The sequence below is a fragment of the Solanum lycopersicum genome, chromosome 5 (genome assembly GCF_036512215.1).
Source record: "Solanum lycopersicum chromosome 5, SLM_r2.1".
Classification (NCBI taxonomy): Eukaryota; Viridiplantae; Streptophyta; class Magnoliopsida; order Solanales; family Solanaceae; genus Solanum; species Solanum lycopersicum.
In genome coordinates this window covers 66,289,824-66,411,719 of record NC_090804.1, presented here as the reverse complement: position 1 = coordinate 66,411,719, position 121,896 = coordinate 66,289,824, and the positions used below count along the sequence as shown (strand labels likewise).

The 121,896-nt window shown below is 31.8% G+C and overlaps 14 protein-coding genes and 2 non-coding genes across 33 annotated transcripts; 8 read left to right on the top strand and 8 right to left on the bottom strand.

Annotated features, from left to right (window-relative positions):
• Positions 1 to 1,633: 1,633 nt before the first annotated feature.
• LOC101249082 (probable methyltransferase PMT11) lies at positions 1,634 to 7,431 on the bottom strand. Its single transcript, XM_004239864.5, has 9 exons — positions 6,557 to 7,431; positions 5,843 to 5,992; positions 5,480 to 5,750; positions 4,889 to 4,999; positions 4,103 to 4,262; positions 2,899 to 3,156; positions 2,655 to 2,777; positions 2,301 to 2,378; positions 1,634 to 2,218 (listed from the first exon to the last, which is right to left on the bottom strand). Exons 1-9 carry the CDS (start codon positions 7,232 to 7,234, stop codon positions 2,011 to 2,013), a joined length of 2,037 nt encoding a protein of 678 aa, XP_004239912.1. The 5' UTR covers positions 7,235 to 7,431; the 3' UTR covers positions 1,634 to 2,010.
• A 3,021-nt stretch (positions 7,432 to 10,452) lies between these two features.
• LOC101249364 (BTB/POZ and MATH domain-containing protein 3) lies at positions 10,453 to 16,047 on the top strand. 3 transcript variants are annotated; one of them, XM_004239865.5, is made up of 4 exons: positions 10,453 to 10,978; positions 12,791 to 13,139; positions 13,787 to 14,057; positions 15,515 to 16,047. In XM_004239865.5, exons 1-4 carry the CDS (start codon positions 10,593 to 10,595, stop codon positions 15,733 to 15,735), a joined length of 1,227 nt encoding a protein of 408 aa, XP_004239913.1. In that variant the 5' UTR covers positions 10,453 to 10,592; the 3' UTR covers positions 15,736 to 16,047. The 3 variants fall into 3 exon arrangements, with proteins under 3 accessions (XP_004239913.1, XP_010321433.1, XP_010321434.1); XM_010323131.4 differs by having other exon boundaries at positions 10,461 to 10,978; positions 13,787 to 14,083; XM_010323132.4 differs by having other exon boundaries at positions 10,466 to 10,978; positions 13,787 to 14,097.
• A 2,885-nt stretch (positions 16,048 to 18,932) lies between these two features.
• LOC101249643 (ultraviolet-B receptor UVR8) lies at positions 18,933 to 24,749 on the top strand. 2 transcript variants are annotated; one of them, XM_010323134.4, is made up of 11 exons: positions 18,933 to 19,254; positions 19,946 to 20,019; positions 20,104 to 20,188; positions 20,792 to 20,874; positions 21,019 to 21,235; positions 21,391 to 21,630; positions 21,910 to 21,953; positions 22,558 to 22,740; positions 23,039 to 23,129; positions 24,034 to 24,077; positions 24,178 to 24,749. In XM_010323134.4, exons 1-11 carry the CDS (start codon positions 19,032 to 19,034, stop codon positions 24,298 to 24,300), a joined length of 1,407 nt encoding a protein of 468 aa, XP_010321436.1. In that variant the 5' UTR covers positions 18,933 to 19,031; the 3' UTR covers positions 24,301 to 24,749. The 2 variants fall into 2 exon arrangements, with proteins under 2 accessions (XP_010321436.1, XP_004239914.1); XM_004239866.5 differs by having other exon boundaries at positions 18,957 to 19,254; positions 20,792 to 20,911; positions 21,002 to 21,235.
• A 177-nt stretch (positions 24,750 to 24,926) lies between these two features.
• LOC101249920 (CASP-like protein 5B1) lies at positions 24,927 to 29,103 on the bottom strand. The gene is made up of 3 exons (XM_004239867.5): positions 28,622 to 29,103; positions 26,790 to 26,922; positions 24,927 to 25,285 (listed from the first exon to the last, which is right to left on the bottom strand). Exons 1-3 carry the CDS (start codon positions 28,750 to 28,752, stop codon positions 25,088 to 25,090), a joined length of 462 nt encoding a protein of 153 aa, XP_004239915.1. The 5' UTR covers positions 28,753 to 29,103; the 3' UTR covers positions 24,927 to 25,087.
• Positions 29,104 to 29,513: 410 nt separating this feature from the next.
• Positions 29,514 to 36,749, bottom strand: LOC101250218 (uncharacterized). 2 transcript variants are annotated; one of them, XM_004239868.5, is made up of 6 exons: positions 36,485 to 36,749; positions 33,228 to 33,267; positions 33,063 to 33,140; positions 31,255 to 31,420; positions 30,121 to 30,388; positions 29,514 to 29,973 (listed from the first exon to the last, which is right to left on the bottom strand). In XM_004239868.5, exons 1-6 carry the CDS (start codon positions 36,536 to 36,538, stop codon positions 29,782 to 29,784), a joined length of 798 nt encoding a protein of 265 aa, XP_004239916.1. In that variant the 5' UTR covers positions 36,539 to 36,749; the 3' UTR covers positions 29,514 to 29,781. The 2 variants fall into 2 exon arrangements, with proteins under 2 accessions (XP_004239916.1, XP_010321437.1); XM_010323135.4 differs by having other exon boundaries at positions 33,066 to 33,140; positions 36,485 to 36,717.
• A 4,491-nt stretch (positions 36,750 to 41,240) lies between these two features.
• On the bottom strand, positions 41,241 to 41,314 carry TRNAV-CAC (transfer RNA valine (anticodon CAC)). The gene has a single exon. It is a non-coding gene; the product is annotated as a tRNA-Val (tRNA).
• A 1,889-nt stretch (positions 41,315 to 43,203) lies between these two features.
• Positions 43,204 to 53,084, top strand: LOC101250507 (folylpolyglutamate synthase). Of its 6 annotated transcripts, none has more exons than XM_069297522.1 (17): positions 43,204 to 43,314; positions 43,501 to 43,540; positions 43,887 to 44,029; positions 44,112 to 44,177; positions 45,074 to 45,183; positions 45,507 to 45,567; positions 46,678 to 46,761; positions 46,884 to 46,940; positions 47,051 to 47,111; positions 47,392 to 47,438; positions 47,566 to 47,643; positions 48,798 to 48,962; positions 49,052 to 49,351; positions 50,132 to 50,210; positions 50,390 to 50,539; positions 51,454 to 51,620; positions 52,642 to 53,084. In XM_069297522.1, the coding sequence occupies exons 2-17, from the start codon at positions 43,531 to 43,533 to the stop codon at positions 52,699 to 52,701; spliced, it is 1,638 nt and encodes a 545-aa protein (XP_069153623.1). In that variant the 5' UTR covers positions 43,204 to 43,314; positions 43,501 to 43,530; the 3' UTR covers positions 52,702 to 53,084. The 6 variants fall into 6 exon arrangements, with proteins under 6 accessions (XP_069153623.1, XP_069153624.1, XP_010321438.1 ...); XM_069297523.1 differs by having other exon boundaries at positions 43,206 to 43,314; positions 51,460 to 51,620; XM_010323136.4 differs by having other exon boundaries at positions 43,216 to 43,365.
• A 6,611-nt stretch (positions 53,085 to 59,695) lies between these two features.
• LOC101250801 (protein DA1-related 2) lies at positions 59,696 to 66,952 on the top strand. Of its 4 annotated transcripts, none has more exons than XM_004239870.5 (12): positions 59,696 to 59,971; positions 60,920 to 61,071; positions 62,847 to 62,934; positions 63,048 to 63,177; positions 63,876 to 63,996; positions 64,155 to 64,238; positions 64,400 to 64,519; positions 64,606 to 64,818; positions 64,893 to 64,955; positions 65,071 to 65,186; positions 65,911 to 65,969; positions 66,349 to 66,952. In XM_004239870.5, the coding sequence occupies exons 1-12, from the start codon at positions 59,926 to 59,928 to the stop codon at positions 66,669 to 66,671; spliced, it is 1,515 nt and encodes a 504-aa protein (XP_004239918.1). In that variant the 5' UTR covers positions 59,696 to 59,925; the 3' UTR covers positions 66,672 to 66,952. The 4 variants fall into 4 exon arrangements, with proteins under 4 accessions (XP_004239918.1, XP_010321440.1, XP_069154496.1 ...); XM_010323138.4 differs by having other exon boundaries at positions 59,800 to 59,971; positions 64,893 to 64,988; XM_069298395.1 differs by lacking the exon at positions 59,696 to 59,971 and adding an exon at positions 59,981 to 60,085.
• Positions 66,953 to 67,648: 696 nt separating this feature from the next.
• On the bottom strand, positions 67,649 to 70,167 carry LOC101251092 (ras-related protein RABA2b-like). Of its 2 annotated transcripts, XM_019213843.3 has the most exons (3): positions 70,094 to 70,167; positions 69,780 to 69,978; positions 67,649 to 68,284 (listed from the first exon to the last, which is right to left on the bottom strand). In XM_019213843.3, the coding sequence occupies exons 2-3, from the start codon at positions 69,942 to 69,944 to the stop codon at positions 67,802 to 67,804; spliced, it is 648 nt and encodes a 215-aa protein (XP_019069388.1). In that variant the 5' UTR covers positions 69,945 to 69,978; positions 70,094 to 70,167; the 3' UTR covers positions 67,649 to 67,801. The 2 variants fall into 2 exon arrangements, with proteins under 2 accessions (XP_019069388.1, XP_004239919.1); XM_004239871.5 differs by lacking the exon at positions 70,094 to 70,167 and having other exon boundaries at positions 69,780 to 70,087.
• Positions 70,168 to 74,873: 4,706 nt separating this feature from the next.
• On the top strand, positions 74,874 to 77,240 carry LOC101251381 (uncharacterized). The gene is made up of 5 exons (XM_004239872.5): positions 74,874 to 75,193; positions 75,874 to 75,976; positions 76,467 to 76,594; positions 76,735 to 76,789; positions 77,083 to 77,240. Exons 1-5 carry the CDS (start codon positions 75,068 to 75,070, stop codon positions 77,097 to 77,099), a joined length of 429 nt encoding a protein of 142 aa, XP_004239920.1. The 5' UTR covers positions 74,874 to 75,067; the 3' UTR covers positions 77,100 to 77,240.
• A 13,518-nt stretch (positions 77,241 to 90,758) lies between these two features.
• On the top strand, positions 90,759 to 93,465 carry LOC101251681 (uncharacterized). Of its 2 annotated transcripts, none has more exons than XM_010323140.4 (5): positions 90,759 to 91,137; positions 91,717 to 91,816; positions 92,429 to 92,553; positions 92,888 to 92,950; positions 93,063 to 93,465. In XM_010323140.4, the coding sequence occupies exons 1-5, from the start codon at positions 91,006 to 91,008 to the stop codon at positions 93,147 to 93,149; spliced, it is 507 nt and encodes a 168-aa protein (XP_010321442.1). In that variant the 5' UTR covers positions 90,759 to 91,005; the 3' UTR covers positions 93,150 to 93,465. The 2 variants fall into 2 exon arrangements, with proteins under 2 accessions (XP_010321442.1, XP_010321443.1); XM_010323141.4 differs by having other exon boundaries at positions 92,878 to 92,950.
• An 833-nt stretch (positions 93,466 to 94,298) lies between these two features.
• On the bottom strand, positions 94,299 to 94,370 carry TRNAD-GUC (transfer RNA aspartic acid (anticodon GUC)). The gene has a single exon. It is a non-coding gene; the product is annotated as a tRNA-Asp (tRNA).
• A 424-nt stretch (positions 94,371 to 94,794) lies between these two features.
• Positions 94,795 to 97,169, bottom strand: LOC101251986 (7-deoxyloganetic acid glucosyl transferase-like). Its single transcript, XM_004239874.5, has 2 exons — positions 96,398 to 97,169; positions 94,795 to 96,021 (listed from the first exon to the last, which is right to left on the bottom strand). Exons 1-2 carry the CDS (start codon positions 96,921 to 96,923, stop codon positions 95,084 to 95,086), a joined length of 1,464 nt encoding a protein of 487 aa, XP_004239922.1. The 5' UTR covers positions 96,924 to 97,169; the 3' UTR covers positions 94,795 to 95,083.
• Positions 97,170 to 98,243: 1,074 nt separating this feature from the next.
• Positions 98,244 to 101,893, bottom strand: LOC101252286 (uncharacterized). The gene is made up of 3 exons (XM_004239875.5): positions 101,354 to 101,893; positions 99,870 to 100,241; positions 98,244 to 99,239 (listed from the first exon to the last, which is right to left on the bottom strand). Exons 1-3 carry the CDS (start codon positions 101,675 to 101,677, stop codon positions 98,604 to 98,606), a joined length of 1,332 nt encoding a protein of 443 aa, XP_004239923.1. The 5' UTR covers positions 101,678 to 101,893; the 3' UTR covers positions 98,244 to 98,603.
• Positions 101,894 to 108,610: 6,717 nt separating this feature from the next.
• Positions 108,611 to 113,797, top strand: LOC101252587 (transcription factor MYB1). Its single transcript, XM_004239876.5, has 2 exons — positions 108,611 to 108,979; positions 110,948 to 113,797. Exons 1-2 carry the CDS (start codon positions 108,670 to 108,672, stop codon positions 111,760 to 111,762), a joined length of 1,125 nt encoding a protein of 374 aa, XP_004239924.1. The 5' UTR covers positions 108,611 to 108,669; the 3' UTR covers positions 111,763 to 113,797.
• Positions 112,507 to 115,289, top strand: LOC101252883 (tubulin-folding cofactor C). 4 transcript variants are annotated; one of them, XM_019213842.3, is made up of 2 exons: positions 112,507 to 113,567; positions 114,812 to 115,289. In XM_019213842.3, the coding sequence occupies exon 1, from the start codon at positions 112,507 to 112,509 to the stop codon at positions 113,530 to 113,532; it is 1,026 nt and encodes a 341-aa protein (XP_019069387.1). In that variant the 3' UTR covers positions 113,533 to 113,567; positions 114,812 to 115,289. The 4 variants fall into 4 exon arrangements, with proteins under 4 accessions (XP_019069387.1, XP_004239925.1, XP_010321444.1 ...); XM_004239877.5 differs by having other exon boundaries at positions 114,468 to 115,289; XM_010323142.4 differs by having other exon boundaries at positions 114,465 to 115,289.
• The last annotated feature ends 6,607 nt before the right edge of the window (positions 115,290 to 121,896 follow it).

The window sequence follows — 121,896 nt, the reverse complement described above, 5'->3', positions numbered from 1 at the left end:
ATGCAAAATCAAATTATTTTATCTTTAGACATACATTTAACCTATAAGTATTTTGGCTTACTAATTTATTTACAAATAAATACTTCTAATTTCCTTTTAGGTAATCAAATAGTATGAAAATATTCTACCCAAACGTATAAAAGCTAAACTTGAAAAAAAAATTAGAAAAATAAAATTTTGGTTAGTTATATTATTCATTGTTTTTTGAAAGAACAAATATATTTGATTTTATAATCATTTACATGTTTGACTTTATAATATAAGAAATTCGTTTATTGCATTTGTAAGTTTTATAAGTGATCATTCAAGATATAACTGAAAAGAAATTACAATTATAAAAAAATATGAAGAAGCGTAATTTTTAATTTTATTCATCAAGACCTTCTTTGATTCTTTCCTCATAAGATATTTATTCATGATTCGAGGGTTTTTAATTGCGTATCTCTCGACTCAGGATTATTTAGACTTGATATACATAATTTGAGGGTCGTTACTGACTTATTTCATAGATTCAGATGATTTGAATTAGAATATTTCATGACTTTGTGAAATACTGGAGATCTTGATATACAACTTATTTATTAATATATACAACTTGTTTTAATTCGTTTAAATTTAATACAACTCGCTCATTTGATATCCGATCGTATTCTTTCTGATATATTCGTATCCTAGGTTAGATATGGATGATGAAGGTTTAGAAAATAGCATCTGATTCTTGAAAAATGCTTATATTTATTAAATTGAATTGACTACATTTTGTTCCTCTTTTTTTAATCTCATCCTACTTTATATATATTCAACCAATTCCCCATCACTCTTTATTATACAAGATTTTCTCATTATTTTTTTTAAGTTTTTTGACTGTTTTTGTTTTTTTTTTTTTGAAATAAAAAATTAAGTTTAATGAAGATATTCTTGGCTCTTGGTAGGTGATAGAAGTCATTCAGTAGAAATGATATTTGGGGTCAGTATTTAAATTTTAGTCAACTTAAAAATTATTGCAAATCTAGCCATAAAACATCAAGTGGCTCTGATGTATATGCATACCCTAACTATGATTTGGTGAGATGAATTGTCAATAGGACTCAATTACTTTTCAATTAATTCTTATAAATTCGAATAAACGAAAAAAAAATTTAAAGGTCAATTGAAAAACAATTCCTACCTATATCATATAAGTAGAGGTAAAGTTGTGTACGCCACTCGTAAAATTATACTGAATTTATTACATTATTGTTGTATTCATATCATCCAAAAAGTGTGAGAACAAGAGACACCATGCAACTTCAATTAACTTTACAAGATCTTCTAGCTTCAAAACAATGTAGATATTGTATTAGGAGGAAGGAGCTCCCTAGCAGGACTTTTTTCATGTCCAGAGCTCGAATCGAAACCTCTGATTAAGAAAAAAAAAATAGCTCCATCCATCTAACGAACCACATCCTTTGATTGGTGTAGAAATTGAAACTTCAATTTCTTTCTTGGTAGACTAGATATGTTTGGTCTTTGAGCTTAAGTTTTGTGTGTGAAATTGGCTACAATTAAGCAAATATTTCTAATATGATATGAGTATATTTTAAAATACACCAATAAAAGTGGCTATTGCTGCAATTTACCATCCAAAAGCAAATTTTCAAAGAAGGCACAACTCCTACTTAAATATATTAATATATGTTGTTGCATAGTTTCTTTTTCTGTTATTGTTTAGATTTCTCAGCTCAAGTAAACAGCAAAACTTATGACTAAAAGAACCCTCATAGTCACAGAACCATCAATGGAAACAAATACAACACTGAGCTATACCATATATCTTCGATCGTGTGAAGCTCTATACCATCTTCTGCTGTACATTTTATATGGCTACATGGTTTTAAACAACAGCCCTGGATATTTCTGCCATGTTAAGCAAGCATTCAATCTTTCAGGTCCACTTACCGTAGAAACATGAGTTTTGATGTATCCGTGGGGGAGTTATTTGAATGTTGGCTTCTCCTTTCTTATCATCTGTTAGGCTCGTAAAAGGTGTTTGTCACCTGTCAATATCTTGTAACTAGCATGAGGACCCTCAGATGTGTCTCTCACAGTTACACGCCAACCCATGGCTTTCCCAATATCTTGTAGTTCATCCATGATAGCAACAGAATCACGGATGTATGCTCGTCCACCTGGCCTCAATATCCGGTCCATTTCAAGCATGATTGTGGACATGTTGCATCTGGTACATAGAAATCAAAGATTGTCTATGAATGCGGACACAATATCATTTGTGAAGCAAATAATCAGTAAGGAACATATACCTTTTTTGTTCGATGGAGAAGAGACCATTTGCGTGCAATAAGTCGTAGGTTCTTGGGTAAGTATCAAATGGTTCACACCTGGAAAATTGCACACCTCTTAAAGAACGATCCACTTGGATAAAATGATAACTACATGTCGAGATGAGAATATCACAAATGTATTTCATGCAACCTACTTCTCAAAGAATCCATTGCATGTTCCCTAACGATTTGTATTTCTTCATGTTGGCATAGATAGGATGTAAAATATGCCAGACTAGTATATCTTATAGGTTACATACAGAAAAAAGAGTCACAAGTATTGTCTCCTTTCTCTTCCATAAGTAAATGCGGTGAAGGATGAGCAATTCTTACCAGTCATGCTTGACTCCAAGTAGTCCACGGTCAAAAATGACAGGTAAGGTATTTTTACCACTAACAGGGACAACATTCAGAACCCAGCAATCCAGTTGATTTTCAATCATTGCTGCTGCAAATCTGTTGAATAAAGCAATTGATGGGACATTATTCTTTCCACTAACTTTAGAAGCATAATGCTGATCAGATGATTGAAATGTATAATGACAAAGAGTTAACCAACAGAGATGGAATACATTACCCTCCAAAACCAGCTCTCATATCCATCACATTTCTAAGTTTTAACTTCTTCCAATGCCAAGCACGGACATAGCTCCCAATTATTTCATTCCAGAATTTTGATTCTGCATTGAAAAGCTCTTTCCTAGACAGAAAAGAATCTACTTGTATGCTCTGGAGTCTATCTGGAGGATACTGCAGGCGTGAAGGCCAAGTGGTAATATTTGCGCCAAATCCCTCTTCCGGAAGTCGTGTAATACATGCTTTCAGATCAACATACCTAAATGTGATTGTGAATAAAAGAAATCATCAGTGACAGAATGAAGGAAATGTCTACATAAAACGAGAATCATTAATGTATGGCAAGCTATTGATTCAGTTTGAAATGCCTTCAATTATGTTTACACTTCGAACATGCCCCATTGATTTATCAACAACCAACTTATAAAGAAAAAAAAATGTTATTTTTACTAAAGGGCGAGTACGTTTAGCATTATCAGACTACAAGTAGCAGATCTGCCAGTTTGATTTGTCAAAACTAGGACAAGATGAAGCAAAACAACTGAGCTTGATAATCATTTTTCAGGCTTCAGACATGCAATTGTGCAAATATTAAGATGAGTAAGTTGGAGCTAATTTATAGGCCATTACTAAAAGCACCATTGGAACTTCTGCTGACACCATTATTATTTTTATAGTTTTAATCCCAATCAACTTAATAACAACTATGCCTCAATCACAAGAAAATCGGATAGACTTTATGAATCCTCACAGTTTATGTCGCTCCAATTAAGCAATGACTAATCAAAATGGTCCTAAGAAAATACCTAACCTACATAGGAATCCTACCAAGTACAGACCCAAATCACCATTCCTTCCGGAACACTACACTACATGATGAATAAACAGATAATACAAATTCATATTTTGCTCTCAAACATGAAGAGGTAAAAGCGGAGTCCATCTGCAAAAATGCCTTAATGAACCTTGATAGTGAATGCCAACATAACTTAAATGATTTGAACTGTGACGAAAGGGTACTTCTCATGGGGAACCACATCCAATTGCTTTTTCAGCTTAAATTAAGACATTGACATATGCATTAAGAGTGGAAGGGAAGAGCACAGGCGGATTTATGTGGAGTGGGGGTAGAAATTTGGAACATTTGTCCACTTTGACGGAAATAAAATAGAACTTTAAACCGACAAGAATAAGTTGAATATTACCAAACATTGTCTGGGTCATCATGTGGATCACAGAGAGGTGGTTGAGTTCCTTCCTCACGGCTTAAATAGCAACTGTTATTTAAGGGCTTCTGCCATATAGCTATGTAACCTTCCTTCTTCACAAGATTCCAGCAAAGACGAGTAGTAAGATTAACCATCTCTGCATGAGAAAGAACAAGAACAAATATTACGATTTGTTATAGCACGTATTTACTAAACCTGCATGCAGAAAGTTTTCAAGAACTAAAAGAGCATGATATAGTTTCTACGGAGAAGTCACCACAGTTTCAAAAGCTGGCTAGTATTTTTAACTTTAAAAATTGGAGGGTGGACTGACAGTTCAGTTTTAAAGAGAACAAGGACACAAGTTGCAGTTTCAGCGACTAAATTTTCCCTATAACTTTATTCATTAATCAAAATTTCGTTTTATTCATCAACAAAGTAGGGGTTAAACTTAAGATGGAAAAAAGAAATAGTTAAAAAATTTGATTGGAGTCGATTTTCTTTAGAAGTCACTTTACTTCTGAGTTCTGTCTGAAGAAACGACGCACTGAAAGCTGATTTTGACCTTATCATTAATTTCTTTTTTTAATTAAGATGACCTGATCATTAACTTTATTGAACATTACAGTCAAAAGTTTTTCTTAGGTATGGCCTTAAATAGGAGTTTTTGTACAATCATTAAGGAGTATGTCTACCAAAAAGTGGAGAACTGCCTACAGTTAGGTGATTCCTCCTCTGTTATTTCATTTTAAATTAAAATTGCTGCAACATCTTTGTACTTACCTTCCCATTGTTCTTCCAGGGCTGCTTCATGCTTATAAACAGGTTGTGCAGCCCAAACAAAATATCCACCAGCACGGAGCAACCTGTTAACCTCCAGTAGTAAAATCCCATCTTCACAAAAATGCATCATAGGATAAAGGCACGAGTCAGAAACTCTCTTATACATGAGCAGCTAAATCAAGTTAAGCCGACTTGGTTAAACTTAAGAAATATTTATCTCTTAGTAAGTTCACAATATATCTTCTAACAAAGAAAGGGAATCCAAACAAAAGAAAATCATATCTTGAGTTAAATCTTCGCTTTTCCATTCAGGACTTTAAAGGGTATGGTGCTCCTAAATCCTAACCTACAAAAGATAGCTGTCTACAGAACACTAGAATATAGAGATTAAAACCATAAGTTGTCACCTTAATGAATGGAAGTGAGAAATAAAGAAGCTCTAATAGAAATTAAAAGTGCAGCACTTCAATTTTAACACAACCTACAATGTCAAAGGGGAATATGCATCTAAAAACTGGAATCTGTACTCTTTGTTAGGTTTCATACTACAAATAAAAGAAATAGATAATAGCATGATCTAGAAGAGCATACCATCACGAGTCCAATTGATCCTACATCTTGAACAATGGATTAGTTCAAAAGCCTGACTTGGATGACGTAAACGATGTGTCGCAATTGCAGCAACCATTGCAGGCACGCCACGTTCAAGAGCAAACTGAATCTGGTTTTCATGAACGTCTTTTGGAGCCACAGACAGGGTGAGCACATTCCTGGATAGTAAATAAGCACCAAAGCTCGCAACACCACAGCCAATATCTAAAGCAACTCGGACATGATGGCCAAATGCAATTTCAGGGAGCATCTGGCGGATAACACCCAAAAGAAAATTAAAATAAACAAACATCCAAATTTGTTCAATCTGTTACCAGCTTGAATTAAAAAATTATTAAACACCTTTTGAATCTGATCCAAGTACTGATCAGCTCCATGTATGAACTGGGTGCCACCTCCAGGAAACTTGAACTTGTCCTTGTCTATCAATATCCAATTTTGACCCCCCTTATCCTCAGCTAGACGTGCATGAGGAACATTGCTGAACCAAACCTGCAGTACAGAAAAAAGTTAAAAAATCCCAAAAGTTGGATCTTTAGAACTTCCTTTTTCCATTGTCATCCTCCCACGAGTAATTATCCAATATTACACAGCAACACTGGACAAGTGCTTCAGAAATTAGAACTTTGAGCTACTCATCCCAAAATATTTCAGGAGAACAAAACACAACTCATCACAATATCATTACAAATGCTTCAAAAAACAAACTTTAAACTTGTCAGTTAACACAAACCAACTTTAATATACAGAGTGTAATCCCACAATTCGAGTCTGGGAGGGTAGAGGTTGTTCCAATAGACGCTCAGCTCAACTAAAAGCACCAACTTTAATATCCAATTAGATCATGTCTGAGATAAAACAATTTACCTAACTAACATACACAGATCCAGGATTTGAAGTTTATGGCTTCCTACATTGATCTCAAGTTAATAAAATGAGTTCACAGTCAAATATTTGGCGAATTTCTCAATACATATACAGGATTACACTATTAATCTGCCACTAATAACTACATTATCCTCAAAATAAGTATAATTCCAGCAGAATATAACAAACCTCGTCGCGACTTTTAGGCCATGTAATCGGAGCTCGATAACCTCTTGGCGGAGGAACCAAGCAATTCAATCCTTTATCTTTTTCAGGACAATGTCGCTCAAATTTCTCACCTCTTTCAGTTGATTTCAGCTTACTAATTGCTTCTACGTTATCTAAACATGGAATATACTCCCTCATACTGTCAGGACACAAACCAAACTTCTTAACCCTAAATCTCTTAACCCCATCACCATCCTCTACCTCCGTCTCATTCCCAACACCCCAATTATCCACAACTTCCGGATCAAATTCCCCCACTTCAAAATTATCATTCATCACCCCATTCTCATCCAACACCCCCATCTTCTGAACCGCCGGAGGCGGTGACGGTGGTGGCGGTGGAGGAGATAAAACAACTTCGACCGACGGCGTTTTTTCCTGTGGCTTATCAGAAACGGTGGTGTCATTAATTACGGACGATAAATCGAAAGATTTGTTGAAATTAGGGGAAATTGATACAAATTGAGAAGAGGGGTTTGTTGGGTTTGTGAGTGAAGCTGAATCTTGACGTGAATTGAAGAAAACAAGCTGTTGAGATCCATCAGACCAGTGTTTGCCGAAGTAAAAAAAAGCTATAGAGAGTAACGTAAAGGCTAAAACTTTGATTACTGTAGCAGATTTCAATGCATCTCCCTTCATTGTTCTCTCCTTCTTCTTCGACAATGAAGTTAACAGAATCAAATCATCATAAGCAAAACCAGAAATTGCAGAGTTATACTAAAAAATAGTGACAGCAAGAAGTGTTCCTGTGTAGATCTGGAAATTTGAGTGTCAGGGATGTTATTCTCGTATTATATAATTCGAGGATTTTTATAAATCTCACCAGTTTTAAGTTCAAAATTAAACGTAATTTATATAAATATATTATGATTGAGTGAAATTATATATATTTAACTTTATTATTTACGTTTCGTTTATCTCGCTCGTCTTTCTCTCTTGCTCACTCGCTTTTTACCTATGTATTCATGTTTCATAATGTATATATGTATCTATTGTGATATATATATATATATATATGATACATAGATTGTCTGGTTCGACGGTTTCTTTCTACGTCTCACTTCTCTTTTTATATATCTATATTCATAATGTATTTAATATCACATATATATGTATGTAGTGTGACGTATATCTAAAATTCATAGATTCTCTCTTGGTTGCATCTTCCTCTCTCTTTTCTTCGTGTATGTCTTATATCAAAGTGATATATAACTGAAATTCATAGACTTTCTCTTGGTGAAAATTATTAATAGTGAGACACAATGTAATTGTTTCAAATTATAGAAAAAAATATTAAATTTGATTAAACTTTTTTTCGATAATTAGATTTTTTTTTTTTCAAAAATTTCTCAACTATCTAAGAGCTCAAAATAGAGCTCAGACAATATTCTCTAGATTTATGATCAATTCATTATCAAGTGTGTAAGTAACAAAAAAATTTATTTTAGAGTAAAGCATTCGATATTATTAACCAATATTTCTATATGTTAAATTTAACTCAATAATCAATTTCAAAAAATAAAATTACACAATAATAATTATACATTCTTTTACGTGAAATAATGACAATAATAGACAAATCAATACAAACATTATTTTAAGAGTGAAATTATAAATACAGTCCTTTTCCATAACTTGTATAAGCTATTTTATTTGTAATAAATAAAATAATATTTATTTTTTCTGTTACATTATTTGAAGAAATCAATAAATATTACTTGGATAAGACCTCTCTTACTCTTTTTGCTTTTATGATTTGTTTTATTATTTTAAGCAATTTTTTAATACGGAGAAATTAATATTTAATAAAAATGATTTATATGTCTTTGAATTTTAAATTATACGAAGAAAGGGTTCTAAAGAAGGCTCTAACTTCTACTGAGGACGGGGACAAAATATAGATCGAAAAAATGTAATTTTTATGAAAATAATGCACATATGAATTTTAATTATTTAAAATATTCCATACTTTGCAATATCATAAATCTTATAAATTTTTGAGCGTTTAAATATATTTTTAGTATAATTTATTCGAAATATAACGTATTTAAAATTTTTTTTAAATATAGTAAAAGAAAATTTAAATAAATAAAAATTTAATATCAAGGTCATATAAAATAAGGGGGAAAAAATAAATATATTTTCGAACTATCGTAAATTGTATGCAGATACCATCTGTCATACTTATGGGACATTGGTGCTTCGTCGTCCGAAAAATAGAGCATATATGTCTTTCACTCTAACGGAAGACTAAATAGAGACACATGACGTAATCTTATCTATTGATAAATGTTGGATCGATAGATAACATTATGACACGTATATGTCCGTTATATATGGTCTAGTTTTTGAACGACAGAGATATCAATATTCCAAAAGTATAATGAAAAAATTTTACATATCATTTACGATAATTCGGAATATATTTGTGCATTTTTCCATAAAATAAATGACAACTTTCACATATAGCAAACAAAAAATTCATATTTGTATGCTATAGCAAACTTTGCATAATTGCGCTCCATAGCAAACATAAAATTGTATAATTTGCTATACATATGCAATTGTATAATTCGCTGGTCTATTTCGCTGCAAGTGTATAATTTGTCTTGCATACAGTTGAATCGAATTAAAATGTATGTATATTGCATAATTATAAGTGTATAGCAAGAAGATCTATGTTTTTCTCGCTTTATACAAAAACAGAAACACAATATATACATTTCTGTTGTATAAAGCTAGAGAAAATTGTATTTCACTGCAATTGTATAATTCGCAATTGTATAATTTGTTGGCTTTTTTCTCTGCAATATTTGAAGTAAAATGTTTGTAAATTGTATAATTAAGCGTATAATACGAATATATACATTTTTGCATGTGTATATACTATTTTCTCCCGCTTTATACAAAACAGAAACAGAATTATATTCTTCTTTGTATAAAGTGAGAGAAGCGAGCGAGAATGGAGAGTAGCGAGCGAGATTTTTGGGAGAGAAACGCTGACAAATTTTAGCTAATATTTGCTATGGAGTACAGTTAAATCAAACCATAGTTATTTCATTTAATTTAGGTTATTAGTTTGCTTTTATATGCAATTTTCCCTAAAATAAATGGAAATAATAAAAGGGCAACTTTCACATATAGCAAACAAAAAAATCATATTTGTATAATATAGCAAACTTTGCATAATTGCGCTCCATAGCAAACATAAAAACTGTATAATTCACTATACATATAAAAGTGTATAATTCGCTGGCCTAAATTGTATAATTCGCTGGCTTAAATTGTATAATTCGCTGGCCTCTTTCGCTGCAATTGTATAATTAGCTTTGCATACAGTTGAATCGAATTAAAATGTATGTATATTGCATAATTATAAGTGTATAGCAAGTAGATATATGTTTTTCTCGCTTTATACAAAAACAGAAACACAATATATACACTTCTGTTGTATAAAACTAGAAAAAAATTGTATTTCACTGCAATTGTATAATTCACAATTGTATAATTTTTTGGCCTTTTTCTCTGCAATATTTGAAGTAAAATATTTGTAAATTATATAATTTAGTGTATAACACGAAGATATACATTTTTGCACGTGTATATACAATTTTCTCTCGCTTTATACAAAACAGAAACAGAAATTATACACTTCTGTGTATAAAGCGAGAGAGGCGAGAATGGGAGAGTGGCGAGCGAGACTTCTGGGAGAGAGACGCCTGACAATTTTTTGCCAATGTTTGCTATGGAGCACAATTAAATCAAACCCTAGCTATTCAATTTAATTTAGATTATTAGTTTGCTATTTTATACGATTTTCCCATAATAAAAACCCAAATCCCAAAGCCTATAAAACCCCCAAACGAAATAAATTCACCGGAAAATTCTCATTCATTTTCTCTCACCCTTTTTCCTTTATCGTTAAGCTTCTGCAATTTTCAATTTTCCGTTTAGGGTTCCCTTCGTTTCCCCAAATTCTCTTTCAAATTCCGATGAGATGAACCAAATTTCCGTCGACCGTGCCGGGAAGGATTCATCATCCAAGTCTGTAAACGAAACGGTGAATGGGTCTCACCATTTTACCATCAGGGGTTACTCTTTGGCCAAAGGAATGGGACCGGGAAAGTACATATCTAGCGACATTTTCACCGTTGGTGGGTATGATTGGGCAATTTATTTCTACCCAGATGGTAAAAACATAGAGGATTCTTCAATGTATGTGTCTGTTTTTATAGCATTGGCTAGCGAAGGAACGGATGTTAGGGCGTTGTTTGAGTTGACGATGTTGGATCAGAGTGGAAAAGTGAAACATAAAGTTCATAGCCATTTTGATCGGGCATTGGAAAGTGGACCTTATACTTTGAAATATAGAGGAAGCATGTGGTATGGTTTCTAATGTTTATTTTGTTGATTAATTGCTAACCATGTGTTGAAGATTGGAAATTTTTGTGTGTCTTTTTTTGTGTTGGGGCTTAAAATTGTTCAATTAGGGTTTTGAATTGTATTCTTTTCCCAATTCTGGATAGTTCTTGTAGGTGTAAAAGGTGTCTAATCATGATTCTTTATTGAATTTGGTCTTTGGTTCCTGGTAACCGTACCTGATTTTGTATGTTTTACTTGAGACTGTGTATTGGAGAAAACCTCTATACCTTGTTAAAATAGATGTGTTTTGGTAATGTCCAATCCTACGCCTCAAGATGAAATGTAGTATGATAGTAGCAATAATAAACTGAATAAAGGTTGGGGTTGATCCTACGAGGAGTATGCTTAGGCCAAGTTGTCGAAGAGTGTGAATTTGTGAATTTCTTTAGTTTTCTTCAAATAAAAGAGTGATTGAGTAATTAAATTTTAAACTAGACTATTTTCTATGCAAGAGAATATGACTTGTTGTTTATTTTCTAAGGGACTGGAGTTGTAGGATTGTTGTCTCAATATGGTATATCTATTCATGTATATAAGTATCTTATGATGATTATGATTCAATTGAAATCTACTTACTAGAATTTTCTAGCTTTAGCAAGTTGATCCCTACAAGTTCTTCCAAACTCAAAGAGAGAAATATTAAGACACAATTGATAGACCCAAGTAGGAATTTCTTTATTCGTAGTTCGATTTCATTAATCAAGCATAAAATTTCCTTAATATACTCAATTCCTTACCACTTGTTGAAAACCCAATCCAATTTCCACTCTTCCAAGCAAGAAATAGATTTGTAGGGCTTAATCTAGTGTTTGCAACCACCAAATTAGCAAGTAAGAATGCAAACAAGTAGATAATTACAATCCATGTAATAATAGGCAAGAAATAATACTCGTTCATATTAATGCCATAAGAGTCTAACCCAGCTAGTGGGTTTAGGCGTTTAGCTACTTATTCTAGAAAGAAAAATACAAGATAATGCAATAATAAACATAATTAAAGATTAAGCAAAGAAGAAGATGCAAACTTTTTGGTGAAAATCTCTAAATCCTTCCCAAGTTAGCTATAGATACTTCTCCAAGACTTGAAATATCAAAAACTGCCCAAGAAAATGACCTAATTCCTCAGTGAGTGTGAATTAGTTGTCAATCATATATCATTTCCGTACATGATTAATAAACATTTACCTTATCAATAAAAGATAGAAAAGAAAGTCAATGATTGTGAATAAGTTGTCAAATGTGCTTTCCCAAGATAATCTTGTCTCATGCGTCATGCGAACTAAGCCTTATAAGGAGGACCCATTATTCCAGAGTTTTGAAGGTTGTAGTTGGTCCTAAGAGTTGACCGAGCCATATTTCTTGCTTATAGAAAAGGAAAGATATTTGACCCTCATGTGTGGGTATCAGCTACCTGACTTGGTTTTCTCTGAGTGGTGTCTATTTGCCATTTTGCTTTCCATCTCCTCTCCATTGGTATAATCAAAAAAGATTTGTGATGCATCCACCACTAATTTTTTACTCACCGCCTTCTATACGTTTATGTGTCAATGCAAGAAATTTCATTTCCACCTGGTAAGTTTTGATTATATATATGATAATGAATCTGATATATTCTGGGTACACTCATTGACAAGTTAGGCTTTGATAAGCCTCAAGAAAGTTCACCAGATATTTAGTTGGTGAACTGTATGTCCTTTTGAATCCAAGGTGTTGAAATACTTTTGGAACTGTTTCTTTGTTTTGTCCTTATGAGAACATCTTGTCTGTATTTCAGGGGTTACAAACGATTTTTTAGAAGAGCAAGTTTAGAAACTTCTGACTACCTGAAGGATGATTGCCTTTCCATGCACTGTACTGTTGGAGTTGTCAGAACTCGTGTTGAAGGCCCCAAAAATTATAGTGTTACAATTCCACCTTCAGACATGGGTCAAAGTCTCAAATACTTGCTGGATGCTGAACTTGGTTGTGATATAGTTTTCCGGGTTGGAGAAGAGGCATTTAAGGGTCATAAGTTGATACTTGCTGCTCGGTCTCCTGTATTTAGAGCACAATTCTTTGGCCTTATTGGGAATCCTAAAACGGACGAAGTGGAAATTGAGGATATTGAACCCTCAGTCTTCAAGGTAATTAGTTCATGGTTGAAACATATATAATTAAAGGAAGGTGTGGAAATGGAGAATTTGAGTGATGAAAGGTCTTTTAGGCACATTCCAAATTTAACTTTGATGTTCAACTGGTGCATAGAATATTCTTTTGGGTGATGGGTGGGGGATGTAAGCAACTGGTTTATCAAATATTACACTGTTCATTCTTAAACAGTAGCATGTACCAATACTTTTGATTAATTTTTTTCCTGAATCAGCATGTAGTAGTATGATATTTAGCCTGAGAATATTTGATCTAAAGTTGTTAGAGCACTAATGTTTGTGCAAACAAAGCATTTTTAAAAATAAATTTAGCATTGCTGCTTTAGCTGGTAATTTTATGTTTTAGATAGTTCTAAGTATTCTTAGTTGCTTCTGTGCCAGTCGGTTTTTTCAGGGCAAAGAGAAATACATTAAAGGTAGCTAGTATTTAGCTAAGCAGCGTCATTCCTTAAGGTTTTAGGCTCAGGCTCTTCTTGTTTCGGTCATGGTGTTGCACTTAGCTTCTCCAACTTCTGTTTCTCTCTGCTGTTTTCTATATCTAAACTATATATATTACTTGTGCTAACGTAATAGTCCTTTTTTAGGAGCTGAGATGATTAAGGTGGACTTATTTTGTTATGTAGGCTATGCTTCAGTACATTTATTCTGATGAACTTCCAGATTTGATTGAAATTACTGGCTCTACTTCAACTTGCACTTCTACGATAGTGACACAGCATCTATTGGCAGCAGCCGATCGATTTGGTGTAGATAGGTTGAAAGAGTTATGTGAGGCGAAATTGTGTGAAGAAGTTAATGTGGATACTGTGGCAACAACTCTTTCTCTTGCTGAGCAGCATCGGTGCCCACAACTCAAGGCCATCTGTTTGAAATTTGCAGCTACAAACTTGGGAGGTGCGTGTTCTCCATAGATGTGAGCGGTGAGGCATTTCAGGTTATGTCATTTTTAGTTTTTGTTAGTCAGTTTAACAACAGCATGTTCTTAACTCTGCTTGTTCATGTCAAGTCTGTGTGGAAAATTTATTTTTCGGCTTAAATGTAAATGCCCGGAGAAGTACTCTTATTGTAAATTTCCAGACTGGCAATAGTCTCTTGAAATACTATTGTTAAGGACCCAGCTCCTGTATGAATATCGTCTTAGCTTGAACTTGGTTGCCAATGATTAAGTTCATAGAGATGGGTATCTGTCATTGAGGCAATTTCTTGTTTACCTTGGTCAAAATCCACTGTTAGGGTGTCAAAGAAGTATCTCAAGGAGGTTCCTTGTTGCACAAAACAACTCTTTTATTATTTAATCTGAGCTTCCCGATCAGTTAGTTGATGGCTAGCTTGGAAGATATGAGAGAATATTTTAGTGGTTTTGGCTTCTTCAAGTAGTATCCCTTGGGGAAAACTTAATATCCCTTGGAAACAAAATACATTAACCAAAAATTGTGAACAACATCCAATATTTGACAGCTGATAGGAGTCATTGCTTATGTTACGCCCATTGAGTCTTTGGTGCACATTTTGCAAAGGTAATTTGCACTTCCAATTGACAAAAGGAATCATGATTGATAATTCAATGTGTAGTACTAGACAAAAGTCAGTTGTTTTAGGCAAACTTGCAAATAGCACAGAGTAGCAATAATCTGCTGCCACTTTATCATATAGACACACTGTTAATGTGATTGTTATGTTGGATAAATGGAAACTCAATAATAATAACTGATAAGTAACTTTTCTTGTCATACTAAGAGTCCGTTTGGATTGGCTTAAAAAAGTAGACTTCCTTAAATCAAAAATAAAAAATCAAACTTAAATGACTTTTAAGCCAAAAAAAAAAAAGAAGGTTGGTAGGGGAGACCTACTTTTGGTTTTTGGCTTATTTTAAGTCAATTTGTTACCTTGCCAAACACTTCCGAATGAATTTTAAGTCATTTTTTTACTTATTGTAAGTTATGTTTTATATTTGCCAAACACTTCCAAAACTTAGAAGTAGGTTTGATGACAACTTTTAAGTCGATCCGAACACCCTCTAAGTTTGTTTTTTACTGTGGAGAAGGGCTGGCTTCATTGGAATTTGAGTAGTTGAAGTGCTTTATGAATGTTCTTTTGTATCAATCCATTATGTTTATGATCTTATAAAATCATTGGGGTGAATTTTGAGAAACTGGGAAGCCTTCCAACACTAGAACCGGAGTATGTGCTGTTTTATTTCAGATTCTTGATTTCATGCAACATTCAGTCATTCATTATATTTTAAAGCATATGCTACATAATAGCTAGGACAAGATATTGTGTAATTCTCCAGGCTATTTTCTTGCAGTTGCTGAATTGTTTGATTTCTTTTTCTTTTTTTTACTGAACAGTGGTCATGCAGAAAGATGGATTCAAGCACTTGGAAGAGAGTTGCCCCTTATTGTTGTCAGAGCTGCTGGAAACAGTAGCATCCGTCGATGAGAAGCCAAGTCTGACGTCTAGCAAGAAAAGGAATAGCAGCAGCAGCATCTTTGGACTGGATCTGGCTGCAGATGGCGCGGCAGCAGATTCTGTTAACCTTACCGCTAGGCGGGTGAGGAGGAGGATGTAACCTTTGTGTAATAGTATAGCCTTTGAAGTGTAATGAGAGTTAGGTTGAGAATATGTTAATGGAGAACTCAACTAATGAATAGTTTTTCTTATTGTTATTGGATTTGAGAACAGTTTTAGTGATCTGAATGATAACTTGTGGTGTTAGCCTCATATGTTATATCAGACAGCATAAGGTAGGAGGATAGGTAGGGAAGTGAAGTTTACTAGTTGTGCTTTTCACTACTTTCAGCTTTATTTGAGATGCAATATATGAATGAATATGTAAAAAGTTCTCCCCGATTAGTTATGCTGATACTATTTTTTATCGTCATTTTGGTTTGTTGTACTGAATGAATAAGGTGTATTAGAATAAAAATAGTATTGTTTTGTTCACAAGATAGATTGAAACTATGTATTCTTCACTCTCTCCAAACACGGACCTATAAGATTACGCTGTATATGGTGTTGTCAAATTGTAGTTTATCATATCTTCCAAGGCAATAGAAATACTAGGGTTTGGAAAAAAATTGAAACACTCTTTGATTATTTTTATTTTTTTTCAAACAAAAGCGGAATATTATGAACTTCTAGTGGTTTCACGAGATGGAGAAAATGATCTCTTATAATCGAAATAATGACATATTTAAAATTATTGATCTATAGTACTCGATTCCATTATATACAATCATAACTTCAAAAAATATTGGTGGGCCATAAAAACGGGTCGTCCTCACAAAATTGGACTCCGTACTGACAATCCATTTGTCACATGGATCCAACTATTTCAGATCTTAAACCACCCGATTCTATGGCCCAATTATTATCTCATATGGCCCAACAAGCCCAATCATTGGACTTCTTATAGTACCACACAAATAATGCATTCATCCCACCAAATGATTAATGGAAGAAGAAAAATTACATAAAATATATAACTTAAAGATATCATAATTTCTAAAATTTTCTATCATTTAAAGAAAGGGAAAAAGGTCTGAAACAGATGTGAACTACGATCGAAATTAATGTTACGATATCAAATTTAGAAAATAACCTTTTACCCATGCACTATTTAATCGTGTAATTTAAAGGTATGTGTTCACGTGGACATAAAAAATATTGCACAATTATATATAGTAATATGTCCACGTGGGCACATGTATACCTTTAAAATACAATATTAAATAGTTTGGTGGTAAAAAATACACTAATAAATAGTTCGGGGACAAAAGGTCCTCCATAAAATTTAGTATTGTTATAACAATTTCGGCCAAAGTTGAAGTATTTTTCATACCATTTTTCCTTAAAGAAATTCCTCTCGAATACATTTCCTCTCATTAGGTAATGTATCAGACAACCAAGAAAAGTATTCGAGAGCAATAAAAAATTTAGAATTTTAAAAACTTATGATGAAGACTGAAGAGTGTCTTCTTCTTTTTATTCATACTTTGTTATTTCTAACATTCCACATGATATGTTAAAAATAACAAGATTAAATGATGTTTTGGTACATCCAATTTATCTTTCGTTTAAGAAAACTTAATTTTTTTATAAAAAAAATTGTGCTAAATTAAAACAAGATAAACAAATTAAAACGGATGATATTATTTGCTTACAAAAATGTCTTAGCTTTAAAACAACCACACAATGTTTTTTGAGGCTAAAAATGTTATGTTATGTTAATGATCATGTGGCATTACGGATCCGTACCCTCAACACCACTTGCTAACAATGTGGGCTTTGTTTTGTCTATTTATAGTCTTCAAATCATTGGGCCTATTAAGCCTTCATTCATCTATTTGGGCCAGTAGGTGAATATAGGCCCACTGACCCAGCCATTGTCAACATCAACTCACTGCTCATTGCCATTCTTTTTCCCACTCACCCGCTTCGTCACGAGAATCAATAATATTCTCACTTATTCTTCACTTTGTCGATTGATCATAAAAGCTTGACACATAAATTAAAGGGCGAGTTAACTTTGTTCGATTCATTAAAAATAATGTTACTTACGTTTCAATACGCAAATACATAAGAGTATATCGAACTGTTTTTTTTTTATATACGATTATTATAATAACCTTATATATAATAATTAATTTTAGAATTAAATAAGATAATCTATTTTTAAAATCTAAAATCCACAGTCCCTTTTTTTTCTCACCAACCATTCTGCTTTAGACGTGGCCTTAATTTCCATGACAAATAAAGAAATTTGGCGGTAGGGGCGGTGCTTGACTTTGACTCTTATCATAAAATAAATATAAATTACATTAACAAATAATTAAATTGAATTAGTTGGAAGTATATTGAAGATGTATATTTAGATGCATACATTTTTGTTATTAAATATATTAAAATAGGTATAGAGGCGAGCGAGCGAGACAAAAGGGGAAGCAAGTGAGAATAATAAATTTCAAATACATGTAAATCACGCTATATATATATTGTATCTGCAATTAGTGATGTAGCCACATGGTTGTCAGGTGTCTAATTGGAAACCCTTCGTCAAACCTCTTTTTCTGTACAAACAAATAAAATGATATTCAAAATAATTAAATAACATATTTTAGACACCGTTAGAGCTTAACACAATAAACTCTTATAACCTAGTGTTTTCAGTAGTGTTCGATCTAACTAGCAACAAAAAAATTCAACCACTATCTGTAATATTATATGTAATTTGTGTGATTCACATGTATATGTGGCATCACATACATAAAAGAGTGACGAACGAGATTTGTTATATACCTAAGTATACGTAGACCCATTAGGATACAATGTTATCTAGAACAAACTACACATACATATAACTTTAATCATTGAGATACATATATCTGAACGCAATCGTGCACCTAAGCAATTAACTCCTAAAACGAAATACGACTTCGAAAACAGAACCTACCTCAGTAATTCGACACGTGGCAAAAATACAATGATTGTCGACGAATAAAGAATGGACACGTGTCAAACAATTGGTGAAACACGCCATGAAGCACTCAAATGGTCTATGGAAGGTATAGTTTTTGTAAGGCCGTAAATTCCAGAAACTTCGAGCCAACTCGTGGTTGTAATTAAAATGACGGGAAAAAAATCATTTTAACGGCCAATATCATGCCACGTGTACTTTAACGCCACATCAGCATCCGACGTGTCATCCTCATTGGCTCGAAATTGATTCTCCTTCTTTTTTTTTTCTCTCTAATAAAAACGTTTAGGGCACCTTTCAAATATTTTCGCCAACAAAACACAGAGAGCAGTGAGATTATTAGTGAATTTTTCATCATTTTTATTGTGATTTTTTGCGAAGTTGTGGGAATGAATGGAAGTGAATTAGGTGAAGGAAGTATGAAAATGGAGGTAATAGAGAAGGAGAAATTAGTGTATATGTGGGGGTATTTACCGGGAGCTATGCCGCAGAGGTCGCCGTTGTTGTCTCCGATTATTGTAGGAGTTCCACAGCAAGGTATTGGTAATGCAGGAAATTACTCATGGAAGGATGTATGCGGTGGTGGTTGTGGATTTGCTATGGCTATTTCAGGTGATATATATATATATATTCCTTCCGTTTTTAGTTTAATTTTCTGTTTTCGATTGAGCATGTGTTTGTTTGGGTTTGGGTTAGCTTACGCACACCTCGATTAATTTTATGGATGCTTGTGCTTTGATGTTTTAGAGAAGTAGAAGAGTTTCAATTTTCTCATGTTTGATTAGTCAAATAGTCACTGTGCGAAACTTTTTTGTTTTTGTAATGTGGAAAAGCCAAAAAATGCTTATAAACTGATCATACCAGCTTACAAGCTTAGTCATGGATATTATTTGAAATGAAGTTTGGATTGTTTTGTAGCATTTCATGTGCTCTCTAATTTATGTGACACTTTTCACTTCTCGAAATTCAAACTGTGTGTACTTAGAGTAGCATTTCAGAATGTATTTGACCAACATCTTTTGTATAGTTTTTGAATGTCAAAATTTCAATAGTAAAAAATATTGAGTTAATCTAATCCAATTTTAGCTTCAAAAATTAGTCAAATTCGCTCTTATGAAGGAATTGGGATGGGGAGTAACTGATTGTTTCAACTAAGGTTGTACTGGATATCACTTCATAGTACTAAGTCCTACATTGGATTTCAAATAATCATCTTTACGGTTTCCCATCTTGTTATTAAATCTGTGCTACTTGACTTACCTAAATTGCACCTACTATGCTGTTTTTTACTACTCTTTATCAGATTCTGGAAAGATCATTACATGGGGTTCAACTGATGATCTAGGACAATGCTATGTGACATCAGGGAGACATGGGGTAATTCACTAACTTTGCTTACTCCGCTTAATGACTACTTATACGTGACAAATCAAAACTACCTGCAATTTCTTACTTTTGAAGGAAATTCCGGAGCCTTTTCCCCTTCCTGATGAAATTTCTATAGTAAAAGCCGCAGCGGGTTGGGCACATTGTGTTGCTGTTACAGGTACCCTAAGCAATGTTAATGTTAGTGGTGCCATTAATCTTTGAGAAACTTGAAGCTTGTGTATTTTGTGACTTGGATTTTTAGATGTGGAAGTACATCTACTTCAGCTTCCATTATGATCTCCTCCTTCACTAGATTTGGGTACTTGTTATTCTGCTGAAAAGATACAGGATTGACTATCTTATGTGTCCCGTATTGCTTGAGGGATGGGTTGTTTGTCACCGCTTGAGGTAGATTTTAGGATTAAGTTAGGCCTAAAGTGCATTTCTTATCATGATATTAGTGTCAAAGCCTGTTTCTTGTGTCGCGATGTTCGGCCATTAAGTTATGATATGTTATCTATACTCTGTTTGGCAGGGGTTGCAGGGTGTTAAGTGTCCCACATTTGGTTGAGGAGTGAGTTGTTTGTCTTCTTATATGTTCTTGGCAATCGTCACCCTTTGAACTAACTTTGGGGTTGAGTTAGGCTCAATGTCCATTTTTTTTTTGATTAGTGAGCTCTGGTGTGTAATATTTGTATATTTGTTACCATGGTTTATATGTTCTATTTTTATTTGTTTTCATAATCCTCATTCCAACGTGTTTATGGAACCTTAAATGCAGAAACTGGAGAAGTTTATACATGGGGGTGGAAGGAATGCATTCCTTCTGGAAAGTTTCTTGGGGAGCAAGTCGTAGACAAGGAGGTAAGCGACGGGCAGAGTTCATTCCCAGCACAGCAAGGTATTTTGGATTGGCTTCACTGTCAGAAAGAAGCACAATCTGCTATTTACATTTTACATAGTAATATTTTGAAGATTAACTTTATCACAGTAAGCCCTCACCCCCAGGGATCGAGATCCAAGGTTGGAGCAGCACCTGGTATAGAGACTAGAGGGGGAGAGGATGGTGCAAAACGTAGACGGGTATCATCAGTGAAGCAACCAGCTGAGAGCTCATCCTCAGGTGATGAAGGTCTCTCAGCATTGCCATGTTTGGTCACACTGAATCCAGGGGTGCGGATTGTTAGTGTAGCAGCTGGTGGGCGGCATACACTAGCATTATCAGGTAAATTTGTGTATGTCTTGGATAAACTTCCTTCAACGCATCATACAATTGTCTTTGCGTTCCTGGAATATCATTTGTGTACAGTGCCCTTTATGAATTATACAGTTACATTGCCAAAGATTTTCCAAAGAGGAATAACATTTTTCTTTTTTTAGATATAGGACAAGTGTGGGGTTGGGGATATGGAGGGGAAGGACAGCTTGGCCTAGGCTCCAGGATTCGAATGGTGTCCTCCCCACATCCTGTGCCATGCATTGATTCTTCTTCTTTGCGGAAAGAGAGAGCTATTGGCCTTTCTCACGGATGTCCGGGGTCAGAGGGACAAGGCCTCAGAGTTCCTGGGAATTACATCAAGAGAATTGCCTGTGGGGGCCGACACAGTGCAGTAATTACAGGTTTGTTTTCTAGTTCTTGGGTAGATTATTAGGATATTCAGTCAGTTGGTTATACTAATATTTCAGCACTTGCTTATTACAACGAATATTAATCATCACTTATCAGTTGCCTACTTCGTGTTGAATATACATGTTTATTTTTCATATGACTGATGTTTTTACTCTTTCAATGTGTTCTCTATTGGTACATTGTAATATACAGCGTCCCTCTTGCAGTCCTATAATTTATTTCTACAATAATTTCTACTTATAATTTATTGCTGCTGAATTTCAAGGTAGATGCTGGAGCCTTGTTAACTTTTGGTTGGGGATTGTATGGACAGGTGAGTTTCTTGGGATCAGTTTATTTCATAGTGGATTTAAGCACTGGAGTTATTTAAAATAAGCTATATTCTTGATGAAACAATAACCACATCTTTTTTCTTCGCGTGCGCGCGCATGTGCCTACATCCATCATATGTGTTGTGTATATCCATCTCGTATGTGTAATAAAGTAAAGTAACATATGCCTTGTGATATTATTTTCTTCTACACCCAATTGGGCTGAACTTGAAAAAATTTGCATCCACTATGTCGTAGCGCGATGATCTTTTTGAACAGTAGAAACTTGAAACTTGACCACAACAATACTTACGTATTTCCACTTCTTCCATAAGAAAGAATGTGTGTGTATATATATATTACCTAACAAGAGAAAGAAGAAGGAATATCAACTCTGTGAGCTCCTTATGCCAATGCCTGAAGTTGAATTTGAATTGAGAATTTTCCTAAAGGTGCTATGAACTTGGGAAGGCATAGTAAACTAATGGTAATTGTAGGACCTCCCTAAAACTATATATAATCATATGTTCCCTTTTGATATGTTATAGGATTCTCTTATTTCCGTTTATTAAATAGTATATTAAGCATTGATGCTGCATTTTCCAGTGTGGTCAAGGGAGTACAGATGATGAGCTAAGTCCCACGTGTGTATCTTCATTACTTGGCATCAGGATAGAAAGTGTAGCTGCAGGGCTCTGGCACACTGTATGTATTTCTGCTGATGGTGATGTATATGCATTTGGAGGGAATCAATTTGGGCAGTTAGGCACTGGGGCCGAGCAGGCTGAGGTACAATTTTGAACTTCTGTTCTTTCCCTCCTATCCAACCCTGTAGCTCGTTAGTACTGTTAATATGAGAGGCTTCTAAAATCTGGGTAACATATCATACGGAGAAGTGTGATTTGCTTACTTGGAAATACTGGCAAAGTTGATTTTCCGCGGGTTAGGTTTGTCACAATAAATTTCACATAAGTGCACAGTAGGACATTACCCCTTCAGTAGCTTTTCTATGTTATTTCACTATACCAAAACTCCTGCAGATCTTATACAATCTAGGATAATAAATTTTACTTTTTACCTATATCAGACACTACCTCGGCTCCTGGATGCTCCAAGTTTGGAAAACATGCATGTGAAAGTTGTATCTTGTGGAGCACGCCATACTGCTGTAATCACAGGTATGACTCGTATCTGCATCTTAAAAACTTTTCTCCTGCTAGACATACTATGTTTAGACTCATCAGAAGCTTCAGGTAATTGATGGGGCTAATTAGATGAAAATTAAGGTGACAAATGAGTGTGTCAGTATAGAGTTGAGAAACTTCAATATTGAAGAATAGTTGGAAATGTAACAGCCTGCTAATTAGTCCAGTGAATATGATAATGGGGAAGTAATCTTTTCTGTTGGTGAGCGGTTTCACAAACCTCTTGCAAATGGCTATATCTATGTAGTGGATTCTCTGTTTGTAATTATGTAATTTTTAGGAGAGATCTCTTTCATTGATTAATAGAGTAGACTTGATGGGGTCCACCCATGGCAGCATAAATTCTTGATGTACATTAACTAAAGACTTGTAAAAACTTATAGTTGGACAAGCTTGAGCTGCTACAAGGTCCCCAATTTCATTGGCTGAACGCGCATAATACCCTTTTTCCCAAAACTTGTTTTCTTTATTATGATCAATAACTTGGGGTTTACTTTCTTGATTTGATATGTAACTATCATAAATACATAGTTGAGATATCCGAGGGGAGGAGTTAAACGTCACTCACTGAAGTGATTTCTCCTATAGCCAACACATGGTTGTTGAGGTGTAGGAAACTGTCTTTCTTAAACCTACATGGTCAACAAGGCATAAAGCTTACATGATTGTTTTTAGTGGTGTGGTGAGTAACTGGAAAGAAAATGGATGCAGTCACACTCTTTCTGTAGGTCAAAATTTACTGTATCGTTCAGATAAGCTGCTCAGTTAGCTATCTTCTGGATGTATAGCAACTAACGTCTTAACAGTTGTTCATTCTATAGAGAGTGTTTCTTCTTTTTGTTAAGCTCATAACCTTTCTCCTGTTTGTTTTATGAAGGTGATAGCAAAGTATTCTGCTGGGGGTGGAACAAGTATGGTCAGGTAGCCATAGGTGTTTCACTAGTTTGTCAAGTTCAATTGTTTGGCATTATACAAGTGTTTACGAGCTATTGAACAAATGAATTCATTCATCTTTGTGCAGCTTGGACTGGGTGATGTGATCGATCGAAATATTCCATCCCAAGTCTCAATGGATGATCATGTACCGATAACTGTTGCTTGTGGATGGTGGCACACACTTCTACTAGCTGAATCACCTACTTGAACTACTACTCATCTTATCGATGCAAATTCACCAGTTTTGCTAGGTTAGGTACCTTTGGTTCTCAATTCAAGATTTGATATGTGCATATGGTACATATAGTAGTTTGCTTGCATATATATATATATATACACACACTAGCATGGAGTTAAATTCTTTAGTTGCAACAATATGGTGGTCATCGTCATCCTACCAATGCAGCAACATGCAAAGAAAGATATCGTCTACCTATCGTGTCATGTCAACTTAGGATACAGTGTAAATCCTCCTCGCTACTGGATTTTCTGATGTATCGAAGACACTCTGGTATGTTAGAGCAGCAACTATTATAGCTTTTAAGGGTACTCTTTTCTGGTTCAGATGTTGTTAGACTGTTGTAATTTATCAATCTTCTGTCTCTGATGTTTAGAGTTTGTGCATGTATATAATGGTGTGGTTTGAAGGTTTTCTTATTTTTTCATTTAGTTAATAGTTTTAGCCAAAGTTTCAGTTACAAGGCAAGTGAATTGGTTTATGAATTATGATGTCAAAAATCATGTCAAAAGCAATGAAAGACAAATTGTGTGCTTTCAACTTGAGTGACATCTTACTTCATGAATCCATGGTATTACACAACCAAAAAAAGAAAATGGTTCAATTAGAAGGATGCTCATTTCCAAATATGATGAACCTCAAAACAAGCCATTAAAGTTAAAACATAGTTACTACTTCCTGTACACAAGTTCTCAAAATCAGTAATATTCACATAACCATATGAATACGTGGTAGCGTACAGAGAAGGGACCTTTAATCAAGAGGCCGCGAGCCAAAACATGACACAGGAAGAAATGGCAAGGAAGAACCATGAGAGGAAAGCCAAAGCTACTGAAATTTGAAACATATGGCAGGACAGCTTAGGGGTGGATATGCACATATTTGTATCTTTAATAATCAAAACTACCACGCCGGCTGATGAGCATGCAGCAGCAAGTGATAAAATGGCTGTCACCTGCATCATGATAATATTTACAACATGAATGTAAAATATGTCCAGAAATTACATGCAAAATGATAATCTATTAGTAATCTTATTTAACATAAGAGGAGTTCTTTTTTTTTTTTTAGATAACCAATTAGTAGTATGCCTAAGTTTGCCATAAGACCTTCTCCCTCTTGGAAATTGGCTGATCAAAAGGATTTTACTTCACTTTAAGGAAGTCAACGATCAGCGTTACATTAGCTTGCGCTGATGCATAGAATACAGGACAATATAGGATGATAATTAAGTGAAGTAGCATTATATTGGTTTAGCCAGAATTCACTATCCTTTAGCACAGTAATAGAGCAGTTGGATTAGATATGATGCATCTCCATGTTCATTTTATGTAATATTACATAATCTCCAGTAGGATCTCAAAGATTCACGAATCGGAAAAGCATTCCAATATCTTGCAAGTTTTACTGTATCAGACTTCAAACAACTAAAAATGCTGAACTGCTAGGATTGAATATTGCAAAAACAGAAACTGTTCCAGCAGAAGATATCATTCTTCTTTCCTAGAAGCTGATATAGCCAAAGACTAGAGTGAGCAACATCATTTTACTAGTCACTCTCAGAAGGTCTATTATTAGTGCAGTTACCAGAAACCATAACTCTTCCCCTGATATGAGACCTTTTAAAGGCATAGATTAGTGACAACAACACCATACCAGTATACACACGTGGGATCTGCAGAGAGTGGAGGTGTACGAGACCTTACACCCTACCTTTGTGAGGTACGAGACCATAAGTTTGCTCTCTATCTCATAACAAATCAATGAAGTTGGCTCTTTTGACTCTAACAAGCTTGTTGGAATGGATACAACCTTGGATCTTCATGAGCGATACAAGGTGGCTTTTTTTTTTTAAAAAAAAAAGAAGTGAGAAAAGACGTGTTAAAGCAAAAGAAAATAATAGTACTACCTATATAACCTACTACTACATACTAAAGATATAAATAAACATATTGAATAGAGACAAGACATTATCACATTTCATATATAACCTATATAGAATGGTTTGCTAGTTTGTATTACTTGTATCAGTTCAAGTGCTAAAACTTAGTATCCAAAAATTTTACTCTAGCCTCCCTAATGATGGTATATTTCATGTAATACTGATCCTGCTTTACTTGCTTTTCTTAGGAGTTCCTATAATTGGAAAAGATGATTCCGTCTTTGAATTTAGGAGCTTTCATCAATTAATTCCCATTATACTTGGAACGTTTACTAGACTCGGCACATAAAGTCATCTTTAGGTTATAACAGCTACATGTATCACCACAGCGCGCACACATAATTTTTTCTTTTCCTTTGAGGGGGAATGTTGATATATTTCGATGTAAGTTCTTATACTGATAGACTAGAAAAGGAATATATCTGCAACACTTCTCACCTAATTGGTGCAAGTGCTAAAAGATTACCCTCTGATAAGCATCTATGCATAAAATAGAAAATAGAAAGGAGAAGATTACCCAATCACCGATTACAAGCAAGCTCAGAAAGACGTAATTCCTTAGATCTCTTTTCAATCTTAAGGCATGAATATCCAAGCAGGCAAGTGAGAAGCTCCATATTACTTGCAGCCCCATGGATGCAATTAAATAGCTGAACCAAGAAAATCATGTTGTAGGAACATGAGCAAAACTATAAGCTTATTGAACAACATAAGAGACAGAAATTACTACGTGAAACTGAATGCATTTCACTTGGCAAATTGTCAAAGGCAAAGCAACTTTACTGCTAAGAAAGAGCGTTCAGCTAGAAAGTCATGATTTGAAAAGAAAATTGATCAGAGAACAGAACTAAAAGACAGTAAAAAGAAAAGAAACAATAGGAAATTTACTAAACATATTGGAAAATACTAATGGAAACAGACTAATACTTTCAGAAGCAACTAGTTAGAAATTTTAGCCTATAATGGATTTCCTAAGTGTCCAATAACAACGATTCAAATCACTCTTTAATGTGCACTGAGAACTACTACAGATTCTCAAAGGTGAGGCAAGTTAACCTACTATTGAATTATAGCTAATTGTCATATCTGGTCTGATTGATGGAAAATCCTGCTAGACTGATTACCGAAGGCTACCATCGCTAAGGAATATAAATGCATTTAATCCATGAAACTAGGCTCTCATGTAGCCAGAGTCCAAGTTCGAAAACAAATGTGTATTTCCAATATTTGGAGAGCAAATTATGACTTGAAGCCAAAGACTGAAACCTTCGGCATTCAAAGGGTCACAACTTTGTTTTTACGGAGAGAAAACTGAAAGGAGGATATGAATATGTTGAACGATTACGGAGGGAAAGTTCAGCAACTGGGGATAGATAAGGCATGTTCTCTCACGCTATAATAGCCTATGGATTATATTATTATAATATTTCCAATAAAGATGTTTGATAAGGAGGAAAACATTTTCCAGAAATGTCTAACGACTTCCCCATTTTTGATTGATCAAATGTCTTGGAAACTATTTTTCTCTAGAAAATGACTTCCCTGATGAAATCAGAGAAAATAAGTTTCAGAAGTGGCATTTGCTTATTATCTCCACCCCCATCCCCTCTCCTCCTCCCCCACCTTACAACACCCTGAACTCACCCCAACCCTTCATCTCCCACTACCCCACCAAGCTCTTGGTACAATATTTTCTATTTACTTAACAAACACAAGAAATTAAGTAAGAATGCCATTTATCGAGAATTCTTTTTTTCCTCGGAAAACATTTCCTTCATTACCAACTACACCCTAAATCTACAAACTACCAAAATTTGGCATAAGTACCAAAGTTTACCAAAGTAATGTAATCTTTAGCTCAGATTGATTAAATGGCGCTTTGTTACGTCTGATGAAAATAACTAATAAGTAATAACTTCCCCCTTCACCCATCCAAAGAAAGGCAACCAATAACAAAATGTTTAGTGCAGCAAAAAAACTGGAACTGTAAACGTCACTTTCACAAATTAAACACTAAAACTTCCAACAACAACAACCAAAAAATCCATAAACATAGCCCCATATATTTGTATGTGTTTATGTGTGCATTACCACACCCACTTCAATCTATTCCACTTCCTTTTATCATCATCAACAACAACATACCTAATGTATTCCCAAAACTGCAGCCTGGAGAGGGTAATGTGAATTTTCGCTATTTGAAAATAGTAAATACACTCAGATAAACCTCCTTAGTCCTACCTAACTCCATGCTTCCAACACACCCATCACAAATCAGTTCATTTTGTTCATAAAAAAGGAAACTAACAAAGCTATAAATAGTAATAGAGAGAGATAAGGAGACACTACCAAAAAGCAGTACAAGTGGCGAAACCATGAGAAGAAGCCATTACAACCATAGAAGCAGCAGCAAATAAACACTGACCCATTCGCAATACCAACCCACTCACTCTACCTGGACCTCCAAACAACTCCTTCATCCTCTTTCTCTCTCTCTTTATCGCTATAACTATATCGAATGCTTGTTCATTTACCACAAAATCACATACAAACTCCTTTACAATACTAAAACCCTAGATCCGATCAAATTGATGTTGATTTTTTTTATGGGTATTGATTACATGAACAGTTCGAATCTACAAAAGAAAAAAAAAATGGAGTTTGAAAGGGATATGTTCTTAAGGTCTTCAATAACAACTTTGAGTATGACTACTCAGACTGATGCTACTTTATTTTAACACTAAGAATATTTGTTCTTATTTTAACACTAAGAATATTTGTTCTCATTTATATTTTTAGTATCGAATATAATTTTTCAACGAACTAGATTTAATCATAAATGATCATATCACCATTAATTATATAACTCGGTATGAAATTTTTTCAATTTTTTTTTAAAATATTTTAATTATATAAGGTCTATTAGTAATATAACTCGACATGAAATTATGCTGAATTATCTATCTCATTAAATAATTTTGAACTGATATAAAAATGCCTTTAGAAAATTCAAAACAACTTTAGAGGTTATTTATAATGATGTTGATTGGTATAGGAGTTCTAAATGACTATGGGCTAAGAATCTAAAAATATTAACAATTATAATATGAGAATAAATTGACTCTAAAATCTAAATATTTAACAATATTCACACTAATATTTAGATTTTTTAATGCAAAAACAGTAGGGAAAAGACCCATAAAGAACAAAAAAAAAAAAAAGAACAACAATTCAAAGCATATGGGAAAAAAGTCTAATTTTTTTACTATAAGCTTCATTCATGAAAAACGTAATGATACACCTATAGACCAAAAATACATAATGCAACATGACTTCTCTACAAGTTTTCTCTGTTTGTACTGTCCACTCTTTGCTTCACACAACTATGCAAACCACTGATTAAATGGTACACCAAACACACCAGAAAAGGGAAGAAAACAAAACTCGAACCGCACACTTTTGAAACCGCGACGAGTTGAGCATACAACAAGCATAGTAACGCGAAACTTTTAAGAGAAGAACCACATCTTGATGAAGATTGTCAAAGCTGCTTGCAGAGCAAAAGAAGCAACCAGTATCATCATGAGATCATCTGACTGTACATATGTTCTGAGGTTCAACGCAACGAAACTAGCTGATGTTGTGGCAGCAGCAATTGTGATGGTCCACCTAAGGAACTCGACGGGGATGATCAACAGAAACTGAAAAGTGGAGGAGACATAATAGGACCTTAGTAAATACATGTTGCCAAAAATTAAAGAAAGAAAACCAGTAATTCTCCCTTATTGTTATGTCAGCAATAAGATTAGTAAGGGTCTGAGTTATCCAGAGAAAAATTATATACTTACGGAGCTCAGAACTAAAACAAAGAGTGAATATCCCCACAAGCACCAGAAGCGTATCAGGCTAGCACTTATACCCATATACCGAATCAAGAAGTAAAACCCCAATGGCACTAGCAATGCATAACCATATACTGAGCAGGCTGCCACATTCACATAATTGACATCAAAGTTCCAAGAACTATTGCTATCGCTCTGCATCAGGTATGTGGCACAGTTCCCGATGGAAGAAAGGACAAACACTAAAGTAGTAGATATCCAGACAAGCCCGTAACTGAAATATGCAAGAACAGGAGAAAGAAGAACAATGTTAGGTGGAGATATTTAAAAACTCAAATAAGTAAAGGAAAGCACACTAATCCCACATTACAAGGCGATGCAAGATATTAAACAGAACAAGAGAAAAAGGACACGCTATTGAATTGCTACTGTACAACATATCTAAGAGAATTGCTTCATCAGCAGCTTTAGAGGCTCCAGAACTGAAGCAAAGATTATTTTGGCTTTATAGATTATAACGTAATGGTTTTATCTCTCAAAAGACAAAAACTAATATACCAAATTCCCTCATAGAAGAATTAAAAATTTGTACATCAGAACTGCAAGATACAACATAGGACATCAACATGCAGAATTAATCATTATCCTAGAATGAGGAAATATTATACACAATCTAACAGCAAGAATAGGACAAGGCTCTCCATAGAAACTTCACTTCATGAAATATACATGTGATCAGCATCCCGTTTTCTAATAAGTATGTGTTGAGCATCCTATTAGAAAGACTTTAGTTCTTTTCACCACAAAGGTTCTTAGGAAGTTTGAGTTTCAATACCGAAACAGAAGTTTTTGTTTGCATTTCTTTTTCAATTTCTTATAAAGGATAATAAGCTTCAAGAACCTTAACTGGCCAACATAACAGATAAAAGAGAACGAAGAACGAGCACTAAATTAAGAGTTAAGAACATAATTCATATAGATGAATAAGTGTATGTATTTATGGAATCTGGAAACTTCTGTTCTGTTGTTCAAATTAGTTTATATTTCCTCAAATCTAGTTAAATTAATCTATATATTAGCAACTGACAAAACTTAGTTGCTTTCTCACCATATTTCTATAGTTATATACGTAGGACTTACAGGTCAGGGTTAGCATCAATCTTGCTGAAGAAATCTCCAGTAGTAGGGTTCAATGAACTCATCAATCTGTTCAAGACAAGGTCTGTATCCACGTTAAAATATTCTGTATAAGATGACACGCTAAATACTCCATTCCACCTGTTTGTTGATTGCTGCCCATCTCCTTCTGCATAAAATAGGTAGGTGTTACTTGAACTAATGGAAGCTGCGCCTACTACTTCTGATGTGCTTTATGAATTTGGATTACATAACAAGCATATGCACACCTTAAAGCATCATAGATGCCTACCAGTCATTACAAGAAGGTAGGTTTAACAAGTCAAGGTTGGTACCATATGGCAGAAAGGAAGCCCAAGGGACAATAACATAAAAAGAAAAGGAAGCAAGTAAGAAACGAAAAAATCAATGTTAATAGTTCATGCAGATATGCAGAAGCTAACTGCACAAACAGACTCTGTATTTCAGACTCCAAATTCACGAGAAACTAAACTGCAGCCTTCCCTTTCCTTAAACAGTGTGATGTTAACAATGGATTCCTCTCTGTGGTCTACAAAATATTACCTAAATAGATCCCATCGATATCACTATATGGTCATGTCTCAGAAGTATGAATCTTTCTTTTTCCTCAATCTTTCAACAGTAAAAACACCACTCAGAATTTACAAATATGCAGTTTGTGCTCTACTAAAATGAGGGAAGACTTTTTCAGCAAGAAAAAATTTCAATTGGAGCATTATATACACCGTTAAGTGATATTGTTTCCAAATTAGCTACAGTGAAACCATAAACAATAAAGCAATAGTATTATGAGACAAATGGTTATTTAAGGGTTTGTTTTCTTTTGGATACATGTTAGTCAAGATAGTAATAATTTGTTGTTTTATGCAATAAGTTTATCAACCAAATTAAGGAGCAAGATACCATGCTTTTACACACACCCAGAGTCTTTCAGTTCACTTAGTTGTTTAAGAAAGAAGCCACCACTGCTATATTGTCATACCCAGCCAGAGATCTGCTTGAGTTTTCTTATTTCAAATCAATATTTACATTCACTAACATATGGAAGAAAATTAGCTTTTGTAGAAAGTTATCTGCACATTTGGAAACACATATACAAATTGCAAGACCTAAACAAATAATGGACTTATGTCGTTGTCCAAGAAATAGAAGATAAAACCGATACTGTAGCAATCATCTAGAGCTTACCACCAGTGGCAGTTATTTCCTGGTCTGCTATAAAACTTCAATCAGAACCCATTAGTCCCATCTTATGTACCATTCTCTCTTTTCATAACTAATGATGTTTGGCACAATTTCATGTAATAACCTAAAACGATCCATAAGTCTCAGAATCAATCCATTAATAGAAATGAAACTTCAAACTCATATAAAATGTGTTGCATTGAAGTAATTCTATGAAGGTTAGGCCATACCCTCCTTCTTTAGTGAGATACTAATATACATATAGATATACATCCCAAGCCCAGCCTTTACTGGAAAAAAGTTCTATATACATTTTCAACAAATAATATATATTTGCTAAAAATATTCAAGTCATACTAACTCTAAGTCCTCTGCAAGTCTCAAAATCAAATTCATTAAAACAAATTGAACTTCAAACTCATAAATGATGTTTTCTTATTGAATAATTCTATTTGCATTTTTCAAACAAGTCCGATAGAAAAGTTCAATGCAATCATCACCCACCACCAAAATGACATGCAAGTCTACCAACTTCCTCAATATTCAGTGAAAAAATTATGTCATATATCAGGAAGGAGGAAATACTAGTATCTAGAAAGACATACCACCTCCAAGAGTTTGATACCCTCTTCCTGCATTTGGACCATTATTTGGAGGAAGTATGGGAGAATTTGCTGCAGGGGCTGCAAATAGCATTAATAGATAAGCATAAGTTTGTTATTCAAGAGAGCTATCAAGAGTTATAACAAATTCCTATTACAGGAGGGTACCTTGTGGTTTATAGCTGTTCTTTTCTTCAGTGAGAACTGCCTGTACAAGACATAACAACTATAATGTAAAAGAAGCGTCCCAAGCAAAACTAGAGTCAGTTATCAGGTACAATTGATATTACTTTACAAACAATCAAAACTGACACTAGATATGATTTTTGGTTTAAAACTTTAGATTCCCGGAAAGAACTAATTCCTGAGGATTGTTGAAGCACTAAAACATAATATTTCAATGAAGTCAGATCCTTCAAAATAAGTTGTCAAATAAAACTGCATTCTATTGTAGTTTTATTAAGAGATAGTTATTAATCCAAAATCCTTTCTTTATCATTTCAACACTAAAAGTTAGTCTTCATTTCAAAAGACTCTTTTATAATGCCTTTACAATTTGAGCAACTTTGCATCATAACTGTGAACAACACAAGACCCAGTATAATCCCATAAGTGGGGTCTAGGGAAGGTAGGATATATGTAGACAATACCCCTACCTTTGTGGGGTAGGGAGGTTGTTTCCAATAGACCCTCGGAATCAAAAGAACTGTAATCAAAGCAAGATTGAAAGGAAGATAATGGCAGCAAAATAGCAAGATACACAGAGCAAATGATGCAACAGATAGTAGTGAAATTTGACTAATAAGATACTACACGAGTACTATCTAATACTACTGGATAAGGAGAAAATGAGAGAAGGATATTAACCTCCATGTCTCTCCCACATAAAAGTATGACAACACTCACTTACTTAGTACCCTTTTACCCTAATCATCGACCTCCATATTTTCATATATAGAGTCGTATCCCCACTAAGCTGAAATTGTGTTATGTCTTGTCTAATCACCTCTCCCCAATTCTTCTTCGGCCCATCTCTATCTCTTCTAAAGCCTCTTATAGCCGATCTCTCACAACTCCTTACTGGTGCATCCGGGCACTTCCTCTTCACATGCCCGAACCATCTCAACTTCACTTCCCTCCCCTCATTTTGTTCGTCTCAAAGGCCACTCTCACCTTGTCATGCATAACTTTGTTCCTAATCTTATCTCTCCTAGTATGCGACACATCCATCCGCATCTTTATTTCTACTACCTTCATTTTCTGAGGGTGTGCGTTCTGGCCAACACTCTGCTCCATACTATAGTGTAGGTCGCCCCCTATTCTATAGAACGTACCTTTAAGTATTGGTAACATATTCTAATCACACAGTATCCCAGACAAGAGCCTCCATTCACCTACCTTACTCTAGTACGGTGAGTGACATCCCTGTCAATCACTATGTTTTCTTGGATAATAAAGTCAAGATACTTGCAACTTCCTCTCTAACGGCTGACTTGTGTATCAATCTTCACTTCCACTTCCATTCATGCATTGCATCACTGGACATGCACCCGGGTACTCTAATTTAGCCCTACTTAACTTGAAACTTTTCGATTTTAAGACCTATCTCCAAGCCTCCAGCTTATAGTTAACTCTACTACGGTCTACGTGTCTCATCGATCAATACTATGTCATCTGTGAATAACATACACCATGACACCTCCTCTTGAATATGAAATGTCAGTTCATCTATCAAGGCAAATAGAAAGGGACTAAGGGTTGATCCTTGATGCAACCCTCATGATCGGGAAATGTTTTGAGTCACCTCTCGCTGGCCACTACGCTTACCCCAAGTCTTTGCTTCATCGTACATGTTCTTAATAAGACTAATATAAGATACATGTACACCTTTAGACTCCAGACATCTCCAAAGAAGCCCCCTAGAAACTTTATTGTACGTCTTTTCGAGGTCGATGAACACTACGTATAAATGTCTCTTCCTACCCCTATATTGTTCCATCAGTCTCCTTACAATGCATCACAAGTTTTGAGGATTCAAAAAACACTATATTCGAAATCAACTACCATATTCAACAATTTAAGTGCAACTACCTCAAAGATGTTAAAAGATACCCATCTTATTTCATATATTTTCCAATTATTAGTAGTGTCACACAATAGAAAGAAACAAATCTTATCATAATCAATCACAAAATAGCGAATGTAGTTAGAAATGTCAGTAATTAACTAATAATCTGTTTTTGAAATGTTTTTTTGTTTTTCCCCCTTAGTCTAGATGGTCTATCGGAATCAACCTCTCTCCCTCTCCTCTGAGTTAGAGGTAAGATCTACATACACTCTACCCTCCCCAGACCCCACTGAGTGGGACTATATTGGGTATGTTGTTGTTGTTGTTCCCGCCTTAGTTCAGAGTCATACATACTTTTCCAAAGAAACAAATAATCATAATAACCAATCAATAAACAAAGCCTTAATCACGAACTAGTTGGAGATCAACAATGTGGATATAGCAAATTTTCACTCTTTGAATGGAAAAATCTCTCTAACACAAAAGGAAACAAATTAACCACAAGAATCAATCAATCAACAACGCCTTTCTCCAAACTATCTAATTTCTACTACATTGGATCCTCAATACCAATTCCGCTCTAGTTTAATCCATGAAATCCCAACATCGATAATAATTTGTGTTTTAAGGAACATTCATCGTTCTATAAAAGGAAACGAATTTAACACAATGAATAACTTAAGTCTCAATAAGTGAAAATCTCAATAAATCATACATTCCACTCACAATCACTCCATTAGGGATAACAATTGATCAAATCAACCATGCCTCACTCCAAACTGGGTTTCTACAACATTGAATCCTCATCATTACCAATTCCACTATATTTGAATCCAATTAATCCCAATATAGGTAATAATTTGTCTTTCAAGGAAAATTAACCACTCTATAAACCTAAAGGAAACTATTTTACCTCAAAGAATAATTAAAATCCGAATGTACTGAAAAATCTCAACAAATCATGCATTTCCACACACAATCAAATAGCAATTCCACTCTATACAAATCCAATTAATTCCAATGTCGATAATAATTTGTCTTTTAAGAACCCTAACCACTCCATAAACCTAAAGGAAGCTAATTTACCTCAAAAAGTAATTAAAATCCCAATATAGTGAAATCTCAACAAATCATACATTTCCAAACACAATCAAATACCAACTCAACTCTATCCAAAACCAATCAATTCCAATAACCGTACTAATTTGTCTTAACCCTAACCGGTCTATGAACCTAATGGAAACTAATTAGCTAACTAAAATCACCAATGTAGTGAGAATCTCAACGATTTGGAAAAATCCACAAACAAAAATAAAATCTACCGGAAAAAAACTAATGCGAAGTGTAAAGTGCTTACCGGCACTGAGCCAACAAGGTGACTCGTCGGGAAATTGGTGTAAGAATCGTCCATCGGATTGTATAATGAAGACAAATACGAAGGAGATCAAGCAGCACCGATTGTTGATAAGATTAATGGTGAAATTTCCTCTTTGAAATTTGTTTTGGATTAATGAAGAAGCTTTTTGATTAACGAAAATGGAGGAGGAAAGTGACCGGTACGTCTGAACAGCGACGGAGTCACGCGTGTTTAACGAACATTTACCCAGCGCGCCATTGAGAATAGAAAATGGGCTTGGAGCACATTACGGCCCATTACTTGATATCTCCTAGGCCCAAATGGATGTCGATATTTTATGACCGATTACGAATTGAATAGAAGAAAATAGGGGAACTAAACAAATGCTGCATTAATACAAGAAACTTACAAACATATTTCTTTTACATTGTGTAAGATCTCAAATTCGAGAAAGGCTAGAAATGGATCAAAGTAGAAAACTCACAAGCCTAAAAAATTGATCATGGAGCCCCAGACGGACCATGAAGGGGACCACTATCAGTTAAAGGGCTCGTGGTAGGTTTCAAGAACCTGTCCTATGCAGGCTTCACTTTGATGGGCGCCTAGACGATCCGTGGTGAGGTTGACTAATCGTCACAGTGGTTATCAAGTGGGTCAATTAGACTCGTGAAGCCCCAAACAGACCGTGAAGTCGTCTGTGAAGGATTTTTATTGGACTTAGAGTGCATTGTCAACTTCAAATGAACATATCTTTTAACAAAAAATTTAATTATGTGGCTCATGACGTATATCAAATTTAAGATCTCTGAGTCCTCTTTTCAACGTCATCGAATTTTCCTAATTTTAAAATATGAGTAAGAAGTTATGCCCAAAATATTAAAGTCTTGTCAAGGCAGGATTTTTTCAATACCCGTTTGACGGACCGTGGTGCTGATGACGACCCATTTTGGGCTTCCAATGACCTAATTCGGCAACTTTGTCAGGGGTTGTAGGGTATTTTCCTAATCATTTTAAAAGAATTGGGTGTAGATAAGATGATGAAGCTTATGAATTATTGAATAGAACTTTTAAGATAGATCTTATTCGTACAGTGGTTACTTGATAGGCGTATCAGATTAAGTCTTAACCTCTATAAATTGATCCTCTCTCCACCCATTAGGGTTACCATATATTCTCTACATTGATTCCATCACTGACAGCTATGGTAAAATAAAGGTAGGTTAAAGAGGTAGAAATCAATTTACGGTTAAGTTTGCTTTCCTCTGTGATGATGTCTTCCGTATCAAGTATGTGCTCTTGACTATCTCTATGTGAAATTATCGTGTTCAAGATCATGATGTGTATTGTATTATATTACTCAATCTTACACATGAAAGTATGTTTATGACTCAAGTAAGCTTACAGATGATAGTGTTTATATGTTTAATGAACCTTGGTCACATGACATGAATGACATATAGATTTGCCCTTAATATTTTTCAGGCTATTTTCTTAAATTAGGTTTTGATTGATATGACATCCATATATGCCCTCAATGATTAGAGGTCACGATTTCAAAACTATTTCCATTATTATTGGGGTAATTCTAGCATGAAGTGACTGACTATGGGCCTTGAAAGCTATCATGAAAAGATCATGAACGATAAAAGATGTTCTCACGCATTGTCTAAGGAATTATCCTATGATAAGACAAGTGGTGACCATCCATGTCTTTTAAGATAAGACATATTAAGATTAATAACTACTTCGTGGAAGTTATGCTTAGTACCCAGGGGATATTAAGATGGAAGCTCTCCCGAGTTGAGACCGGGTTTCTAGTAATAATCTTCTTATCTCACACCTATGTGCCGTCATAGGATGATTTTCTAGATAGGCATTAGTTAGTGGATCCACTTTAGCTCAGATTCGTGGTTCTACCTTGGCAAGTAGGACAACCATTTCCGGTGTTGGAGACATCGGGGGTCCATGTTATAACTTGCATGATCTCTATGTCGATGAAGGTTACTTCCTACAATAATGAATCAAGATTATCTTTAAAGTATCTCATATGTGTTCAAAGATGATTTTACTTGCATTGATCATGCTTACGATTATATTTTCTTACTTCTTATCTTATGTTTCGACTTGGTCTTTGCATATCATGAAAAATGTCCTTTTTAGCATAATTTCATACTTATGCGCATTGCTATCATACTTGGTACATTTTTGTACTAACACATACTCTTACACATTATGTCATTAATGTAGGGCTTGACGCTCCTATCCCGCATTTTCGTGACTAAGTATCTATTAGTAGAAAATTGAAGATTGGTGAATCCTCATGTTCCGATGACCAAACCTTTACTTCATTATGTCTTTACTTTCAGTTTTGGAACTTGATGTACGTGTTACGCCCCAATCATTTCTAGATGATTTTGAGACGATGTTTCAACTTTCGCTTTTGTCTAATAAACTTTTATATGTTTAAACTGTCTTTTAAAAAGTCTTGACTTTCTATTATCTTGTCCGATGTATATATGTGACTTGTATAAGACTTTTTGGGGTCTTGTACATCATGTTATGTTTAGGATATATTTTGAGTCGTGACACTTTGATGCTCAACTAAATAAGTATAATAATTGTCTTAATTGAAAATTTTGCTTATCTGATACTAAATGTTCTCGCATGTGTCCCGATAAAGGATGAGAATGACTTCATATCTCTCCGTTCTACCGTCCAAACAGGTCGACTGTTCTAAGTTGCGGGATTGGGTCGGATAGGACCAAATCCAATTGGATCTGATTGTAACTTCGAGTTTAGGTGTCGTACTGCGGACGGGACGAAAATGAGGGGGACAACGAACCTCTTGCCAAGAGACCAATGTTGCTTGCTAACTCTCAGCCACTTGTTATAATGAAATGCAACTTGATTGTCTGGGGAATCAATGAGAAGGAAAAAAAAAGAGCCAAATAGCGTTAGTTAAACTCATGGCGAGTAGGAATTATTTCCTATAAAGTGTTCCTGATACTCATACCATTTTTCGCATTTTTAGAAACTATATTCCTTTAATAATGAACAAAGTAAAGGGCATACTTTTTAATTGCAAATCTTGTAAAAGTATATCAAAATAATCAATATGATATTAATAAGTATCAGTGCATGTCTATGTATATATATTGTTGTGATATCATTAAGATTACTTGTCACACCGTACTAATTAATCAATGATATTATAAAGTACACGCGCGCGCGTGCACACACACATATCCATTATTCATATAAACTTATACTTTATTGTTCTGTTTGTAATTGTTACTTAAACTTTGTCTGCTAATATTGACATTATTTTAAAAAATAGCGCACTACATGAGTGTAGACGATAAAAATATGTTAATAGTTGTATATAGTTACAAGTATAATCGGCATAAGGACCATGCAATGCGTGATTGTTACTTTGATATATTGAATCAGAGTGTAACGCAAATAATGATTTTCGTTATTATGACAGATGAAAATCAAAATCCTTGATGACAAATGTAAAGCAATAACTTATTCAATACATACATAATATACATAAGTTATATATTTGAATAATTTATGTATCAAATGCGGGAATCGAGAATGACCATTGATTTATTATTTGTTTTGAAAAAATGTATGTGTCGACGACTAAATATTAATGAGTGGAAGTGTGAAATTCCTTAAGTTCAGGAACAAATGATCATTTTTCCACAGGAATTTACCATTTCCCTTTGAGGTTCATAAATGATCATCTTTTTATTTTGGCTTACGATAAATGGACTTTTCAGGCCACAATTTAAAGATACATTTTCAATAAAATAAATATTTTATGAGATAATGTTAAACCACGATCTAATTCTTTTGTCCAATAACAACATTGCCACTTGGTTCATCGATAGTAAATAACTCGCTTAGTTTTAGTTATCCTTTTATATAGGAATTCAATTCTACTCAAACATATATTTTAAAATGTGAATAAATTAAAATAGAGAGATTTTTTTAATACAAATTAGAGTATACAGGCTGATATATAACATGCACACAAATATACAAAAAAAATGTATACAACTAAATATACAACGGTCCTCAGACGCAAGCGAGATGCAGTAGTTGTTTGGCACAATACTTTAGTCCAAAAACAAAAAACTAAAGATTCGGCCTAAAGTCATATTATTATCTTTTGGCCCAAGCCAAAACATAATTTGTGTATACCTCAATGCGTTGGGAAAATTAAGCAAATGCCCCATAAATACAAGTAATTACAAATTTCTTGTGATAAGGTTTCGTATTTAAAATTTACTCATTATTCAATAATATTAGCGACTTAGGAATTTACCCATAATTATTCCAACAAGATTATATATAAGGATTAAATAGTGCTCATCTTTTCTTAAATATCCAGAAGTATATGATTCTTTCATCATCAATTCTAAAATTTGCTTTAATATTACATTGCGACTTACGAGACTTTTAACATCTACAATCTTCTTAATAAAATGAATTTAGATACAAAATTTTTAAGAAAATAAATACCCATGAGTCTTTTATTTTATGAACTTAAATAAAAGATAAATCAAATATATCAAAATGTTCTTTATTTTTTGTGGTTTTTAACCTTTCACATGAAACGTCATAATTAAAGTAATACTATATGATAATCTTTAAAAAAAAAAAGAAAAAGGAGGACAAATCAAACGGAAATAACATTTAAATTCAAAATCATAACGGTCTAAAATTGGAAGCAAAAAAAAAAGTATGTCTGAGCCCGGGTTCGAACCGGGGACCTCTAGTGTGTGAGACTAGCGTGATAACCGACTACACCACCCAGACAATTTGTTAATCTTTCAAATTTATTAAAGTAGATGTAATAACACTCATCACTAAAGATATTTGTTGATAATTTATTTATTTATATGTACAAGACTCACACACTTGATATTCAGATATAAAAATCAAAAAATTAAAATACTTTAAAGTATTTCCGATATTTCAGTTATATATAATTTTGAGAACCGAATTTGTGTACATACTTTGGTTGGTATGTTAATCCAATTTTGTTAAAACAAATAAGAGTCAATTATTCAAAATTATCTTTAAAATAATTTTTATTTGTTTTAAAAAGAAAGTTACCATCATTAAATATACTTTAACATCTATGAAAAAAATTAAAAAATTGCATTAGACCTCAAATTCACTCGGTGCAATATAGTATATAATAATAAATTCAGTATAATCTCACAGGAAGTACAATCTCACGTAATGGAGTATAAGGAGATAGAAGATACACATATACTTTCATTTTTTATCTTACGTGGTATTCTACGTGTATTGTGTCATGTAGAATTACGTGTTTACTTGTTTTACTCTATACAAATTTAAGTATTTACTTGTGCATATCCAAAGTAGAAGGACATATACGTAAAATGAGACCAAGTTAAAGAGCACATTTATGTATTATGCGTAGCAAAAATTGCTAAATTTTTTACCAACATTAGTTAATTATCATCAGATTTAATGTCACTATAGGCTTTAGCAATATTTATAAAAAGTGCTAAAATATAATTGTCACTAGTAATTGCCGTTAAAAATACATATTTAACGACAACTAAGCTATTGTCGTTAAAGATTGAGTATAGAGCCTATTGAAAAGGAACACTTTAGTTATTGCGTCAAAAGTTGTTATATAGCTAAATTTTATGTATTTATAAATGGAGTTTGATTGAAATTATCTGATTCTAATTATTCTTTACTTCAATCATACGTGCATAAAATTCAAATAAGCTTGATTGAATTTTAACCATTTGAACTCTAAATATTTATAACATCATACACTATTTTCGAAGTTAAGTTTTGTCAGACATAATTTCAAGCATCATATACCTAAGAAATGGATACACATTATGATATTAAAACAATCTGCCCGTTAAATTTAAAATTGTGCCTTTTTATCTTTTCTATGCATTTGAAACAATCCGAACCTTTGAATTTCGGGTCATATTCATTTTTTTTCCTCTTCTTATAACTCTACATTCATAAACGATACTTTTTTCTTATAAGTTTATATTTCAAATAGGTGTTTTACTTTAACTAATGATGAAAAATGATATAATCTATATGACATAATGCATAACTATGTCATTTAACTTGATTTTATTGGACATACAAGTACTTCAATTTTGAGTTTCACATGACATAATACACGTACGATATCACGTTTTAGAGCCAAATTCAGAATTTAAAGATAGGAAGCACCACTAAAATGACTCAAGGGTAAGGTTAACAAAGCGCTAGCTAGGACTATATTAGTATTTGAAGATAGGGGACACCACTAAAAATGACTCAAGTGTAAGATTAACAAAGCGTTTTCTAAGACTATATTTATCAATAGATATTCTTCCTCCAGAATCCGATTTAAGTAACTCTTGAAAAGAAGACCTTATCAATTTTTAACTCAAGGATAAGGTTAATAAAACACCGATTATATTAAGATTTGAATATAGCATCCACTATTAAGAATGACCCAAGGGTAATGATAAGAATTGGTCATGGGTAAAATTACACGAATCAAACACACACAATTGCACTCCAAGTAACTTTTTGATTATAAGAGTACACAATTAAATATATTATCATTTTATTTTATCAATTAATATATATGTATTTCTTAAAAGTTATCGAGTGTACGTGGTCCGCCGACTATGACACAAAATAAGACAGTGCATGAAAATTCGGGGAGGCAACTATAATTATACTATTTTTTTTCTCCACTATACTCCAAGCCCAATTGCCAACCCAGTTTATCATCTCACTCCTTTCAACAACCGCTACTTGTGAGTTCTACTTCTCTGCTCTACGCTTCAAATCTCCATCTCAGATTTCTGGTAAATCCTCTTCAGCTGCTGCTGCTGCTGCTGCGTTTATATCAATCTCCATCTTTGTTTTTGTCTTTTCGTGTTAATAGTAGTATAATTCGTTCCTTTGTTGCTGATTTTTGTTTCGCTTTTTAATCTGTTCAGGTTTCGCTATTCTGTATCAATCGAACGAAAATGTCACAAGGTACGTGCCCTAATTTTAGCTCCTATCATATTATTGTTCCCACAATTTTCAAGCTCGGATTCAGGATTTGAGGTTTATGAGTTGTTAATATGACTTCAAGTTGATGTACTGTGATAATTTTGTAGATACTTAGAATTGATTAATATAGGTATCGGGTTTGAGCAGACAACATGCTGGATCTGCTTGTGTTGATAGGTTGATTAGTTGATAGGAAGAGGAAAAGATGAATCTATTGAGATTAGATACAGCGGTTAATTGGATGGATAGTTGATTGATTGTATTTTTTTGGTAATGGTTAATTGTGTTTGTATGTGAATGAATTTGTTTTGATTGGATTGAGTAACAGGTGAAGGTAAGGATGAGATAAAGCCAACTCTTTCTCCATATGAAGAGGCAATGGAGGCGTTATCCTCATTGATTACGAAACGGAGTCGTGCTGATAAGAGCAATAAAGGGGATAAATATGAGTTGCTCTTTGATTATATCAAGGTTGTTTTTCCTTTTCCAGTGTTATATGCTGGTGAATTGTTGATGTGAAGTTGAGTTATGTTTCTAATGGAATGGGTCACAGATATTGGAACTAGAAGAACCAATAAAGAAGATGAAGATTATCCATGTGGCAGGTACCAAAGGAAAGGTAATGAGTTGAATGCGATCTAGTATGCTATACATAGTATCAATTTTGAATCTGTTACGACTCACATCTTGATTGACTTTTTAGAATTTGAGTAATTGGGGTTTGTTTAATATGTCAAGCGTCCTACTAGACCTTGTTGATATCTCATTTCATAAATGTTTTTGTATCTTCAATAACTTTGGTAGAATATGGCTTATGCTCCATGTCTTTATTCAAAGCACTTCTCTAGTTGTTTTCCTGGAGCATCATCAGTTCATTTTACAAGTATATCATATTTCTTTCTTTCTTTCTTTCTTTCTTTCTTTCTTTCTTTCTTTCTTCTGTCTGTTTCTTTTTGTTAGTTATTTTCATTGGAAAAGGATTTCTAATTTCTTGTTGTTTAATACACATTATCAAATGCCTTTGAAATCCTATACTATATGTATCAACTATTTTAAACTTACCTATTTTTCCTGTTGCAATCTTCTAATCAATTGACAAATTCACTTGCTGCAGGTCAAGTTTAAGCTCTATAACAATCTCTAGCTAAAAGTACTCTTCGTATTAATCAGAATCCGATTCACTGATACTGCTCTGTGATTGTAAAATAAAAATATCTACAAATATGCTGATTATTTTTGGAAATGTAAGGATGCTCATGGACAAAAGATGAATGCAGAATGAATATTCTGTTTATTGTGTTTCAATTTCTAGTTTTCTATTAACGGTAATGTTCTGCTTAATTTCTGTTAACACATTTTGTCTACATATGTTCCCGCTGCTGGTCTTGCTTGGATCCTTTAGTTGACGCATGTTTGCGAAAAATTTTCTTATGATATTTAAGAGATTACACTATTTTCAACTTTGTTAACTAATGGTTTATATCCCTGATTTTTTTTGTTATGGGTTTCGTGAAGGGTTCAACTTGTGCATTCACAGAGTCTATATTGCGCAACTGTGGCTTTCATACCGGTCTTTTTACGTCTCCTCACCTCATTGATGTTAGAGAAAGATTCCGATTGGATGGGTTAGTGAGTTTCATTTCAGATGTTTGGATCATCATGCTCTAGATTAGTTAAAGCTGAAAATTTCTTTCAAATCTTTTTTTAAATAAAGGAACTTAACATCATTTCACTCGCTGTGAAATTTTGTTGGCCCTGTAGGAGTACTTTATTTCTCGCTTTATCAATCTCTTTTGGTGTGATCGGATGTTCATATACGATATAAATGGCTAACAGACTCTTGAAATAACATCTACTTTACTTCTTTCCACCTGATATCAAATTTCAGTTAATAAGGTTATATTAAATCTCAGTTGATAACTCTGTTACTAAACTTGGCGTCTTTCAGAATGGACATTTGTGAAGAGAAGTTTTTGGCATATTTTTGGTGGTGCTTCGATAGATTCAAGGCAAGTGAAAATTAATATATTTTTTGGATTGTTCACTTATTTGATAATTCCATCCTATTTTAAGTATTAGACGCAATGATAGTTACATGTGGTAGTTCTCTGGAGGAATTAATATTTTGGATGAAATTTCATAACACAAAGTAGTCTTACAAATACGATCCATGAGTAATTTGACCATATTCAAGAGAATCCTAAGATGAATATGCAGTCATACAAGATTAAAATTAAAAATGTTCATATTCCCCTGAAGTGCATTGAGGAGAAAATGAGAGAAGGTCGCTTGAGATGGTTCGGTCATTCCTGCATCGACCTACATATGCACCGATCTATAGGTGTGAAACTATGCTGAGTGAAGTTAGTAAAATAAGATGAGGTAGACCTAAATCACATGGAAGAAAATGGTCTCGAAAGACCTACAATTTCTTGGGTCGATGCAAACTTCGCTTGAAATACAGCACAATGGAAGTAAAAGATTCTAATAGGTAATATCTCCTAGAGGGGAATATGATTTATTCTTTCTAGGGAACTTCAACTATAATTATTGCTTTTATTATATATATTTAACTTATTTTCACTTTAATTTTTATTTGGTATAATGATGACATGAGTTGAGCTTAAATGGAGAAGTGAGGATTCATATAGGCGAGTTCATCCTAACTTGTTCGGGAAAAAACACAATTTTTGTTGTTGTATAAGAACAACTCAGAACTTGTCTAACTAACCGTACTGTCACTCACATTTCTGTACCACTCCTCTGAGTCCATTTATCTCCTCCAATTGGTTTTGGGTAAGCCACAAGTTGATTTTTCTTTTCTTTTTGACCAATTTTAAAATAGCTAATGTGTATTGTATGTGGTCACTGCAAAGCTGATGATTGAAAGTATTATAATCCACCATTTGTAGCATTTCAATAAGTAAACAACATAATTTCTTCATAAAAAGGCAAACAACATGGATTAGTCCTGATTTTATTTTAACAGGTCTTGCATAGCATGTAACTCTGGTCTCAGATCTCCTCAGCCTGGGAGAAGAAGTGTCTATTTTCTGCTTCTAATGTTTGGTTTGACTTGGAATGTTTATATAGGGTGATTTTCGGTATTTCTTGTGCAGGAAAGAGCCACTGACGAGGTCCCAATGCCCACTTACTTTCGCTTCCTTGCGCTGTTAGCCTTCAAAATATTTGCAGCAGAGCAGGTGGGTCCTCGTGACTTTCCAACGGCAAAACTGGCAACTGAATATACATTCATTAATCTAAAATTGAATTTCAATTGTAGTTATCACAAGTAGTGATTCTTTTGTGCATTTCCTGTGAGCAGGTTGATGTTGCTATTTTGGAGGTTGGACTAGGAGGCAAATATGATGCAACAAATGTGGTATTTAATCGACATAATGGACAATGTTTGCTACAGTGATCTATTCAATACTTCAATTTCTCAGTCATTTTTGGACATCCACTATGATGATGCGTGTTAATTCTTTTCAGGTCGAGAATCCAGTTGTTTGTGGCATAGCTTCACTAGGGTATGACCACATGGAAATTCTTGGTTAGTGTTTCTTCTTCAATAATATTTGGTAGAATGTGTTAATAATTGAATAGAATGTGCTCTGAACTGTAGATGGCATCTACCTCAAAAAATTATGCAAAATGACACCAAAGCTTTTTCTGCTAGCCTTACTATTTAGATGTTTGATCAATCATACCTTCATTTACATTTGAATTTGATCCAGAGATCTATTTGTGTCTATTTTATGATATTAACTTGGTGGAGTATCTTGATCTTGTTTTGTTTGCTTTTATCCTCATGCATGAACTACTATCATCAGGAAATACTCTTGGACAAATTGCTGGAGAGAAGGCAGGAATCTTCAAGGTTGGATAAAATATCATGTCTTACGAAATTGTGCCTCATGATTATTAAATATCATCCTGTTTTAGGCTTTTCATTTCATGTCTTGTTCATTTGTTCTCTTCCTCATCTGTGTTTATGCTTGAAATAGCGAGGAGTGCCGGCATTTACTGTTCCCCAGCCTGACGAAGCAATGCTTGTGCTTGAAGAGAAGGCTTCTGAGTTAGATGTAAGCCAAAATTTCTCTTATATTGTAGAAGTGTTAGTTTCCTTTTGGTCCTAATTGTTATACCCTATTCTCAACTGTGACCTTGCACTTCTGATTTTATCACTGAACCTTTTGTTTTGAGCGACTTGCAGCGCATTCAAAATATTTAATGTGATATGGTTTTGGTGTGTATCTGTAGTTGTTTTCTGTAGTAATCTATTGATGAAAATGGTGACCATTTGGATAAGTACATCTTTCTGCCTGTTTAAGCGTGAAGTTTGGATGATTGTTTGTTCGTATTTTGGATTTGAGCATATGTTTATTGGCGGAGAAGTTACTGATGGCAGTTGCTGGGAAAGACAGACCGATGGTTTATCAGAGTGCCTGTTTCAGCACCCAGTTTCATGACTTGGGAGCGTTGATGTTGATGTGCAGTGTTTTCATTTCCTCATTTTAGTTTTCCAAATAATGTTATGATTTTTCTCATACAGAATCTCTTGCTTAATTCTAATTTTATATAAAGAACCAATCTATTCAGGTTGTCAAACATGGCTTCTATGGGAGTAGATTCATGCAGGAACTTCAATTTAGATCAATGTAAACTTTTTATATGTCTCGAGCTTAAGTTTGGGTTCAGGAAGTGCAATATGAAAGCATAGTTATAACCAATTAAGTATCTGTAGGTATAAAGGTAATGTTTGCATCAGACAGAATATAAGTGTTTTCTTAACTGAAAAAGAGATAAGTATTGGCTTTTGTAATTAGTTGCAAAAAGTTTTGTGATGAGCATTAGATCTATATATATTTGTTCAAGTAGATTGACATGTGCATTTCCATTAGATCAGCAACTAAGGTTACAATATCTAAGCTCAAAGGCGAGAGGAACAAAAAGAAGCAGTAACTAGTTTACTTGCTGACATCCAAGGGGGACTTCATCCAAATTTGTTAACTGGATGAATAAAACTGTCTCTCCAGTTGGACAGAATGGTACTGAAATAGAAGTTTATACTGGGATTTATTTAAGGGAGAATTCTCATATCAGATATCTCTTATCAACTTTCCTTCATATAAGGGTTGAAATTTTCATCTTTGATCTATGATGAACTTTCCTTCATAACAGGAACATAATTATGTTAAGAAGTTTCTTGTTGATGTGAACATGTATTGTTGTGCAGGTACATCTTGAGGTAGCTGCTCCACTTGATGCCAGCGTGCTGAGTGGTTTACATCTTGGGCTAGAGGGTGAGCACCAATACATTAATGCTGCTCTTGCCATTGCATTATGCTCTACTTGGCTACAGAGAACTGGCCACGTTGAAATTAATTACCTAAAAGAGATGGTAAATGATATCTCATGCATAGTTTTTAGTGTGTATTCCTCTTTTCCCTCCTTTTAACTTCATTCTTTTGCTTCCTCCCATCGAAAAAGACACATCTACCTGAGCAATTTGTTAAAGGGCTAGCAACAGCTGCCTTACAAGGCCGTGCTCAAATTGTACCTGACCAACTCATAGAGAGTGAAAGCTCAGGGGACCTTGTGTTCTACTTGGATGGTGCCCATAGTCCTGAAAGCATGGATGTATGTGCCAAATGGTTTTCACTGGCAATCAAAGGAGATTACAAGCAACACAATTCCTATGCAAGTAATCATGGACATAATGAATTGGGACCCTCACATGATTCAGTAGAGATTAGCCATCATGAAGCATCCAAGAAAAGTTCAACCCAGGTAAGCTTATCTCAGTGTCATCCAAAAGATTTCTTGTATGCTTGTTTGGACTATATGCTGCTTGTTAGATTATGAATTTTAAAAAACTTGAGTTTTTCTTGAGCTAAATATATAAGCCGAATTATTGAACAAACCTGAAGTTTCTTTGTCATACACACACACATGTTGAATTAGGATCTTATTTTGTGTTAACTCCGGCAACATTGTATAAAATAAGTCAGAGGGAGCTCATTCTAAGAGGGATAAACCCACCTCTAATTTATGTGCCTAAATTATTTCAACCGATAAACTATCGAGAACCCCCCAAATGGAACGAAATATGTCTAGCAAGGATATGATCAGAAGACTATTCTTTGGATAGTTGTCTCTGAAGTACATTTTGATGTACACCCTTCGTTCTCATTCAATCATTTAATAAATAAGTTATGCTGACAACTCAAATATATTCCTGTATGATCTACCGGCAGATGGATTTTATTTAAATTTAAAAAGCTAATCTATCAATTTTTGTTTTAGTAAAATATTCTAAAAACTAATCTATGTTCAATTATCCTTCCAACTCTTGATCTAATATTTTTGATCTCTAGTGCAAACAAACTAAACAGTTGTTTTATTACATAAGTATCTAATGTCTTGAATTTGTCGGTCGGGAAGTTGGAAGTGGTGCCTGTATGTGATTAGGAGAGAGCAAGTACATATAGACTCAGTCATTATTTATTTTTGAGATGCTGATTATTATAATGAACCCTGCTAAATCTGAGAGTGTTGTCAAACCTGCAGTTCTTACTCTTCAACTGTATGTCAGTGAGGGATCCTGAACTACTTCTTCCAAGGCTGGTGAGGGCGTGTGCTAGTCATGGTAATTACTTGGACGCAGTCAATCTTACCTTTGAGTCCTTCAGATAAATAGCAAGGATAAAATTCTTGAAATCTTGTGGTCATTGCTAAATGATAATGATACTATAGCCCAGTGAGCTTAATGGTTTCTTTGCAACTTTTATGTAAGTCAGGAGTTTGACATTAAGTCTAATATTTCAGGAGTCCACTTCCAGAAAGCGCTCTTTGTACCTAATGTTTCAGTATATTACAAGGTGGGTACAAGTGCCTCAACTGCTGATACTCAAGTTGATCTGTCATGGCAGCTGACTCTACGAAGAATATGGGAAAACCTTGTTCGTGGGGAAAAAGGTTAGAAGTCGTATTGAACTATAGTCAACATTTTAGTAGTTAGTATTTTGTAAGCTAACAATTCTCATAATTGACAAATATCATGGAACTATTGTTTTCCAAATCCATGATTAATATCTCTGAGACTTAATAATAATTTTTGAAATAATCCTTTTATATTTGTAGAAAATTTGCTGGCATACCTCATTCTTTAATGATAAGACCATACTGTAAACTTCCCTAATTCTCATCAATTATGGATACCTCATTCTTTAATGATAAGACCATACTGCTGCAAAATGGGGATCGAGTGATATTTCAGTTATGCGTCTTGACTTAAGAGGAGACATTATCCATGCCTTTTCCGTTGGTAGAGAGGAAAATTTATATACCTTGCATCTACTTAAGTTGTGGAATATGACTATCTCTTACGTTGAATTGGAAGAATTATATTCTTACATATGCCTATTGAGGTCATTTTGTCAAATGTCCAACCATACCGTTCGAAACGTACAGGACAGTGACTAACAATCCTCTTATATCTCACCAAGTATGATGTGGTCATCATATTATTGAATGAGTTAAGAGTAATGTGGTTCTAGGGTCATATTGATCAACAATCTGCTCTAATCTTCCTTTTCCCTTTCAATTTTACATTGATGGACTCTAAGAAACTAATATGGTGACTAATCTTTCTGCATGTTTATGTACACTGAATTAAATAGTGTACTGACATCAATTAGATAAATCTGATGTGCCACGTGTCTGTTGAATGTTATCATTTTATTTATCTGTATAAAAGTCTCAAGTATTGCCACAACTGTGAAGAAATTGTTTATATGATTGGAGTTGATGGTTTTTTAAATGCCTCTTCTGAAATAGAAGCATAACTGACTGCTAAAAGATAAATTGTGCATTTAACTGATCCTATTTAGTTACAGGCAATGATGTGAAGAATACAGACCACACATATGAAGAAGTAACAGATGATTCGGAAAAAGGAGCTCAAAGTTGTGAGAACAGCAAAGTGTTTCCTTCACTCCCAGTAGCAATAAATTGGCTTAGAGACACTGTTCGTAAAAACCGATCTGGTCGCTCCCAGGTAATGCCGAATCATGCATGCTTACTGCGCATCAATGAATAGGACAACCTTTTGTCTTACTAGAATTAAAGGAAATCAATTTTTATCGATTATGAGATAACTCTCTGACGTATTTGAACTGAAATCTGTAGAAGTCAAATACCATTCCCTCCGCTCTCCATCCAAAATTGAATTTCACTTTTTTTTTCCTGTGATATGATATCATCTCCCTGTTTCGTACCGTATGTTAGTATTTCGCATAGGATCTTATTTTATGATCTTAATATTACCTGTTGCTTTATATGTTGTGTACTTCTTGTTATTTTGCTGTCACTATTTTCCTTCTTTTCCTTCTTTGATTGCTCTTCTTTTGAGCCGAAGCGCCTACCAGAAACAACCTCTCTACCTTACAAAGGTAAGGGTAAGGTCTGTGTACATCCTACCTCCCCAGACCCCACTTCTGGGTTTTTACTAGGTGTGTCGTCGTTGTTTTTGTCTTGTCATAAAGCAATGTTCACTTCTTCAAGTAACACTTGTGTTACACCAAATATTAATATATAATCATTAGATTTACTTTTAGAGCATCTCCAACACAACTTCTCCTCTTGTCTATTTATGAAAATGAAAATGTAACATGTAGGTCCTTGATGTTCCTGCATTTATCACTTAATAACCCTGTTGATTTCTCTCTTGATAATAATAATCATACAAGTCAGAATTCGAAAAGTTATGTGGCAAATTAAGTAACAGTGAAATAGGATTTCAGGGAAAATACTCTTATTGGGGTCCTTGTTGCATAGTACTTTCTTATTTATCGTTATTACTGCGAAACAGGTACTAATTGCTAAGATTTTCTTTCTAGAGAGAATTTACACTTTCCAGTATGCATGCAAGAAATCTCACTAATTGCAGAACAGAGATATTCCTCCTCTGCCATAAATTCAACTTCTCGTCTATTTCTATTGAGTAAAATAGTGTTGTCCTTTAGCATTGTTCGATCCTGTATATAGCAAACTAGTTAATGTTTCTGTTGTTTATCTAGGTTCTGGTGACGGGGTCTTTGCATCTCGTGGGTGATGTTCTAAGATTAGTCAAGAAGTGAGCTGCTAACGTCTATCTATAGTTCCTTGGGTTTTCCAGTTCATGGTTGCTTATGATGTTCCATCGAAGAACAGAAAGACTTCATAAATTTGTTTTCTGTTTACTGTCCTGAAGCATCAACCTCAGTTATACCAGCTCCAGTTGATCCCCAGCTCTCATACTCTTGGTGAGTAATTGGAGATTGATTTTTCATGTATTTTAATTGCATTTTCAATAGATCCTTGTGGTCCGGCCTTTTCCTAAAACCCGTGCATAGTGGGAGCTTGTGCACGTTGCACGGGTATACCCTTTTTCAATTGCCTTTTTTAATGTATTAAGAAAATGAAATAGATATTACCCATTGTTTTACACTGATAAATAATTGTATCAATTCTTTTAGTTTCATTTCCAGGAAGTGAGGTTCGAACCTATGATACAATCTTATGTTATAACTCATAACTCTAATCCCCAATTCCTTGGTGAAAAAACTCGTTGCCTTTAAATTATCGAAAAAGGAAAAGAAGGAACCTTGCATATGTTATTTTTTTTTTGTTGAGATAAATTTATTTTACGTGAAAAAAAAATAATCTATAACGAAAAACTTATACAAATATTTTAGTGTTAAACATGTGATGAAGAACCTTGGTTAATAAATTGATGTAATATAATTAGTCAACTTTAGTTTCTCTAATGCAAGTTTAGAGAATCTTCATCTAATTTATTTGAGGGAATTTTTTTTCTAGGTAAACGACTCTAAACGAATGTTCAAAATCCAGCTAGCCAATAAAATCTTGTTTATAAAAAAAAAGAAAATTAGTTATGAACCCATTCAAATCCTAAACCCCATTTTATTATTTTATCGATTAATTTTTTTTCTTTTTCAAAAGTGATACTTCATAGTGAAAGAGAACAGTTTATCCTAAAGATATCCTCAATTCATTGTAATTATTTTATATTAAAAGAATTTAAGTATTACCACAAACTTTGACTTGTAACTTAAAACATATATTCATGTTAAAATTCATAAAATTATAGTACTTTATTATAGATAATATATATGAATTATTATTTATTAATTAAAATCTAAATTCGCCTCTTGCAATGAACAGAAATAAATATCATATTAATAAGGTTATTCTTTCTTGCTTCTTTTTTTTTCTTTCTAGTGACTAGCTTTTTTCAATGATTTTTTTTTATATTGCTTTTATAAAACTTATAACTTAAGGTTCCATTTGGATGAGCTTAATAAAAGCAACTTTAAAAAAATATTTTTGAAAGTGCTGAAACTTATTTTTAAAATAAATAGCTACGTGTTTGGATAAAAGTGCTGAAGTTGCTATGCCAAACGCGAAAAGGGAAAAATGGAAGAAAGAGATGTTATGATTATGTGGGTAATTTGGAGATTGTATAAAAATATTAAGGACAAAAAGATAAAAATGTGGTCAATTTAAAACAGCTTATAAGCTAAAAATAAAAAAATCCCTACCCCAACTTTTAACTTTTGACTTAAAATAAGTTTTTTTTTTTAAATTTAAAATAAGTTATTTTAAGTATTGTCAAACAACTAAATAAGTCAAAAAACAACTTTTAAATCAGTTTGATCAGCTTTTAATCTGAGTCAAACAGAACCCTAAGTAATAAAGTGAATATAAAAGGCACTTGACATGAATCAATTGGTTTGACATTTAAGTAATTAAAGGTAACTAATTATTTTTTACCCTAACTTTATTATGTATAAGAGTGTGCAAAATGGTGTGCTTAGACAATTCAAAAGTTGCAAAAATTAATCACTTTTTAAATTCTGTCCATAATGTCTCCCTACACTACTCCCCCACTAAAATCTGATCCCAATTGCAAATTTTATTGGGAAAGAGAAACAAAAAGAAAAAAAAAGTTTTTTTTTTTTTTTTTTTTGTATTTCTGAAGAAAAAAAAGCTGCTAGCTAAACTAGCCTCACAACATGAAAGAATCTAATATCGATCACGATAGAATGGTAAATATTTCTTCATTCTTAATTAATATTTTTAGATTTAAGTTTTGAATATAAAATCGTCTTTATTAGAAAATTTTATAACAACTTTGAGATTTATAACAACAATAATATAATTGTTATTATATTATATTTAGCGATAATAATAAATATAATATTTATAACCGATACTTTATATAAATTTCGTTGAAAACATTAGCGACTATGAATATAATGACATTAGCCTAATTTACTATTAAGAAATATTTTTACGATAATAAATATGATATTGCTAAATGGGTGTAATAATTCAAGCCGAAATATAAATATCAAACAAAAGATGAACTTTTGCAGTAATATTTAAAATTCAACCACTATTTGAAATAGTAAATTAATTAATAATTAGTGTAATTGTTTAATTAATTAGGACTCAATTTGCAGCCACTAAATCCTGATGTCGGCCTTTGATGAATAAAAAGTAAATATATATACTGTTACTCTTTCTTTTCTTTATTTTTATTTCTTATCTGATATACTAATATTTATATTAAAGTTCGATTAATCATATAGTAATAATATTTTTGTTAGAATTTTTTTTTTCATTCTTAGAGTCTTAAATCTAGATCCTCTCGATAAGATTTTTTTTTTTTCATTTTTAAAATTAAAATATCTTAAGAAGGTACTTTAATTTATCTATTTTTTTAATTTTATATGTCTGACAACAAAGTGAGTGCCAACAATTTATGCCTTTTCCTTTTTAATAACCCAATCAAGATTTAAATTTCCACTAAAAAGAATATTATGGTTATGATTTATTAATTAAAATAATTTTAAACTTTTATTAGTTGTAATGACAACACTAAAGAAGAAGAGTACTGATTCTAATAAACAGATCTTAATTTAACTTTTTTAACGCATAAAATCGCTGGAAGAATAATTCAGTAAAAGTTGCTGATCACAAAAAATAAATAAAACAATTAGATGAGGCACAATTCTCTATGTTTCATCTTTAACTTGTGCTAAATAATTTTTAATTATTTTTTTACTCGATGTTCGATTTATTTATCTTTACCGTCTTTATTAACGATGTAGAATCGTAAATATAACAATTCTGATTTAAATATTTGTATTTATATATGAAGTCTATTTAACATGTGTTTTCTAGATTATTTTCGAAGGTATAAGACTTACATCAATAAATAAGGTTATTACTTTATTATAATAAAATATTTATATTAATTATTATTTATTTAAGAAAAATATCTAAAAAAATGAATAAGTAAAAGTAAACTGTGAGTGTATTTGGCAAAAAACAGTCATTTTTTTGGTTAGCCTTTAATTAATGATGGATTAATATTGCTACAAAATGATAAGACAAAAAAAAATTGTATAATAGTACCACTCAAACAAAAATGATTTGAAATTGAATAAAGAAAAAAAAACAGATGCTACACTAATCCTTAAAAAAAAAGAATCTCAAGTATATTTCATTTTATATATATATATGAGAAAATGAAATAGAGAAAAGAAATATGTACGAAATGTTTGCTAACTCCTTTTAAAGTAATTACATTAAAATTCGATTATTTCAAATTTATGCTACGTAAAGCTATGTTCAATGAAAAACATTTCTTACTAAAAAAATTTATAGCTAAATCCGAACTCGAGACCTAGGAGCTCCAACAATTAAGTGGTACCCTTTAAGAATTTAAGATACCTCAACTAACAAGAAATGGTATAACAAATACTATATATGAATTTGAGACCGTTAATTGCTTTGCTTGAGTGATTCTATGGTATTATAATTTATTCGATTTTATTATATTATCGCATCATCTTTACTTGTTACAACACATGATTCATATTCCGAACATGATTATTTATACTATTTTGTTCAGACTTTTTAAAAATATTTTAAACTACATATCAAATCTTTCAAAATAATGTATTATATCGTGATCGAAATAAATACAACAATATTTTCAAATGGTCCAAACAACATATCGCAATGCAAACTTATACATTAACGTGTTTTTATATATAACTTTTTTTTCAAAAAATAATAAATTAGAATCTTTCTTGAATGACTTTTGAATGGACAAGTGCTTGGATATATGATAATATTCGTTTTAGTAACTCTTTCTAACTTTTAATTGTATTTTCATAAAATGCTTATCAAAAAGCAAAAAGGCATAATATAATTTAATTTGTATATCAACTTGTTGACAATACATTAGATTGGGAAAAAAAATTCTTTTAGAGAAAAACACACAACCGTTACAAGTTGGTATAGCCCAATGACCAAAAATGGTAGGGGTTAGTGGGACTTTTTGGAAATAGGACATTTGTATGCATGGTTGACTTAATATTTATCGTTCGGTCTCAAATTATCTATCATAATTTTTAAGAATAATTATCTCAAACAATTTATTGTTTTAGAAGATTAAGATAAAACTATTTCTTTTTTATTTAATTTTTAGCAATAATTATTCTTGAAGATTATAAATATCTCGATAGAGTAAATATTTAATAAAGAGAGATAGTATCTTAAGACATAAATGAGGATAAATAGTTTTTAAGAAAATTACATAATTAATTTTTTAAGAAGCGTGTAAAAGAGAAATACGATAGATAACTTGAGATGGAGAGAATAGCGCAGTATAAAAATAGACATTGTGATATATTTGTGGGCAAGGTAAAGTCCTAGAATTCTAGTGAGTCTGGCCTCGAAATAAACACTTTTTCGGCACTACATATAAAAAGAGATCCTTCTTTAAAAAAAAAACACAAACTGAAACAGACACTTCGCCTATAAATGGGAGAACTGTCTAACCCTATCGTTAACTCTGTTTATTCCACCCAAAATAACTTAACAAATATCCTAAGATAGTTCGTCCACAAATGGACACGCTACAATATTTTTTTGTAACATTTTCTTAACTTTTCACGTGAAAAATATCTCTCCTTTAATAATAAATACGTGTTTTCATTCATTTCATATTTATCTTTTATCTTCTTCAGTTATAATTCATCATAATTCAAGCTATAAATTTATAAAATACTTAGGTAAACCTCCATTATATATCTAAATAACAAACTTTTAAATATTTATAAATTCAATTATGCTTACCGAAAGGAAAAAGGCATCATTTGATTTTGTTCATCAACTTGGTGACAATACATTAGATATTGAAAAATTCTCTTTTAGAAAAAGAAAACACAACTATTATAAGTTGCAGAGGACCAAAAAGACCAAAAATGATAGGGTTCTAGGGGGACTTTTGGACATAGGTCAAGCTTTTTATTTAAGGGGGGTTAATATTTATTAGTTATATTTAAATATATCGAACGAAAAAAAGAATTTTGATAAATTTTAGTTTTATTCATGATTAGGGAACTTCTGAATAATGACGTATATAAAGTATGAAAAAGGATACAAAATATACCCCTAAATTGGCTTAAATGCCCCTGGTCAGGGGTTGACCCGATCCTATATTATCTCAAGTTAAAAGTCAGAATATTTGAAAATGAATAATTCAATTGGTAGAGTGATCATCGAACAAGAAGTAACTAGATTTAGATGGAGTCTCGCTTGTAGAGGAAGAATAGCACGCGGTAAAAATTATTTTAAATCAAAATATTAATGTTAAGAACAACTAGGATCCAATTGGTGGAAGAAGAACAAATTTAAATCATTTCCAATAAAATATAGATATTCTTGACACTTTTTCATAAAAAGTATTCTATATATATAAGCGTATTACTTTATTATGGTAACTAAATTTATTTATTTTATGATATTTAATGTTTATATTAAATTTGACTAATTCAAATTATGAATTTCAGTAAAAACAAAAAAGATCAATAGGATTTGTAGAAGGGTGTCTTCTAGATAATGTACATTAGTATATTCTGGTTTTAGAGTTCACATTCATTTTTCATAGTGTTACGTTTATATTTGATCCTAAACGTATGCTTCTACATGAACTCATTTTGCAATTATACTATCTTAAGAGTCAAGTACTTTCTTCTTTTTCAAAGTATTTTTTCAAATGAAATACTCATCTTATTGTTAATTTTTCAGTCGAAATCAGTAAAATTAATGATCAAAAATATATTTGAGTTATTAATTTTTTGCGAGTTTTATTTCATTAACTATTTTTTTATTTAACTGAACTATTACGGTTTATGCATTTTTTCACATCATCATCTATGTATGATGAAAAGCCACCTAATTGAGCAAGTAATTCCCATCTGTCCTATCCTCGTGGAATTAGTTGAAGTGCGAAAAATTGATACGAACATCACGTTCATAAAAAATAAATAAAAAATCAAGATTATAACTTAAACAACTTATTCACCTTCTGTAATAAAATTTTTTTCCCAAGCTTACCGATTTTATCTAATACCTTCAAACCAAACACCAAAAACATGAAATCCACAAGTGAAACATAAGACAAATTTAATTCTAAATTTTATATTAGAATAACTCACTTAATCTCTTGAACCAAATTAATATATATTAAATTATCATATTTAACTAAAAAGATACTCCCTCCGTCCATAATTGTTTGTCATGATTTATATTTTAGAGTCAAACTATATAAACTTTGACTGACATTTTAAGATGTATATTTTTATCATATTGATATGCAAAAAGTTGAAATTTATAGTACTTTTCATATAGTTTTTGAATATCTAATTTTTTTTGTTTAAAATATAGAATTAATGTAGTTAAATTTAACTATAAAAAATTAGTTAATTTACTTTTGAAAAGCGTAACATGATAAATAAAAATGGAAGGAGAGAATAAAAAGAAATATTATGGGACCTTGATGTAATTTGTAAGAAAAGGAAGCCCCATTTGTCAATAAAACTTCTTTTCCCTCCTTTGTAACCAAACCTTTCAAAAAAAAAAAAAATTCAATCAAGAATGTTTTTTTTTTTTTTTTTTAGAATTTTGTGTTGTATGAAACTTGAGTCACACCCCCAAATTTGTCAGCCGTTCAAAATTGCAGCTTGTCACTGCCAGTGTTTACCTTTTCATCACAATCCTTCTCAGCAGATTCCCAAATTTCCTCTTTCTCTTCAAGCCAAGAATCTTTCTCTCACACAAGATTCTCATAAAAACTTAGGCTTTATACATGATGCCATTGTTCCATTTCTTTTCTCTATACACCCTTCTTTCTCATTCCTACTTTGTCCTCTTCATTTTTAAGCCACCCTTTTCAAATCTTGAAAAATCTCAACAAATTTCTTTTGTTTCTATACATATCAATGTCTTCTTCAAGTGTCAATCATATATCTCAGCCTTGCATATATGGTAATGTTTTAAGGACTTTAGAGATTGAATCTTTTTTGTAATTGAAAGAATACACTTTTTGAGTATTTTCATGAAGGTTGGGTTGGTTATGTGAAAAAAAGTTCAAGTTTTTTGGTTAGTATTTTGTTGTGGGGTTTAAGGATTACAAAGATTGAATCTTTTTGTAACTAAGAGGGTACCCTTTTGAGTATTTTTCATGAAGCTTGGTTTAGCTGTTTTTTTGGTTGATATTTGTTGTGAGGACTTCAAAGATAGAATCTTTTTGTAATTAAGAGAGTACCCTTTTGAGTATTTTTCATGAAACTTGGTTTAGCTGTTTCTTTGGTTGATATTTGTTGTGAGGACTTCAAAGATTGAATCTTTTTGTAATTAAGAGAGTACCCTTTTGAGTATTTTTCATGAAGCTTGGTTTAATTATGTGAAAAAAGGTTGTAGTTTTTGGTTGGGATTTATGGTGGGATTTTTAAGGATTACAAAGATTGGATCTTTTTCTAATTGAAAGAGTTCCCTTTTGAGTATTTTTCATGAAGCTTGGTTTAGTTATGTAAAAAAAGGTTGGATTTTTTGGTTGATTATTGTTATGGGGTTTAAGGATTACAAAGATTGAATCTTTTTGTAATTGAAAGAGTACCCTTTTTGAGTATTTTTCATGAAGCTTGGTTTAGTTATTTATTTGTTGATATTTATTGTGGAGTTTAATGACTTCAAAGATTGAATCATTTTGCAATTGAAAGAGTACCACTTTGAGTATTTTTCATGAAGCAAGTTTAGTTATTTGAAAAAAAAGTTGGCTTTTTTTGGTTGATATATATTGTGGGGTTTATAGACTTCAAAGATTGTATCTTTTTGTAATTGAAAGAGTACCCTTTTGAGTATTTTTCATGAAGCTTGGTTTAGTTATGTTTGAAAATAAAGTTGCCTTTTTTTTTTCTTGTGGGGTTTAAGCAGGTCACTTTGTTTCTTCAACTACTGAGAGAAAGTCAAGATTAATGAAATGGCTGAGTAAACTTTTCAAGGGTGGTGGGTCAGGTAATAGGGGACAGCAACCACAGTTTCTTGGAGACGAAAATATGGTTTGGCGAGCTCCAGCCAGATCAATGGTGATTCTTTTCTCTTTTTATTTACATCATTTTTACTTTGATGTTTATGATAGACCCTTTAATGTTCTTGTAACACAGAAAAACTGTTTTAATGTGTCTCTTTTTTATATTGTAGTTTCAATATATGTTACTTATAGTATAGTAAACATAATAAAAGAGAGAAGAGGAGAGCAAAGGGTGTATTTTGAGAATTATAGACTTCCTGTAGCTTGGTATGCACATGATCTTCTTGAAATTCGATTTCGCCTTTAACAAAATAGCAACTTTTTGTGGGGGAGTTTTTTGCTTTCTAGGAGAAAAAAGATAAGTAAAACTTTTTGAGGTAGTTTTTCTTGTTCGTCTTTGTTTTTTTTTTTTTTTTTCTGTAAAGGGAGGGGAGAAAGAAGTTGGTGTTTTCTATCACTACCAAGAATTCTTATTTTGGATGCTGGATTATTGAGAATAAAGATTCTTCATTCATAATAGTTTTGACTAAAAATGTTAAGTATACTTAATGATAAAGCCAAGGAAGTAAAAAATTTCTCAAATATGAGGTTGGAAAAATGCAGCTTATTGTATTTGTATTCCTGGTATGGATGATGACTGGCAAGTGGCATCTTAAACTTTTTTTTTAATCCGGTGAATCTCTGGAAAATGTGATAGGCAGACCTCTTTATCGTCTAATATTTATCTTGATAACGATATGATAAAATGTTTAGGTGCGCAAAAGTAGTGGATCAAGACCAATAGCTAAAAGATGCAAATTTGTGATTCTTATAACCATAATACTTTGTGATGGACTGTTTGAATTCTAATGATATAGTTTGTTCTGTTTCTGATCAAAACCAATAGCTAAATTAATCTATTGGGAAAAGAATAAGCTCTTCATTAGCCATGCTATTAAAATGCTACTCTGTTTACTTCAGGGGGTATCAATAGAAGTGTCAATTATCCTTATCTGTTTCTCTTTCTTTCTTTATTTTTGGGAGGGATTTTAGGAAAAGTAGTTTTTTCTCTCAAAGTGAAATGATATTCGAAAATTTGTTGTGTTTGACCATGAATACAAATTGGAATTGTTTCTTATTTTCTGTGAGTAATTTCGAGCGAAACAACTTTTTTGGTGTTTTTCAAATTCCTGAAAAATCCGAAATTCAACTTCAAGTTGAATTCCGGAATTTTATGGCAAAAGGTGTTTGTATCCGGAATTCAAATCCAGGAAAAAAGAAAAAGGAAGTCACTCCTAATGCCCCCTTAGTCTCTTAAAGATGTTTCATTTATGCCCTTCTGAATAGAATTCCATTTATCCGGAAATGTGAAACAGTATATGGACTCGAATTCATGCTTAATGCTCCCTTAGTCTCTTCGTGTCTTCAATGTGCCATTCTAGTCACTCGAACATTAATCCACATCACCTGTGACATGCAAAGCTGATGATTTTATAAATTAACATCCTCCTAAGTCCTACTTTATGCCAAAAAGTCATCAACTTTAAGCCATATTGTGAAGGTTCTTCAAGAACTATTGCCAACTATAATTTAAAGAGAAACTCTTCGATGTTTCAGCTGTACTACTTGTTCTAAGGGCACTAGGGCAGGAATATTTGGTTGCCTTCAGAAGTTGATGCTTGAATTCTTCTACTGATTACTCAAGTTAGGCCATTTGCTTTCCATTAACTATCATCAAATAATTCATGGCTACTTTTTTTCTCTTCTAAATTTAACATAGTCATATCCCTTCCAATCAAACTTATCTCCTTTGATTGAATGATCTCTCAAAACATTTAAATTTTTCATCAGGATGATAACTCAAGGACCAATAAGGAGAAAGAGGAACTAGACCGTGCAATTGCACTCTCTCTGGCTGAAGATTTGAGAAGACCAAAAGGTAATTATATTTGCATTCATGAAATTTTCAAGAATAGTGAAACTACTCTTTTCATTTCCAAAAACGTTGATTTCAGTTGTTTGAGGAAGAAATGAAAGGTTTATGTTTCTCAGGATACAGATGGAGGACTGACCAAGATGAAGATCTAGCAAGATCGCTTCAAGATAACTCGAATTCATCCTCACATCCTCCTAAGTATGCTCCTTCATATGCTCCTTGGGAATATAATCCCAATAGTTACAGGTATTAGTCTTGTGTTTCCAAGATTGTTGAGATATCAATTATTATACATTGTCTCAGCTGAAATATAAATAGTTTTAGTTATTCACGTCTGCATCGCTCTCATGGCAGGCTTAATACCTCTTGTATCTGTTGTAATGCTGAAGGAATAAAAGAAACGAAAATATATGTTGTTGCTACTAATTTGTTGTGAATGATGAGACTGCACGTAACATGCGGCATCCCATTATAAATATGATAAATTTATTGCTTCTAGGATGTTGGTGTAAACAAAGAAAATTCAAATTTTGAGCTTTTCATTATATCCCAATTTCAAATAAATAAATAAATAAATTCAATATCAAGACACTGAACAGATGTATGCATTTAATATACATACACACACACACACATACACACTTCCTTAAATTGAGGTCTTGAAGGAAACATGCCCTGATTTCTGGGTAGTAAATTACTGCTTGTAAAGTCAAATATTTTAGGCAACAAACAGGTTGAGTAGAATGTGCGTATCCGTAGGGTAGTGGCTGCAGGTTCTCTTGTCAACAACAAAAACGAACAAACAAACAAACAGGTTGAGTAGAGTATTAACGAAGTATGTGTGTGTGTGCGCGCGCATGCACTTTTCTTGATGATGAAAACTATGGCAGATTGCTGTTTGTCCGAGTAAGAGAGAACTTATGTGCACATAAAAATATTTGCAGAAAATGTAGCGGCTGCAATAAGGATATCATCTCTGGCAATTATTTGGGATGCATGGAAACTTTCTTTCATCCAGAATGTTTTCTTTGTCGTGCTTGTGGTGTCCCAATTACTGAATACGAGGTACATTCTTGTCCTTGCTGTTGCTTTCATTTTCCCAACGCCTCAACCCTTTGCCAAATATGAAACTAGAAAATAATACCAATGGACTGTTATTGTCATACAAAATTAATATTTTCGAATATTTTGACTTGTTAGCTCATTGGTTACGTTGATTCAAGTTTTCTTTGTCAGGGAACAATACATATCATAAGTCATGCTTCAAGGAAATGACTCATCCAAAATGTGAAGTCTGCCATCAATTTGTAAGGACATACTGCTTCTGTATATAACCTTTTTTACTGGAAGTTATTTAATAGAACTTCAAGTTACGATTCATAGTTCTATTGTGAGGCCATTTTGTGTATTTAAGTTCCTGTAATATATTTCACATCCCTCGTGTTATGAAGTACCATTCACATTGCAGATCCCAACAAACGGAGCTGGCTTGATCGAGTACAGATGCCACCCATTTTGGTCTCAAAAATATTGCCCTGCACATGAGAATGACAACACCAAACGGTGCTGTAGTTGTGAACGTCTGGAGGTACGGATGTCAGCTGACAGTAAATATGTTGGATAACACCTCTCATTCACCTCACATTCTTGTTTATTGTCTTTATTTTCTTGAAGTCACGGAATGCAAGATATATGTCACTTGGAGATGGTCGGAGCTTATGCTTAGAGTGCATGGAATCTGCAATCATGGATACTGGGGACTGCCAGCCACTTTACCATTCCATCAGAGACTATTATGAAGGCATGAACATGAAAATAGATCAGCAAGTTCCTATGCTTCTTGTTGAAAGACATGCCCTTAATGAGGCCATTGAAGGGGAGAAGCATGTATGAGTGATCTCTGCCTATAGTTTTTTCTGTCCTTTTCTCTCAGAAGATTACTAACTCGAGAACTCTTTTAGGGTCTCCATCATATGCCTGAAACTAGAGGTCTATGCCTATCAGAAGAGCAAACAGTCACCAGTGTAAGATCTTCAGTCATGAGAAAATTTTTCCATGTTAGACTCGCTTAAACACGTCCTCCCGATCTTCTAGTGAAACATGTGGTAGGTGCCATGACAATTTTTTTTAACAATGCAGATACTCAGAAGGCCAAAATTTGGTGGTCGTGGATTAATAGGAATCAGAACACATCCTCAAAAGCTAATTAGAAGATGTGAAGTTACAGCTATCCTAGTAATATACGGCCTCCCAAGGTAACTTCCTTATTTGCATTCCCTCCTTTCAGTTTCATTTAGCCTCATGGTGAAAATAAAAAAAGCAACGTGGCATGTGGTGTTTCACGGTCCTGATGAAAAGAAAAGGACAAGAAGAAGACGATGAAAAAGATCCATAAAAAAAGCAACGTGGCATGTTGGTGTGTTTTCTTAGTTTCAGTGCTCATTAGAAGGCCTTTGGTCTTGTAAGAGAGATGACAGTGGAAAATATAAAGAACTTCCAATGCTAGATAACCTAAAGTCTTCAAATATGGATTGAGACGGATTTAAATGGAGCGACATGGACAGTGAGGATTCATTCAGTAGACCCCAACTAGCTTGGGAATAGGGCATAGTTGTTGAAAAAAAAAGACTAAGCTTTTCGTAACACGTCTTTAAGATGTGGTTTAACATGTCACCCAGTCATTATTCTTAAAGATATTTTGAAGCGAACGAAAACTATGATTGATCTTACATTTCAAGTAAAGAAAGTTAGATGTGTTCTGGCATGAAGCCACGCTATTATATTATTCTTAGACTTTGAAGCAGAGAGACACTAAAGTCAATCTACATGTTAATAAGAATGATACATTAGTACTCGAGAAAAGTAAGGCAAACAAACTAAAACGGAGGGAGTACTGTTCTTTGTCTATTCCTTGGCCTTTTTTTGTGACAATAATACTGTATGGCAAAATTGGCTTACCAAATCTTTTTCTATACGCAGATTACTTACTGGTGCCATTCTAGCTCATGAACTGATGCATGCCTGGTTACGTCTAAAAGGTAAAATTCGATATTTCCTTTCAACTTTGTCAGTCTGAACCGAACTTTAAGAACCTGAACAATCTTCATGAAAAGAAATATATCTGGATGTTTCATCACCAAAACTTCGTTGTGCTTGATCAACCTGCGTTCTTGTTGGGATTATACGACAAGTCATGTAGTCATACAAAATAGGGTCTGGGGATGTTAGAGTATATGCAGACGCTACTCCTACCTTAGAGATAGAGATTGTTTCTAATAGACCGCTGGATCAAGGAAAAACAATCCAAAGTAGTCTCTACAAAAAGAAGTAACGGAAGTGAAAGCATAACAAAGCAAAATGCTACGGTAATGAAAGCATACGAATTTCTTATTAAGATTATACTTATGTAATTTGCAGGATATCGTAATCTCACCCCTGAAGTCGAAGAAGGAATCTGCCAAGTGCTTTCACACATGTGGCTTGAATCAGAGGTAGTGCCTGGATCAAGAAATATGCCATCCACATCAACTGCTTCGTCCTCGTCTACATGGTCATCATCGAAGAAAGGAGGAAAATCTCAAGCAGAGAGTAAGCTCGGTGAGTTTTTCATGCACCAGATTGCCCATGATGCTTCTCCAGCCTATGGTGGAGGATTTAGAGCTGCTTATGCAGCGGTGAACAAGTATGGTTTACGGAGTACATTGGATCACATTCACTTGACAGGAAATTTTCCTTTATGATACGTTTCGTTGTGACTTCTTTGACCTCGTATGCTCGAAGATGATTTCCTCTCCTGTGTGCCAAGTTAGAAGTCATCGATGAGGAATGAGTTGATCATGCAGAGCTGGTTTAGCTACCCCTATTTTTTCCGGGGTCCTACCGGAGATACTGATGGAATACAACTTGAATCTTACAAATAAGTCTCTACATATTTTGCAATTAAAATGAAATATATAGAAAATTTTATCTTGTATTGAAGACTTATCAGTTTAAAGGCAATAAAGATCATACATTTGAATGATCCCAGGAACATTCCCTTCTATATGCAAATATTGTGAATACATCAATTTACCTCCTCCTTGCATTTTCGCCTCTGAAAGCGTTCTTCCTTCTCAATGCTCGAACATCCATTCAATACATTCTTTTCGATTTTATATCTTATGTAGCCTTGTTAAGCCTAGGCTACACAAGGAGTACATTAACACCAACTCAATCCTTTATTTCTTGACAAAACGATAAAAGAATCTCTTTTTCTTGAAGTATCACTTTTTTCGCGAGTTTCCGACCTTAACTATCAAGTGTTAACGTGAACGTGAATGTTAACGTCAACGTAAACGTCAACATAAATATTGGTATATATATGCTGCAGTGAGCGGCGTAGCCGCGTGATCCTACCATTACACTGTGGTTGTGACTCGTTTATTGATAGTTTATATTATTGATGTGAGTTATCACCAACTATTTATCAAAACACGCCTCGAAATTAATGATGCATCTGCTACGCGGACGGAATTTTATGGACAAATTAAGATGTCACACACTTTTTGGCGATTGTATGTAAAATAACACTTGGTCTAATCAGCTTCAAGATGTGTTTTCACAAGTAGATAGTAATAGTTCAATTAGGAAAACACACAACACATGATAGTTCAAATCTGAAACCCGCAAAAACAATAAATACTTAAAAAAAGAACAATATGTAAATAATTCCACACTATACAAAATCGTATTTCTTTCATCAAAAGTAACCAAAACAAAAAGGTAATCAATACATCATTTTTTCAACCTCATCATCACACTTGTATATACTAAAAAAATTATAGATTACATTACAACATTTTTATAAAGTAACCAAAAAATTCTTTTCCGCTTAATTAGCACAACATGGCCTCTTATTTTTATTAGCAACATACTCTCCAACATTAATAGAAGTGCCTTGTCCAGGAATAGAAGCAGCTGCTTCTTGAGCAGCCAAAGCTTTTCTACTAACAATTTGATATATGTCTAATAAGATCGTTTGGAACGCTTTCTCAACGTTATATGCCTCGAGAGCAGACGTCTCGAGGAATGATAACCCTTCTTTCTCAGCCAATCCCCGAGCATCTAGCTCGGGGATTGATCTGAGATGGTTCAAATCCGACTTATTACCAGCCAACATTATGACTATATTAGAGTCTGCATGGTCACGTAGCTCGCGGAGCCAACGCGTTACGTTCTCAAATGTTTGTCTTTTTGTTATGTCATAAACTAAAAGGGCACCAACAGCTCCTCTGTAGTAAGCACTTGTAATGGCTCTGTACCTTTCTTGACCTGCTGTGTCCCATATTTGTGCCTTAACTGTCTTGCCTTCTACCTATATTAGACGTTACACATCAGTGACAGAGTCAGAATTTTATCGAAGCACATATATATAGACATAATGATAAGTGTTAGTGTTAGGTATAGAAAATGCAATAGAAGCATATATATATATATAGAGAGAGACATAAAGAACAATCAGGGGAGGAGCCACCTTATACTAAGGGGGTTCATCTGACCCTCTTCGGTGAAAAATTATATTATTTATTCATAATTAATTTTTTTTTTATGTATATATGGTAGATGTTGAGCCCTATTCGGCACTTAGTGTGTCTATTTCTATAGATTTTGAACTCTTTTATTGAAAATTCTGGCCGCTAATAAAGGTTAGTGTTGGAGTCGGGGTTTTATAAACTATAGAAAATGCAATCGAAGAATATATATATATATATAGACATAGAAAGTAGCGTTAGAGTCGGGATTTTTCCTACATGAAACGCAACCAAAGCATTTATAGACATAAAAAATAGTGTCGGAGTCAGAATTTTCATTACAGTAAACGCAATTGAAGTATATATAGACATAAAAATAGTGTCGGAGTCAGAATTTTTCATTATAGTAAACGCAATTGAAGTATATATATAGACATAAAAATAATGTCGGAGTTGGAATTCTCATTGTAGAAAAAAACACAAGTGAAGCATATATATAGACATAAAAAGTAGTGTCGGAGTCTGGATTTTTTTTACTATAGAAAATACAATTGAAGCATATACATATAAAGATAAAAGATCACTCTCGAAGTCCGGATTTTCATTATATGAAATGCAACCAAACATATATAGTTATACATATCAGTGTTGGAGTTAGGATTTTCGTTATATGAAACACAACCAAAGCATATATAGACATACATATTAGCGTTGGAGTAAGGATTTTCATTATAGAAAGAGTAAGGATTTTCATTATAGAAAATGCAACCAAAGCATATATAAACATACATATCAGCGTCGTTGTTAGAATTTTCACTAAATGAAATACAATCAGAGCATATATAGACATGCATATCAGTATTGGACTTCGAATTTCCACTACAGAAAATGCAACCAAAGCATACATAGACATAAAGATTAGCGTAAGAGTGATATGAATTGCAACAAAACTTTATATATAGATACACATATCAGTGTCGGGGTTAGAATTTTCTCTACAGAAAACATAGTCGTATTATCTATAGAGGTCGAGAGACATACATATCAATATTGGAGTCAAAACTTTCACTACGAAAAAGTCAAAATAAATATCATACTCACAAAATATTTGACTTATTTTATACCATAAATTTTCTTTTTTCCCTCAAACTTCATAGCTAATCCAATTACACCAGGACATAAATTGAGACGAAAGAAAATATAACCATCATCCCTGTCTCTTCTCAGACGTAAGAAGTGTTTCACCCAATCTACGGCTCGAATTTAAACTAGTCGAATCTTAAATTAACAGATATCGAATATCAATCTAAACTATAAAAAAAAAATACAAATAATTACCTGAAGGGTCCTTGTTGCAAATTCAACACCAATAGTAGATTTAGACTCCAAACAAAATTCATTTCGAGTAAACCTAGAAAGTATGTTAGATTTTCCAACACCTGAATCTCCAATTAAAACAATCTTGAATAAATAATCATATTCATGATCCACCTTATATGCCATTTCCACTTCTCTTTTTAATTATATCAATATTGACCTATACAAATTCCCCCCCAAAAAAAAAAAAATTAAAAAAAATCCAAATCTAAATCAAAATATTATCACCATTATTATATATATATAAAGACAATGTTAAGAAAAAGAAAAATCACCATTAATGGTCAAATTAAAATTTGAGAAATTGGAAAAGGCACTTGGCTTTGGTTAATTAATTAGACATATGATTAAAAATATTTTTGCAAATTTGTCTTTGAAATTTTTGAAATCACTAAAGAAAACCGCAGAAAAAGGAATTTGAATGGCTATGCCCAATTTATTAATTAAATGTCTAAAGTTATTACTAGTATTGTTCGGATCAGTTTAATCGTATCTCAAACTATATCACTAAATATCTGCTAGTTTTTTTTTTTTTTTTTTACATATTTAAGTAAACAATAAAAAATTATCTATCCTTTTTTTTAGTCATTATAATTTTTGTTAATGTTATTGACAGTTGATAAATGTAAAAAAAAGATATATGACGATTATATATATATATATATAATCAATAAGAAATTATCTAATTTTTTTTTAGTCATTATAATTTTTATTAATGTCATTGACGGTTGAAAAATGTAAAAAAAAGATATATGACGATTATATATATATAATCAATAAGAAATTATCTAATTTTTTTTAGTCATTATAATTTTTATTAATGTCATTGACGGTTGAAAAATGTAAAAAAAAGATATATGACGATTTTATATATATATATATATATATATATATATATATATATATATATATTAATATATTAGTTTAACTTACTCATGATTGATTGATTATTATTTATAAGGCTGTAAATTATTAACTTGCAACAATTTTCTATTTCTGCTAATAGTTTTAACATATTTGTTGTGTTCTTCGATCCTATGAAAATAACTTTTGAATCATTTTGATTTATATATCACTTATTTACGTATTGTCTTTAGTTATTTAATCGTATTTCACTGTTATTGAAAATTTGTTATTTCTTACTCAGTGTTTGCAAATCAATGTAACTATTTACTTATAGTGAAAGATTATCAATGAATTTATCTCTAATATATGACTTGATTATATTAGAAAAATTATTTAAACTCTCAATTATATAAATTAAACTCTTTTTTTTTATAGTTTATCTTTCCTTTAATTTGGACACAATTTTTTAGTCATGAATGGATGAGGATCATGTTAGGATGATATTTAATGATCAAGTGTGTCAAAAACTAAATTAAAAATTATACTAAATTAACATTATTGTCCTTGAGATAATCATTATATTATTTCCTTTTTATTATCTTATCTTATACACACATAATTACTTGGAAGAATTGAAATGTTATTGGAACAACCACAAAAGAATAATTCTACAAAAATATTATTAGTAGCTTTTGCTTTTAAAATTTCCTTTTTTATTTAATTAATTGTCCTAAACGATATATAAAAAATGGCTAATCATAAGAATCAAAGAACATAATCCGATAATCTTTTAGAGATTATTTAGTCATTAATTATCTTAATGCTTTAACTATTTTCGTAATGATTAATTATTGTTAGCCCCACTAATCCTATCATTATATGCATATAACATAGATATTGCGGATTAGACATGAAAATTTAATTTTGGTTTAGATTTTTAATCTATTTTCAAATTCAATGAATGACAATTCAAATCCAACCAAACAAGTTAAGGATAGATCAATTTTATTTTTTATTTTTTGACTTTTTTTAAATTTTGAGAATCAAATAATTTGTGTATTTTGATCGGGGATAAAATTTTTGGATTTTTTAAAAATAAAATCTATATATTTAAAAACTATGTAAAAAAATATTATAAATCAGAGTAATTGACAACTAAAAATACATAAAGGTACATACATGAAATTATGATAAAAAATTTACTCATTTGAATTTCGAAATCTCAAAGATGCTATATATATAAATTGGTACGGAGGGAATAGTTCTTATTTTGTTGCTATCAATTATTTTTATTATTATCAGTTATTTCTCATACTTTTTTTACCACTTCGTGAATAGATTTTGATTTTTTTTTCTTAACTCGAGAATTTATTGAAAAACAATCATCTTTGTATATTTCTGAGGTATAATATCTGCGTACATCTACTATCTTTAGATTTTATTATATTAAATTATACTAAATATATTATTATTATTGTTACCGATTAAATGAAATCAACTTTTATATATATATATATATATATATATTCTCCAAGTCCTAAAGGAATAATTCCCAAAACAAAAAATGAGGTTGAAATAAGAGAGGTACTTTTGACATTTTGTTCACATGGCTATGTCCTTATCTTAAATTGAAAAAAAATATATATATTCTATGCTTAGCAAGATTGTGCCCACGTAATATAATATCTGCTTAATATGTGTTTACTCTCGTCTCAATTTATGTGATATTTTTTTTCTAAAAGTTAAATAATTTAAATTTAATTGATGATTTATGCATAAAATCTCTAATTTTTTAAAATAAAATTTATATATTTATAAACTACGTAAAAAATACTATAAATTTCACTAATTAACAATTAAAATATTTAAAAAAATGTATAAAAAATTTACGATCAAAGATATATACTAGTTTAATTCTCGAAATACAAAAACCGCCGCTACATAAATTGAAACAAAAAGAGCAATATATATATATATATATATATATATATATATATATATGGGCCATAGAGAAAAATGGAATAAAAAAGCAAAGGTAATGGAGAAAGAGGAGTCAACTGTTTGTTTTCATGAATGGTGAGGGACACTCCCAACATATTCGAATAGAATTTAAGGTATATATTTACATATATACGTTGACAGTATAAAGATATTTTTGAGTTATTGGATTGCCACCAAAATTATAATCGTCATAGTTATATATTGACCAATTATTATTTATATGTACAAATATAGGATCTAAATAAAAGTATTGAATTCATCTAATTAAATCTATATAGCTGATGTTTATTTTTTATTATCATATAAGAGATTAATAATGATATTACAACCATTGCCATCAATCAGTATCATCGTTAATTATCAGTTGTCATTAATTACTATTCACCATGAACAACTATTACTAATCACTATTGTCGGTGATTATCACATTTATCATTATAATTATATTTATTGCTAGCATTACCGTCGTTCATGATTATCAACCACTATAGACCATCACAACTACCATTACCGATGCCAACTATCACTAACACAACATTACTCACACACATTCATCAATCACTACTATCAACATCGTCAATTAACTTTCCAATAATCCAACACCATTGTCACCTCCACTATCATTATCAACCACTATTATCACACAATCTATCTCTACTACTAACTATCGCTACCATCACAATTAGCACCGTTGTGAACTACCACCAATACATATATCCTCAATCACCACAATTATCAACACTGTTAACTACTAATATCAATCAATTGACATTCCCATAAACCTACAAAACTATCAAACATTTATCATCACGTTAGTCACTACAATACCAACCACCTCATCACAACCATCACTATCATCTTATGCATATTCAAATATATTAAAAGAAATAAAAAACTATTCGATATTCGTATAATGATTCAGATATATAATTTAGATTAAGGTGTTGTAAACTCAATAAGAATAATTAAGACCTTAGTATCTTTTCAATAATTTTAGTCATACAAATATTTTTTATGATTTAAGTAATTAATTAACCCAACTTGGAAGACAGATATAAATGACCTTATCCATCTATCTAATTAGTATCTTTTTTTTGGGAGTCTCACGTGGTCTTACTTCTCAAATACCCCTTCTTCTCCTTTGACTTTGTAAATTATTTCCACAAGTGCTAAGAATATTTATAGTATTTTTGAATCTTTAATTTTATTTTTTTAATTTCAATAACTTTATATACATCCAATTTATACATTCCCCTAATTGGCTTAAAAGATACTTGTTGTAATGTAGTTTTAATTATCCCACACAACATATATATATATATATATATATAACAACAAAAACTTCTATTAAGAATAAAATAAGTAATGTAGAGTGATATTTTATCGGTAGATATGGTGCATCAGATGAAACTGTAACTTTTTTTTTTTTTAGATATGAGAAAAATCCTTAATGGTATAAGATAATCAAATTTTAATACAGATATAGTATATCGTGTGATCAAAATGTATAGTGATACTTGTTGTATAGACAAATGTGACCTTGTTAGAAGTGTTGGGGACAAGCAACATGCCCACTTGCAGAATTTGTTCTCTATGTGTGAGCATTATTGAAGTGATAAAATGGGCCCTAATTCGAATAAACCATCTTGCATCGCCTTCCCCTTCCTAATAACTTTGCTTGTGAGTTATTGATATTCGGGTGTTGTTGAAGAGTTTTATATTCGATCAGATGAAAAAAATTCAATTTGAAATTCATACTCTGAGACGGGATAGTGTTAGCTATGTGGGAGTGAATGGTGTATCTTAGGTTTACTTAATATGACTTGGATATTCTCACTCTTGATATAATTTTTGCGGTTGAGTTAAGCTTAAAGTTAATTTATTTACGATGATATTAGAGTAGGACTCGTCTTAGTTCTTGTTCTTGATAATATTGGCTCCATACTAAATTATACATACTTTAGATATTCAACTCTAGGTATAACATGCAGTATTAAAGAGTCTCACATTAAATTAAAAAGTAATAATATGATCTGTTTATATAATTTTGAGTGATTCTGAATTTTTTTTTTTTAATATTTCAAATTAAGTTAGACTCAATATTCATTTAACCGACAAAGAAATAGTATCTGCCCCTGTGCATGGGGCAAATGTATCTTATGTTTTTTCTTTGACACTATAAATAGAAGTGACAAATCTTTATTTCTTATCACAAAACACACAAGAAAACAACTTCACGTGCAATAATACTCCTCTCATATCTATAACACCAAAAATTTGTGTTTTTTTTAAAAAAATATATATATTTGAGTGTCAATTAAGACAAAATAAAAATATTTTTTTTTCTATTTCAAAAGGACCTTAATATATCTATTTCTTGTTTAAATTTGTATTAATACTATATGGAAAAGGCAAAGCAAGTGATTGATTCCTCCTCCTCTTCTTCATCCTTCACCAATGAGCTTTTTGGTCCCAAAGAGCCTTCAAACTCCACTCTCTTTGCTTCTGTTTTTGGTCCACCTTCCACGGTATTATCTTGTATTTTATTCTTATCATTAACGCAATATTATTTTTACGTGAAATAAGTGAATTTTACGTATTCTTTTAATTGTAAAAAAGAAATTTAACACTGTAGATAATTCGTCAACTGAGCTACACCCATTATTTTTATGTTCATATACATTTTGGCATATGAAACTTTTTTTTTTTCATAGTTTCATTAGTTATTTTTTTTTAAAAAAGTTTTCTCCTAGTTTTAGATAAAGAAAATTAATCATCTTTTTTTTTCATGTTTGTATTAATTGTTTCTTTTGTTTACTCAAGTGAGAATTAGTATTATCTTAAAAAAAGTCTTTTTCTTAATTAAAGAAAAATAATTTTTTTAAACTCAGATAATAACTATTAATTGAATAAATATTCAGTGAACCCTCTTAGACCTTAGCTTATTAATTAAGCACATAATTAAAGAGATTGGTTAGCAAAACATCAAGTTTATCCACTAAAATAACTAAAAATTCAGGAAAAAAGGACTTGCTTTAGATTCTCTATTTTTTTCTTGTGTCTTATATTCATTAGCATCTTACAATGTGATTAACATGTTATTTACTATTTTTATTAGATTATTCATTAATAATAATTAAGAATTTTTTTTTGTAATTATCTATTAAATGACTTAATAATGTAAATGTTTTTAATTTTTGACTTTTAGGGACTTAGAAGGGATCCAATTCACTCAGGGGATCATAGAGGTTCATCAAGAATCCAAGATCAAGGCAACCAATATGGAAATAATACAAAATATGGGACTTCAGGTTAATTTCTGAAAATATATTTATATTATATAATGTCAATATCCTACTCTACGATAAGAATCTACTACGAGTTGGAGTCATGATTGAACACGATAGTTGTTTAACAATTTTTTAATTAAGAAATAAGAAATAAAGTTATGTCGTCATTGCTTATGAGCTATATTTCTAACATAATAGTAAACGTAAGACTCTACTACGAGTCGCAGTTATGATTGAACATGATAGTTATTTGACAATTTTTTAATTAAGAAATAAGAAATAAAGTTATGTCGTTGTTGGTTATGAACTATAATTTCTGACATAATAGTGAACATAAGACTCTACTACGTGTGGTAGTCATGATTGAACATGATAGTTATTTGGTAATTTTTAATTAAAAAATAAAAAATAAAATTATATCGTTATTGCTTATGAACTATAATTTCTGACATAGTAGTAAACGTTTGATTCAAACGATATATATATGTATTTTTTTTATTATTTTTTACAGAGAATGGATCTAAAAGAAGTCAAAATGAAAAAGTAGAAGCTCCATGTAATTTAAGTTCATCTATTTACTATGGTGGCCAAGATGTTTATCCTCCAAATAATCAAACCACTGGCTCACAGAATAATATTGTAAGTATTTTTAGATTTTTTTTTTCACTACTATATCATATATAATATATAATTAGATAATTAAAAGAACACTAATTTTGTTAGTAATAAACTTCATTTTTTAAAAACATTTTGTAATATTTTGTGGTTAATTTTATTAGGTAAAGAAAGATGGAGATGGTTCAAACTCTGCTTCAAGAGGAAATTGGTGGCAGGGTACGTTTCATGTATCTAATATAACGATAATTATATTATTGAATAATATTGTTACGTATCTTTTTTGACGATATTAAAAAGGAATTATTTTATTTTTTGTTTTTGATTTGTGAAAATAAAGGCTCGATGAAAAGATTTTTGTTAATAGAAAAAGGTGTCAGGCATCGGTTGAATCACGTGATTTTCGCACATCAATAATAATAATATATTGTTTGATATTTCTTTAATTTAAACATGATATATCTTTTTCAATTATTATTAATAACAATTTTTTTTTAATTTTTTATTTTCAGGATCATTGTACTACTAAAAAGAGAAGTGGAGAGGATTAGTTGATGAATATTACAAAATTTCAGTTCTTTTTTTTTTCTCTCTTTTTAAATTTTAGTTTGTAAATCGGTATAATATTAGTTACTATTTACAGTTTGCTGAAATAATTCTCTTATGTTCATCTCTAATTATCTTTTTAGTTTACTAAATATTTTTATTGATATTTTGGATAAGATTAGTAAAGGAATACATATGAACGTCACACACACAAAAAAATGGAATGATATATATCGACAATTTACAGAAATTTTTATTTCATCAGATAAATTGTTATGAGTAGAAAATATTTTTTCGAACAGTTATATATGTTCATCAAACGGTATGATAGCATGCACGAATCCCTCCATAATTAAATAGCTCAACTTCGTTGTCCAAGATTAAATTTGTACGTTTTAATTTTTTTAAATATATTGATCTTTAATTTTTATCTTTCAAATAAATTGAACTTTAATTTTTAGCTTTTAGGAATCGAACTTATGGTTAGTGGACCATAAGTTCTTTAGAAACTTACATCATTTTGGGCATAGCTTATGAAATATTATAATATAAAACTTATGTTCCGTTAAAAATTATCTCGTTACGAAGAATATAAATTAAAGAGTACCACAAAATAGGATTTTAGTGCAAACTAGAGTGGGCTCTTAGAACTTTTGGATGAAGACCCAATAAGTATTGTCAAAGCCCAAACTCAAATACATTTTTTTTGCCCCTAAAGATGACTTAAATGTCTTTGAAACTATTTATATAAGTATATAAAATTAAATTACTTATAATCTAAAAAAATTCCCCAACTTATGACTGATGTTAGTGTATAAGTCCTTTCCATATTTTTAATAATATTGGTATATAATGTATAAATAAGTTTAAAAAATATATACAAGTTACTTTGATCACTCAAAAACTTTATCATCAGCTCATCTTGGATTGTGGTGGAATGAATATGATCCTCTACCTTAAGAAGATAATTTCAATCCAAATTTATAAAATCGTCCTATTTAATTTACATTTTAATGAGTTGGATCACTTATCATTCAGCCGAGTCAAAGTCAAATCTGGGTCCTGGGTCAGGGGCGAAGGTTGGGAGTAAGGTCTCGAGTCAGGAGTGTAATTGATTCTCAAGTTGAGGTCAAGTGTTTGGTCCCAAGTCAAGGTCGAGATAGGGTATGGTTCCGAATCAATGTTGGAGTTATGATCAAATCTCTCATATCTATAGATAGACATATGAGAGAACTTATGACCTCGCGAGTTGAGAGATATTCAAACTTTTAATATTATTATAAATACTTTGACTATGAAAATCATGATTGATCACCATCGATAAAGAAGAATCTTACAAATATATTTTGTATCAGCATAGCATCCAAACATTCAAAATATATCAAAATTGAAAATGACATAGTGTTAGACTCTGTTCTATTAGTTATCATCTAAAAATAATCAAGTAATTAATAATAAAACAAAGATCTTTAGTTTAATCCATTTTATACATTTGATCATAATAATTAGAGGATATTTGCTTAGTATGAATTCAGATTAGTTAGGGTCTAAATATAGATATCGAATGCTGAGAACCAAAGAACATAAATTAAAACTAATACAAATTTTATTTTGTTTGGTCAAATCTTTCTTTTACTTTGTACCTCCAAGATAACTACAAATGAAATCAACACTTTTTCTATTCCTATAGATGACTTCAACCAAAAAGACAAATTAAATAAATTAAGATATAAAGTGTAGAATCAAAAGATATGAAGATCTAGTTAAAAAGTTTAGTTATTATCAATTAGCTTTTGAGATATTTTTTTCCTCCAAAATTTCTTAGATAATTTTGGCATTTTCAAAAGCCTTCAAGAATTACTCTATTTAGAATAATTGACTTTTGAAATTCTTTTTAAGCTAAAGATAAGAATGTGAAAGGGGGATATCCAAATTAGTTTGAATTCAATGCACTAGTGGTTTAAAAAAAAAGAATTCTTGTAAGCTAAAAAATGAATAATTAAAGATCCGTTGAATTCAAATCGTATCAAGCATAAAAATCTTATTCTTTTTACTTGAATAGAAAAATTCGTAACCAAGCACAAAAATGAAAGTTGACCCTAAAAATGCAAATTAAAAAGTAGCTCATAGATTCAAGTGATCAATTCAATTGAATTTAACTTTATATTCTAAATGATTGAGCGATAAATTTATTATATAAAAATTAATTTCACTACTAATACATATAAAAAGTTATAACATATGTACTAAATAAATAGTAGTAAATCTTCCTTAACATTACTTTTTTTTCTTTTAATGGTGTCATCCATTATAATATTTACTAATTTTGGTCTTATTCTAGAATTATCCATGTAACCTTAATCTAATCCATAGATGCTTTGTAAAAATATGTATTTTTATCATGCTTTATCTCTTTGTGATCATCATTCCCTCTTAGTTCAGCCACAATGCAATTTGTAAATAAAATATTAATTAAATATTATTTTCATTAAATTACTTTTATCATTTACACTTTTAAAACCTAAAATAAACAATTGGAGTAATATTTCCATTACAAGTTTGGGAAGTGGTGAGTTAGTGATAAAGGTCAAGTTTGAAAAAAAAAAGTATCTTTCTTAAATCTGTTAAAATAGACAAGTAGATAACATGCATTATTAATATATTGAACAAATAAAAAATATCGAAGAAGTATTTATAGATATCTCACATTGCTCAGAGCTTTTTAATACGACTTAGATAATACTCACTCATTGACTTGGTCGTTTGACATGAATTAGCCTAAATCAGCGAATACAATGATAAAAAATGAAATTTGAGTCTAATATATGTCGAGTAACGAATTCATAGGCGAGAAATATAACTGTATAAAAAGAAAAATAACTCTATACCAAATCGATGTGGTACACCAACCTATATTGATATTGATGGAAAGTTATTATTTCATCAAAAAGTTGATTTAAGTCGCGATCCATTATTACACTATCGAAACTATCTATTTAGAATAAAGAGTATCATATAAACTCAAGTGATTAAAATTTCTTCGTATTTTATGTGAATTACTTTTCTTTTTTAGATGCGGCAAAGGGATGGTAAAGCTTTGAAGTCAAGCAACTAACTATTGAAAAATTTAGAACCTTTGCAGATTAAACCTTTTAATTTGTGTGATTAATTGATTGAATATTTAAAATAATAACTAAACCTGAATGATAAGTTAAATTATATTGTGATAATATAAAAATTAATTACACTATTAACCAAAATAAATTTATATCATATGGGATAGTATACATGGAGATCTTCCTTAACATTACTTTTCTTTTTATAGAATCTATCTAAAAGTATATTAAAAAAGGTATTTGCATTATAGTATTTACTAATTTTGGTGCTTTATTGAATTATCCTTGTAATATTAATTTAATCCATTAGATGCTTTGAAAGATAAAATTGAAAAAAAATAGTTCTCTCTTAATCTACTTAAAAGAGTTGAGGAAATAACATGTCTTATTAATATATTGAATAAGAAAATATTAGAGGATGAAATATTGTTCTAAACGATTAAATTGATGTTTTGTTAATCGGTTATGAAGATATATCCCACATCGACGAGGGATGAGATCTCTAAAAATTTTAATATGGCTTGGACATGTTAAAATCATGAATTGGCTGCTGGATTTGAGTTTAGCCCGATATTATGTGATAAAACAATCAAAATATTAGGCCGAACTCAAGCCCAACAGTCAATTCAAAAATTAAATATTTCTCAAATAATATAAAATGAAAAATAACTCCATACTCTATCGATGTGGTACATTAGAGCTGTCGAAAAGGGACGACCCACCCCATTCGATCCAAGCCTCAAGGGCCAATGAATTTGAAGAGAATCTAGTGTAATTAGCATGCATCTTGCATACCAGATACGCGCGCGGGATAAGAGAGTGAATAAACAAGATGGGAGAAAGGTGAATGCATGAGATTTATCTTAGATACGTTGCGATAAATCTATTTGGATAAAGTATATCTAGAACAAATTAATTTATGGATTCATGATATTACAACACAATGTGTATTTAAGTAACTAGATTACATACTTGTGAGATTATTGAAAGTTACCATTAAATAAAAAGTTTTGATTCATGGGTCGACCTCGGCCCGACCCCGATTAACCCTCAAGGGATAAGGACTTATATTAACCAGACTTATTAGCCCTAGTTTTAAATGAACTTGAAAAATCCTATCACAATCCTACCCTAATAACAAATAGAATTAAACCGATTTCATAAATATAGCTCATTTTGACGATTCTATAATACACCAATCAATACCAATACTGATGAAAAGTAATATATATATACCTATAAAGTTAAAGTGATCATTCGAATATAACTATTATATGAAAAAAGAGACATAACAGAATTATTTGTTCATATATAGGACCATATCTCCCTTTTTTTTTTGCATTTTTTTCTTTTTAATGTAAATACATTACTTTTGATATAATTTCTGGTGAATGGATGAGGATGATATTAAAGAATGATATTTTTAAAGATAATGTATATCAAAATTTTGGATGGATATGCTTAATAATTAATGGACCTCTTATTATTCTCCTTGTGATCATTACATGATTTCCTTTTGTTTTCATATATAATTTTTGCTTGATTAGTATAGTCATAATAATCTTAATGTTTTAAATATTTTAGTAACCATTAATTATTGTTAACCCCACTAACCCTATCATGATATATAGTACTACATTACCTAAAATGAAGTGCAACAATGATGACATAACCACACTCCTAGTACTGCACGTCTTGCCAATTTATCATTAAAAAATGCGATGCAGTGAATAAAATTAAAATAGTTAGACTCTAATTCAAATATTTGACTTCTAAGTAAGAAAAAAATTCTTGCCAACTATGAGATTTTAATATTTAAACTTTTGTATTCCATCTATTCAACAATTTAAATTAATAAGAGTAATTGAGATCAATTGATAATCTCAAATCTCAATAGCTTCAATAATTTATTGAAAATCTTTAGTATAATAAATCCCAATTCCTTCACTAAAAAAAACATAATATAATAATGTATTAATTAACCAACATTAATAATTCAAAAAAGTAATGATTGATTAAAAACTATATGTGAAGTTTTTGGCATCTATAGTAAGTTTTTCTCCGTTTTATATTAGTTGATCATTTTCTTAAAAAATAATCGTTCAATATTTAAAAATAGTTGTTCCATAAATTATATACATATTTTTTTTGAAATGATATTTAACTTAATTACATACCAAATTCAAAAACAATAAATGAGGAATTTATTTTATTTTTCTAAAATATATTTTTCAATAATTGAAATATTCAGTACATTAATAAAGAGGAATTGCTTCTGGATTGGACTACACTATACTATAGATCACCTATTTGGAAATATATTTTCCTATTTTATTTTTATTCATTAGTAATAGTAATTGTCTATCATCCACACGTGAAAAGGGAAAAATAGAAGAAACAGATGTTACGGTTATGTGGGTAATTTGGAGATTGTATAAAAATAATAAGGGTAAAAAGGTAAAAATGTGATCAACTTAAAACAGTTTATAAGCTGAAAAAAAAAAGCACCCCTACCCCAACTTTTAACTTTTGGCTTAAAATAAGTTTATATTCCTCTTATAAATAATTTGTGATGAGAAAGAAATATGTGAATGATAGCAAAATATAATTATTTATGGCTGTAAAATATAAATTAATTAATTTTTATTATGTTAACAGCTTTTAAGGGTATTTCAGACATTTTGATTTAAAAAGTTGTTCATCAGCACTTATTTGCCAAACACATCAACAACTTTTTTAAAGCTATTTTTATTAAGCCCATCCAAACGGGCCCTAAATCTTAACTATATATTATTCCATTTAAAGGAATAAAATTCTCCAAATTAAAGGAGAATTATACATTGAAATGAAATAAAGTTTTGAAATTTAGATCACGTGTGGTTGTTCCGTCATTCTCATCAAAATCAAAATATTTTAGAGAGGTTGATGCAACATTTATTCCATCTTAATTCACTATTTTAACGTGAAATATAAATTTATATAAAAAAATATATTTGAAGAATTTATTATTATTTTTTTCATATTTGATAGACCAAAATACTGTTAGGACCGAAAATAAGCAGGTGTAACGCGGAAGCTAGCAAAGCAAACCTCGAAAGACCACGAGTAAGAAGACAACGATAAATATACCAAAAGACACAAAGGTTTAACGTGGTTCGGTCAATCGACCTACGTCCACAAAGGAGATGAGCAATCCACTATAAATATGAGAGTACAAAATACAGAGGGAAACAACCTCAACCAATTCACTCAGAATACATGGGAGGTTCACACAAGTGATAACGTATCAAGCTTGTGACCCACAAATTCTCCCTCTAACCAAAACTCTCAAAGCCCTTAAGACTACATTGTGAATGCTAATTAAGTTAGAAGGAACATGCCTCTATTTATAGAGTCCTAAACCTTTTCCTACCAAAAAAAGAATAGTCAATTCAAAACCTTTTCCTAAAAGGAAAACCTATTTATGGTAAGAAATCAGGGCAAATAAAACCCAACAAATCTCCCCCTTGGCCTGAATTTCTGACAAAATAAATTTGTCCACCTTCTTTACTTAATCTTCAACAACTTGCTTCTCCTCTCCATAATCTCCTTTACAAAATTTATGTCTCAACACAGAGAACCTCTCTGAAATAATTTCTCCAACAAAATCTTCATTACTGTCAAAAAGGTTGCGGCTAGAACTACACCCGTCAAGATGAACACCTCTTTCTAACTTGGTTCAATCATCGATTATCGAACCACTACACCTGACTCCATCATTGAATCTGACTCTAATACCACTTGTTAGGACCGAAAATAAGCAGGTGTAACGCGGAAGCTAGCAAAGCAAACCTCGAAAGACCACGAGTAAGAAGATTTTGTTGGAGAAATTGTTTCAGAGAGGTTCTCTGTGTTGAGACATAAATTTTGTAAAGGAGATTATGGAGAGGAGAAGCAAGTTGTTGAAGGTTAAGTAAAGAAGGTGGACAAATTTATTTTGTCAGAAATTCAGGCCAAGGGGGAGATTTGTTGGGTTTTATTTGCCCTGATCTCTTACCATAAATAGGTTTTCCTTTTAGGAAAAGGTTTTGAATTGACTATTCTTTTTTTGGTAGGAAAAGGTTTAGGACTCTATAACAAGACAATAATAAACCAATCACACAAGACACCAAGATTTACGTGGAAAACCCTTCGATGTAAAGAGTAAAAAACCACGGGACCAAAAGCTCCACTATAATCACCAAGAGTTACAATATTGTTCTCTAAGATTGGCCACAAAACAAGTGCCAAACAACGAGCAACAACAAAATAAGATTGCACCAAATCTAGAGAATTAAAGGAGCAAAATCACCAATTTCACAGCTACTGTTCACGACAGCAAAACTGAAGCTGCAGGCCACCAAATCCAACTCTGTCAGTTCCTAATCAAAGATTGAGATGAAGATAATATGCTGTCCAAAAATCAGCTCAATCGGACAAGAAACGAAGCGGAAATAGCAATTTGAAATTGGTTGTTAGGGCTGAATTTTTGACTGCGAAAATCTCTCTCTCTCTTTTTGGCTGCTGAAAAAACACTCTTGTATGTCTGAAAATAAGACCCTAAATAGGTTTATATTTGCCTCATAAGAATGGGCCTATGAGCAAAAATGGGTTGGTCCAAATTGGACTTTTATTTATCCACATAGGAAGGGAAAAAGGTCCATAACCCAACAATTCTCCCCCTCACGACTATGTGGAGGAGACCGCCATCCCGGCGACCATGCAACAATCTTCAAACTTCCCTCTTGGCAAAGCTTTAGTCATCATATCGGAACCATTGTCATTTGTATGAATCTTTTCAAGCTCAAGCAACTTAGAATCCAACACATCTCGAATCCAATGGTATCTCACATCAATGTGTTTAGACCGACCATGGAACGTAGAATTCTTGCCAAGATGTATAGCACTTTGACTGTCACAATAAAGCACATACCTCTCTTGAGCACAACCAAGTTCCCCCAAGAATCTCTTCATCCAAAGCAATTCTTTACAAGCTTCAACGATAGCAATAAGCTCAACTTCTGTAGTAGATAGAGCAACACATTTTTGCAACCTAGATTGCCAAGACACAGCTCCCCCTGCAAAAGTAACCAAGTACCCTGAAGTAGACTTGCGAGTATCAACATCACCAGCCATGTCTGAATCAGTATAACCACAAAGAATAGGCTTCCCTGTACCAAAACACAAACTCAGACTAGAAGTGGCACAGAGATATCTCATAACCCACTTCACAACATTCCAATGTTCTCTTCCCGGATTAGAAAGAAAACGGCTAACAACTCCAACAGCGTGAGCAATACCCGGTCTTGTACAAACCATCGCATATATCAAACTACCAACAGCTGAAGCATAAGGTACTTTTTTCATATCTTCCTTCTCATCATCACTAGAAGGACACTGTTTCGTGCTCAATTTGAAGTGCATAGCTAAAGGTGTACTGACAACCTTAGCTTTGTCCATGCTGAATCTGCGAAGTACTTTCTGAATGTACTTTTCTTGTGATAATACCAATTTCTTGGCCTTTCTATCACGGACAATCTGCATGCCAAGAATCTGCCTTGCTGGTCCTAAGTCTTTCATAGCAAAAGACTTACTCAACTCTTGCTTCAACTTCTGAATCCTGCAAGTATTATGACCAACAACAAGCATGTCATCAACATAAAGCAACACAATAATAAAGTCACCCTCAGAGAACTTTTGCACAAAAACACAATAGTCTGAAGAAGTCTTCTTGAAGCCCTGCTGACTCATAAAAGAACCAAACTTCCTGTACCACTGTCTGGGAGCTTGTTTCAAACCATACAAGCTCTTCTTCAATTTGCAAACATAATTCTCTTTTCCCTTGACTTCAAAACCTTCCGGTTGCTCCATATAAATTTCTTCATCTAAGTCACCATGGAGGAAAGCAGTTTTAACATCCATTTGCTCATCCTCTAAATCTAGACTTGCAGCCAAGCCTAGAACCACAATGGATGACATCTTCACAACTGGAGAGAATATCTCATCAAAATCAACTCCCTTTTTCTGATTAAATCCCTTGACAACTAATCTAGCTTTGTACCGTGGAACTGGATTACCATCTTCATGTTTCACCCGAAAAACCCACCTGTTTTTCAAAGCTTTTCTGTCTTTAGGTAACTTAACCAAATCAAAGGTATGATTATCATGCAAGGATTTAATCTCATATTCCATAGCATCAAACCACCTTTCTTTTTCTTCACTTTCCATGGCCTCATCAAGACTCTCAGGTTCTCCCCCGTCAGTCAAGAGTACATACTCATTGGGAGAATAACGAGATGAAGAAATTCTCTCTCTACTAGATCGTCTGAGAGAACTCTCTGGAGCATCTATAATTGGTTGTTGGACAACCACATCATCTTGCACTGGAGCATCAACAACATCATGCCGGTCATTCTGGACATGATCAACATCTTCATTATCAACTTGATTTTCATCATTATGAAGATTTTCTTTCGGTGCTATAGTCAAAGGAACTGGATTAACATCAACTAAGCTCTCACTACTCTGAAAATCAGCCTTGTCAGCTTTGTCAAAATCTTCAATTGTTTGGTCTTCAAAGAACACAACATCACGGCTTCTAACAAGTTTCTTCTCAACAGGATCATAGAAACGATAGCCAAATTCATCTTGACCATAACCAATGAAGATACACTGCCTAGTTTTAACATCCAACTTTGATCTTTCATCCTTAGGAACATGTACAAAGGCTTTACACCCAAAAACTCTAAGATGAACATAAGAAGCATTCTTACCAGTCCAAACTCTGTCAGGGACATCACCATCTAAAGCAACAACAGGAGATAAATTGATAACATAAGCAGCAGTATTAAGTGCTTCTGCCCAAAAAGAATCTGACAGCTTAGCATCTGAAAGCATACATCTAACCCTCTCAACTAGAGTTTTGTTCATCCTCTCTGCTAAACCATTTAATTGAGGAGTCTTTGGAGAAGTTTTCTGATGCCTAATACCTGCTCTCTGCAATATCTATCAAAAGGACCAATATACTCACCACCATTATCTGAGCGGATGCATTTCAATGTCTTCCCTGTTTGTCTTTTCACCAAGGCCTGAAAACTCTTGAACACATCAAGTACTTGATCCTTGGACTTCAAAGGAAATACCCAGAGTTTGCGAGAATGATCATCAATAAAAGTCGCAAAGTAAAGTGCACCACCATGAGATCTTACCTTAAAAGGACCACACAAATCAGAATGTACCAACTCCAGCAGATCAAGCTTTCTTGAAGGCGGATGACTCTAAAAAGAAACTCTTTTCTGTTTACCGGCTAAGCAATGAACACATTTCTTCAACTTTGCTTGTTTCACTCCAGAAAGCAAATTTTTCTTAGCCAAACTATCAATCCCCTTCTCGCTCATATGACTTAATCTTCTATGCCATAACTCTGATGAAGTATCATTCTCCACCAAATTTACTGAGTCTCTGGAGATGGAGCCCTGAAATACATACAAGTTAGACAACTTGTCACCACGGGCCACAACCATCAAACCTCTAGTAAGCTTCCACTGGCCAATACCAAGTGTATTAACATAACCCTCATCATCAAGATATCCCATAGAAATCAAATTCAAGCGAACATCTGGAGCATGCTTGACATTATTGAGAACTAGTTTGGAACCATTGTTACTTTCCAAACAAACTGTCCCAATACCAATAACTTCAACTTCATGATTATTGCCCACTTTCAACGTTCCAAAATTACCTGGAGTATAAGAAGAAAATAATTCCTTCTTTGGCGTGACATGAGAAGTAGCACCAAAATTCACAAACCAGCTAGACTCATCACGAACAAGATTAATGACATTTGCATCACAAGAAACAAGAAGATTATCATTAGCAAAAACAGCAACACGATTTTCATTATCGCCTTCTCTCTTTTGTTGTCTCATATCTCTCTTGTGCTTGTAACAATATTTCATGATATGCCCATTCTTGTGGCAATAGTCACATGTAATATTCTTGTATTTAGACTTTGACTTGCTTCTACTTTTACCTCTATCATTCTGACCTCTGGACTTGTTTCTCCCCCTATCTTCAGTAACCAAAACATCGGAGTGTGAAGCTGAAGAAGATGAGGCTTGAGATCTTCTTCTCATTTCTTCATTCAAGACACCACTCTTAGTATATTCCATGGTTACCAACACCACTGGGAGCAGAATTAGTCAAAGAAACACGAAGAGTTTCCCAAGAGTCTGGCAGAGTATTAAGAAGCCAAAGTCCCTGTATCTCATCATCAAAATTTACACCCATTCCGGACAGCTGGTCAAGAACACCCTGAAAATCATTAATATGATCAGAAATAGGAGTGCCCTCTTTATACCTGATATTCATTAATTGTTTCAATAGGAACAACTTGTTGTTGCCAGTCTTCGAAGCATAAAGTGTCTCGAGCTTGTCCCACAAACTTTTGGCATGTGTCTCATTCACAATATGATTTCTAACATTATCTTCAACCCATTGTCTAATATAGCCACAAACCTGCAGATGCTCAAATTCTCATTCTTCATCATTCAAAGCCTGAGGCTTATTAGAAGCAAACACAGGTAAATGCATCTTCTTGACAAATAGAAGATCTTTCATCTTGCCTTTCCAAATATGATAGTTACTACCAGTTAAACACACCATTTTACTCATATTTGCCTCCATCATTCAAAACGACAATCAACAATAACCAATGCTCTGATACCACTTTGTTTGGAAAGACAAGGCACTAACAAAGAATGCCTGACAGGATAACAGCGGAAGAATACCCAAGTCTATACTTTCCCTTCTCGATTTGAACCAAGAGAAGACAAACAACCACAAGCAATATGATAGTAAGGCAGCAAGTAATTCAACCAAACAAATACAGATAAAAATATGATTTTTTAGTGAAAATTTTAAAAAAATTCATTATAAATTGATAATATAAAAATTAACCTCTTGAAGAATGAACATGCTGATAAAAATTGTGGTGAGAGTGTATTTGTTTGTTTTAGAGATTATAGTATATTATTTTGCTGTGGTACTATTTTTTTTTTATTTTCTATTTTAGTTAAATTTTTGTACTCTATTATTATTTATTTTTTAATTATCAATAATTTATCGAAAATAAATTTTATATATTTAAGATAGAGAGATATATTCGTGTACATTATAATCTCTTTATGCCTCACTTTAAGATTTTGGTGACTATGATAGTAATAGTAAAATAGATAAACATTTTCTATTTCAAATTATGAATGTCGAGTTTAAACTCTGAATATGAATTAAAAATATTTTCTCTCAAAAATTTTACGAGATAACATTTAAATTAAATCGAACTCTTAATATAAATATCAAACAAAATTGATACTTGTAAGTCCTACACCTAAAAAATGACACGTAATTACAAGTGGCAACAATATGTTCATACACTTTTCTACGATATTTGACCTTCAATTAATTAAAATAAATATTAAAATTATGGAATAGGGAATAAGAAAAATAAAATGGTCCATAGCACAAACTATATTGATGAGTACAGAATAGTTGACCTTTAAAAAGGATTATAGTGGTTGAATGAAAATTGCAGGGAGGGATCATGGAAATGTGTGATATATACTATAATGATTCTAGTTATTTTTAATCGGAATTTTTTGAATTAAAGTGACATTTTTTTTATAGAAAATATTCTTGATAAATCTACTTAATGAAAATTTGAATTAGCTAAATTTTGATCTATATAAGATTAGAATTCATCAGATTATCTAGTGTGCTGATGTATAATTAGGACTTATCCGATATAATTATAAGTGGTTGACATTTTCATGTAACGTTTGTCACTCAATTATGTATTATTTACTTATTATTATGGAAAAACCAAAAAAAAATAATTTATCATTGAAAAAAATTGAAATTAGAAAAAGAAAATATGAGTTTATGAGATAATAACTAAAAAATTATTGATCATATGAGAAATCAATCCGAAAAACAATAACTAAGCAACTAGTTCATTATCTAGCATAGTATTTTCGATGTATACAAGTAAAAATAGCACATATACAATTTTTTCTTATCTTTATCTACATCCAGATACATGTATCTCGAATAAATAGGATCGAAATTAAATGTAATTTACTTCAGATATATTTAATCGATGACTTAACCCGTATATGAAATACATAGAAAAATCTCACTAGCCTCTCTCTCATCTCATCACTCTCCTTTATATCTGATATCCTATTATAAATCGCTTCAAATATGTATAAATATATATATATATATATAGTGTGATCCATATATCTCTGTAATACATACAAATTTCGCTCACCAATCACCCTTTCTTCTTATTTTTATATATCTAATAACAAAATATATATATTTACAAGTGAAATATATCTAATTACATAATTTTTTCAATAAAAATAGTATAGGCATGGTCAAATAGTCCCATTCTCTTGTCTTTGAGTGGCCTCTATAAATAAGAGTCTCACTATTCTTTGTATTCTACACTGAAAACTTCACGTGCCCTCTTTTTCTTCTTACATCCCCCCAACTACTATAATTATCTGAAAAAACATTTAAAGTCCTTATCCCATTTCTGTTTTCTTGGGAACTGAGTAATTTATTAGTTTAGGTCATTATATATGTTTGTTACTCAACCAAACCTCCAAGGTAGTTAGTTAGTTAGGTTCGAGAGCAATAGTGGATAAGAGATTTCATTTCCTCGTTTAATTTGATAATTTTTTCACATACATGGAGAAGGGAAAGCAAGTTTTCGGTTCTTCGGCTTCTGCTTCTGCTTTGTCCTTTACGAATGATTTGTTTGGTCCGAAAGAGCCTTCGAAAACGTCACTCTTTGGTTCCGTTTTTGGACCACAATCAACGGTATTATTCAGTTTTGTTTTAATTTATTTGTCTTAGTTACTAGTTAAATTTATCAAAAGATGATCAAAGCCACACTTAAAAGAACTATAACTAACTATCAGTTGTTTATTTTTTTAAAAAAAATTGTTTATCACCATCTATTACTATTCTTTAATATGTATGTGAAGATAGTTAGGTAAGAAAAAAGGAATAACTGAATGTTGAGGGTATGAAACTCACAAAAGAAAAATTAATTCAAATATACTTTTTACCATTAATTCTATTTATTTTTTTAAAAAAATTATTTAAAAATACTATATATAAATTTATATTTAACATTAATTAGTTTAATTCTCGTAGCCAAATATCTTAAACAAAAGGAGTACAAGTACAACTTCTTCTCTTACTCCATCCTGCATGCATCATTGCATCTATAGATACTCCTTTATATATACGAAAAGTATATTGATTTTATTTAGAGAAAAACATTAAAGTAACTTTTCGTATCAAATCTGATATGATAATTTAAAAAATTAGTGAAAAAAATAATAATATTTTTTTATCTGATTTTTTTTATATATATATATATTAATATTTTAGGGACTTGGAAGGGATTCCACTCACTCTGTAGCTAGAGGTTCATCAAGAATCCAAGATCCAAAAAACCAGTCATGTGGAAATGCAAAATATGGAACTTCAGGTTAATTTTCTCCTATATTTTTGTTCATTTTTTCAAAAACTACTTTTTCAGTATAGTTTAATTTGACATAAAATTTAACAAATAAAATTAAAAAGTAGGTAAAAAATAAGCCGTGAGATTATGAAACTATAAAAATATATCATTAAAGATATAATAACAAAATTTAGTATAATTCCACAAGTGAAGTGTAGAGAGGATGGTGTGCATGCAGTCATCCCCTCTCTCGTGAAAACATAAATATTGTTTTCAAATAGATACTCAGCTCAAGTAAATCATAAGATAAAAAAATGAATTATTAAAAGGGTACTTTCTTATTTTCTTATTTTTTTATAACAGACTAATAAATTATAAAGTAACGTCATATAAAATGAAACGAGAGAAAAGCACGTGCCTTCACCTAATACATGTATTGGGGTTCAATAAAATCTGAATGTCCATATTCGAGGAAAGCGCTCCTTGGCGAAAGCGATTCTATTCCCAAAGCTCGATCATGACATCTGACTAAAAGCAGAGTATTTACTATCCCACCATAATTTGGTGAACGTATATATATATATGCTTGCTTAAGTTACAAATCTCTCTCTTAATTGTTGTTCATCAATGTCATGACAGGTAATAAGGAGAAGAATAATTCCATATTGTATCAGAATAGAACAACAGAACCATGCCATTTAAGTTCATCAATATACTATGGTGGCCAAGATATTTATTATCCACCTACTGCCTCACATAACACCGTAAGTATATTTTTAGCGGTAATAAATATATATATTAATAAAAAAAACGTAAAATCTTTATTAATAATAATTAATTGTTATCAGATTCAATATCGCATAAGGCTTTAGAGACACTTACAAAAAAGTGTTAATTACTGCTAATAAAACATATTTCACTCAATTATTAATTCATTACTGCTAATCATTATTTTTGATATATATAGTAGCACTATATTTTTATTTCAAACCTCTTTAGTGAAAATCCTAAATTCGCCGTATAGTAATTGGTTTTTTTTCTCAATTTCTAAATTGTTTCATTTATGTTCATGACTTGATCAATTCAAGAAAAATGTAGAAGATGATGATGATCAAAATGGAAACAATTCAAATTGTGCTTCAAGAGGTAATTGGTGGCAAGGTATGAAAATTAATTTTTATAGAAAAGAATATTTCTTTTTCTTATGATTAATTATCTCTTTTTAGCAATGTCATAAAAAAAAAACTCAACTACATTTTTTTTTGTCCCACAGGATCATTATATTATTGAGGCCTTGTTTTTTTTCCTTACGCAAAGTGGTTCAGCCTTTTTTCGAACTCAGCGCATAGCAGAAATTTAGTGCATCAATTATCGTTTTAGTCAAGGCCATAATTCCAGTATTTCAAGCACTTGATAGTAGGGCTGTGTATCGATCGGTTGGTTCGGTTCGACTTTAAAGTTTATTGGGTTGGCTTATTAGTTATCGATTTGTAGTGATGCTAAACCATTATAGAACCATTAAGATATTGGCTTATCGATTATTGGTTTATCGGTTTTTGATCGTTATCGATTCGGTTATCGGTTTAACCGTTAAGATTTGATCGAAAAGAAAAAATATTGAAAATCACTTAGAAACAAAGTGACAAACCAAATAAACCATGCACTTGAGTTCACAAGTTACATCTTGCTCAAAAGCAAACACTTTTACATCGTAGAATAATCAAGTATTTGAGACAATCAAAAATAAAAGTAGGAAATTAAACTCTAAGTCGAGAACTTTATATACAAAAATGGTATAAATATAAATATTTAATTTACTATCGGGTTATCGGTTAATCCGTTAAAAAAAAAACTTTAAACCGTTAAGAATCGATAACCCGATAACAAAAAAAAATCAAAACCGTTATCAAAATCACTAAACCAATAACCCAATACTATAAACCAATAACTTTTTTATCGATTCAACTTATCGATTTTGATTCGATTTTAAACAGCCTTACTTAATAGTACTTTTTTTTGTTTTATTTTGTTGGTTTGTATTTTTGGTAATTGGCAAGACCTTTAAGCCAATTTCGTACATTGGTTTTGTCCCACTAATTTTAACACTTTATTAGTAGACAACTTGTTCTAATTAATTAATTTCCATTCTCTATATGGGACTATATATGTGTGGAGAAAATAATTGTTATTATTTTGTCTAGGAAAGTTTTGATTTTTGAGATGATATCTAACTACATACCAACAAGTATTTCATCATATTCACGTAATAACAGTTACACCATGACACCTAAAATCTTATAGCAAAAAGTATCAGGTTCTTCATAATAACTTACTATTATACAAACATAACATACTAATAATAAAAAGTAAAATATAAATAAGAATTGTGACGTTCAATCTAGGGCCCTAGCACGAACAAAATTGTTTAACTTATACTAGTTATTATTTCAAAAAATCATATTTATCCTAGTCCGTTTAAAAAATAACGTATCTTTAAAAATTATAGATACGCCGTTGCCGGGGATCGAACCCGGGTCACCCGCGTGACAGGCGGGAATACTTACCACTATACTACAACGACATTGTTGTTGCAAACTTCTATAATTTAATATTTGGTATATATTTCTATATTCTATGGTATAAATCAAATAATTTGTATATATTACCAGCAATTACCATATTGTATAGTAGTGCACTTTTATTTAGCAGTCAGCATCCCACCATACATTATGTAGTAAATGGGGCGGAACTAGAAGCTCAAGTTCGACTGTAGTTAGTAGTTTGTGTTAAGAAAATCATTAAATATATATAAATAATAAGTTCAGAATTTAGGTATGAATACGTGAAGCAGTCGGTCCGATCTGATAAGCATATGGATTAATTTCACCATCTACTTTAACTTGTCCACTATACAAATAAATATTTATTTTTATTTGTCTAATTTTATAAATCTAAGAGTTAAATCGTCACTTTGTACCTAGCTTACCTTTATTATTAATTAACCATTTTCAATATTTAGATGATTTTCAATAAATAGAGATAATATAATACAATTATCATTTTATTTGTTGTTTCTACAACACACACTATGACTATGAGGAATGCGTGTATAACCCCAACGGAAATAAAAACAAAACGTACAACTTCAAAAGCAAGATTTAAGTGTCTTCTCGAATTAAAAAAAAACTAAAACAATAGTATATGAAGAAAGTCAGGTACATAATAGAATAAGTTTGCTCTTGCGATTCTAACAATGATTGACACTGCTATCTTGAAGGGTTGCTCGACGAACTATCATTTCAGCAGCGATTGAACCTTATTACTTAAAGATTTAATATCCTTCACGAGACGATCGAAATTAGAATAAGATGATCCACCTTCCATCAAACAATTCTTAGCTAATTTAGACATATGATTTGCTCTTCCCAAAAACTCTTGTTTTCTCAATACCATCAAATCCTTCACCATTTTCTCTACAATTTCTCTATCACATGTATCCTTCATGTCAAGCCCAAGTCCCCAAACTTTTTCAACAAATCTACTATTCACTTGTTGGTCGAAAAAATAAGGCCAACAAATCATAGGCTTACCCTCGTAAACACTCTCGAGAATCGAATTCCATCCACAATGAGTCCAGAACCCGCCAACAGCGGGATGGGCCAATACTTCTTCTTGTGGGGCCCACTCCACTATATATCCCCTTTCTTTAGTCCCCTTTACTAAATCCACAGGCATCTTTGATCTCCACTCTTCGTCCCCTATAGAATTCGGTCTAATAACCCACAAAAAATTCTGTTTACTGTTAACCAATCCGTACCAAAATTCAATCAATTGATCATTCGTCATTGTCGCGATACTCCCAAAACTAACGTAAATTACTGAATTCGGTAGCTGATCGTCGAGCCAATCGATGCAAGTTCTATCTTCCGCCCATAAACTATTTGACGATGATCGCAATGTAGTTTGTTTCTTCTTTAAATGCGCGTGGAGCGGTCCAATTGGATAGAGATTGGGGCAAATTGTTCGCATTTGATTGAGTATGGGTTGATCTAATTCTTCGAATGTGTTGAGTATTAAGCCATAAGCTCGTGAATTTTCTCGACCCTCTGTTTTGAAGAGCTGGATATTTGGATCTGTTAGATCGCCGGAGCGGCAAAACTCCGGCAGATCACGTCGCCGGAGAAATGTTTCAGTTCCCGGAACACTTTTGATGGGTTCATCCAAGTTATCATCTGTAGATATTTGAAAAGAAGAATTAGAAGATTGTGTAAACTTCGAGAAATCTAAGTTAATACTAAATTTTGAATCTAAAATCTCAATACTAAATGAGTTCAATATCATTAACTTTACATAGACCGACATAAAGCTCTAGCAATAACACACATCCTAAGCTACAACACGCGAAAGAATGATATCATGATTGAATCTTAACCGCCCCATCAAAGCACTAAAAGTACTACAAGTAACAAACAGGAGCGTGTCTACATAAAAACTTTGACAGATAAGATAATAATAATCGTTTTCAATACGATCAATCAACCCAGTCCCAACACTAACTCGAGTCATAAAAATATTATGCAATCAAAGTTCAAACAATCATATACTAACCTTTGAAAGGATATTCTCCGGATTCAATAAGTTCAGGAAGGCAAAAGAAGATCCAAAGACAACAAGAGCTAATAGTTCGAACACAAAAGATAGGTACATTAACCTCATCAGCAACATCACAAGTAAATCCCAAAACTCCATCAGCTATAATGCAGCTAACTCGTCCTCTTACTTTCCCATCAACATCAACACAGAGTGAATCCGAAGTCAACATATCTTTAAACAGAGTCTTTGTTTTAGTTCTCAAAGAGTCAAAAACCTCTAAAAACTTCCCTCCATCTCGAGGATGATCATCTGGTAGTCCATCCGATATCGTCTTGATTTGAAAACCAGGACATTGATCGAATCTTGAAGAAATATCTGTGTGAAGAACGAGTCGATTGTGAATGTTTTCAGTGAGAAGGATGGTGATATGTAAACCTGAAAAACAGAGGAGTTCAGCAAGTTTGAACATTGAGTTTACAGGGCCTTGTAATGGTAAAGGGAAAATGAGTACATGAGGAGGAAGTGATTCTTGTTCATCCATTCTAATGAATATGTTAAAAGAGTTTTCAATAATGGTGATCTTGTTATACAAAAATTTGAAACTTTATAGATTATATTGATTGTTCTCTTAATTAGTTTCATTTTCAAACTATCGACAACTTTGAAAATACTTAGATATATCCCGATCTGTCAGATGACATAGCAAGTAATCTCAAACACTTGTAAGATCACGAGACTCTTTATAAAACACGCCTAAACTTTGTGAGGATTTAAGAGTGTATTGCACTGTTATTATAAGCAGGGGCGGAGCCACCTTGTAGGAAGGAAGTTCAGCGAAAAATTATATTATTTGTACTTGGTTAGAATAATTTAATATGTATATATAGTAGATGTCGAACCTCTTTCGACTATTTTATGTGTCTATTTCTACAGATATTTAATCTTCTTATGGATAATCCTGGATATGCTTCTGATTATAAGATAGGAGTGTATTTATTTTTAAGATTGTTAATAGTTCGAAATGAAACTAATAATTCATGTCAAGTTTAAAAGTGTTTTAAATTCTTTTACTCCGTGAATAAAAAAATGTAAAATATATCAAGTGGAAGTATTTGTCAAGTTGATAGAATTAAGAAATATTCTCTTGTTTTTAGAAATATAATAATGTGATGTTAATTAATTAGTGTTTTTATTTTATTGGAAAGGGAGTAGGCAGGGAGGGGTAGGTAGTGAAATCGAACTTTGATTCTACTAACAATAAATAAATAAATTAATCTCTAAGTGGATATATATATATAATTTTTTTAATATATCTTTTATGTTTTTGTACCATTATTTTTATCACTTTTTTTCTTGCAAAGATCTCTATCGAGATACATATGCATTAAAATAATATAATTTTTCTATTTTAATTTGTTAAAACATTTTCTTTTTAGTTGATTTTGAAAAAATGATTTTAAAGAAATAAACTCTAAACAAAATAATTTATAGTCGCGTAAATATATATAACTTGTTTTAGATTATAAATTTCAAAAGTCTCTCTTTCTTATGTGAAATTTACGTTAAATTAAACAACATCATATAAATTAAAAGAAAGAGAACGCATATTTAAGTATTCAACATATTCCGCCAAACAAGAAAGAAAGAGGAAGAAAAGGGTGATTGGTAGTAGAATAGCGATAAAAAGAGAAAGGATAAACCGGAAAAAAAAACAAAAATAATTACTAGGTTCACGTGAATCGCAATTCATAAACACATAATAGAGTTCAATTTTTATATACCGTTAGTCAGATTTCATAAGAGTATTATAAGTTACATATAATGATCTATAATAAGAGAAATTAACTAAAAAAAAACCTACTTGATCAAGTAAAATAACATTAATAGCATGAAAAATTCTTTTACATTATCAGAGTATATATATTATACAATTATACAACCCTAGTAATTTCACTATCAAACCAAATATTCATCAGAGTTACTGAAATGTATATGTATATATGAAAACACTTTATACAAAAAAAAACATATCCTATGATTCTCTATGTACAAAAATGATCACAGAATATTAATACTTCTCTATTACATATGTTGATCAGACTCTTCAAAAACGTTGTTGCATCCATGTCAGATTCTCCAGAAGGATCAGACACACACTTACACACGTCGAACTTTATTTGAAGAGTCAGATCAACACATATAGATGTATATATATTTACAACTAGTCTTGTGAATCTTCATCAATAGCCATAATTTTTGCAGCACCTTTTATAGCAGTTATAAATTTAGGATTATTAGCATTATGAATAACATTATTCTTTGGTTCAATCCTTGAATTCTTGTTTATATCATCATCATCACTTATAATATCTTGATCATCATCCTTTTTCATGTCACTAGGTGGTAAAAAACAATCCAATGACAGTCCCTTTATGTTGAAATCAACTTCTTCAATTGTCCAAACTTCTTCCATCCTAGTCCTTGTATGTCCTTCTGAGTTTTCGCCGAATCTGAAAAGTGAAACACATGTCTTGCCAGAATGTGCTATGTTAACACCATCGATTGTTCGATATTCTTGGACTAATGACTCCATTGTTGTTTCCCAAAACACATCATCTTTAGGAGATTTTAGTCTAAGAAGATGTGAATCTTCAAGTTGGACTAATAGTCCTGTTCTTTGGCTAAAGTAGCCCCAAACAGTATGTCTCATAATTTCAACATTGCTACTACTTCTTGCTTTTAGAGATGAGGGTTCTGCTTCAAATTTTAGTACAAAACAATCTTCACCATTCACTGGTTTTTCGCCAATGCATATCGAATCAGAGAACATATCAGCAGTAGACCTTGGATCAAGACCCTGTCAACATGATCAGACGTTGTTCAAAAACATGGTATAAGAGCAGATACATACTTTAACATGGTATCAAAGCAGATACAGACACATGACATGTTGATGACAACCAATTCACAACTAGTATCCATATAAAATAGAGAACCATATTATTCATTCAACAACTATTTTCCTTTTTTCCAATTTAGTGGCTCATAGTTGAGTAAATAGGTCATTTTCACCCTATAGAACAACTTGAAGAGTGTCAAGTTGTGAATGAGATTTCGAGTTTATTTGAGTCATGTGACACAAAAGAGACAAGACTAACAAGTTGTTTACATTCACAAAATTGTAAACTAGACCTAACTACTAGTACTCGAGGCTGTGTCCTGAAATCCAGAACTCATAAGGTTCAAATCCTGGCTCTAATTCTGCTTTGAAAAGGGTCAAGTTGTGAACGAGATTTTGTGTTTATTCGAGTCATGTGACACACAACTTGACCTCTTGATAAGACAAACTTGACAACAAAAAAAGTAAAGGAAGGAATCCAAATAACATTAATGTTGCTATGAAGTGTGTGTACCAAATTGACATTGGGTGTGACATGACCATATGTTTGTGAATACGATGTGAGTTCAATTCTTACTGTCTGGATACCTGTAAGGAACGACGAAGAGGCCTAGCAGGTCCACGAGAGGCGTGAGAATGATGCCATGGAGTTTGTCTCCATGACACCTTACCATCACTTCCAGCACTGATTTTACAACCTGAAACAACAAGCTCAATGCTCCAAAGATCAGGTCTCTTTTGCCACAACACAAATCCTCCCATTTCCCCTGCCCCATTTTTCGCGGTTTTAATCTTCATTACTTTGCCACTGTTCAATCCTAAACCATCTCCTTCAATAAACTCAGACGCGATCATCTTCACCTTCCCCATCGCGTACATACTATTAATCGAATTCAAAGCATGTTCTCCTCCCGCGGCAGCTATATATTGTTGTACTATATATTTTGCCATCGAAGTCTCCTGTAACAACCATCGATTAAATGAATAAATAAAATATCGCGAGAACTCTATAAAGATCGAATTAATTGTTTAAGTACAATAGGTAACAAAGTATGTAGTACCTAATAAATTAGTTCAAGTGTATGCAAAGTTGCAATCTCACCAAACACAAATAACTAAAAAATAAGTTTCATCTACTTGTCTAGTCAAGAACTTGTACCTAAAAGGCACGCAAAAATATGTTACTGTTACTTCTGTCTCGATTTATGTAACACTATTTTCTTATTTATCTTTTTTTTTGTTTCAGTTTATGTGAATTGATATAATTTTATATTTAAAAATAATTAACTTTACACTTCATCTTTTTTATCTTTAATTACTAAAAAATCTTTATACGCTCATAAATGTTGCTATATATTTGAGATCACAAAATTTTCATTTTTTATCGAGTTAAACTCACGTAAATCGAAACAGAGGGAATTTCCCATAACACATACACACAAAAAAATGATTCCTCAACAAATTCTTATTATTATCTCATCATAAAGTCACAATTTCTTGAATTTTTTTCAATTTTCTTCGACAAAGAAACTGAATTTCAGAGATAATAATTATTAGTTAAGTGACTATATAAGAAATTAATTTTATCACATTAACAAATATTCTTGATCATTGAGTACTTCACCTATAAATGTTATGATATTTTGAGTTCACAAGTATCTCAAAACTTTCGCTTTTTTTACTTAAATTATCTACCGAGTTAAGCTCACATAAATTGAAACGGAGGGAGTTTCCTATAACATATACCCCCAAAAGAAAAGTTCCGTTCATATATTATTTATCTTCCAGACGATTCCTCAATCAATAGTTATTATTTCCAGAAAGTCCCAATTTTTTTTATCTTATCTAATTTTCTTCAACGAAGAAAACTGACTTTCCTAACATAATAACTATTAACTGAGTAACCATATCAAAAATCAAACTCTACCACAGGAACACATATCCTTGTGGCACCTCTCGTATTTCGAGACTCAAACTAGTCTTTCTTTTGACCATTCGACTCTCGAAATCCGACCTGTACTGTAGCACATGAATTGAGACAGATGGAGAATTATAAAAATTAAAGAACTTACAATGGGATGATCATTAATCTTCTTATTAAGGGAATGATTATTGCATTTAATAGGATGAGGAATCAAAGGAGCAGCAACAACACCAAGCAATAGTTGAATCTCAGCATTTCTTCCACCAATTACTGAAACAGCACTTGATTTATAATAATAATTATCATGATGATTATTATTACCACTATGAGATTTAATCCAAGATTTCATATTTTGCCATGACTTCACATTATTCTTATGTGATGCATTAACAAACATTTCTTCTGGAATCGGTACTTCAAGTACCGTTTCCAGACCATCTTCGTTGTCCAAATTAGGGCACAACGTTCTCATTTGTTAACTCGAAATCAAATTTGAAGCTAATAAGTTGTAAGCTTTAAGAAATATTTGAAGATTTTTGGATAAATAGAAGGAAGAATGAGAAGAAAGTTGAAGTGTTAATAATAATAATAGAAATGTATGTTATGTATTATTAGAATTATATTATAAAGTTTTTTTTTTTTTAAATTGAATAATACAGAGAACCTACCGACCAATAAGGAGTCATCCACACACAACGTGCATTTCTTTGTCTAATATTGTCGTGACAGCACGAATTTTAATTTAATTTATTTTATTTTTTTCTATTTATAGTTTTTAAAAAATAAAAATAAAATAAATTATACAATGTACTTTTTGTTGTATATTTTTGACTAGTGGTTGAAAAAATATGTTAGGAGTGAATTTTAGTTAGGAGACTTGTGAATTTTTCCTTAAATGAAAGCGTGGATTGCGCCTTGATGGATGGCTTAAATATCCTATGAATCTGCGGAATAATTTTTAGCCGTAATAAGTATATATATTTAATAAAGAGTTTAAAAATTTTATTGGTACATTACAAGAAAACTGTGAATTACATGAGGATTTTTTTGGGGATTAGTATGAAAATTTATAGAAAACTTATTTTTCTGCAAATTTTCATACTAATATCGAAGAAAATCCCCATGTAATTTACAATTTTGTTGTATTGGTATAAGTTAATTGTCATTGCATTTAATGTTGCGCAATAAAGTATATGAACATTTACAAAAAGAAGGTTAGATGCCATTAAAAAGAAAGTATGTTTAGTGGCAATTAAGTTATTATCGTTGTGTAAAAGATTACTTTGGGCGTAATATCACCAGAACAAAAATAACTTATTTGGCGGTATGATCTTATTTCGTTTGGTAGGACAGAATAAGTAAGGATATATTATAGTTCGTTCGATATGCAAAACAAAATAAATAAAAGTATATTATAATTCATTTGTATATGAGACAGAATAAGTAAGAATAATATTATTTTTTATATGCGATATATGATTAGCTAATATATATTTTAAAATTAAATATAAAATATAATTATTAATATTTATCTCACGTACTAGACGATTAAAGATAAATTTTGAAACATAGATAGTTGTAGGTTTCATACTTAACCAATCTGATCAGACACTTATAATGTTAATCTTTTAATTTAAAATTTGTCATCTTCTTCTTTTTTTCTCAATCAATAATTAAATCATTATACTAACACATGACAGGCTAATAAAATCTTTACATAATCCAATTTATTTTTCCATTACTAATAATGTTTATGGTTTGCTGTTTAACATGCATAGAGATTTGGCTTGTTCTGAATATTCATCCACCCTTCACTAATCACCTATTCACTATGATTATAATTAGTCGTAGAAACAGATTTAGAATTTAAACTTTATATATTATTGAAAAAATTAACATAATTGCAAAAAAGTTATTGAGTTTATATTCGTTATTTAATGTAATTTTCATTTATAGAATTATATTTTACAATGTAGGTAAATCTGGCGTTAATACTCTATATCTTGTAGTCGTTTTTATTAAAATTATTATAGACTATGGTACATAAATTGACTAAAAAAAGACCTCAATCATGTAATGCACGTTCACACACGAATCCAATCTATTTTAGTAATTGCCAACACTAACAGGATTTGTAGAGATTTACATTAATAAAAATTAGATTTATTACCAACTACTTGGAATTAATTAGAGTCAATAAATTCATATTGTTATATTTTATTATAAAGAAAAATAATAATAATGGTCTTGCAATATCTAATTAAAAGGGTGCTAATAAAGTCTTTTATTCTAAGCATCCAAATTTTTGAGACCTTAAACGGAATAACAAGAGTATTTGATCGTAATTATTCATTGATAGTTTTTACTAATAATTTAATTAAATCGATGAGAAAAGAGCAAATAATATTGTTTTCACGTAATTTTTTTAGCGAAAATCTACTTCTCATCATGTGTTTTTCTAGTGAGTTGATTTGATAAGAAATGAGTACAATCTCGATTTCCAGTAGCGATCGAATCACCTTTGATAGTTCATTTAACTAAAAATCAAGATATAACTTCATTAATTAACAACTAGTAGCTAATATTGATACTTTGAGAACATTCTTTTCAAAATTTGAAACAAAAGTGTCTGGTAAAAATACATTTTATTATGTGTTTAAGTATTTAATTCTGATAAATCGTGTATTCAAAGTGTTCAAATAGAACTTCTTGACTTAAGCCTTACTTTTTAACATACATACTATGATAGTTTAAACTATATAATAATACTACATGAGTAACTTATAATCCAAATTAATAAATTCTTAGACAACCTAATTAGATGAACTAAAGTTTCTTGTTCTAGTAGTTTCTTCAATGAGAACAAAGTGTTTGCCAAGTTCACTTAATGTACTAAATTTCACTTCACTTGCAAAGAAAACTAGTGTTTCAAAAGTTAGATATTTTACCATAACATGAAGTGACATATTTCCTTTTTTTGGCCTATACTATGGGTGTAGTTTCACTTTCCTACCTAAATTGAAAGACAAATGTATAAAGCCTATTCAAAGGGGACAAAATGAAAAATTATTTGGGGAGAAAAAATTAAATCAATACATATATCCATCCGCTTCGATTTATGTTATGATATTTGACTGAATGTAGAAATAAAATAATGAAAAAAAAAAGATTTTAAAAATTAATGGTTTAAAAAATAGTATACTTTTTTCGTGTTCTCTTCTCTTTTCGTATCCAACGTAATATAGAATAATCGAATAAAAAAGTGAATTTAGAAATTTTGAAATTTTCTGTTCTAAGTTTTAGAATTTTAAGCTTACCAGATTCGGGACTAACTATAAATATAAAATTTTGATTAAAATAATTGACTTTATTGAACTTATGACAATAGAATCCCTAGTTTCACTTTTGATTGAATGGTCCAAATAAAGTACTTTTTCAAAAACTAAAATCATATATTTTTTTTGAAGTATAGTTAAGCCATTATTTATTTAGTATTCTCAAGCAAAGTAGAAGGATATTTGAGACAGAAAAAGAAAAAAAAAAGGTGATTTTGTTTGCTTAAAAGCAATGACATTATAAGAGTGTAAATCAAAGAATTTACACTTTGAAGCTATGCCCAAGATTTGTAATAGGAAAAGGACAAAAATAATATTTTGAGTCAACTTGGATCGATTGATCGTAAATAGTCGATAAGTATTATATGTTAATAAATATTTTTATTTGTGTAATTATTTAATTAGATAAAAGAGTTGAAATTTATAATAAACACATGATATGTTTGGTAAAAAAATATATATATATTGACAAATTGTTCTTTTGATAAAATGACTAACATACACTTAATTTATTTTCAAAAAAAAATAATTAACTTAAAAGAATATTTGTAAGGTATTTTGAAAATTAGAAAAATAATAAAAATATCGATCAAATTAAATTTATTTAACTTTGAATAGTTAACTTATAATTTTTTTGTTTGATTTATAACTTTGAATATTTACCAAATATATAAATAAATCAAATCAATTTAACCAGCTTATAAACTTATCAAACTATCTTATTTGTACTTTAGTAATATAAGTGGTTGAACATAATTTTGATTGAATTTTTTAAAAATTATTTCAAGTGCATATACATACACTCCTAAGTGGAACTACTATTTCATCTTATTTTATTTTATTTTTTGGCTATAATAATATAATAATTTTTGTGCAATGATATGGATGAATATTATAAACTTATCCATCTGTAAATATTTATATATGCCAACCCACAACATATCTACAAGGATTTCATTTTGTAGTTAAAATAATTTGAAGGAAGGATTTTATTCTTCAAATCTCATAGTGATCTTCCTATGGATGATACTCTCTAATTAAATACTTATGTGATAATTATGATTCTAAATACTTCGACTAATTAGTTTATAAAATATATATGTATAAAGTATATAAATAGTTTATACTTATACAAAATATATACATAATATACATATAAAGTAATTTTATAGATTACTTACATTTTTAAGCTTTATGGTCTTTTTATAAGAGGTTACTGTTTCTATATACAGGGAAACTTACATAAATATATTATAATAAAAAAAATATGTATTATTTATAGTAATAATATTTTTTTCACTTGACCACTTTTAATTTATTTATAATACAAGTTTAATATATATTACAAAATAAATTTATTATTCAAATATAATACAAGTTTTAATGATGGATAATATATTTATCACACATTTTAATATACTTATAATACAATGTGACAATTTTTTACCAAACAAACATAATATATTTCAAAAACAATTATAATTCAAATATATTGCATACATAATTCACTTTTAATGCATATTACAGATTTATCACAATATTGCTATAAATGGTAATAAATAAATAAAAAGTATCGCTAAAATCAGTAATTATTTTAAAAATATATTTATTCATGTAATTTTTCCTTCTATATATAAAACTAATATATAAGAAATATGGACTTCGTATGTACTAACACAATGGGATGTTTCATGAATATTTACAATGAAGAATAATTTTTAGATATCAATTAAAATTTACTTTATTCGAATCTCGAAAAGTGAAAAGTGACATACGATTGAAATAAATTTATACGATTTGAATCTCGAAGAGTGAAAATGACACAAGATTGAAATAGAGGGAGTAGTATTATTATTTACACTTGTTGGACTTATTCATGGAGTGATTATAATTTCCTACTTGTTAATTCTAATATTTAGGTATATCTTGAATGTATATACTTTGTAAAATAAATTAAAAAGGTGGATCTTGAAAAGTATATACTTATAAGGTATTCAATATCTAAAAGGTGTTAAGCACGTTAGTTGTTAGCACATTAATATTGATTTTACCCAAAACATTCTTCATTATACATACATAAATTTCTTTCGATTTTCTAAAGTAATTGAATATTTTTTTCCTTATCGCTATTGACTTAAGTCTTTGATATAAACACTTGATACGAATCTGTTATATAATTAGTCATTCAGCTAAAAACTAACAAAACTTCAAAACTCACTACTCTTAGCCATAAAATAATAACATGTACTTTGAAATTAGATCAATATTGTTCCTACTTCCCTAGCCGTCAAGATCGAAAAATAATTATCGCGCTTGGATCCACCATTTCTACTTTCGTCTTCATCGTCACAAAATCGATCACTCATTGTATACACTTATTATACACTTTCTTTCCCCGCCATTATAATGTATATAATGTATATATTTATTATATATTCGATATATACTTATTGAGTATAATTTATACATTGAAGATACAATCGCATCTCCGTTAACCATACATTAAAATTATTAAATAAGCACAATAATACAATGACAAGCACGCCTATATAATATACTATAGTCTTATCTCTAATAATGTGTATAATATATTACTCATTGTAACACAATGTATATGTATAACTTTTGTATAAACAATATATATATATATATATATAAAAGTCAAGCACCTAATGACTTTCATCATATTTAATAGATTTACATAGGCAATTATAAAAGAAAAGAAAAGAGAATTGAAGTATTTGAATAGCACTAGTAGATTTCAATTTCGCTTTTTTTAATTTATTGTAACTTATTCACACGATAAACTCAAGTATTCAATTTATGTTTGATTAAACATTATTCCGTGTGTTATATTGTTATTACTAAAGTACTAATTTAATAATATGGGGCAAGAGTATTCTCAAAATTGGGATTATAGCATTCTTAAACATGAAATGTGATCTCAAAAGAAAAAAAAATGATTTTTCTGGACATTTATTTTCTTTCTTTTGGCAGCAAACCATATATGATAATTTATTGCTACTTTTTTCATAAATAATAATAAATGTCTTAAATCTTTTAATAAATTGATTTGATTTTAGTCTACTTATTTCACATGCATTATAAATGCTCAGGACTTTAAAAGTCTAATCATCCAACATTCTTAAGTATAATTATCTACTTGCGAATATGTGATTGCGGTGAGTTTTTTGTTTGTTCGTTATGTTTAAAGTTGTATATTAATTACGTAAATGTTAGATATGTGAAGAGAATGAATCTTTATTGTTATGCAATTTTTATTTTTATTTTTGACGACAACGAAAATTTGCAATCGCAACTACAATCACTATCGTGTGCACATGGTAAAACCCTCACTACTATGCAATAGCTCGCAAACCATATAGGACAGTTAACCCACACTAGGCAAACCTGGTGCAACGAACTTGACTCAAAAGGCGAATCTCTTACATTAGCTGACAATGAATTTTGAATACAAACATATAATTTTAAAATATCAGTGAAACATAACATAAGATTCATATACAAATATCTTTTGATAGTAATAAGTAATTTGTTAAACTCGAATATTCATTTGAAATAATTATTTTATTATTATAATTATCATCAACACGTCATAAATCAAAAAAGCCAAACCAACCCATCTTTTCTATTTTGTTTGATTTTAAAATTTTGAAAATCGATTAAACTAAATTGTTTAGAATTATATCTAAAACATACATAAAACACGAGTAATTAATTAAGTGGTGAGATGAACATTCACAAGCAAAAAGGATCAAAAGTGTATCATTTCAATTAATCGAAGTTAAATATGCTTAGGAAAATATTACAGGGACTAAAATTAACATATACCAATAAATGAAGGACTAGAAGTAATATTAACCAAATGAGGTGGTTACAAAGGCAGTTCAAAGAGCCGACTTTGTGATGTTACAATTATACCCCTGATGCCTATGATAAGTACGACGTCGTAATTAAGAAATATACCTAAAATATAAAGAGGACATGGAAGTTATTTATGATAAAAAATTTAATAAAATCGTAATTTACACGAACAACTTTTTCAGTTAAAAAAAGGCACTGTTGTCTATACAAACTGAAAAAGACCTGATAACAATAAGCAGAGAAGATGAATGAAAAGGCGGAGCAAAACGGTTACGCCGCCGCCGGCGAAGGCCATGGCGGCGACGGAGGATGTAGTTTGGTTGATGCCGGTGATGCGATGTTGAACGGAGGAAGAGGAAGTAGAGTTAGTAGTGGAAGAGTGAAAGAGCCTTGGTCGCCGGAGGAAGATGCAGTACTGACTGAACTTGTTAATAAGTTCGGTGCAAGGAATTGGAGTATGATAGCTCAAGGGATCGCAGGTCGTTCTGGGAAATCGTGCCGACTTCGGTGGTGTAATCAGCTTGATCCGGTGCTTAAACGCAAGCCTTTTACTGGTAAAACCTTCGGCCTTTTTTTTTTTTTTGGTTTAGCTTTCTGTTGAGTTTGTTAGTTTTGTGTAGATACGTAATATGCTGTTATTTTATCCTTCTTTTTTTGAAGTGCTTTTGGATTTTTGAATTTATTGTTCGATGGCTTTTTATTAGGGCACATTTCTTGCTAGAAAGGGGATGGCATTGGTATATTTTTGTGTTTTCTTAACTATGTTGCTTAGAGTCTCCGAAAATGTTGTTGTACTTGTGTTGAATCCTCCAAAAATGCTTACTTTTTGAAAGATGTTCAATCAATATAAGTTTTCTATTTCACATGTCCTACGCCCTCTCTTTACAAACATACACACCTGAGAGAGAGAGAGAAAAACACGTGTGCCGACTGTGGGATATCTCCTTGGCTGATAGCCCCTCTGGTAGCTTACGCTTTAGAATTTCGAGATTTAGTGCCTCCTTAGTATAGGACTAGTACTCTAAAGTATGATATTCTTACTGTGGTTTATTGATGCATGCTTGTGTCCTCAGCAAATGTTACCCAAATTTACTAACAAGTAATATAGTCTTGTGTTCTAGTCATGAGAGATGTTCACCACCAAATTTGTTAGAATCCCCTGTATAAAGATCATTGAATGGTAATTATAAATGAAATAAAATCTTGGTGAATGGTACACGAGGTCTAACTATGTGCAATTTAGGTTTCTTTGCCACCCAGCGAATATATTGTTTAGATTGGCCTATAATTGCTTTGTTGCTTGTGTCTATGCCCGAGAGACAATAAGACTTCAATCTCCAAGTTTAACTCAAAGCTAGCACCCTTCACTCCCACCTTTAAGAGCTATTGCTTCATGTTAATTTGCCTTGCTAATGCTTGCAAATGATCACATTTTCTTTTCTTGATGAGGAAGAAATGGTGCTAGCTGGGAGATTACTTCTTTACCTAAATGTTGTCAGAAGTAATTGCTTACTCTGTCTCTCTCTTTCTACATGATGAACTTGCAATTTGGAAACATGAAATGCACTTGTCTCTAGTCGCACTTAACTTTAGCCATCAACTTTAGTGGAGTTTACAGTTCACCTTGTGTCACTTTGGTGTTACCATTTACTGAAGGTTAATGGAAACGTGATTTCTACCTAGTCTGCCACAGTCAATGTTAGAGATAGTCTTCTTTGTTAATAATATTCGAAAGCATCTAAAAATGTCCTTTTGGTGAGTTGTTCTTTGCATGGTAGTTCTTGCTATTTCCTGTTGCCAATTCTCTGTGCATGGAGGGAACTACTACATTGTTGAACATCAGGAAGATACTAGGATGGTCTAGTTGCTATTTAAGTGGCCAGATGATGACATGGGTGATGCTTAAAATGACTAGTTTTATGATGCTCATTCACGTACTGCAACCCTCTTTCTTTATCAAGATTTAGGGCCGGCAAATGAGCAAGCTCCCACTGGCGGAGTTACGTGATGCTGCATGAATGGGTCAATTTGACGAGTGCTTGGTGATAGCAAAGAGTACAAACGGATATATCTAGGCATAATTGTATTACTTTTCATCGATGTCTATCGATTATTTTATTAACCGAAGCTGCTCTTGTAGTTTGTTTTACTTTTGGTCTTGCTATGCTTAATGAAGTTTAGAACAAACATTAAACTTTGATTTGATGCATAAACTTTACACCGAAGTATGAATATTGTGATGTTTCTTTTCAGCATCACATCACAGTTCTGTCCAACTGAGCAAGTGCATTTTCCTTAAAAGGCGGTAGATTAACAGTTAAGATAATGCTTACGAGTTTTTCTTTCTGTGAATTTGTTTAATAGTCAAATTATCTTGGTTTAGGGAATTCTATTCATGTGTAGTTTAATTTAGTTGAAGCAAGTGTAATCATTTGCCTTGAGAATCTCCTGGATCCATGTTATTCTCATGAGTCATGACCATATTCTTCCCTGAAGCCTAATCAAAGCTTACTTTGCTGCAGATGAAGAAGACCACATTATAATTAATGCGCATGGCGTCCATGGAAATAAATGGGCCGCAATTGCAAAATTGCTCCCTGGTAGAACAGACAATGCAATTAAGAACCACTGGAACTCTACACTAAGGCGTCGATTTGCAGGGGTATGGAGGGTTAAACCAATACGCAGCATGATGTTAGATGATAGTAGCATTTACAAAGCCAGGGCATTATCTGAAGAAACTATGTCATGTGAAGGTGTTAACCAAACTAAGCCCCTGGAAATGCTGGAAGTTAGTCGTACAGAGTGCATTCCCAGCCAGTCTGAAAACAAAGCTCAAATATATGAGATGTGTTGCATTCCCGAGGAAACTCCACACTTCACTTCTGAAAGAAGTCGTCCTACATCTATAGGAAACAGCGATCCACCTGCTCTTCATCCAACTCAGAAAATTGGCGCATTTAATGTTTATAACCCTTCTGTAACTTCAAGAATAGTGCCAATGCAGGGGCCTCTGATCCACACATTCTCACCAGACTTTGATATATGCAAACTTCTTGAAGGTGTATCTGGTGAAACCATAGTTCCTCAGGGTTGCGGGCATGGTTGCTGTGCAGCTACGTCCAAGAGCTCCTCCAAAAGTTCATTGTTGGGTCCCGAGTTTGTTGATTACGAGGAACATCCTCCCCTCCTCAGCCATGAGTTAGCTTCTATGGCCACAGATTTAAACAACATTGCTTGGATCAAAAGTGGACTAGAAAAAGCTGGCAAATTATCCAGCCTAGCCACTAGCCAAAGAAATTCACAACGTAGCTCTGCTCAAGTTGGTTTTGGATAACAGAACACGAAATTAGATAACTCTTTTTGAAAGGACCAAGCCGGTCAATTAGGATGATGAATCGATGTATCTTCAAGACTTCAACTCCAATGTCTCTGCTAAATATTGGATTGCCAGCTGAAGTGGAAGCTCGAGGTGAAACTTATAGGGTTTTTCTGTTTCTTCTTTTTCGCGGTATATTTATGACATATAAGATATAAGTACACTAAACTTGGGGATGAAAAAAAAAAAAGAAGCATTTTGTGCTTGAAAATTGCAGAGTGGAAAGGTGCTCATTTTGTAAGTTGTTGTATGGCTTGCAATGAAATGGTCCTGGTGACACTTTTTGGCCTATGTTTATTTTAAATTTCCATCAACTCTATTTCCATTAATGGATTGGGTGTTTTCGAGCCATGAGTGGTCTATTGGAAATGACCTCTCTCTACTCCAAACAAACTGGATGTTAGATTTGGTTACATCCCACTTGGAAGTCATTTTTCTCCAAGTTATTACACTTCAAAATTTGAATCTTATTATCGTTTCAATTTGAGTCTTATTCTCATTTAAAAAGAGTTCCAACGAGCCCCTTTATCTTACCTAACTCCGCCTATGATAAGTTTGAGATTATAAGTTTCGAATTTATATTTTTAAGCGCCTTATATTTTAAGCGCCAAAAGGGTGTAGATCTCAAATTCCAAAATATTAGAGAGACCAAAGTGCAATTTGTCTAAAGTCCGAACAAAGTACTGTGCAACTTCTTCATCTATGGAAGAAGACGATAATCTCCCGGCGGCGGATTCCGCTCTCCAACGGAAGCATGCGGCGATGATCGAGCGCCTTTCGAACTCACACCAATCCCGTTTGGCTCGCAAACCTAATTCGGAATCGAACTCTACGTTCATCTCCACAAGTTCCTTTCTTTCTCGTTTCTCCGAATCCAAAAACTCCATTGAATCCACACTCTCTCGCATCCGTCAAACGCCTGATCCGCATACCAATCCGACTCTTAAATCCGAACTCGACAACGTCTCAATATCCATCGCAGATCTCGAAAAACTCGTCGCTGAAAACTCCTTTTCCCTACCATCCTACGAAGTCCGTACATGCCTCAAAACTATAACCGATCTAAAACAATTAGTCGAACATGTTACGAGCGAAGTAATCCCAAGGAAGAAATTCTCTTTCAAAAACAAATCAACGAAGAAAATCACAACGCAGAACGACACCGTATCAGAAGTTCCAAATGTGGAATCAAAGGATTCAGTGTTAAGGGTTTTGGATTCACCAGGGTTTAGGGGCAAAGAAAATGAGGTATTAGTTAAGGAATTCGGTAGGGGTAATGATGAAGAGATTAGGGAATTTGTTTTATCAGAATTAAAGGGTTGTGATGTGAGATTAATGGGGAGTGTGAGGGCATTGTTTGTGCATAAACTGATTGATTGTAAGGTATACGTTGGACCTGTTTTTGGGTCTGTGTTGATTGAAGAAGTGACAAACTGTGTGTTCGTTATGGCATCACATCAGATTCGGATTCATCAAGCTAAAAGATGTGATTTTTATCTTCGAGTGAGGAGTAGACCGATAATCGAGGATAGTGATGGTGTAAGGTTTGCACCGTATTGCTTAAAGTATGAAGGGATTGAGAAGGATCTTGAGGAAGCTAATCTTGGTGAGGAGACTGGGAATTGGTCGAATGTAGATGATTTTAAGTGGTTAAGAGCTGTGCAGTCTCCAAATTGGTCAATTTTGCCGGAAAATGAGCGCGTTGGCACAGTTGATATTTCAAGTTGAGAACCAAAAATTTGAATCTTTTGTCGCGAGGAACGGTTAGTATGTTAATCCTCTTTGTTTAAAGGAGATCACTTTTGTTTGGTTATTATCTTCTTTTATGTACTTGAATTTGTTGATTAAATGCATACTGATTATTATTCTATTTTAAGAGGTGAACTAAATACAACGGAATAGGAATATTGTGATAAAGGCCTAGTCGTCGTTGTTGTTATTATGATTCTGTTTTGTTGTCTATGAATTAATATGAAATACCTTTTTGTATCAATCAACTTAGACACAACTAGTTGGTGTCAGCTATATGAATCCATAATATCTGTATGTATTTGTTGCTGGTTCCATCATATCAATGTCCTACGCATAGCTCCGTTTAAGTCAATCAACTTCTATTCTTATGAAAAATAACGGTACCATCTTCGTAACTGATAATGAGGAGGCAACTAATCGCAAAAGATTTGTTGCTGGTGCTGCCACAGGAAGTGTAGCCTTTGTACTCTGCATGTCTATGGAACTGTGTGTGATATTTTAACATTTTTCTGTATTTTTGCTTCTTGAGTTCTTTTTGAAAAGCATAACAAGTCGAACTCTGTTGTGTTATTTGTATCGGTATCTGTACTACTAAATTGAAGGAGAGAAGTTAAAGTTGCTATGCAAGCTGGTTCTAGACACGGAACTTATCCTTCTTGTCGTGTTATATGGTGTGTTCTACGGTGAAATAGCTCTTTGACTGCCTAGATTGTGTGCTTGAAAAATAATGCAAGTTGATACTGGTTTTTAAAGATTTACTTTACCCATTGACATTTTCAGACTGCTTAGCTTGACAGCTTATTTTCTTTAAGTGGCACCTACTGCTTAATCATACAAAAGTTTCTCGATTTTCCTATATCATCATGCTGATTGCTTTGACTCTATGTCACTGATTTGAATGGACTCAGCAGAACTAACAAAGTTAAGAGAATATGGTCTGGGGGCTTGATAAATCTTTAAAAAGCCGCTAGCATAGTTGCTGGGCACTGTCTAATGAAGAAGCTGTGGGAATTGCTATTGATGATTCAGTTTATCTGTAATGAGTAACGACTTCAGCTAAATTTGATCACTTTAAGTATTTCGATGAGTTGGGTAATAGAGCTCTGCTCTTTATATATTCGTGAGTCCTGTAGTATGCTAAATACTAGTCTTGGCTCTCTTCTTGATGGCTATATTCAAAGAACTATCTCAAGTTCTAACCATTCAACGATGATCCTATCGCGTTTTTCTTGAACATGTCAATATTCCTTATTAGGACTGGAATGTAGCATCGTTGGGAGGCTCACTTGGTGCTTTCAGTGACATGATTCACGCTGAGGGACCTTCTTCTCTCTTTACAAGGGCCTAGTTCCCTCCATCAGAGGCATGGCACCTTCAGGCACAGTTGCTATGTAGGGTAGGTAATGGCTAGCGATGGTGGTTGTAGATGTCGGTCAGGATAATGTTGGCTAATGGTGAGGTGTGTTAGTAGCTCGTGGTGATGGTGATGGTGATGGTGATTGAGAGTAGAGGTTGATGCTAGTAGTTTGGTGATGACGGTTGATAGTTGTGAAAGATGATGGTAATAGCTAACAATGGTCGTGATATAACATGGTGACTAAAGAGGGTGATTCATGGGTTATTGTGGTAGCTTGTGATAACGATCGTAAATGGTGGTTAGTGTTGGTGGAAAAACAATTATGATAGTTAAAATTGAATTATTAAATGTAAATAAATGAGGCCTCGAAAGAAAATACCTGTTCAGTTCATTCAGCAAGTAATTAATGGACTGTAACATGCATGTTCATCTAAGTCCTATAGAATTTAATATTTAGTGGACACAACTCTAATAGGCCTGTTACAACTTTAGCTGAACTTGAAGTTTATAAATATATTGGACCACAATTCATCAACAAAATATTTTGTGTAGGTAAAAGTAAGGAAAAATACAGAAAATGGCAAACTACATTTTATATCAAAATAATATAGATTTATTTATATTTTATGGATATATATAATTAATAAATAGCAAATAACATCATTTTCTGAAACAATAACTTTGTATGCCTAAGATAATATATTCCCTTTTAAAATGTATAAAAAGTATTAAAACGAAGAAATAAAATTATATTGTATTTATGTATCTAAAATACATGCTCCATCTAAAGTGTTGGCTGATACGAATGCACTAATATATGGTGATTTGAGGTGTCTAACGTCTACAACAATCGGCCTATAATGATCAAATCCCTTCATAAGAGCATTCAGCGTAGTAAACACATACAAAAATTCGTTCTCGGGTGTTTTCTTCATTCGAATATGTGAACAAGGGTACGTCTTATCCAAGGTATATGAGTATCCAGGCAGCTTTCCATAAGACGTAGTTGGTTACTTCATTATCGATTCTAATGCCTTTTCTTTTGCTCGTCATGCCAATATGTAGTCAATATCAATATCTAAGTTCAATCTAACGTCATTCATGATATCAATTGGAGTGTACTTTCTCTTGTGATTCCTCAATTTAGGTGCGACTATTCCTCCAATCAATCTACTTGTTGCACGACATTCTGAATTTACTCCATCCTTTAAAGGACGTGTATGTTCAAAATTAAAAACTCTAATTCTAAACATCTTCGACTTGTTTATCAATCATGTGCATTCTTAAGAAGTTCACCAAAAGGACACAATCTCGTCTCAATTTAAACAAATTAGATAAGTCATGAAAATCATCAATATTCGTAAATAAATCTAAAAAAAAAATTAAAATATATGTAAATCTTATCCTAAGGAGAGAACCTTTCAAAAGTCACATGTACAAAATTAATAAGTTGTTCACCAAAAGGACACAATTAATTAAATTAGTGCAAAAGGAGACATGATAGTCCCACCACACCATCCTATTGTCAAGTTGAAAAGTTCATAGGAGTTGCTTTTAATCAATTTTGAGATGAAAAATACATTGTTGGGCCATTGAATTAATGTCTCACCAAAAAAATAGCTAATTAAAGACATTCTCACAACACTTACCTCAAATTTCATTGAAGTTGTTGGCACAACAAAAGATAAATCGTGGAACTAGCAATACCACTAGATTTGGTTTGTTTAATTTTGTACATTTTGAACAACAAAAAAAATACAACTAATCTATACATAAACACGTCTTCTTTAAATCGACATCAACTAATATCTGTGATCTTTAATTTTACTTATATGAAATTGAATAATAAACATATTCGGTCCTTCCAGTGTTTTTTTAGTTCTTGCATTAGAAAGTATATTATATTTAAACTGATTCATAAATTATTGGTAATTAGGTAGCAAAACATACTAATCATAATTAGGTAAAAAAAGCATAAATGGATACTTAAACTTACTCAAAAAAATCTTTAATGTATTATTTTTGAGTCAGACTGACACCGATGATGATGGTGAAATCTTTTAATTTACTCTTTTCATACAAGTTTATATATACTTATTATTAAATTTTGACTTTAGAATAAATTTTATGTAATAAAGTAAAATATAAATAATCATCGATGTATAATAATTCCAAACACCTGTGAAATGAGATATCTCATTAGCAGGGGCCTCTATCCAGCGAAGCCTGCAATGTTGTTCTTTGATGTTTCTTCAGTGGACAAATTAATTTAGCAGTACGGGGGGCGGAGTTAAAAGTTCAGATACGATTTGATTCGATTGATTTAATAGTTTTTATAAATTTATAATTTAATTATATATTTTTGAAATGATAGATTTGAAATTTAGAACTTATAAAATTGAAATTTTGATTTGATATTTGATAGACTGAAAAAAATTTAAAACTTTAGAATTCAGATATATGCTGATTCAATTGAATAAGTAGTTTTGCTTAGTAAATCTACAAAAAAATTTATAAATTATTTAATTTATAATTTAGTTATAATTATTTGAAGTTGTTAGTTTGAAATTTAAAAATTTTTAAGTTAAAGTTCTTATTTGACGTTTGAAAATAACTCAAAGAACAATTTATATCTAGTCAGATCAATTTTTTTAATATTAGTTTATCAAGAATTGAAAAGAAAAAAAAACAATTCTGATATTTCTAATTACTACTAGTCTTTGCAATATCTAATTTTAAGATATTAAATTTTCCACATAATTTATCTTAAAAGTTTTCTACCCCACCCTTCATATCTTAGTCAAAAAAATTTGAATTTTGAATTTTTAATTGATACAAAAAAATGAAATATTATTAAATAAATATTAAATTTAACTTAACTTCAAAACTAGTCTAAGAAAAAGGATTTCTCATAATCATATACGGAAGTTCACGATCGAAATCTCTTCTAGTATCAATACAAAACTCTTTTCTATTCATTAACTTTTACGCGTTTAAATCTATCCGATTCTCAAGATATGCATGCTTAGCTAGACATCGTCCTATCACTACAGGGTGTGGACAACCAATCTAAAGAACCACATCGAAAGGTCTAACACTAATATATATCATATTAAATAAAACGTAAATTAAACTCAATCACCAAAGCTAACTTACGAAAGAAAAGGAAGGATGAAGAAGTGGGATTTGTCAAAATCATATAAGAAAGTGTTGTAGGACCAGATTCTTTTTATTTTTAAAAAAGCCTTCTTAGAAGGAGCCTTTCACGTATCGCGGGTCTATCTAATATGATTTTGAATTAATTTTGTTATAAACTTCAAATAGTAAATAATTAATGAAAAAAAAAGAAAAAAATATTTAAAAATATAATCCGCACTTTACTAATGTATGCACACCTTATATATCAAATATACACCATTGACGATTAAAAATTATTACGTAAATTCGTGAAATATTTTTAACACGACTGATTAAAAAAATTAAAATTCGAAAAAAAAATGTCAAATTACCCTTTTTCTGGTCAGTAACAAACCAAATAACAACATAGATGGCAGAAAAGTAGTCATAAAAGGGAACAATTACAAAATCTAGTCAAATAAAATTCCAATTAATATTGATATAAATGTCCCTCATATATGGCCCAATATTATGTACACTTTTTACATCTTTTGTTTGCAACTTATAATTTTTTTAATTATTTAAAAATTTTATTTTCTATCTGCTCACTAGAAGGGGGACCAAAAAAAGTACTACAAAAATTAAATAAAATTAAATAGTAGAAAGGGTTTTTAGTATTTTCTAATTTTCTAACTTTTGCTTTTATATCAATAAATCTTTTTTATGATCTGTCATTGAAAGAGATGCATTACAGCTGTGGCATAGTTGTAGGTATCAACGGGTACGTTATACATGACATTTATGTTATCGTTAAAAATATATCGTCGAAATATTATGATGAAGTGGTAAGTAATATAACGTGAAGTATATATATGAATAGTTTCAAAAATATAACTAGAATCATCCTTTTTCGAATCTACCTCACATTAATAGCTTGAATACCTAATCTCTTCTAATCAATAGATTATACAAAAGCAAAGTCAATAGGTGATAATGACATCGATCTTCTCGTTTGATTATGCTTAATGAGGTTGAGTGTTGATCTGTCAAAATTATGATATCGTAAAGATGTGAGTGGCAAAGATGAAGATATATTGAGGTGGACACATCAGGAGAGATAAGATTATAATTAAGATATTCAAAACAAGTTGAGAATGGCCTTCCGAGAGGATAATATACGGAAAATGAGACTAAGACAATTCAGACATTCGGAGAGGACATGTTCAGACGCCCCCGTCCATAATTAGGAAGTGTGAAGGTTGACCATGATTAGGCAAAATATCTCCAACTTTACCTGAATGAGGACACATCACCCTTGTTAGGAAAATGTGAAAGGTCGAAAATTAAAATCGAAGGTTGGTAGGTAGTCAGACGTATTTCGTTCCCTTTTTCAGAATATTATAGTTCAATGTATTTTAGTTACCTTTTTCAGAAATATTAGTATCATTCCTATTTTTAATTTTTTATCACTATTTGTTTTTTCGTTCACCTAGATATCTTATTATTTTGTTATTGTTATTGCTTGTTTGTTACTATGTCTTTCTCACCATTCATTTAATCGAAATTAAAATTTTTAATAACATTCTTTCTATCTTCGATAAACTTAACGTATTTTATTTTATTTAAAAAAAATTTACTTTCTTATAAAATTTTGCTAAATTTATTATTATAATATTGTATCCAAAAAGGAATTCATGACAAAGGCAAAATACTTAAATACGAATAATTACAGAAAAATCATAAGGTCCCCTTTGATTAATTACTACCATTTTCAATTCCTAAATATTTAAATCTGCAAGATCCATCCACATAATTGCTACGATACCGTAATATTAATATACTTTTATAATAGTTTTTCCATAAAAAAAATATATATTTTCCTATTTCCAAAAATATATATAACTTTTCCTCGGGTCACAATTAAAAAAAAAACAAAAACTAGCCTTTCAAATTTGGTCTAAAATAAGTGAGTTTTAAAAAAAATAAAAAGGTATAAAAAAATTTCCCTAAATTTATCCTTAAATTTTATCTAACAAATTACCTCAACATATTTCTAAGTAGTCTTTCAATACTTTCTTATGAGTAAATTAATATAATTAAGTCAAATACCCACATAATTAATATTATTAAGGAATTTTTTTTAATGAGTTTGTCTAATTTTTGAAAATCGATTATTATATCATGTATATATCCAAGAAAATATCACATACTTGTATACAGTATATATCGTAAACGAAATTAATTTTTAATTATCAACATTCAGTCGAGCTATCATATAATTAAAATTCTTCTATTCTTAATTAAATCTTGAGTTTGAGCCTCTAAAATTAAAAAAAAGATCATATTAAAAACATCGTCTATGAAAATGAATATCGCAATATACAAACTTCTGAATTCTAACACAAAGTAAAAGACACCAAATGAATTTTCTTAAAAACAAATTTGATACTTTATAATTTATTTATTTAGAAAATGGACATGTCTGTATGAGCATTATGGAGTTTCATAATTAGTTTGTAAAGGAAATAATAAAAGTGTTTTGACATACAATTGAAAGTGTTTTTTTTGTTTTTTGAAATTATAATTAGTGTTGTCTACAAGGCGTGGGATAAAAAAAAGCAAAGATTATTAGTATCAATTAACTTAATTAATTAAAACATTTTTGCTACTAAAGCTGCTTTATATTAATTATTAAAAAAAATTAGCACTTATATTAATTATATTAATAAAAATAATGAAAATTGAAATGTCATACACATTATCTTCTTATCAATAAATCATAATTTATTGATATAACTTCTCACTTTAATGTATAATAATAATTGATCCATAATAAATTAATATTATTTTAAATTGTCGAGCGGAAAATCAGTCTTTACCTTTTTGTGTGATTTTTTTTTATATATTATATTATATATAAGAATACTAGGAATAATCCTTAAATATACTTTTGATTCCATTATTAATAGAAAAATATTTTCAACCCTTTTTCCTCACAAATTGTTCCTTATTCTTCCTTTCCATATCACTACTCCACTACTGTTATGTGTGTATATTTTTACTTAGCGTTTTGTTTTTGTTCTTTCAATATTCAGTATTCGTAATAAAATTTGATTATATTTTAATTTTTACATTATATTACTCTGCTTTGTGTATGTGTGGTGGGGGAGGAGGGGTGGGGTTCATTCTTAAATAATTTTTTAAGCTCCTCAAAATCATAGCTTTATTTCAATTATGTTTTTTTGGGAAAGGGGTAACTTTCACATATAGCAAATAAAAAATTCATACTTGTATGCTATAATAAAGTTTACATAATTGCGCTCCATAACAAACATAAAACTGTATAATTCGTTATACATATACAATTGTATAATTCGCTGGTCTATTTCGCTGCAATTATATAATTCGCTATCCTATTTCACTGCAATTGTATAATGCACAATTGAATAATTCGCTGCATTATTTTTATAAAATTTGTTTTGCATACAATCGAATCGAATTAAAATGTATGTATATTGCATAATTATAAGTGTATCGCAAGAAGATATATGTTTTTCTCTCGCTTTATACAAAAAGAGAAACACAATATATACACTTTTGTTGTATAAAGCTAGAGAAAATTGTATTTCACTGCAATTGTATAATTCACAATTGTATAATTCGTTGGCCTTTTTCTTTGCAATATTTGTATAAAATTTGCATTTGTCTACAATTGAATTGGAGTAAAATGTTTGTAAATTGTATAATTAAGTGTATAACATGAAGATAAATGTTTTTGTATGTGTATATACAATTTTCTCTAGCTTTATACAAAACAGAAACAGAATATATACACTTCTGTGTATAAAGCGAGAGAGGCGAGCAGA

Excerpts from the sequence above, each read along its gene's own strand:
- LOC101250801 (XM_010323138.4), top strand. The coding sequence starts at position 59,926 with ATGTCTTCTTCAAGTGTCAATCATATATCTCAGCCTTGCATATATG. Across the intron at positions 65,187-65,910 it reads GTAATATACGGCCTCCCAAG|ATTACTTACTGGTGCCATTC; the intron begins GTAACTTCCTTA and ends TTCTATACGCAG. Across the intron at positions 65,970-66,348 it reads TGCCTGGTTACGTCTAAAAG|GATATCGTAATCTCACCCCT; the intron begins GTAAAATTCGAT and ends TGTAATTTGCAG.
- LOC101250507 (XM_069297522.1), top strand. Across the intron at positions 48,963-49,051 it reads TTAATTACCTAAAAGAGATG|ACACATCTACCTGAGCAATT; the intron begins GTAAATGATATC and ends CCATCGAAAAAG. Across the intron at positions 50,211-50,389 it reads GAGGGCGTGTGCTAGTCATG|GAGTCCACTTCCAGAAAGCG; the intron begins GTAATTACTTGG and ends CTAATATTTCAG.
- LOC101250218 (XM_004239868.5), bottom strand. The coding sequence starts at position 36,538 with ATGGACGATTCTTACACCAATTTCCCGACGAGTCACCTTGTTGGCTCA. Across the intron at positions 33,268-36,484 it reads ACCTTGTTGGCTCAGTGCCG|GCAGTTCTCACTGAAGAAAA; the intron begins GTAAGCACTTTA and ends TGTCTTGTACAG. Across the intron at positions 31,421-33,062 it reads GTATCAAACTCTTGGAGGTG|AAGGAGATGGGCAGCAATCA; the intron begins GTATGTCTTTCT and ends TATTTTATGCAG.
- LOC101251092 (XM_019213843.3), bottom strand. The coding sequence starts at position 69,944 with ATGGCATATAAGGTGGATCATGAATATGATTATTTATTCAAGATTGTT. Across the intron at positions 68,285-69,779 it reads TTGCAACAAGGACCCTTCAG|GTAGAAGGCAAGACAGTTAA; the intron begins GTAATTATTTGT and ends CGTCTAATATAG.
- LOC101252883 (XM_019213842.3), top strand. The coding sequence starts at position 112,507 with ATGGAAGAAGACGATAATCTCCCGGCGGCGGATTCCGCTCTCCAACGG.
- LOC101251681 (XM_010323140.4), top strand. The coding sequence starts at position 91,006 with ATGGAGAAGGGAAAGCAAGTTTTCGGTTCTTCGGCTTCTGCTTCTGCT. Across the intron at positions 91,138-91,716 it reads TTTTTGGACCACAATCAACG|GGACTTGGAAGGGATTCCAC; the intron begins GTATTATTCAGT and ends TTAATATTTTAG. Across the intron at positions 92,951-93,062 it reads AAGAGGTAATTGGTGGCAAG|GATCATTATATTATTGAGGC; the intron begins GTATGAAAATTA and ends TTTGTCCCACAG.
- LOC101251986 (XM_004239874.5), bottom strand. The coding sequence starts at position 96,923 with ATGGATGAACAAGAATCACTTCCTCCTCATGTACTCATTTTCCCTTTA. Across the intron at positions 96,022-96,397 it reads CGGAGAATATCCTTTCAAAG|ATGATAACTTGGATGAACCC; the intron begins GTTAGTATATGA and ends AAATATCTACAG.
- LOC101249082 (XM_004239864.5), bottom strand. The coding sequence starts at position 7,234 with ATGAAGGGAGATGCATTGAAATCTGCTACAGTAATCAAAGTTTTAGCC. Across the intron at positions 3,157-4,102 it reads GATGACCCAGACAATGTTTG|GTATGTTGATCTGAAAGCAT; the intron begins GTAATATTCAAC and ends AATCACATTTAG. Across the intron at positions 2,778-2,898 it reads ATGAGAGCTGGTTTTGGAGG|ATTTGCAGCAGCAATGATTG; the intron begins GTAATGTATTCC and ends TTTATTCAACAG.
- LOC101252587 (XM_004239876.5), top strand. The coding sequence starts at position 108,670 with ATGAATGAAAAGGCGGAGCAAAACGGTTACGCCGCCGCCGGCGAAGGC. Across the intron at positions 108,980-110,947 it reads TAAACGCAAGCCTTTTACTG|ATGAAGAAGACCACATTATA; the intron begins GTAAAACCTTCG and ends ACTTTGCTGCAG.
- LOC101249364 (XM_004239865.5), top strand. The coding sequence starts at position 10,593 with ATGAACCAAATTTCCGTCGACCGTGCCGGGAAGGATTCATCATCCAAG. Across the intron at positions 10,979-12,790 it reads AAATATAGAGGAAGCATGTG|GGGTTACAAACGATTTTTTA; the intron begins GTATGGTTTCTA and ends TCTGTATTTCAG. Across the intron at positions 13,140-13,786 it reads TTGAACCCTCAGTCTTCAAG|GCTATGCTTCAGTACATTTA; the intron begins GTAATTAGTTCA and ends TTTGTTATGTAG.
- LOC101249920 (XM_004239867.5), bottom strand. The coding sequence starts at position 28,752 with ATGAAGGAGTTGTTTGGAGGTCCAGGTAGAGTGAGTGGGTTGGTATTG. Across the intron at positions 26,923-28,621 it reads GCCACTTGTACTGCTTTTTG|CTATTTAATTGCATCCATGG; the intron begins GTAGTGTCTCCT and ends TTCTTGGTTCAG. Across the intron at positions 25,286-26,789 it reads TGCTTGTAATCGGTGATTGG|GTGACAGCCATTTTATCACT; the intron begins GTAATCTTCTCC and ends ATCATGATGCAG.
- LOC101251381 (XM_004239872.5), top strand. The coding sequence starts at position 75,068 with ATGGAAAAGGCAAAGCAAGTGATTGATTCCTCCTCCTCTTCTTCATCC. Across the intron at positions 75,194-75,873 it reads TTTTTGGTCCACCTTCCACG|GGACTTAGAAGGGATCCAAT; the intron begins GTATTATCTTGT and ends TTTGACTTTTAG. Across the intron at positions 75,977-76,466 it reads TACAAAATATGGGACTTCAG|AGAATGGATCTAAAAGAAGT; the intron begins GTTAATTTCTGA and ends TATTTTTTACAG.
- LOC101252286 (XM_004239875.5), bottom strand. The coding sequence starts at position 101,677 with ATGAGAACGTTGTGCCCTAATTTGGACAACGAAGATGGTCTGGAAACG. Across the intron at positions 100,242-101,353 it reads AGATTAATGATCATCCCATT|GAGACTTCGATGGCAAAATA; the intron begins GTAAGTTCTTTA and ends TGGTTGTTACAG. Across the intron at positions 99,240-99,869 it reads CTCTTCGTCGTTCCTTACAG|GGTCTTGATCCAAGGTCTAC; the intron begins GTATCCAGACAG and ends TCATGTTGACAG.
- LOC101249643 (XM_004239866.5), top strand. The coding sequence starts at position 19,032 with ATGAATGGAAGTGAATTAGGTGAAGGAAGTATGAAAATGGAGGTAATA. Across the intron at positions 21,631-21,909 it reads ACACAGTGCAGTAATTACAG|ATGCTGGAGCCTTGTTAACT; the intron begins GTTTGTTTTCTA and ends ATTTCAAGGTAG. Across the intron at positions 22,741-23,038 it reads CTGGGGCCGAGCAGGCTGAG|ACACTACCTCGGCTCCTGGA; the intron begins GTACAATTTTGA and ends TACCTATATCAG.